Genomic DNA, 121,896 nt, shown 5'->3' on the forward strand with positions numbered 1-121,896 from the left:
ATTATTATTCAAATCATGACACAGCGTGGTCAGATAAGCAAAATGTAGCATGAATGATGACTGCTTTACTGCAGAACTGTACACATTGCCTGTTTATACATTCTGTGCTTCCTTATATATGCTCTAATATCACTTTAATCCCAACAGCTGACTGCGGTTGCTTACTTTTGCCCACATTCCTTTTTTTTCCTTTTTTAAAATGCTTTGAAAATTATTTATCAGTGTAAAACTGGCAAAACCAAACTCCTCAAAATAGCACTCCAGTAAAGGTCTGGTATAATGTGAATGCAGCACAAGCAGGCTGGTTGATCGCTTGAGTTCAAGTGGCAGCTCCCACAGACATTACACCAATAAAAACACCAGTATTATTACTATTCTGTAGGCCACCACAAGCTGCTACAAATGTTTAGCATTTTAGCATTTAACAATTTCAATGACAAGCACACTACTCATGCCTGCAAAGATGACAGGTACATACTGATGTCTATGCAAAGGTTGATCTCACATGCATTCCTAGATGAAAGCAATACTGTCTGCAGTTCTGCAGCTCCTGCAAAGGAACAACATGTTCTATTTTTTGTACCTGCACGTAGGTGTCCCACGACATCTGCCAGACTCCCTTTTTTAACTTTGGTGATGAAGGCCCCAAGTCTCCCTGTCTCCGTCATCTTCCCTCCTACCACCTGCACACAAAGATGAGACAGACGTACGATAAGATCAGATGTCACTCCGTCCTCTCCAACACTGACTGTTGTCTCAGTGAGGACAGATCTTAATGTGAATGAATCCCTGCTTACTTTTAGTCCCAGGAGAGAGCCTGCCTCACGGGGCATGGCTGACCTCTTGCTCAGAGTGATCCGCCCAATCAGGTGGTCACCCTCTTTGGATGGCTGCCACGAAACTGGATGCTAAAGGGACAAAGACATGAGGATGTTTACAAAGCACATTATCAACTGTAAATACTGGTAATTTGGTCATGGGTCCCATGCAACATTAGACTTAATATAAGTGCAGCTATATGTGAGGAAAGGGATCAGGGCAGAGCTTCAGGAACAACCTGACTGGTGAAACTTACATGCCAAACTGCAGGATCTAGAGGATGACAGTCCCAGTCACCTGCAGGGAGAAAGAGTTCGAGAGGGAGGAATTAGTCATTTGTCTAAATTATGTTAAATGTAATTGTGCAGGTTGATTCCAAGCTACAAAAAACTCTTAGAAAGATGACTCAGTGATGCCATTAAAGACTGGGATCTGCTTTAATTCAAACAACATAACTAATGGGTTTATCATCCCATTTCTGTTTTATATGCCAGGGCCTGCCAAAGGCTTTCTTTGAGGTAGGTTTAATTTTAAAAAGCTAAAAATTCCATTTTGCCATCTATAAAAATGTAACTTAATTTACTAAAATGATCTGAATTCTCTTACTTAACAATACTTTAGACTCCCTGTTGAAGCTCCAAAGCTCTTATATTTTAGTATTTAGTTTCTGTTAGTTATATTTTTTATTGAATTTTTATTACATTTTGATTTAGTAGGCTTGCCTTCTCTATGTCATCCTGTATCTTGTCAAGTGTTTCTGTTGGTGATTATCTGCTGAGTTGCTTCCTGTTTTATTTTAACAGTCATCTGTCTCTGGCGTCTTGTGATTAGTTTACTTCCTCAGGCATTGTCTTGATTGTCTTCAGCTGTGTCTCATCGCCCTGCTGTGTCAACTTCCTTAATAATTACCCTCATGACTTGAAATAGTGCTGTTTTCCCTTTTCTTAGCGTCTCTTAACGCCGTAGTGATGGTGTGATGAAGGCCTGTGAACGTGTCGGATCTTTCCAGCCAATTGCTTCACCAGAAGGCAGATCACACAAAACCCTGTTTAACAGCTCATTTTGAACTAGTGACATCTGCTGGTCATTCGATGTGCTCCATAATCTCGTTGCAGACTGCTGATGATCATCAGAATCACCTCAGACCACAAAAAAATTCCCGCATCTTTTCAACCGCTCAAATCCGGTTCAAATGACATGAAGCAGTCACGTCATTTCAGAGAAAGGGTTCCTCGTTTATCTTTGGTCATGTGGTTTCTGAAGAAAACAATACAGGTGTTGGGATGGGCTTTATTTGGGCACGCCCCCTGTCCTTGACACAGGCCTCGGGGCTTAAGCATCAGACGAAACATCAAAATTATTTAGCCTGTGATCATTCCCTGTGTGCGTCCTCCCTTTGAGTCCATGTGGATTTAGTTTTGCTTTACGCTCCCATGTGTTTTTTGGACTTTGCAAACAACTACAACAGCCTGTCTTCTGGATCTGTGTTTGGGTGCTTGGGACCTGCTAGCTGTGACTAAACTGTGCTCAGATGTTGTCTACTGTGGTTGTCGATTTAAAAAGGGAGGAGCTAAAACCCTGTGTTCCAACAGAGGATGACCTAAGTAGCTGCACCACACCCCAGTATAAGATAGATGAGGATTATTCTGAACCATGAATAATGCAAAGCTACTCTAGATTTTAAGAATACAAATATGGAGCTGGAAATGGGCAGCACAGTTTAGTGTGTGTCCTTTAACTTACATGTAGGATTAAAGTAATGTCATTCAGCAGTAACGGCTAAAAACATTCATAATCAAACTATTATCATTTCTCTCCAACTTGGCCTGTCCAAGACTGGCTAAGTTGACCAGAGAAACAAAAGAGTGTCCGTGTATCCCAGCGCTCATTAACACTGACAGATGGAAAGCTAACTGGCTCTACATCAAGACAGAGGAGCCTGGGAGATTTGCAGTCATTGTTTCAAAGCAGGAGTAAAACAACAGCAAGAAAACATCTGATGGCGATTTTAAAATCCTTTGAGTAACTTCAGTTTGAGGTACGTGGGCAGGCAGAATAATTCACGTGATGTTTTTTTGCAAAATGCCTGCAGGGGGGAGAGAAAAGAACTTTTTGGTGGAAAGAGTAGAAACCAAATGAAGCCTATACAATCATGGTTGATGGAGAAATCAGGAAAAAAAAGTCTGAATGACTTGAGCAACTTTAGTGATGCTAACTGGAACACTCGAGAGGAAAAATGCTGATGCCACCGTTTAGTGGATGAGCAAGCTGGGCAGATAGCTCTTTATTAACAGCTCTTTGTAGGTATCATTGTTTAAGACAAACACAGCATGTAAGTGAAAGAGGCTCCGCTCAACTGAAGATTGACCAAGTCCCTCTTACTGTCCTGAAGGCAGTCCTGGCTTACTCTCATTGGTAACTGACTGATATGGAAAAATCATCTGTTTAAGAGGAGCACGTGAGCATCCACGCTATCACCTGACCCTTCTTCAGCAGCTCTCTCCCTAGTCCTTCCAATCCACATCAGCGTTCTTTGGTATTTGTCTGTTTTAGTTTCCTGTTGTGTGGACTTTCACATTGTCATTTTCTCTGAGCCAGTTAGAGAAAACATATCAGCCTCAAAGCCACAGCATCCTATACTTTACTGGGCCTTCATGCAGCCACTGTCTGAAAAAAGCTTTTAGCTCTTCTGTCTTTGAGGCAGCTTTATGCCCGGGTGTCACGTCTATACTCACAGACGGAGCTGTGTGGCTGAGACGAGCATATTAAGGATCATCATACAGCCAATAACTGATATAACTCTCTGAAACATGAGCGTTTGGCTCATAGGGCTTGACCACACATAAAAGGTTTAATACCAGCAATGCTGTGGTAATTTGTTAATAGAGTGCTTCAACATCAGAGTTGAATTGAATTTTATTATCATCATATTTATACGTGGATCCTAATGGTGATACACAAACCCATCTTATCTTTTTTATCACTTTTTGCAAAAATTTAACAAATGTTTCATTCATTATATTTTTGCATAAGTAAAATAACAGAATGTCACCTGAGCTTTTGAGGGCAAAGTTCAAATACGGCTTTAAACTACACCATATGACTTAGTAACTGTGTATATATGACAGAAAATAAGGAGAAACATATTAGAGCCAGGGTGGCACAGTGGTGCTACAGCACGGTCACTTAACTGGAAGAATGCTCTTGAATCAAACCTGCTGCTCAGCCTTTTTGCATCATTTGCTTTCAAGTTCTCTTGACATGCATGTTAGACTGCATTAGTGGCCATGTATTGCATGAACAATGAATAAAATGAATGGATGGACCCTGTTTTTTTAAGATATCTCCAGATCACAAGAGTTACCACTATATATTGTAAGGTAAAGGACATACAATAATAATAATAAAACAATTCAGCTCAACCTAAATGACTACACTAAACATATATATATATATATATATATATATATATATATATATATATATATATATATATATATATATATATATATATATATATATATATATATATATATATATATATATACGTATATAGAAAGAGAGTGAGAGAGAGAGAGAGAGAGAGAGACACACACACACAGTAAGACACGAGCCCTGGATTGGGAACGTGTCGGTTTTATTGAAATGACTGGTGACTCCAGTCATGTGAGATTTAGAGGAACATTCAAAAGAGACCTCCACTGAAAAAAGTTTACGCACATGGGTTAATCTATGTCTTGGAAGCAGAGCCTTCGTGCTTCCGTGATAATGCTTCTAAATAGCTGACAAATAAGTGCCTTCAAGAGGAGCTTGAAGATGAGTGCTGATTGGTGGGATTTGATGCAGTCTGTAGAACTTTTTAGTTACATCTCAGATCCATGTAATGACACCTAATTTCTTAAACCAAAAAGATCTCTGGCCATGTCTAATTTAAGATGACACCAGCATTAATCTGACAATGCAATGCCTTCCATCGCACAACGCATGCTACATATTATCCTGTGACTTTTTCTTATTGCCAGAGATGGTGAGAGTAAAAGGATACATCCTGTTTTGAGGCCCAGCTAGCTAAAGAGTGTTTAAAACAGCTAATAATCCCAATCCACACCATCTACACATTACCAGTCCCTGAGTTATAGTAAGCTGGATTAAAACATCTGGAACACCATCCTTCTGGGACTGACCAGTGAGAGATAAGCTGATGCAGTAACTCTGCCTCCTGAACCCAAACACTCTTGCGTGGGTTATTTTAGCACAGCCCTTGATTTCTGTTAGTGCGGGGAAATCCATAAGTGCCAAGAAGATAGCAGAAATCGTGTAGCGTGCAACTGCAACCAGGCTTGAATTTAGTCGGTGGGACATGGTTGGCTGTTGCAGCTGGCTGTTAGCAAAGCATTACATAGCCAGCGAGCCACTGACCTAATTCCACAAATCTGCTGGCCTAAATCACAGGGACTCTCCAAATAAATGAGAGCTGTCCTGAGAGCAGCAGGGTTTAGCCACAGCACAGAGGTGTAGATGACACACAGGGATAGTAATGCACTGCATGCTGGGTGGGCACTTTATCCTATCGCTTATCATATAGTTTCACAGTCCAAAACTAGAAAGTGTTGGTTTTAGAGTAATCTTGGGGGTCAAAATATATCTGGCTTTTCTCACATTGTTTGTAATTCCACTACCAATGCAGAATGCAGTGGAAAATATATCTATGAAGTGTGAGATTATGTTTTTATTTTCCCTTATATCTGATCAACAGTGGTTAAAAACTGTGGCAGATCTCTTGTCCGGTCTATTGATCTGTCTGTCCCCCAGAGTATTAGCAGCAGATCAGATTTCAATTAGTCATCAGATCTGCTGTGACTCTAATCTTGCTCAGAGCACGCCGGGCACACAGTGTCGGCATGGTTCTTGACAATGATGACAATACAGGAGAGACCACATTAAAGTCCTGTGTGTTTCATTTACACAGAATGAGGACTACATGAGGAAACAAAGTATGAACGTGTGGTCTAGATAAGACCAGCCAGAGATCATTAGCAAAATATAATAAGAAGACTCGTGAGTGAAAAAGAAGCCTCAACAAGTAAGGAAAAGTTTCTAATGTACAGAAATGGATGGTGGCTAACGGTGTAAGGAGAGGTTCAGCTTAGTAAGCACATCTGCCTGACTGACCTTTCTCGCTGACACTTTCCATGTCCACGTCCTCACAGCTGGTGTACTCGGGCGTGGAGCCGCCCTCCTCCTCTGAGCTGCTGATGGACATCTGCCTCTTGTTGACTCCGCGCTTGCCCTTGTATGACTGTGGAGGGGGTGGCCGCAAAGACTCCAACTGGTCCGAGCCCTGAGAGTCCTTCCTCAGCAGGTTATCCACCCCACCCTTCTCTCTTGATGTCCGCGTTCCGTCTTGGGGTCCATGCTCCAGGCGACTGTTGTTTGGACCCCAGTCTGAAGGCACAGGTCCCCCAAGTTGGGACCCTGATCTTCCCCCTCCACTGGCAGGGGGAGCCCCACCTACAACCCCCACGGTCCTATCTGCGGAGTAGGCCCTGTGATTCTCCATGAGGGCCTTGCGGTCTCCTTCCCCACCTCCACCCCTCCTGGCAAGACGGTTTTCCGGCACCTCTCCTGTGCTGCCTCCACCCCCACCCCCTTCACCAGGCCCCAGTCCGACCTCATTTATTGCAAGATCACTGTGTCGTCGCTCATGCCGCACCTTCGACACCTTGGCGTGCATGCGCATCTCCTGCTCCTCCTTCTGTGGTTTGACTGGGTATCTTGCCAAGTTGGGGTCACTGCGATAGCGGTTCTGAAACTCCTCCTCGCGCCGCTGCCGTTCCCTCTTCTCCTCATCCTCTGGACGCCTGCGGTGTGTTTCTGAACGACCCAGGTTTTCATCCCCGTCCTCGTAGTCCTGAGAGTGGATCTTTTCCAGCCGCCTTCCATCTCCTAACCGTCTCTCTCCTCTGTCTCCGGGACCCATCCGCTCGTCCAGAGATGACTGTGAATGCAACTTGTCTGCTGGTCTCCGGGCAGAACCACGTCCCATGCCTCCCTTACCGTTTTGCTCATGGAAAGAAACTGGCCTTTTCCTAAATGAGAAAAGAAATTAGGTTATTTTATAAAAGCAAATACAAACACAGGAGCATTCTTTGCATGCTTTTTGACAGAAATATTTTGTGCTTTTTATATATTCTTTCTTTTTTTATTTTCAAAATCTTCTTAGTTCAGTCACGAAGGGCTATCAACAGATTAAAAAACTACTAACCAGGATGAGACAGCTATGAATTCTTACCTAACACACCCAAAGAATTAAAACAAAGGGATTGAGTCAAAGACCTCTCAAGACCTGCCTGTGACCTACCTTCTTCTCTGGTTAAGCTACTGCAGACTCAGAGCTACATAGCGGATTAAAAAACACAACAAGGGCTTCAGCAAATTAATATACCATGAAAACTGAATCCTGCAGTACTGCTAGCTTTCACCAATTCCTATGTTAAAAATGAAAAGAGGCAAAGGTTGTAAATAAAGAGGAATCTCACTTTTCTCTTGGGGGTTCACTTTGAGAGCGAGAGCCAGGCATGGTGTCAGCACCCTTGAGAGCAGTGACACCGCCGGGCGGATGTGTCCCGTCTGGTGGCCCTGTGTTGGCGTTGGTGCTGGACGGTGGGGCTTGGGACCTGGAGCGGAGTAGCTTCCTGTCCCGTTGGGCCTCACCTCCCGTGGCTGGATTGTTTAAAGAGGTGCCCAGGCTCCCGGGCCGCACCCCTGACCCCGAAAACCATTCTCCTGATTTGGTGAGAATCTCCTGTTGCTTACGGCACTGGTTGCATACCCACATTACCTGGAAAGGTCGAAAGGGAAGAAGATTTTGGCAAACTCATTTCAAGTCACCTCTGAACATCCACCAGGTCACCAGCAACACATCTGGGCTTAGCACTGAAATGGTTTTTTTTTTTAGTTTGACGGATGGGCAACATGCTTAAAAGGTACATTTTCAGAAACTTTCTTAGCATCTAACTTTCCATAATTCCATAAAAATAGGTGGATTCTAACTTTATCCAAACCCTACCCCTAACTCCAGATGGGTTGTGGGTGACCTGCTTGATGTCAGGAGGCCAAATCTGCAGCATTAAAACATCTGTACAACGCAGGTGAACTTTAATGTGCTTTTAACTTTGCTGGAGCAGAATCAGTTTTTCATAGACATTAAGAGTCTTGCTTGTGTATCAACAAACACCCAACTCTAATATAAAAAAATGCCAGTCCCATACTTGCTTCTTTCCATCCTTTGCAAAAACAAATAAAATATTAAAGAGCACCATGATGTGATAAACTCTGCTGTTTGATCTATTTTCTGTAAACACAGCTTGTTGGAGGCTGTGGTCAGACGGTCCCGTAAAAGATCATGCTTTCCTCTAAAACAGCTCTAATTTTATCGATAATATTTTTATGATTTGAATTTAGAAGCATACCTCAGTTTGCTGATTAATTTAAAAGCAAGAACTGAAAGGGGGAAAAAAACAGACTAAGCGGGCTTCAGCGGCTCCACGTGGACATCATGATCTCATCTACAGAACTGTTACACCTTCATGGGTACTGCAGCGTTCTTCTTTATTAAGATGCATATTTTTCTGGATTGAAGAAGATAATATAACAAAAGATCTAATATAGGAGTTATAAGGCCAGACAATAATAGAGATACAGAGCACATAGAACTGTGATTTCTAACTGTGTCACATGAAAGTTCAAACATTTTTGCTCCATGAGGCCATCATTCTTACAACTGTTAAAACCAGCTACAAATTAAGAGTGACGATTACACCGATTTAAGATAAAAATGATTAAATCCCAGTCTTTATCATCTAAATCAAACCCACAGACAACATCAAATACTCACATGTAGCCATGGCTACAGAATATCACCTCACTTCAACAGCACGAAAAAAAACAGGATTTATCTCCCTCCGTATTTATAATCCCGCCGGTTTATTTTGCGAAGAATAAATCCACCGCAGAGAGGAAACACAGTGGTCCTTTGTATTACGTCGCAGAGCCTTGGCACAAAGTGAAAACAAAACACCTCTGGGACCTTTGGAAAGCCCCAAAATGTTACCCCTCCTTGACAGGCAGTGAGGTGTGCTGTTAGCAGTCAGTTTAGCAGTTAGCTCTCAGTGAGCCAAAGCACATTCATCATGGCCTGATTGAATCCTAGTTGGCGCATGTCCAGACTAATCTAAAGTAAATCAGCTGCCCGCACGGCCCACAGCTGTCGGGCAGCCGCCCAGCAACACACTACAGTCTCTTTCTCTCTGTGTCTTTCTCCACCTCAGCGGAGGGGCATCAGATTAGCAGTGCCCAGTAATCCCATCACCCTTATACAACTCATCATCAGCTGACAATGCCAGCTCACAATTCATAGCTTTTAACCTATAGTGCACCATGCCTCCCCTCCTTAATGTGCATGATGTGTAACATTTAACCCAACAAACATCTGCCAAATGGCCAAATCTTATTATTTTGATACCAAATGTTAAACCAACTTTTAATTGTGATGGCACTGTGGCAATCTTTCTTCAGATCACCTACATCCCAGCTTTTTTTGGTAAGGCGCCAACTGTAATCTTTACTTTTTTCAACCAGAAATGAGCTGAAGTGCTTAAACTTACTCTGCACATGCCGGGTAAGATCGTCCCCGTCTGGGGAGCTTGATCATTTCACTGTGTTAGAAGTTTTGAACAAAAGTTAAACAAAACAACTGATGGTTTCTAAAAAATCCAATGCCAACCTGCAGGACCGTTCTGGTAGATGTTTACGTCTCTGAATAGAAACATCAGTGACTTCATCAAAAAATGCAAAAACGATGTTGGTCCATCTTAAAAAAATAAAAACCAAAAGCCATGGATGTGTCAGGATCCGAATGAGTGGATCTGGTATTTTCACATTGCCGTCCTGTTTGTCTGGGCGCAGCCCTGGTTCCTCACCTGCCCTACTCACCAGCGAGGCTATATTTAAGACCAGCGCAGCCATCTATTCTCCGGCCAGTTCGTCAGCTACCTCATGGTGGTAACCACGCCTCATTGTTTCTTGTTTTTGTGTTCATGCTCTGTAATTTCCTTGTGTCTCCAATTTCCTTGTCAAGTCCCTGCTTCACTCTCCTGCAGCTCAATTACCTGGACCCTGGTCTCCTTGAAGAGTCTCTACACCCCGCCTTGGTTCCTTGGTATTCCCAATTTCTACCAATATTTCATTCTGAATTACAGCCAGGTAGCGCACCGCTAACTCACCTCACCTCCACCTTTTGTTACGCTAAAACAGTTGTTCACCTTTGCGCCCATTTCAGTCTACCCTGACACCTCACAGCCATTCAGTAAAGCGGTAGATCAGATTCTGGAGTTGGGGGTCATACTGTCAACATTCGGGGCCCCAAGGTAAGCTCTAACCCTGTGCCTTCTTGCATTGCCTTACTCCTATGATGTGAAATTATAATGTGGGTGACCAGGAGCTGTTAGCAGTCAATTGGCTCTAGAAGAATGGCGGGAAATGCTTGAAGGAACTGAGCAACCTTTCACTGTTTGGCCAGACCACAAAAATGTAACCTATCTAAGAACTGCTAAAAGACTTAACATCTGCCAAGCCCGTTAGTCTCTGCTCTTTGGTCACTTTAATTTCTCAGTCTCATATTGTCCAGGTTCCAGGAATATCAAGCCTGATGCCTTGTCCTGCCAGTTCCCCCTGTTGGGGAAACCTGCAGTCAGCTGAGACTGAAGAAGTCACTTGGATGAGTGACGAAACGTTTCTCCAACTGAAAATGTCCAGATGAACAGAATCAACCTTTTGAGATTTCCTTACCTGGATGATTGAGCATGCATGAAGACAATGATTGTTATGATTGCTCCAACCACTGATACCCTCTCACAGATCATGGTCATCCATTCCACTAGATTTTGTCACCAGTTTACCTGCATCTTCCTGGAAAACAGTTATTTGTTCCATAATAGACAGATTTTCCAAATCAGCTCATTTGATTGCTCTAGATAAACTGCCTTTTGCCTAAGAGACTGCCAAGCTTCCTGTTGATCATGTTTTTTAGACTCCACAGCATTCCTATGAAGATTCACAGGTTTGGAAAGCTTTCTGCTCTGCACTGCCATGGTCAGCCTCCATTTTCTGAGTACCATCCTCAGTCCAATGGCCAAACCGAGAGGCTCTGGAATCAGCTCTCTGCTGCATCACTACACAAAACCCAGCAACCTGGTCTTCACATCTTCCTTGAGTAGAGTACGCACAGAACTCACTTACCTCATCTGCAACTGGTCTTTTGCCCTTTGAAGCCTCCCTAGGTTACTGACCTCTCCTGTTCCCATAAGTCGAGACTGACCTCGCGGTTTAATCTGGTCCAAGTCCAATGCATCTGGACTTGGACCAGGGAGGATCGTCAGTGCCGCTACACAGAATGATTAAGATCTAATGCCTGCTCCCAGGTATGAGCCAAAACAAAAGGTATGGCTCACCGCTATGACATTCCTCTGAAATCGCTTTCCCGTGAACTTGCTCCACGTTGCATCACTAAATATAAGAGATTGAATGTGTCCTCATTCCTGCGGCAGTTAGTTCTCGGACGCTCACTTGGTTGCCTTACCCAGAGCCTCACGACATCCACCTGTAAGTAAGCCCGCAGAATCAATATTCCTCTCTCCTCCTTGCATTAACTCCTCATTCTCAGAACTACAGACGCCCTCTTTCCCAGTGCCTCCATGTCAGAGACTCTGCACTACGTACCCTCGTCGTGTCATTTCTAATCTCTGTGTTCGCAATAAAGTTTACTAATATCTTATGGCTTTTCCGTTTGGTGTCTGCATTTGGGTCCACTCCCATGTTCTGGCCTCAGGCCCCCCTTGACAGGATGATCCATGACAAGGTGCATGGACCCCAGCCTTGACATCCGATCACCTGAAGACTTCAACGTGCACGCTAGACAGTCAAACAGGTGAAGACAGAATATAGACTTTTATTGGACCCCCTATCATGGCTCTCACATCCTGCCTCCATCGTTCTGTCTCCCTTGACAGTTGGAGCTTCTACATCAGTAATGCAGACCAGGACTGCCCTTACAATAATGGGCTAGGCCTTCTCCAGCTCATAAGAGTCGACTAACATTGAGATGGATGCACTACACGGCTGTGTTCTCAGCCCCTTCCACTTCCTCCATTCATTCTACATCATGACTGCTAAGCGCAAAAAGCCACAAACATCATTGTAAAGTCTGACACAGCAAAAACTGTTACTGTTAACATCACAAACGACAAACACAGATAAAAATGTCCCTGGATTGAGAGACTCAGTTCGTCCTGTTGTGGAGAGAGTTGGTTTTTTATCCTCAGTGGAAGTATACAGTCTTGCTTTTATTTTTGATTTCATTTTTCTTTTTTGAAAACACATTATTATTTTATAACCTAATGCATACCACAGTAAAATTTCAGTAAATCATGAAGGCATAAAAAAAATAGATACCACCCAACCCCAATCAGGACAGAGCATTTTCAGCACTTATTGAGCATCATTCAGCACCATCTGCAGTGTGCGTTGCTTTGCAAGTTGTTGCCACTTTCATCCCCAAGCTTTATCCTGAAATTAGATCATCATACAGAAGACGTGTGTCAGTGTGCTCTGGATCCAGAGAGAGACATTTATCAAAGCACACCTCTGTGTATGCTTCAAACCTTGCACCATGGATGGGGGAGGGTAGTAAACAATAAAGAATTTATAGGAACACACGCACAAACAAACACACACACAAAGGGGATGTAATACATTTAATCCTTTACTGGAGTGATTGCACTCTGTGTTCCTAGATAGCCTGAAGCATGTCGTAAGGGGAATTAGTGTGTCAGTGTGTATATGCTGGTGTGTCATTGCATAGATATATACATACACCCGATAATGAGTGTGCGTGAGAGAGACACAGCATGATGTGAGACCCTCCAATCAGCTCTCTCCGTCCATACGCAGCCCACTCTGGTGTCACCACGGGTTCATGTCGCAGCTTGACTGGATGCCGCGGAGTGAGGACGTGTCTGTGCAGATGTGCATTACAGGACTTGTATGTAGGACGCTTCTCAAACCTTCATGCCTGGAAGAGTGTGGCGTGGGCGACTGCCTGTAGGCGAGGTGTGTGTGTGTGTGCGCGTGTGTGTGTGTGTGTGTGTGTGTGTGTGTGTGTGTGTGTGTGTGTGTGTGTGTGTGTGTGCGTGCGTGTGTAGGCAGTGTTGTTGTTTCTGTCGTGTAATAATGTCAACCTCCTTCTGCCTAAAAATGTGCTTCTCCATGGTAACCAAATCACACAGACAAGCCAGTGAGGGAAAGGGCTACAAAGCAGTGTGTGTGTGTGTGTGTGTGTGTGTGTGTGTGTGTGTGTGTGTGTGTGTGTGTGTGTTTAGTGCTAAAAGGCAATAACAACAAAAATTAAAAAGATAAAATTGTCACCTGACAGATAACCTGACTGCAGCTTTGGCAGGATTCAAAAGAACGTGAACATGGTCTCATCTCTCCTGTTCATTTCTTCTGTTTCTTTCCTCTTTTAACCTTTAGTTCGGCTTTCCATCACATTTGTTTTATCCTTTCTTTCTTTTGCCTCCTTATTTACAACACTCATGTTTCTCTTTTTCTATTTCTTTCCTTGCTATTCATTGAATTTGATCTCTTTCCCATTCTAACCTTTCTTGGCTTCATTGGTTCTGCTCTTTTTATTTCCATTTTTATTCCCTTTTCCTGGTTTCCTTGTTCTTAGTTTTTATCCTCCCCTTTCATATTTCCTTTTCTTGATGTGTATCCCAATTTTTTCCTTATTTTCTTTCTACAAATGTCTTTTGTATTTTACCCTTCATACCTCCACCCAGCCCTGTTTTCCTTCCCTCTCTTCTCAAAGCTTTGACTTCTGTTTCCTCTTTCCTATTATTCCTCAGCCCTTCTCTCCTCTCATTGGTTTCTCCCCTCATTCCTCTTTCTCCCCTCTTCTTTTGCATTTTTCTTTTCCTTTCCAATTTCCATTCCTTATTTCTTATCAATAAATCTTTCTTCCCTCCTCCACCTTTCTCGTCTTTCCTCTCTGTTGGTTTAATTTCCCCTCTTTCCCTTTCTCTTGGCTTTTCTCTTTCCATGTTCTTTCTAATCTCTCCTCACTTTCTCGCCTGGCTGACACACCTGGCTGACTTGACAAATGAAGACACGGCACACCTGTCACTCTTATGTCTCTAATTCTCCACCCCCACCCTCTTCTTTTCCCACCCCCGGCGTCTGGGACGCCCATCTGCTGACAAAACAGGAAAGGCGTGCATCGCTGCAGCAGCTTGGCCGGCGGCGGCGGCAGCAGCATTTGACGAGAACAGCATTCATTTAGGCCTGAACTGCGCGAACATCAGCTTTCCTTAAATGGGCAGAATAGATGGGAGCCTTGGGGATGGCAGATCAGTGGGGAGACGCAGTGGGCTTTCAGTGTGCGCAGCGACCCCGCCTTCAACACAAACACATGCCTCGACAGGATGACATACGAGGCGGTGCTGAGTGTAAACTGCCATCATTCACGGGGAATGGTAAATCGTGAATGGTGAGAAGAACGATGACCGGCGAAGACATAATGCTCCATTTCCACTAATAAGGCTGTAGATCAAGTCTGTAAGCAGGCCAGACCCACTCTGTGGTGAGGAAGACTGAAGGAAAAAGCAAAGGTGGCGTGGCTGTAAATCCACACCAGTTTTCCACTTCTGATCTTGAAATGCCTTTCTCACCACGCTCTACATCACCACGCTAAAAAGAGCTTTTAAAACCACATAAGATTAAGCAAAATTACACAATGTGGTCACGTTTCCTCTCACGCACGTTTGGGAAAAAAACCCAACATACATTTCTCACCAGTTTAACAACATTTTAAATGAAAAAGATGAAAGTGTTTTGTGCACTAAACGCAGCATTGTCTGTGGACAAAGTGCATTTTTTAATTGCATTAGAGAAGACAGTGATGCAAACCAGTAGTGTAACAACGGGAATATTTTCTATGGCTGACATTGTTATTGGAGTGACCAAAAAACCTTGCATGTGCTCACCAAGCATTCCTGTTGTCCTCATTTCCAGTGCATATGTTTATTCTTCTACCGCACTAGCTTTGCTTGATTTACAGTTAAGAACAATCCTTGTTTGTCTCATACTTGGCCTCGGTGCAGCCCTTCAATTCCAGTTTAAGGCAACTTTCTACTGATTGGTTGGATCTTGCAAACTAAAGACCAGCGGGTTCCTGTGCTCACAGCCACAGCTGAACTAATGTTCTGCATTTGTAATCAGCTTATATACAACTTTGTTTAAGTAAAGGGAAAGATTATGGGTACGTAGCCAACACAGAAGTCCTTGTGTGCCTTCCTTGAAAAAACCCCCATCAACACAGAGCCTGACATTAATGGCGATGATGCTCTACGTATGTAAGAGAGGGGGGGAAATCAACAAAACAACATAAGAACCAAAAATCCTCCAAAAAGCCCACCGGAAGCACAGGTAATGGCTGCAGTTGGCAGTTGGTTTCACTTCACTTCACAAGTTCTTTGTGTGCATTTATTTTGTCTTCTCCACAGCACAGGCTAAGTTAGAGGTCCACCAACAACACAACTACAACATGTACACAATGGATCTACAAAGTTCTGCACAGCATTAATACACAACCCCACCGGTCCCTTCAGATGACCATATAAGGAGACCTGCTATCGCTGATGTCACACATCCAGAAGAGTAGAAAAAAACTTTTTCATGTTGGAGCCATTCTGAGATCTTAATTAAGCAAACATAGAGGAGAGAGAGATTTGGATTTCACATTTTGGATATGAAATGTAGCAAAATGTTTACTTTTTTCTGGCTCCTGTCAGTCGTTTATCTGATTTTCACATCATTCTTCTGATTAAACTCTGTTTGATCTGCTATTTTTCTCACAGTAAAGTCCAGCAAAGTTAACTCGATTTCTCTGTTGGTTGAAGATCTTATATCTCTGTGCTTGATTTATGAGGAGCGACCTCACTGCGTGAAACCCAACCATGTTTAATAGGAGCAGAAAATAGGAAAAGAACAAGAGGTCCTCTTTTAACCCTGAGGTTTGTTTAAAATCTGACTGCTTGCTGATTGCTCTTGTTTCTTGCCCAGTTGGACTCTTTGAACTCAGCAGTAGAAGCAGCCACACAAAGTGTGTCCAAGAAACTCTTTGAATTGTTTACGTGGGCCTTCACTTTCCAGCGAGGATGATAATAATAGGAGCTGAAACAAATCACTTTAAGCATTAAAGGCGCGTTTTCAGATTGTTGACACTGACGTATCCAGTCAAGGAAGTCATTAGAGCTGCACAGTGTGCATGATGGACATAGCCATCAGCTTTCAAATCCAGGATGTGTGTCAAACCTTCCTGCCTGATAAACTGTTTTATATCTAAAAAAAAGGGTGTACAGATTTGTGTCGGTGTATCAGCAGGAAAAGAGAAAAGGCATAAACTGAGACAATTAAAGCAGGGAGAAAGCGCGCGTGTTACACAGGCTGCAGATTGAGTCGTGTATGAGAGGAGAGGAGTGAAGTGTGCAGAGAGAGCAGCAGGTTAGTCGCCTATACTGAGAAACATGATGGAGATTATGCAGTGCTTCCGCCCTTCTGGTAAAAAGCAGTGTGAGCACGACGCACTGAGAGACAAAGATTTAGCACTGGTAGTATCGGTGTGTAGGAGTTTGAATGTGTTAATAGTAGCTCGCAGGTCACGAACTCACTGAATGCTTACAAATATGTACGCACACAACAGCTGCAACCAGATCAGAGAAAAACGAACAATGAAGAGTGCATATAATAGTTTGGAAAAGCCTTAACGTGGCTCGAAATGCATTTTTCATTGGCACTGGAAGATGTCAGGTGTCTGTGTTAGGAGCCTGTCTGTTCTCCACTGGGAGGCAGTGCGCCTCTACAAAGCAGACAGATTGTCAGCAGTTAGTTCAGTTTCTGGAAGCCATCTGGAGCTGACATTAAACACACACAAACAAACACTCAGCCATTAACAAGCTATAGCACCAGCAAAAGCAGGGCAGCTTCAAAGAGAGGGCCATGAAACACACACCAGCTTCTTATCACACTGCAGAGCTCGCTGTGGTTTCCGTATCAACCTGGGGACTGTTTAAAACTAAGTCATCCTGCCTTTTTATTTCAAGTTTCAGACTATAATAATCATAGGTATCGTGTATCATGTCCTGCAGACAGATGGCTGTTTCTGCTGCACGTCTACAGCCCAGAGGTGCTCGAGAAGACTGGCCATTTTTAAGCGCCATAAGATTTATGATTTATAGTCCTATTTCCGCAGCTGTTGGGGTCACCTCTCTTGATTTCTATTCAGGCTTTAAACTGTAAAACAATGAATCCTCTTCAGTTCTATATGAGGAAGGTGCAACATCAAAAAACTGAAACTCACTGGCTTTGACTTTCTGAATTTCTCGGCAGTAACAACACTTTGGCAGCAGTTTGCAGTGACCAAGCATTAACAGGAAGTGGTAAGAGGACAAACTGGAACATACACATACATATAAATATATAAATATACCTGGGCCCTTCCCGTCTCCCCATGGCAAGGCTGGTCTGGTCTCAAACACACAGGCAGGGAAAGCATGCACAGGCATGAGTGTGCATTCATTATGCAGATAAAAGGTCTTTCTCGCATTCTTATATGCATGCCAGTTGAAATGCCAATCTCCCAGACCCCCTTTTTGTTTTATCTAAATATTTATTCCTCCCCTTCACAGCACAGCCATGCCTACAGCCATAGGAAGAGGGGTCAGGATGGCTCAGGATGGCTCAGGATGGCTCAGACGCCCCTGCAGACAGCCTATGTCATGGCTCATGCTCGCTCTGCCTGTCAGTTACTTTTCAGGGTCTGCGTTCATTCTCAGAATTAGAGTGCTAATACGGGGTCACCAGCCAGCTCCTCTAGGAACTCTTAAAACCGATGGCGGGTCTGAAATCCTCTTCTGAAACTGCGAATGAGCACAGACCCGTGTGTGGGAGGAGGGGACAATAGTTGTGACCCATGCAGCAAAATCCATGGATTGTCCAGCAAGTCTTACCCTGTCCTTCACTATGAGACACTTTGCAGGGGGAGGAGACAGACAATGGAAACAGAGTTAGTCAGGATTTATACGGAGAGCGTAACCGCTGAGGAGACAACAGTTCCAGGTGTCTCCACCCTGGATGGTACAGTAAAGGCTCAGAGAAATAACCAAACTATATGAACTTTCAGAGACTCCCTTTGTTCAGTTAAGTCAGTAATCCACAAGCGGATTTGTGCAAATACTGGCTACGTTCCAACCCAATAGCTTGCTCTCTTGCATCTGATACTGCTGTTTTCTTGTTTTTTAAATGACAGATGACACCAATGTGTAAGAAACTGAACTTATTTGGTTTTGCATCATATTTCCAGGATAGAAATCAGCTCCAGATCTAAACGCAGCCAGCATTTCCTTCCTTTACCTTCGAGTAGTACAGACGTCACGTTCACAGCACATAGAGAAAGCAGAAAAAAACAAAAGAAAAAAGGATGCTAACCACTTTGTCCTCCTTTGTGGCATGCAGTCCAGGTAGCAGGGAGAATCAAGAAAAGTGAGGAAGGGGTGGGTCGGAGTAGGAAAGGAGAGAAATAAATGATAAAATGAACGGAGAAGTAGAGGAGGTGAAGTTGGGACGTGGAGGAGCGGACAGATTGTGAGAAGAGAAGGGCAAATGCATGAGGAGAAAAAGGAGAAAGAGGATGTGGTGCAAACATCTGTTAGTTACATTCTGCAGAGTTATTTCACATACTTCATAATCAGAGTCTGAGGGCAGCGGAGACAACAGCACGCACATGTATGTGATTGCTGACACGTTAGGCTGCGGCGGCATGCAACGTGCTTGCTCGTGACCTGCGACAGGATCAGGATGTGCCATGCCTCCTACACTAAAAGCAACACAGAGAACTGTTTTGGTTTTTTGGACACGTCTTCCCTTTTAACCCATTTTCTGGATTTATGCACTGCAAACAATCTCAGGTCCTTTAAATCCAAAATATTTTGCTCATTAAACTAATAGAGTAAGCGCCCAGCGTCACGTAGAGGCTAAGCTTTGTGGTTTGTGTGTCGCTGTGATGCCTTCTGCAGGGCACAGGGCAGCACTACACAGCTCTTTCAATCAGAATTAATTAATTATTACACTAAGCTGCTTATGAACAAGTAAACGTTTGTTTCCTGATAATTTCTCCCTAATTATTTTGTTTTTATAGTTTTGCAGAGCCCCTGTATGGCTGAGAATGGATCCTTGTCCTTTTGTCAAAAGAGTCTCTAGCTTTGAGGCTGTGAAATTATGTCCAGGAAAGTGCAACATACTGATGTCGGGTACAGCGTGATATTTTACCCAGACAGTTTTTGTAGTACAGTTTTAAAATTATCCCCCAGAAAACAGGTTTTTGATATTTACTTCATGTTGACTTTAAAATGGTTTATGGAGTATTTTTACGGCAATGTTCTAAAATTACATTTAGTACTCGTCTTTGTACTGTGGTATTTTTTTAATGACAAAAAGCCGGTTTCTAGCCAGCTCACTTTTAAAGTGTATGTAGTGCATTCATTAAAATGCACGTGATGAAGTGCATACAGTATATTTATAGAGCACTAAATGTAATTTTGAGGTACAAACTTCTGCCTGGAGGAAAATAAAGTGTTCTGCTCATGTGGAGTAAATGAGCAGTCTGTAGGCAGGAGAAAATTTTATGTGATGCAACAAATCTCACACTTTCCTAATGCTGTTATTTTGCATGAGTGGACAAACGGGCCGGGACAGAGGCAAGCACTGCCGAGACCATGAGAGCGTCACTTCTGACACATCACTCCCACATAACACACACACACACACGCTCGCTAATGCACATACACAAATAGAGAGAAGAAGTGGAGCATGACTTGCATGTTGCGTATTCCTTGTAAGGACTTATTAATGAAATTGTCTTGTGAATGCAGAAACTTTTAGTTTAAAATAAATAGAAAACAAATCTTAGAAAGAATCTTGAAAAATGGCGTATCAGCTTTAGGAGAGACGGACCAGAAAAATAAAGGGGAAAAATTATGTTCTAAAAATATCTATTAATGAACTGTAAATGAAGCATTTAATGAGCAGATTTTGTGTTTGATGTCTTCTAACCCCAGTTAATTAGGCAGGTTTATAGATTAATTGATTCATTATGTAAAAGTAGCACAAATACAGAAACAAACAAATGAACAAAAATCTCCAGCAAGAAGATCAAAGCAGTAAAGACATGAAGTTACACCTAAAATAATATTTAAAAGATTTTGCACCTTGAAATTTCACTTGTAAAATTTCTATTAAATTAAATGTATAACCATGAAGTTCTTCGAGAAGACCACATTGTCTGGTTTTATATGAAGTCCAAATAAGTTCGTATTTGTTGTATTTATAAATGATACTAGCCTCCTCTCTTTACTTCCGTGAAGCAGTGTGCCTGCTGTTAGAGTAATATTAATGGCTGTACCAGCAGGGATACTATCTTTAGCCCCTTTTTTGACTGGCCTTTTGAGTTCTACATACGTGTGGTGCCAGTGGGAGTCCAGGCCCAGCTGGGATGGGCGGATACTGAACAGATTGGGAACCAGCAGGCCAAGGGTGGAGGGCTCATGGTCAGGTAAGATAACCAGAAGGTGGGCCTCTCTCTTGGGTTGGAGGAGAGCCCAGAGAAAGCTTGGATGGAAGAGGGGCCGGGTCTTAAAATAGCACAAACATGCTTAGTTTATGGCTGGAAGGCACACTGATTCAACATGAATCCCATGAATGGAGATAACGTGGTGATACAGTCTGTGTCTTTAATTATAATAAGCTGCTTTTTAGCTTGTAGCCCAGGCTTGGTGCAGGTCAGTGCATTTAGTGCATGCTGGCTTTAGTTTGGCATTTTATTTCTTTTTTAGACAAACGATATTACCCAGACAAGCTGTTTATCAGTTGACTCTTCACGTGGCACCACCAGAACCAGGGCACAAAGATATATATATATCTTTATATCTTTGGTACTGACATGCACGACTACACAGACTAAATTTTATCTTAAAAATTTATACTTTAGCCTAGAATTTAGTGTGATTGTGCCCAACATTTTGCTTTACTGTTGGTTTCACTCAATACTTGCAAACCTAATATTCCCATCGGCTCCTGTTTTGGAAGATTGGCTTGGCACCTATGTCTCGTGCCAAGCCATTCTTCCAATACACTTTGTTCTCACCAAAGTGTGACAAGGAAACAAAAAAAGCAGACGTGACAAACACACAGAAGCAGAAGGAGCGATCGTGTATCGTATACAGCAGGAATGAGGTGAGTACGAGAGGACGAAGGAAAACATTCAGAGGCTTCTCACATTATTGGAGCGCAGAGAGACCCGCCCTCCACAGCGAGCGCAGAATTTGATCTGGCAGTAGGAGCAGAGGTGGCCGCAGCCATCTGCAAACTTAGTCTTGCGGCAGATGCCGCAGGTGGGCGCGTCGTCCTTCTGCTGGGTCTGCTGGCGCCGCGTCTCGGCCCCGATGCGACGCACTTCCTGTTTGTAGCTCTCAAACTGCTTGTGCAGTGTTCTGAAAGGAGAGAAGACAGAAGTGGAAGATTGCCCATTAGTGGTACATCATGAACTTTAGTTTGTTAAACTTCTTAACTCACCAGCTCTCTTCACAGAGATCTCGATGTCTAATTATCCATACACCAAACCAGAAGATGTTGAAGGATGTCTGAATAACTGAATAATTCTTAGAATAAATAAATCGTTCAGAAAAAGAAAGTGATGTTTCAGTTAAAGGAAAATAAGTGGCAATTAGGCTACGTTCACACTGCAGGTCTTAATGCTCAATTCCGATTTTTTGATCAAATCCGATTTTTTTGTCTCCTCGTTCACACTACAAATAAAATGCGACAGCAAACGCGCTCTAGTGTGAACGCTCAAAGCGGCCCGCATGCGCAAAAGAAGATGTCACACACAACGCGCTCTGTTTAGACCAAGAACAAACAGTATTGTTTGACTGATGGCCCTTAATATAAAGACTTCGGACTTTACGTTTCCCAATTTTTGCTTTAAGTTATTTTGTTATTTACATAATAATGTAAATAACCTAATAATGATCCTTACTGCTGTTTTAGAGGAGTGGTGCTTCAAAGGATAGCTGCAGATTTCTGTCAGAATCTGCAGATTATACAGTACAAATAAAATGTTTACGTTGTCTTCCCAACAGTTTCACTGACATCTACACTGGATGGCCAGGAAGCGTTCGCGATGTCTTCTCGGGCGCTGATAATTGGCTTCAGTCTTGTGTCGGTGACGTAAAAGGCGGATTTAATGCGACTTGACCGTTCAAACAGCAGTCGCTTTCTAAAACATCGGATATGTATCGGATTCAGTACCACATACGAAAGTGACCCAGATCGGATTTGAAAATATCGGATTTGCGCCGTTCACACTGTCATAGCATGATCGGATATGGGTCGCATAGGGTCAAAAAATCGGATTTGATGCGCTTTCGCCTGCAGTGTGAATGTAGCCAAAGAGCTCCACTTGAAAGGTCCCTTTAAGAAAAAAAAAATATCATACACCCAATTAAGTGAAACTTCAGCTCAGTTTTGCGCTCTGTGGCTCACAGACTTCCTCCCTCCCTGCTTCCCAGGATGCCAGTGATGGAAATAACCCGAGTGTGAATTGCAAATCAGGCCATGTGAAAACACCCACAATGTTGTCTCCACAGAAGTGTCAAAGGAATACTGAATTAGCATAGCATGGCTCGCATATATGGGACCCAGACAGGGACTTTAATTACCTCGCTTAGTAAGAGATTTAAGACAGGAAGGAGATGGCTTCATTCACACATTTGCAGCCAATTTGTGTAACCAAACAAACTTTATTCAGGGCTCTCGCAACACACCGACGTTTTAGCTGAGCTATTTGTCAAAAACTGTGAAATTCACACTTCTGCACACTTGACAAAGTTGAAAATGACAAATGAATGAAACCCACAAATAAAGCGGGATAAGTGGAAAACCTGCTGGTCATCAGGGCGCTGAGCGCTCCACACTGATTTGTGTTTTCCACACAGGCATTACTTGGACAGCCCACTCAGCCACAACTTTAAGAGAAAAACATCAATAATTTCAATAATCTGACAGTTTAGTCCATGCTAACCAGCAAGCCCCGCCCCTGCTCATCTTCTGTTTTCCCATTGGCTGGGTCACAGGGCAAACTGCTGTTGTGGTGGTTTCGATATCATTCAGCTGGGTCTCCAGACAGCTTCTTATCCTGTGGTACAAAACTTCAACTGTAACCAAAGTATGTGTGGGAAACAGTGCTGAGGTAACAGAGCTGTGAGCTTAGAAACAGCACCCATCACAAGCACCCAGATCTCGAGGTAACTTAATAATAAATACATTTAAAAGACCTTCAAATACACTTAGTGTAGACTGGTTACCTGGGTCTATTGTAAGCAGACATCGCTTTCTGTATGTCAGCTGCTGGGCAGGAAACGGGTTGAAAACATAACACCTGATCTGTTGTCAACAGCTTTTCATGGTACAAATAATCAAAGAGATAACTATCCTCCAGCATGACCCAATCAAAGTCCAAGAATGTTGCTGTGCCTCAACACGATTCTTCTTTCTCTAAAAAGGTCTGTGTCAGTCTTAAGTAAAAGGCACTATATCCGGATGAAATGGTAAACAATTTCAGAAAAATTTCTAGTCGTCCTCAAATAAAGAAAAACAGAATGTCGAATAGAAACTGTCAAAGCCAAGGCCGTGATTTTCTTCACTGAAGACTTTCTGCTTGTCTGTGGCTCACAGTGCTGCTGCAGCAGACTGCCACCATGCACAGTTGGAGCGGGGAGGAGTCCGGCGGTCTGAGACACATCTCGGCCAATCAGCTCACACGAGAAATGGCTGAAACAGGCACAGGAGGGCTGAATGAAATCTGCTTTTATTCATTAATGTTGAGGTTAGATGACAAATCAATTGGTTAAATTATTCGTTAGATAATCATTTAGGTATGTTATGTTTAATCTGAAATTATAAATCCTATAAAAGAATATAAAATTAGCCTCTAAGTTAAGGGCTCAGCTCTTAATAAGTTACTTTATTTTCTCAGAGTGCATGATGACAATGATCCTGAGCTCTTAATCCATCACCATTATTGGCTGTGTGTGACTGAGGAAAACAGGATGAAGCCTTGAAGGTTCAATAGATAATGAGAGGAGGACGGATACAAACATCACATGCTTCCAATAGAAAGTGTCTGCGCATGTCTGCAAAAATACTCATATGCTCATGTATTTTACTTAAAAATGCTTCAATTTAAGCTTTAATTTATGGTTGAATGGACATTTTCCAAAATTAAACCCTAAGCTGTATTTCAGATGAAAAACCAACATGACGATTCCACGGCAGCAACGTCATAAACATGACCCCTGACCCCAAGAAGCTATCCATCCTGCCGACGTGAGTCCAGGGGCTGAGCAAAGCATGGGCGCAATGGGAACAGCTGTCAGAAACAGAGGGTACGCAGCAGGTTGTCATGGTAACGCAGCAGCATCAAGCGCTGGGTGTCAGCGGGTGTCGGTGCACCAGCTGTTCTGTTCTTAGAGATACAGTTTCATCTAGGGCTGAACGATATATCGCATTTGCGATAATATCGCGACATGATCAAGTGCAATTTTCTAACCGCAAAGGCTGCGATTATACTGCGATTATAAGGCTGTCCAAATTACTACCATATCCCAGAATTCATAGCGCGGCCCAGCCAAACTCCAGTTTCCAGCAATGGCGGCCGCTACTAAGTTTTAAAATTACTCATACTAATCTTTCTGGGTCACAAAATAAACTTTTAACATATTTTCAGGCGAGAAAGTAGTTGTGTAAACATCAAATATCTGCTCGGTTTATCAAGATATCCCATATTTGCAAAAGTGCTTCGACGTTTTCAGAGGCGTCTGCTACCCACCAGCTCGACAGCTAGCCGGGAGCTCGAGGGTTACTGATGCGGCCGAGAACGGCACAACTCCCGGCACATCATTTTCAGATCACCGCGGAGTTTCGCTGCTCGAGTTAAACGTAATATATAAGTCACTTAGACAACCTAAAAATGTTATTGTTGGGCTTTTTTCAGTGTTTTGTTTGTTCGTGAGTAAATCGGTTTGGCTGAGATTAAAGTTATTAGATTAGATAAAATAAAACTTTATTAATCCCCCGGGTGGGTTCCTCCTTGGTTTTCACACAGCTGACTAAACGTCAAACAGAAAACTTATTAAACAGAAGTATGAGACAGTCGAGAATTTACACCAGTGTCTGGTTATATTTTAGATAGCAAGAAGCAGACGGCCGAGTTTATTAAACTCCACCGAGACAGCGGTGACGCTAATCAGAACTAGACCGTCCAATTTCACGCCTTTAAACTTTAAAGGCGTGTTTGTGTGTGTGTTTATACAATTGCTATTATGTTTGCACTTTATGTGTAATGTTACTGACTGCAGAGATCAGTAAGATGTGTGTATTTTTTATTTATTAGTTTTATTTATTTAATATTATTTTTTAATTGAATGACTGTCTAGTAGTTCACAGATGTCGAAAAACTGAGTGTGGTAAAGCCACTGATTTTTTTTATGTATATTTCTGCAATCTGCACATTGTACTGACTTTCATTTTAATGTTTACACCAGGGTTCCTTGTCAGCACTTTATGCTCAGATGTTTGTAAGCTAAAAATAAACTATTGTGTATGTTCAAATATACTGTTGTGATTGAAGAAGTTAAATAAAAATGTCAGTCATCAATTCATGCATCACCTCATGTCATCATAACAGAGGTCTGTCTTCCAGGAAAGAACAGTTTAAAATTAATGTAATATAGTATTGGCCATACTATATGATGTATTGCTTGTCTTTGTTTAATAATACAGAAGACAAAGACCTTAAAAAATAATCGCATATCGCATCGCAATCGCAATATTGGGGCAAAAAATCGCAATTAGATTATTTTCCATAATCGTTCAGCCCTAGTTTCATCAGCCTTTTTCTATCGTTTCCACACATTCAGCAGACGTGCACCGTTAAAGATGCACGACGCGGCTCATGATATATAAATAAATCTGTGCTCTCAGCCTAAATCATGAGCTCAGCTGAGGAGGCTCTCGTCCCCCTTGTCTCCAAGTTTATCCACATCAGTGACCGTTTTCTGATTGCACGTGCTACTATTAGCTAACAAACTGCAACTATTGTGGATTTTAATCTGAATTAATGAATGGGGACCTACTCTGCTCAGCTCCATATATTTACCTTTAGACTCTATTAAAGTAGCTTTGCATGATTTATATAGGAAATAATCTTTATGTATTTTATATTCGGGCTTGGTTTATCTGGTTGAACAAGCTGTTGAAGTTCCCCTTCATTTCAATCCAGATGTTTTCTGATTGGCTGCCTCTTACAAACAGAAGGTTTGAGCAGAAGGTGGGTGGCGCTTCTTTGTGCCTGAGATGACTATGTTAGGGACATCCCATCTCTGTGACCTCCCGCGGTAAAACACATTCCAGCCATGTATTCCAGCCCTAACCTTAACCAGCACTTTAATGACATGAAATAGTGTTTTCCAAAGCAATTTGAGGAAAATGAACAAACATGTGTGGATTGATTCCAAATGGTTCTCATGTTCCCTCATTTTTCCGATCTGGTCATTTAGGAACGTGCTGGGTGCCCGGAAGCGTAACATGTTGACGATTTGTCACCTAGCTTAAAATATTACACCTCGGGAGTGAGAACGTGTTGCCTGGGGTCAAGGTCGGATCCATCTCTTTGTCTCAATAAACAAAAACAGCCACACTGGATGATGCTGAAAACTCTCGGCTTGGAACTACGCTAACCAATGGGTGACATCATAGTGACATCTTTTATATACAGTCTGTGTTCGTGAGTGTGTGTTGCCAGATCCATCTCCCCTGACTCACACACTTTCCACCAATGCATAAGCTTAACCTTGACTTAGCTTCAGATACATGAGTCACCCTAACCACACCGATAAAAACATAATCACTACGGAAAGACACAGGAAGAGACGTCCTCTCAGGTGAGGACATGCTCTTTGTGTTCACTCTGCTGTGTGTTCATTGATTACATGCCTGTGCCTGCTGCGTCCCCGGGGGTCAGCCACCATGGCTGGGAACACAGGTTGTGAAGGAGAACCAAAGTATTTCAGAGGAGCTTTCAGAGTCACTTTTCCACTGGTAACAAAAATGATTTGTAATATTTGGATTCTTCCTAAATTTCTCTGCTGCACCAACTTTAACAGCTGCTGAATGTAGGACATCATTGCACACTTAACTTCAGTTACCCAAACTCTCTTTCAATAACCAATATATTAATAAAGATCACACACTGTTGTTCTGGGATATCAGACTTTTTTTTGTGAGAAAACGATGATAAATTTAAGCTTTGATTGTTGGTCTTGACTCACGGTAAGTGTGGCTATCTTAACTTAGCTTACCTTTGGTCCGCACAACACTTACCATTGCAGTAGGTGAGTCCAGCTTTGGCCCAAATGACCATCAACCAGAAGAGAACCAGTCTCAATACCACTTCTTTTTGGCTTCTTTTTAGCTTTGTTTTTGACTCCGTGTGTTCTGCTGCTGTTTCAGAAAGGTTAGATATTAAGTCATGTGGTTATCACTAGAACTACACGATTATAGGGTTAACTTTGATCTTAGCTGTTAAGAGAAATGCTACTGAGACCAAAGCAGAGGTAAAAGGGAGAGCGAATATTAAAAATACAAGACTGCTTGGACACAAGCACAGTGCGGCTCGATGAAGGACATACGTTTTCACCTAATAAGACAAATCATGGCTACTGAGAAAAAAGCTCCATGACTCAATAAGAACTCTTCAACAGTACCAACTGCTGGTCACATTTCTTAGCATTTAACAAATAATGTTGCAACACCACCTCAGAAAAATTACAGGAGCTCTCGAAATCATCGCTCGAGAAAAATCCGTCAGAAGGAATAAAGAGAGCAATGGTCACCTTCTGCAAAACCATCCCCTTGTTTTGGGGGTGTCTCAATGTTGCCTGTTTGGTGCACCTGTTGTCGCTTTCATTTGCAACAAAAGCAGGGTGCAATTGATTCACACATTGATACATCATGGCTTGACAGGCCGATATCCCTAAAGACCAACAGATACTGTGTATTGTATACACTACATTTTTAAGCAGTGTATAAGTTATATTCATTTCAACCCATTCATCTCCAAAAAGGGTGAAACTCTCCATGAATGTCCCAGCTGTAACCGAAGCCTGAAAAACCACAGTTGTAACAGGCCAGGTGTCAGTAGTACTAAGAACTGCAGCTATGCATCACCTCCAATGGGATGTGAAAGGGAAGTGACAAACAAGCAACTAAAAACTGTTAACAATGATAAAGAAAGTTAGTCTTTCTCACAGGATACTTTTGTCTGATAACCATACAAGGCCAGGCAACATTCTTATCAGTGGTCACCGTAAAACACAACTAAAACCATCTGCTAAAAACATTCGAAATAAGAGTTTAGCTATACCTTTGCCTGCAAAATTGATAGGTTTACCACCTGAAGTAGCTCTGGGTCTCAACACATGTCAAAGACAAAGGACAAGCATCTCTAAATGATCACCTTCAGAAAAATCCTTCACCATGACTCAATCTCCTGAAGAGAACTGGTACATGCTTCACAACTCCTCCACCAATCAGAATGCATAAAGAAACCTGTCATGTGAGACACTGTAGGTTAATCTGGAAGCGCCATTCAACATCCATCAAAAGCTAAATGTGGAACTTCTCCTCTCAGCAAACTTTATGGGATTTCTAGAAGCAGTAGCTAGCCAGACGGTTGCAGACTCCCCGTGAAAATAAGAGAACTTTTGAAGCCTAAGAGTCATCAAGGCCTTTTAGGCAACCTCTCACAATCTAATCACGCACACAGTCATTCTATTAGAATCACAGAAATCCTACTAGACACCGCCAAAAGCAATGAAATGGAAGTGAGGCCTCCCACTGATAATTGGACTGATGCTCTCAGAAGTGAGAAGCTGTATACCTCTGGAACAGATCACTTAAAGAATAAGATCAATTTCTTATATAAAACATGGGAAATCTTTTTTAACTACATGGAGAATCTCCCATCTCACATGTCTCAGTGTCTGCCAGCAGGGTCTCTCTAACTCCACAACACTAAGACTATAAATAGGATCACTTTCATAGCTGCCCTATTTATAGCCACTCAGTGCAGAGAGACAATGCGTCTGATCAGAACCAAAGTTTTACGAGATGACATTGCCTTCATACGGTGATGAAATTATTACATTATGGAAAAAAGTCACCTTTACATGCTGGTAGCATGTGGCCGTGGCAGACAGTGACCACAGGGGCCACAGTGGTGTGAACCAGCTGATCTGTGGCTGCCTCGTCTCCCTCGGTGATCACCGGGGGGCCGGCAGGGACAGAGAGCCAGATGCGGGTTAGCCGTGGCCTTGTCAAAACACGTGTGTGCAAATGAGCACACATGCACAAATATAAACAATGACACAGACAGAAACCCCACGTATACACATGCACGGGTTAGCCTTCGCCTCAGGCCTCGCATAAACTATTCAGCAAGTCCAAGAACTCCCTCCCTCCTCTTCCTCCTCCTCCTCTTGTTCCCTCTGCATCTCTCCCTCCTCTGTCTCTGCTCTCCTCACCAGTCACTGGTGTTGAGTTGTTAATTAGCGCCGCTATGAATACATGGCCCAAGGATGGGGAGGGGAAAGCTCTGTTTTGTGCGTATGTGTCTGTTGGCGTGTGTTTGTGTGTGTAGGGCAGTTCTATTTCTGTCCCATCAGCTGATTTCCAGTGACGCCTTGCAGAAGACTCTCTGCAGGAGGACGTTCAAGAAACTGGAAAGAAGGCCGTGTGTGCTTCAACTCTCAGTAAAGGTCAGCAGGAAGCGTTTGGTTTTATTTTCCCCCGCCCCTTTCATGACCCATGGTGTAGTTCTCGATACCCTGGATTTTACCAGCCAGCATAAAGACTGCTGCTAAGCTAAAGCTAAATCCTGTGAATTGTTCTTTTCTAAGAATTCTGGTTTTCTAGTACATCTTTAGAAGTAACTTTTAAAGGTACCACGTACATACATGACAAAATCCTACAAACCCTCACCTACTACATATGAAAGCTAGCAGTAAGCTGGTAGTGCTAGTTAGCTTCCAGATCATTGATAGCACCTTAAATAATTCAGACATACAAAAGTTATTTGGATGCAAGTAGAGTTCAAACTTGGAGAATATTACATTGCTTGCTGTATGCTGAATCTAATTCACGCAAAGATCAATTTTAAGTTCATATTCGTCTGAGATTATCAGACAAACCTGATACAGTGATGAAAAGCAAATGTGTCCATATTGATTAAACACTTCAACAGGTCATCAGCAGTCAGCTGATCCATTAATGATGCTGTGATGTTATGAAACTTCCACCATCCTCTTTCTCTTATACAATTCAGGGCCGTGACAAAACAGCCCTGAAACAGCCTCTGTAAAACAACATGAGTATATGGACTCAATCACGTGTTTCAGTTCATATTGAATAAAACATTAAGTCTATTTATACATTTTAGTCAACCTAAGTTGTAGAAAAGAGGATCATCCATGATGGGCCAGCTAAAGATTTGTGATTGATAAGTCGTTAGACAATGAGAGTCATCCACTGCTCAACTGTAATATATGAGTTCAAAACAGCAACACAGTGATGGCAAAAACACTCGTCTCAAGGCTTCATAATGGGAAGCTACATCCATGCTTTTTACTATCTATGGTTCTACCCAAAGTGCAACGGTGCCCATCCTTGGAAGTGTTTCTGTTTATTTTTGTTTTATTAATTTACTTATATTCTAAGCATGCAATAGATTAAAGTTATGATTGTCTTGCCATTGTTTTAGATCAGGGGTGGGCAATCTCAGTCCACGAGGGCCGGTGTCCCTGCAGGTTTTAGATCTCACCTTGGGTCAACACACCTGAATCACATGATTAGTTCGTTACCAGGCCTCTGGAGAACTTCAGGACATGTTGAGGAGCTAATTTAGCCATTTAAATCAGCTGTGTTGGTTCGAGGACACATCTAAAACCTGCAGGGACACCGGCCCTCGTGGACTGAGATTGCCCACCCCTGTTTTAGATAGATGCATAGATACAGGAAAGATGGCGCTTGCATTCTTGCATTTGGAAGGACTTTGAAAAAGACACCACTCCCCAATCGACTGCGATTCAAATATCAATAGCTATCGAAGGCTTCTTATTTTCTTATTCCTAAGGTGGACAACAGAAGAAGCAGACAGGATTGAACACTGACTGGGACTTTTCAGAGATATGGCAGTTTTTTTAGTTCACTGGATCAATAATCCAAGCACAACAGAGGGCGTTGAAGCGAAAAATGTTTCTTCTGCTGCTGGAGCTGGAGACCAGGGAAGACAACAGACATGTTGACACATGCTGTGAGGAAGCAAAGAGAGGAGGGAGCTCGGGGATGGCGACAGAGTAATCAGAGGAGGTAAATGAAAGCAAGCAGACCCAGAAAGGGAGAAGAGACTGTGAGATAAAAAGAAAAGAAACAGGATGGCAGGAAGAAAAGGTGAGGAGTGTGTAACACACAGAATCCCATCTCAGAAAGACATGGATCGACAAACTGTCTACAGGGAGGAGGAGGAGGAGGAGGAGGAGGAGGAGGAGGAGGAGAGAGAACAAGTGAAAAAGCAAAGGATGAACAAAAAGAGCCAAGACAGAAACAAGCGTGGGCCAGAGACCAGCGAAGGAGAGAAGCTGATGCATCCGGAGCCACTCTATAAATACCACTTGAGGAGTAGATGATGGAAAGAGGATGGAGACAGGATGATGGAAAGAGGAAGGGGAGGAAGAAGAGGGGGGAGACAGAAAAAGAATAGACAGATCCTCTCAGGCAACTGCAATCTATAAAAGCAAGAAGACTCTGCTTACAAATACTACTACTACTGCTACTACTGACTTGAAATAACCGATAGAAAATGTGTTAGAAATAACCTAAAAAAAAGTAAAGAACCAAAAGAGAAGAGCAAGAGATGGCTGCTAACCCAATGCAAACATCTTCTTTGCTTTCTTGTTTGCCTGCCATGATGTTCTCTATGACGACTTTTACATACTTGCCTCCATCAACTCTCAAAAGGCTATAAAATAGTACAAACGTCATAGCAGAAAAAAAACACCCAGATGGCTGCTGTGTACCTCTATAGGGCAGACATTTCTTAAGCAGTCTGGTTGATCCTGCCTGGCTTGATGGAGTTTGATTCCCAGCTTTCATGCATACAGTCACATCCTCTCAGGCTGTTATATTTACACCAACCTGCTGGGTTAGTACACAATTTAAGAGCTGCAGTTCAAAAAACAAAATCTGGCTTCTGTAAAGGGAAACTCAGTTTCAGGGTGGAGAGAACCTTTCATTTTTCACCACACCAATCCTTTCAGTCCCAAATATATATATATATTTATTAGGGATGCAACGATACACAAAATTCACGGTTCGGTTTGATTCGATACTTTGGTGTCACGGTTCGATATTTTTTCGATACAAAAAAATGTTCATGCTTTTTTAATGTCATTTATTAAAATTATAAATAGATATTTTAACTCAAAAGTACAGTTTTTAAATTTAATGTTGCTGAAACAACAAAGTAGTAAAAAACTACCTGATCGAGAAATCACTCATCTTTGGAAAAGAGAGTTTATTACAGAGAAATGGCTCTTTCCAAAATAAAAGCTATACTATACGCTTCTTCTGGGGTATATTCTCAGCAGCATATTAAACATATCAGGTCCCCATAAGGAGAATCCTGTGCTAACGGCTGTCTAAATGACTCGGGTAAAGTTTGTAGCATGCGTGCTTGTTGTTTTTGTCTGCTTCCACTTGTCTTTGCACTAGGATGATGTCGGAGTAAATGTGCAGTCATATTCGTTGCGTTCCCACTAGTGCTGTCAGCGTTAATCTGATATGACGTAACGCCACAACACGGCAAATCTCCGTTAACGAGGGGCTGGACGGCGTCAACAACTTAAGAGCAAACTGCGCTAACACACTAGTTCCCACCAATGCAATTGAGCATTGCGTGGCACATCCGACATACTGTTTTACTTTAGTCCATGACGGGCTTACCTTCAGGGTCATACTTCACATTAAGACCAAAATAGTTCCAAAGGCCAGATCTGAACGAGGGTGGGGGAGGTTCAAATTGCCATGTTCCAAGGAGCTTAGCTTCTGTCTTGCTAGCTTGCACTGCGCTCAGTGGATCTGCGCTCTACAGTGCAGCCTAGGCGGAGTAGTTGAACGTAGATCCACTGAGCTCTCAACACAGACAGCATCGTCAGAGGGAAAGTTGATAAAATAAATGTTGTATTGTTCGATACATATGCGTACCGAACCGAAAGCACTGTATCGAACGGTTCAATATCGATACGAGTATCGTTGCACCCCTAGTAAATATATATATATATATATATATATATACACACACACACACACACACACACACACACACACACACATACATACACATATATATATATATATGTGTACACACATGTACACATGTACATGTTCCCTCAGAACAACTACAAGGTAAGATTCAGAAATGTTAAATATACAAGAATTTTTCCTTCAGTGTTAAATTTGACACCTAGTATTGAATTAGTTTTAGGATAAATTATGAAAAATGGACGCTCGGCAGTTAGTGAATCATCCTGTTGCGTTTATTATTTTCAAAATACCACAGTTTTTTTTCCTTGGTTGTATCATTATTTGTTGTATGTTGTTGTATATTTTTTGTTTTGTTAGTTTTATCCACGACCTTAAAGGCCAGTCCGACAAAAATATTGTCGGACATTAAACCGGTCCGTGGCGCAAAAAAGGTTGGGCACCGCTGCTTCAACCAATAAGCACAACCGTGTTTATCTTCTTCTTCTGAAGTGCCCTAACAGCTCTGCACTGAAGAAGCAGCACTGCCCTGTCACTGATGGGTGTGAAGAGGGTAAAAGAACAGACCTGATGTTGTATTGTTCGCTGGAGGTTCAGTCTTGTGTAACTAGCACGTTGCTGTTCTTACTGCGCCATAATTACACAGGCCTCCTGCTACACAGCTTCAGCCTGGCTTCAGCCTTCAGGATCAAACTACAGCAGCCCCTCCCAGAGATAGTGCTTAGATGTTGATAGCTCTTTTATTGATGTTGTGAGTGTTTTAGCCATATTTATGGAGGAGAGTGCTTTTTTGGCATGGACTCCTGAGCGTCTCTCTTTCCTCCTCTACATGCATTTATATTTTCTCTTTTCCATTTATATCCCTCTAACATCCATCTTCCTCCATTTCCTTTATTTCTTTTCCTCCTATACCTCACTGTCTCATCTCGTTTGTGCTGTATGGGATTCCGCTCTGAAAGCGATCACAGTGGTCTCTTCCACATCGCTGTCTATATGCAGTTCACTTTGTGTTGTCCTCCTGATTGTTGAATACTGAGCCACGCACACATATGTAAATCACAAAGCCTCTGACCTCACTCAGCCTGCTGGTTGATGTGTAAGCCATAGCTCTAGTTGGGGGAGTAGTTGTGGAGTAATTACAGGCGACCTCTAATCCCCTCACTGTATCCCAGCAGTCTCCTCTCCGTTGCACGCCACCTCCTTTGTTATTTTCTTCTATTCATCCTGCTCTCCCAACCTCCACACACAATAAGCCACAAATGGAAAAAAAATACACATCTGCACAACTCCTGGACTTAACCAACTTAAGCAGCAGCATTAACCATGGCCTGTAAAACTCCCATGATGTTATCCATTCTACGTTGAAGCAAAGTGTCCAGGCAAAATGGTAAAACATACAGTTCCACATGTAGCTGCTTAAAGCTAGATACGAAAGTGAGGCAATCCCCTTAGACTCCTGTGTTAAAGGAGAAATAACCATGTTGACATCCTGGGTTTTAGCATGCTCAAAGTATACTTTGGCCTGCAGACTGGAGCAGCTAGGATTCAAACCTTCCAAGCACTAGATCAGCAGTCCCCAGCATTTTTTTGCGCCACGGACCAGTTTATGGCTGACAACATTTGAACAGACCGGCCTCTCACATTCACACACTGGTGCAGGCAAACCACAGTTGTAGCCACAGCTGCCCTGGGGCAGACTGACAGAAGCGAGGCTGCCATATCGCGCCATCGGCACCTCCAGCACCAGTAGGCGGTAGGGTAAAGTGTCTTGCCCAAGGACACAACGACCAGGACAGAGAGAGCTGGGGGATCGAACCGGCAACCTTCCGGTTACAGACGAGCTTCCCAACCCCTGAACCACGGTTGCCCTAAACACGCAAAGTTGCTCCTCACTAGGGAAATATGGGGAACATCAAGTTCACAGGTGTGGTCAGCTGTTCGCGATGTAGCATGTTTGCAGACGTTGGCTCTGTTGCTTGGCGTGCTGTTTAAGTCAGCGTGCGGAGGTCGTTTATGTGCTGATCCCGTAGCCTGCTGTGTGTGTGGCCGCTCAGGATACACTCCCTTGGCTTCATTTGACCACAAACACAGACAGAGATGAAGGGAGAGCAATGTAGAGAGTCTGGTCAGCCCAAGCAGAATGCATTCTCATTAAACTTTAATGCTTTAATGCTGCTGAGGTCTGGGAGCACTAACGGGGGCTACTCACTCAGGTCGCTCACTCTCAGCACACTCAGCCAGACACCGCGAGCCTCCACCTCCTCCCTTCCTCTGTGAGTCTGATAAGGCTGCACCTCCTTCTCTGCCACATTTTGTTCCCTGTGTCTCTGATGCTGTAGCTAATGATTAACCAGATATCAAGTGTGTGCAGCTGTATCAACACACAGACACGCGGCTGTTTCCCAAAGTGCACAAAAATAGTCAAGTGAGGCAGAAACCTTTTTAGATTTACTCCTAAGCTAAGCAGTGTTTATTTAATCATTACTATTTATTAGCACGATAATGTTGTTAATATACCGATACCGTGTAAATGTCTCCGCTCTTCTCAAAAAGATTACCAGCAGGTAGGGCTGGGCCATATTATACCGTTCACGGTAATACCGGTATAATGTTAGGCAACGATAGGAAAATGAAATATCGCGATAGAATGGGAGTAAAACGCGCATGCGCAGTGCCTTTGTTTTCATACGCACATGGCCGATTGTTGAGTGAAACAGATGAACCAGAATTGGTTTGTAAAAATGGTGCAACTTCCGTGATGTGGAACTGGTTTGGTGTTTGTCCGTCAGATACACAACAAAGCACATTTTTTTGCAGAACATGCAAGCGGCCGTTGTCATTGTCATATTTGTCGGACTAAGATGCTCTTAAATCTGGGAGTAATCTGGGTCCTAAACTCCGTATGCTTCAGGTCAAACAACACTGCAGCATCACTTAAGAGTTAAAAACTGTCTAAATTCTTTCATCTTTAATAAAACGATCAGCATTGCTGCTTTACCAGGTGTAACTATAAAGTTTAACTTCCAGGCATCCATGAAAACAAAAGTTATTACATTTAACGGAGTTAGAAGTTAGCAGGAAGCTAGCGGAAGTTAGCTCGCTAGTTTCGCTAGTTACCTAAACATGATATAACATGTTCTGACTGAGAGATTTCTGAAAAAAATCAAACGTACAGCTCTGCTATCACTTCCAACATAAATGAAGACAGGAAACTAAACAGCAGTGACGTTTGTAGGGTTACTGAAGTTGGGCTAGCTGGTATATAATGATGTGCTACGTGATCGCTAGTGATACAGCTATGTTAGCATAACATAAACAGTGAAGCTGGAGGACGAACACTAACACTTTTCCACTTATAAAAGTTAACGTGAAGGTTCTTCATGGTTAGAGACAAATGCAATCGCATGGCAGGATGCTGTAAACGGACCAAACTTCAGTCAGGAGAACAACTGAGATAATCCATCCGCAATATGAGGTTAGTCATTAATATACTGCAACAACATGGGAATAGAGCAGCTGCCAGAGAATTCAACATTAATGAATCAATGTTACAGAAGTGGAGGAAGCAAGAAGAATGAGTTGAATAAAGTTTGATTTCCTGACTGCTTTGTTTCGCTTAATGTGCCTTATAATCCCGTGCACCTTATGGTCCGAAAAATGCGTACTGCACACTGCAGTTTAATGTTGCAAAGCACCTATTTTTAACTTCAGTGGATATTATATATGGTTATGCTCAGGATATGTCAGCCCATTTCTACTGGAAATGCCTTTTGGTTAAACTTTCAGCAAGGAATTTGCATTTGCACTGTTACATTTTTATAAAGCTTTAATGTACATAAAAACCAGCTTCTTGTTTAAGTGAAAATAAATGGAAGGTTGTCTTTTTGCGCTAGTAATGTTGTGGAGTTGTATTTTGTCTCGCATCAATTATATCGTCGGTTATATCGTTATCGCAAATTTTCAAATATATATCGTGATAAATATTTTTGGCCATATCGCCCTGCTCTACCAGCAGGTTTTGAACCCTCACTGCTCTTATGAGGCCACATGAGCCTTTGTGACTGATGAGAAAAGCTTGGACTGATCAGGTGTGGAAAGAAAATCTAATCTAATCTTTTACAAGCCAAACTGGGAAAACCATTCCACAGATGCTGTGTTTTTTGGCCTAGTTCATAACTTAGTTGTCACATCATTTACATACACTCTATTATTGAGAGCAGAACAGAGTAAAGTCAAATACTGTTGATGCTGAGAGTACTCACAATTATGGAAACATGACTCCAACTTTAGGCTGACTTTGTTCTGCATCTGTTTAGATGAAACATTTGTTTTCAGCTTTTTGTGCTGAATCCATAGGCTGTACATAAAAGATGGACATAACTAAGAGATCTGAAAAGGAACGAAGACTTTATGGTCTTAATCACTAGGTTCAAGTTTTGCCTTAAGATTGAAAACTCACTACAGTGGGAGTGTGTAGTTTCCTCATCGTGTGATTACAGATTTTAGTACATAAAGAAGAAAACAACAACAATTGATAACAGGATTTCACAAAGTAAAGGCTGATATCACAGTGGTAACATCTTGTGCTTATGTAGTCTACATTATTTAAATTCATGACCACCTAGGTCACTGACTATACTATACTCGTAGAAAAAGCATCACTTTCCCTTTGTTGTTAATTATCTGTTTGATTCCATATGTCTGATTCAGGGACACAGTGGGGGTGGAGCCTAAAGGTGCTTTTATGCCACCTGTCGCACGGCACGACAGTGGTTGACTCCATCAATTTTAAGATCAGTGTTTGCATTATACAGTCTTTAGTTTTAATTGTTTAACAAAATGCATGGACGGCATGGTGGCACGGTGCTTAGCACTGTTGCCTCACAGCGTGGGTTCTCTCCGGGTGCTCCAGCTTCCTCTCACAGTCCAAAGACATGCAGTTAGTGGGGATAAGTTAATTGGTGACTCTAAATTGCCCTTGTCTATGTGTCAGCCCTGTGACAGACTGGCGACCTGTCCAGGGTGTACCCTGCCTGTTGCCCTAAGACGGATGGATATTTTTGGAAAAAAAAGAAATGTAAATATCTGCATACACAGAGGGTTTAAAACTGACACTCCTTCACATAGTTTCATGGGGGAACCAGCAGTTCAAATAACTCAGTATCACAAAAATTATGATTATTCTTGACTAATACGGATTTTAAAGTATAACCAATACAAGCGTTAAAAAGGTGGAAAAGAGGCTGTAACAAATCTGGCTGAAGTTCAGATTCCAATGTTTTTAACCCTTTTTACAACCAAACAACCTTCCCCAAACTTTAGTTGTTGTTGTTTTTAACCATAACCACATTATTTCTCCTGAAAGTAATAATCAGAGAATATCTGATAATGGCAAAAGAAAAAGAAAACAATGTGCACATGGCAGAAGTGAGCGTTAAACAAAAACTGTCACTGAATGTCATCGGGAGTTGTAAGAATCCGTCACTGTGTTTGGTGAGCATTGTTTCTGGTGACAGAAAGCTTTCAATTGAATGAATGCTGCAGAAAAGCCCGAGAAATAGTATGCAGAAAATGTGTGAACAGGCCCGTCCACATACATTCTCTGGCTTTCAAACCTAGATTCTGGCCCATATTTACTGCATTGGACACACACATGCATACACACAGGTGCACTACGCTCTTTTTTTTCTCTTGCAAATTAAATGAAAATTAAGTAAAAAGATGACGGACGGAAGCTCAGAACCATGCACACAAACACACGCCGGGCTTCTATTCCCTCCAGGTGTTGCAGACACACCCGACTGCCTCGAAGTTCTTTTAATTAAGAGCAAAGTGTGACGATCCAATCCAGGAAACTCAAACACACACAGAAGCACATGGACTCACACTTGCTCCAGCTGTCTGGAAAGCGAGCGAACGCTCGCTGCAAAGCAACAGGACAAACTGTACAGTAACGCAGGCGTGCTGTCTTTGTTAGAGTGTCCTTTCCTTCTGCAAGCCATCTGGGTTTGTGGCTGTTTGTGTTTCGCTTCTCGTTATAAGGACAGCGGTACACATGCTGTCAGAACGTGTGCATCATGTGGAGGTGGGTGGGTGCCGATTTTGAGCGTACAATCTTGCATGAGTGCGAGTGTTTACCAGTGTAAAATAGGAAAAAATGGGCACACATGCTTCCCTGTGTGCATTCAAGTATCCGTGCTCACAGTTTGTCTGTGCGCCGGGACAAAGTGCAAACACTACACACTGTAATTAGTGCAATTTAACTTCAGGACAAAAATGAATCAGGTTAACAAGAAACAAAAAAGGTTCACAGCATCAACAGCAGCCAGTGAACTGAATACTTAAATATTTCAGGAACCACTTCCAAGTGTGTGCTATTTCCAGACCTGATCCATAATTCAGCATTAGCATTTTTCTCCCAGAAACCTTGAAACTCTTCAGTCTGATCTGAAAATGTTGCTTTTAATTTCAGCTGAAAGACAACAAGTTTTTTTCTTTACTCTGGAGACATTATTTGGTAAGGTGACATAATTGTAGCCGCTGCTGTCACGGCCCCGGGGTTTGTGTGGTTTTTGAGTTCTTAGTTAACATATATTTGAGTTTTAGTTTCTGTCTGGCTCATATCTGTTTGAAGATTCAATTTTCTGTTTGGTGAACTTTTAGTTTCTTCTGTTGATTTCTTTAATATTCTAGTAGACTGTTTTTTTTTTATTTCTTGTTATATTTGTCAAGTTTTTGTTTGTTGTTATTACGTTAAGTGTTCTCTGAGGATGAAATTCACTTTTGTGATGTTGTGTTTGGTTCACATCGTGATCATTTTAGCAGTAGATGTAGTGGTACAGTCTCCCCAGTGATTCCCTCTTTCTGCCTCTGTCTCATCCATGCGCTTGTATTCATGGTTATCTAAGTGTGATTCTTGAATCTGTTGTTAGTTGTCTTTTGTTTATTTCCTATTTTACAATAAAAGCAGGGTTTCTTTCACAGGTTGAAACAGGGTTACTTCTTCCTTTTGTAATTGGCTCCCTTGCCCTGATTGCCTGTCTCATGTCCCTCGTGCTGGTCAGTCCCCATGCAAACTTCAGCGTAAACGCAGTTTCTTCTCTTCATTTTATTTTAATTGTCCTTTTCATTTTTTCAGCTTTTAAACACAGAAACAGCATCACATTGAGTTTCGCCAGTCTACCGGATAAGTGGGTGGACAGCTAAGTCACAGAAAGTAAACGGCATTGGATCATAATATTTACCAGGAGCTTGTTTTTTCATATTTTAAAAGTTCTATAGTTGTAGTAACTCTGTGAGGTTTTTACGTGTAAATACTGGTTACCTGTAACAGATTGTTTACATACAGGAACTTGCAGAAAGGGGAGTGGTCTATTTTGAAAGAACTACGACAGAGTCAGGCAGGACTTCTCTGGTCTCGACCTCTCACCCTGTAACATCACAATCTATCTCTCACTGTTTATGTAAATATTAAATAAGAGGAAAACAATCAGTTCAATAAAGTAGAAACCAGACTCCACACATTAGAACAGATGCTAGAACCAAAGACCCAGCCTGTTTTTGACCTTGTCTCCCAGCTGTAGCTGACCTCTTGGACAGCAGCAGCCACATCAGACGGCACACAGGGCGGAGGGCGCCGCTGCCCTCTCCATGCACCCTGCAGCCTTACAGCATTGGGGAGCTCTGGTAAAGGGAGATTAGCTGTGTGTGTGTGTGTGTGTGTGTGTGTGTGTGTGTGTGTGTGTGTGTGTGTGTGTGTGTGTGTGTGTGTGTGTGTGTGTGTGAGTGAAACTTCCCATTCTTTCAGTCTCGCCCTTTCCTTCTCTTCCAACCACTCTAATCCTTAAAACCTCTAAATCCTCCCTCCTCTCCCTCCTTCTGTCCCCCAAGTCCTTATTTCTTCTGCTGCCCATCTGGTTTCAAAGAACAATCTGCACCTTGTACAGATCAGAAAAAAGTTTAAAGTCCTGAAAACAAAACCAACGCAGATGTGCATGCTCATTGATTCAATGGGTACGACTGCTGATGGTGCTTTTACTTCTTTCCCTTAAGATCAACATAAGCGGAGGCCTCCATTAACATCGCCTACCACCCCTGTGCTGTGCATCCACCCTGTCTACAAACTCTGCTCAGAGCACATCAATATTTTAAACATTATTTCTATATTTACGTTTTGGGAACCTCAAAGCTCCCAGGGGTGGATGGAACATTGAGCAGAAAAAAGATTTCCTGTTGTGCTTAGAATTATTTGTTCCTGAGATTATGGTCACTGCTGCATACTGCATTTTGATCCTTCCCCTTTTGCACGACGGCTCCCCTGTACCAACCTTCCTCTGGATTAGGAAGTCAATGGAGATTTAGCCAAGTCAATGGAGGGAGTTTCTGAAGTCTACAATGCATTAGAGGAGGACAAAGCGTTTGTTGTAGCTGTGAATTAGTGAAGGAAAACCCAGGTGCTGACTTCTCACCGCCTGTGAGCTCAGAAGCAGGTGATCTGGCTCTGCGATGTTTCTTTCATGCTGGAGGTTAAACTCGTGACAGATAAAGTCCCATATCAGTATAACCTTATCGCTGCCAGCTGCTTGACTCTCAGGCAGTGCTGGCCAGGTGGAATGGTCTTGATGTACTAAGGTACTGAATGTCCTTTTGGCTGTAGGCTCTCACTGGTGTTGGAAAACATCTCTGGACATGAATGCATGAGGAATAAACCCTACACGTTCAACAGACAGTGTAGAAGCACACAAATAAAAATTTATCAAGGTCTTAAATCCTTAAATTACAAAAAAGCAAAAAACTTTTCAATTTAGTGCCCTGTTGGGTAGCTACGTCTCCTTTATACTCACTGATTTCTGCTTCATTCACAGACAGCAACATGTTTTCATCCCCAGACATTACGTGCTGTCACTCTATCAGGTACTAGTCACATCCAAGTAGAAAAATGAAGCCAACACGGAAGTGCCAAAGCTGCACTTCCTCTCATGGCCACTTGAATCTGAGAGACAATTATTTTTTCAATAATTCATCTGTTTGGATACTGGAGTGTGAAGCTTTGCCACTTTCATTGGCAGGCGTCCAGACACAGGCATCTGCCAGGCGTCACCTCTGCTAACTAGAGTGAAATTGCAGTATTTTATTTCTCTGTTACTTTCTGTGCAATAGCACCTGTGCAGCTTGCTACGTTTGCTACCAAGTTACCAAGTTTGCTAGTGTTAGCTGAAAACTTGAAACTCCACCCTCTAATCCAAATATGGTCACTTCTAGCAACATTAGCATTTTCTGTAGCCAAAACACTAATATTGAAGCTGCAAAATATCCTGAAACCAATGGGTGATGTCGCTACACTGTTCCTCACCATTACACACAAAACCTCCTTGGACGGCAGTCTTGACACACTGGCTATAACTGCGGTGAACACTGAGAGACAACAGTCACATTATATAGAGCGACAGTGGCTGCATGAGGAGGCTGGAGTCAGAAGGCTGCAGTTTGCCTCCTGCTGGGAGCGTTTTACTTTCATTTTCATTCTGATTAGTTTGCAGCTATGAGCGTAGAACTAAAGGCTCTTGGTTAGATGTAGAAACAGATGCGTTACTTCATTACTAAAACCGTGATTTTTTTGCGAGTGTCTCATGACAGTGACGTAAGCAAGTGCGACGTTCGTGACAACAGCTGTGTGCAGATCAACAATGGATCATATATCGAGTGTGGGAGAGAGTATGAGCGTGCAGCGTTTAAAGCGTGGAAGTACTGACCTTACTTTGAGTTTGATTCCATAAAAAGGGACAAAAACATTAGCGTCCGCTGTGCGTGGGAAGAAAACTTCTTTTTACAGTGAAAAAAAACCCCCTAAACCTCCGAACAAGCACTGAGTAGCTACGACCACAGAGAAACTCGCGGATTCTTCCACTGACCGCGGCACACCTGCACCAGGGTAAACCTCCGCCTACCCCAGTCCTGCTTTACAGGTGAAAATAGAGCAACAGCACCGCTGAGTCTTTGACTTTATTTATTTTCTGCTGTGTTTTACTTGCATCTATTTGAAAGACTGAGTGTAAACACAAAAAATATTTTATTTTATGTGCTGGAATGTGCAGAAAATAGGTTTAAATGTTAAACTAATTTCTTCCAGTCAGAGAATGTTGCATATAATTAAATTTTTGCTTGATGCATAAAGTTAAAAGATTAAAACTAATAAAACAAGTTTTAAAAAGAGACTTTTCCATTTGATTACATTTTGTATGATGGATTATGTAGAAAAAGTAGAATTGGGCTGAAAGATCTATCGCTTTATCACCTATTCAGGTTGTAAATCGTGTTTTTAAAAAGTAACTACGTAACTAAGTAACTAAGTAATTAATTACTTTTGAAAATAAGTAATCAGTAAAGTAACAGGATTACTTTTTTGGGAAGTAATCAGTAATTAGTTACTGATTACTTTTTTCAAGTAACTTGACCAACACTGCCTATAATGAACTTTACCTTCCAGTAGCGCCATTATACGTTCAAAATGAGAAGATTCAAGTTGCCCAGTAATCCAGATGATAATTTTTAACCTTAGATTTCCGTCCTAACGCACTGACTGCTATTGAATTGGTTGCTTCAGATTGCAGATGAGCACAGTTGGGGAACATTTGCTGCATGCACATCTTGCTTGTTAACTCCATCCATCCATTTGCTTCCGCTTATCCTTTTCAGGGTCGCGGGGGGCGCTGGAGCCTATCCCAGCTGTCATAGGGCAAAAGGCGGGGTACACCCTGGACAGGTCGCCAGTCTGTCACAGAGCTAACACATAGGGACAGACAACCATTCACACTCACATTCACTCGCACATTCACACCTAGTGGCAATTTGGATTAGCCAATTAACCTATCCCCACAAGCTGCATGTCTTTGGACGGTGGGAGGAAGCCGGAGTACCCGGAGAGAACCCACGCAAACACGGGGAGAACATGCAAACTCCACACAGAAAGACCCCGGCCTGATGGTGGAATTGAACTCAGGACCTTCTTGCTGTGAGGCAACAGTGCTAACCACCGTGCCACCGTGCTGCTTGTTAACTCATAATTCAAAACATATTGTGACAAGAAAACTTTTTTTTCCTCTAAAACAAAAGTCCAATTCCAGTAACTCTCTGCACTGAAGTATGGACTTAATCCTGGATTCTCATTCAGCTGTGACTATCCTAAATCTCTTGACCCCATTTGTGTGAGCGTGCATGAAGATGATCATCGCCTACTGTTCAGCTGGAAAGCTCAAACTTACATACTTGTGTGTCCCTTGTTTTTATTATTGTCCTGCTTGTAAAACATATGCTTGTCTCTTCATTTTTCCTGATTTCTTCTGTTCTATATAATTCAGCTTCTGTTTCTATGTGTACAGCTCTTCCATTCAAGCATGATCAAACTACACTGCCATCAATTTGCGTACCCCAGCAGGTATGCAAAAGATTGATTTACAGTTTAATTAAAGAGCTGAACAATTAAAGTTTATTTAAACAGGGACTTCAAAATACCTGGCCAAAGATCCCCAAGTGGCGAAACGTGCTTCTAGAAGGACTTTGACAACGAACCGCTGGGTTTAATGATGAAATGAAACCCAGTTTGAGTACGTTTCTGCTCAATAAAATATTAGTTCAGTCCTGTGTCTGGCTTCTATACTGTGCATAATAATCTTACACCATATAGTGGTAAATATCAAAGAGTGCCTCAGTAGCTAATGCCTGCACATTTCTCTAAAATCACATTACTCCTTTGGCCATGGTGTTCTGGTCCGGTTAATGATTAGCCAGATGATGAAGCCATTATTGACTGAACCTGCTGCCTGTGCCTCATGGAACATTAAATACATCACTTCCTCTCAAGGGGCCCAACGCTGGCCCTCACTCTGTTTCCCTTCAGTGAGGAAATGAAAACAGTCATTAGAATCAGAGAAGGACAGAGAAGCTAAAAGACAGCAGAATAAGGGTCCTCGCATGTTTCAGGAGCAAGTTATCACATACAGCCCTGACTCACAGTGTCTTAAAGATTGCTTGTGTTCAACCCCCGCCCCCCGATGCATCAAACTGCAATGCAACCCAGCTTTTGTAAAAGGCAGCTGGAGTACACCCAACCCTCTATAACGTCTCCCTATCATCTCATAGTGGGTTTGTTCAGTTTGAAGTGGTCCCCTTCTGTCATTTTCCCATAAAGCTTCTGTACAGCCAAGCATCCCCCAAACCAGCACTCTCTGTTCTTATTCTTCTCTCAGTTTTCTCTGACAGCCTGCTCGATCGACAAGCAGAGGGTTTACAAACGTCCAATATCATTATTATGTTGTTACAATTCTGTCTTTCCTAATCTGTATGTTATCTGGTTGTGGCCTGCTAAGAATGCCAACCACACCCCATCTTCTCCTCTCCGCCGAGGGGAGCACAGTCTTACACGCCGCCTCACCACCGGCCCTCTGCTGGGCTTATGAAAGCGGCTTGGTTCGCTCCAGGCCTGTGAGCTAGTGAGCTATAATGTCATTGTTTCTGCTGTTATTGTAAAGGATATCACACACACACACACACACACACACACACACACACACACACACACACACACACACACACACACACACACACTGTCCGCAGAAACCTACAGCGATAAAGCTCACACTCCAGCCTGCACGCGTGCGTAAAAAGGGAAATCTGAGCGGCGCTGGATGTGTAAACCGAAGGATGGGGTGCAGTCCCCATTGATGAAAACGAGTGGGTGAGGGCTGGATAATGCTATGATTCATCCCCTCCTCCCCTACCTCTCTCCCCATCAGCACTGTCACACCCCACCCTCACCACAGCCCCTTTCTACACCTGTTTGACCCGGGCCGTCTCCACTCACTGTGGCCGTAAATTGTTTTAAATGTATCGATTGTTTTCAGCAGCATCCGGTCTTCTAATGCAACCACGATTCTTTTCGGAAACACCTCCCGAGCCCTGGGTGCTGTTATATCGGCGGCTGCATGTTTGGGAACACATCAACACCTCCACAAGTGCAAAATGACGGAATCGCAGAGGCTGGTGGTTACTGGATGTGATGGTTATAATGGAGAGCTCGGCTACAAGAGCAGCTTTCTGTGCCTTAGAACTTCCACAGAGGAGGAAGAAAATGTTGCCCTTACTTTAGCATGGCTTGTTCTTTCTCCTCTTCCTCCTTTTGCCGAGCCATCACTGCCATGATTATCTTCCTTTCCTCCTCGGTGAGGTGGCTAAGGTCCGGCAGATCTGGCATGGACGGCGGCACGGTGGGTGGGCGAGGGCCGCCCTGGGGCCCCACCGAGGCGGACATCTTTTCGACCAGCACCACCCCACCACCACCTCCTCCTCCTTCTCCTCGGCGTGTCGTTTCGGCTGACAGGTTCCCCGGAGTGTTCCCGAGCCACACCTCACGACATGGTCGGCGGGCGTAGTGAACGCGGTAGCGGCAGCCGCAGCTCCGGCGAGTAGTGCGCGCCGCTCATGGTTGGAGGCACCCTCGGCTGTGCTTTTGTTTGTCCTCTTTATGGGTGTTTCTGCCCCCACCACGCTCTCGTCGTCGTTCCCCCCCACCCCCCGCCTGCCCTCCTCTCCCCTCCACCGCCCGGATTCACACGGAGCCCATCTCCGTTTTTTCACGCCGGGAATTGAGTCGAGCTGAGGAGGGGGCCGTGGTTCTTCTTCGCTCGGCTGATCTGTGGAGCCTCCGCCGTCGTCGGACTGGAGCTGGATGTGGGGTTGGTATAGGCGGAGTCCGTGCTCTCTCTCTCTCTCTCTCTCTCTCTCTCTCTCTCTCTCTCTCTCTCAGTCAATGGGAATGCAGCCCACCGTCATCTCCCGTTTTTGCAGAGGCGCGCTTACTCATGTGAGAATGGGGTCCTTAACCTCGGGCACGCGCATCTCAAACCCACACAAAGTTCAGGGAGCACAAAGCGTGTCGGTGTCTGACACTACCGGCTGCTTCCGGTCCCCTTTCAATGCTTTTGTATTTCGTCAACTCGAATAAATCACCGCCGGTTTAATGCACGATCACTTTCAGCACCACGGACAGCTGCTCAGTTCTCTGTGAGCAGTTTCCACACCTGAGCGATTCCACGTCGTGTTTATGCTGTATTTTTGAAACGCTCCAAACCACGAGAGCAGGTAACGAGCTTATTCTCCCGTATTCGGACCTGAGATTGCACCAAGCACAAGCGAGCACAAGCAGCTGCTGCACAAAACCTGATCTAACCATTCTTTGACGTCATTTGAATCGTGTGTCCTGATACAGACTTTAGACTGACCTCCGTACTTCACGCGCTTTACTTTAGGGCAATGGAAGCTGGGCAGGGGTCTCTGACATTTCCATTTAACCCACCTTTCCTCTAACATTATGTAGCTCATGGTTTTGTGTTATTCTTGAAAGAAAAGTGGTTTCTCTGGGTCATTTTAGCCTTAGACGCATCCATTTATTTCCCTTTTGTTTATTTCCCCCATCTTTGTTCGTTATATATAAGTAAATGTTGACTAACTGCCAGGCTGATTGGTGTTCAGTCGGTTTTAATATTGTAGTTTCTTTCGTTGCATCCTTCCTTGTTAAAGGTGTGTGCTTAAAATAATTTTTAAAAAAATTAAACTCATCTAGTTATTTACTGAATGTACAGAAAAACAAAAACATTTTGGACAACTTCATGTTCAAAATATCTGAGTGTTGTGTTAAAGAGATAATAACCAAAGTCAAACTAGGGTCAGATGAGGAATCAAACAAGAACCACATGTTTGTTTGTTTGTTTGTTTGTTTGTTTGTTTGTTTGTTTTGGTGCAGATGCCATACCAGCACAACCCCAAAGTCAGCTGCGTTATCTCCCAGAACTAAAAAAGAGATCTTCTGCTTGTTATGCAAATGTGTTAACCACCACACTACGGCTAGATTATACCTTCATATAACACCGCTTCATACCACAAGATGGTGCAGTGAGTCAGAATAACCTTTATTTAACCAGCCAAATCAATAAAATCAATAAAATCAATAAAAGCAATTAATATACAGCAGGACATATCCAAAAACAATTCAATAATCCCACTGTCAAAACACTGCCCCCTAGTGGGGAAAATTGTAGTTAAATTCTGCGAATTACAAATTAGGGGCTTGTCTGGGATTTGCTGTCTCACATCCACAAGGGTGAATTGCATCAGGCTACACAGAGCATGTTGGAAGTCACACACAGGAACAGCACAGAGGACGTGGCCAGTTTCCAAAATAAAACACTCTGTCCAGACCAAAAGATTAATTTTCATTTAGTTTTTAAAAATTTTTTCATATTTTTTTGCTTTTCAGGATAGAAATTCTAATTGAATTCATTTCAGTTTTATATTAGTATTATAGTATCGGTTTTTATTAGTTATTTTGTTTTTATTATGATTACATGTGGAGTCTTTGACAAAAATGTGTATTTGATGTTATGGAACAAATACAGGACAGGTAATACAAGTTTATTATATTTAATATTTTGACCAAACAACTAAAGATTAAAACAGAACATGTTTTCCATGTTTTCCTTAAACGTTTTGTTTAATTTGACTTAGATTCATGTTTAGAAATATTATTTACAATAAATAAAACTTTTGCATTTTAATTTTCATAGTTGGACTAGTTTTAAATAACTTTTAAAAAGTGAAAAAAGCAATTAAAAATGTGATATGTGTTTTACCAGATTTAACTAATAATTAATAAATACAAGATTATCAGAGTTTTGTGCCTCATTAAAAACTCTAACTTTACTATTTCCATAAAGTATGCTCATCATACTTCATTTATGTGTCAGCCACTTCTGTGTTTAATTAGCCAGCTTGGTTTGCTCTGAGAATAATATTATTTTAAACGGTTCTTTACAGAGAGCGAAACACGACTGGACACCACATGACATTTATTGTAGTCTGGAGGGAAGTTTGGTCCAAAATAAGGCAGAAAATAATGAATATTTGGGTTTCTCAGTAATCTGTACAATATTTTTTGAATGAATACACAGATTTTTAGAAAGTCTTTCAGAAACATTTTTAGGTTTCGTGTCTTTTTGTGTTTTTCACAATAAGAAAAACCTGTGGATTCCAGGTATTAAGTGTAAACTTCAGAGATCTGTTTGTATGATATCAGAGAGTGAGATGCTGGCAGCTTCTGTCCATTATTAATCTCACTGTCTGTCCTGCTCTTTCGCTTCCTGGCTCATTTTGCATTCAGGTCCGGGCTCCCAGGTTACTTCGATCCGCAGCTGGTTCCGGTTTCTCCCGGATGACGTAATGATGCTGGGTGACAGGCTGTGTCCGTCCAGCAGATGGCATTAAACTCTCGGCTTTTGTTTATGCTGCCGCCCGGCCTCCGTCACGTGACGTCACCGGAGCGGTGACTGTACCGCGGTGACGTCAGCTTTCCGTGGTGCAAGATTTTGTCATCATTTAGGTCGTGACTAGGGACCCCAGCCCTGAGTGGCACAGTCGTGCTACAGTCTGCTGCAGAGTGTGAAAGTCTGCAGGAGGAAGCAGAGCTTTAAGCGACCTTTACTGTTTTTATTTAACGAACTCTGACAATCACACAGGAGTAAATATAACATCATGCACACATAATCCGGAGTTTGTTTTTATCATATTGCAGCCTCATGTTACAGGAGATGAAACTACACCTCAAACTTTTCACTCAGGAAGCTTCTACCAGGAAGTGGAAAAACCGGGTCCTCTGGGCGCCGAGTAGTGATGCCCTCTCGCCAAAAACATGCGCTAGATTAACCACACTGGATGAGAACATGTAGCACTTAGTACTAGTATTTTCATCTGACACGAAAATACTAGTACTAGTGCTATCCTTTGTACTCTGTAATATATGTTACTGTGCTAATGCAGATAAAGCTACTCAACAGAATATAAGTAGTTAACACCATCTCAAAGTGATCTACATTTAATACATATACCTTCCTATAGTACATATTCATAATTTAAAAATACAAAAAAGGAATTAATGATAAAAGTAAGGTGCTTTAACTATATTTTGATGCTAAAACTTTTGCTTAAATGGAATTAGCCCACCCCCCTCTTCATAACAGTCTCACATGACACATATAAGAGATGTACTGGTCTGTTCCCACTGAAAACTGTGTCATTCTACTTCTGTGTGTCTTCAAATATATCTTTGTGTCAGCCAATATTAATTTTAAATTGTTGTTTTTTATTTTTATTTTTTTATTGAATCTAAAAATAGACATGACCCGAGTATGAAGCCTGTCCCAGCTGTCACATGGTGAGGGCACAAACAAGCATCACCTCCACTTGTCAAAGACTTTGCAGAAACAGGAACAGACGATCTTTGTGAGCATACTGATATCTAGTGGACACTGACATACACTGCATGAGCAGAGAGGAGTGAATCACTTCGTAAGTCACTACATGATGTTTATGTCTGTGCAGGTTTTCATCAGTCGTGGTAACTGTAAGAGCTTGAAAATAAAAGGCAACTGGACTTTTTGTTTTAAGTCTGTGAAGCCGTTTCACCTCTCACACAAGTGGTTTCTCAAACTAACAGGTGAAGACCACAAAAAGACTTGCAGCAGTCAATCTTCAGACTGTCACCATGTTTCTGGTCACTTAAAGTGAGAGTAAGGAACTCTTCCTCAGCTCAGCGCTGATTTCAGGTTTATGGACAACAAAGCAAAGAAAAACATTAGAATTTAAAATATGTTTGTGTGTAATTACACATAGTCTGTATTAAGTGATTATTAATAATCGTATGATAAATATGATAAAGCTAAAGTAACATCAATCTCGTACGAATGTTAAATGTTAAGAGCTGATCCTGAATACTCACCATGTTTGCAGCACAGTGTAGCTCATTCGATGTATGCCATGGATAAGGGTAGGAGTGATTAGCGGCGTTAGTTATTAATTTATTGTAAATCTGTAGACATATGTTTATATTTAATACTTACAGACAGGAATTGCCCACAAAACATAATTTTCATTTTAATTATGGTCTATAATTAAGAATACGTTGATGCATTTGCCTCCAAACAATCAAAGTACATCGCTTAGCCTGGCGTTGGTTACATGAAAGATATACCTGCTCTAAGAATACTATGTAAGCAAAGAAAATATTGTCACCTGCTAGTTGTTTTTGTACAGTCCCTAAAAGTAGCACCAAAACTGCAGTGTGTCACATTAAGTTTAATTATGAGGCATGTGCATGTTCTTTTTGCACAAAGGAAGAGCTGAAAGCTTTGTGCGCGTTTCTTGTGTTTAGGTTAGAAAATGACACGAAAAGGAAGGCAGATGTTTGTTCATTTGAGGAAATGAAAACAAGGACACAAAGAGCTCAGAGACACAAATGTTTATGGGAAGCGAGGTCTGCTCTCCTTCTGTGGAATAGCACAGCACAGTGGTCTAAGCATTTCAAGGATATTGGCTCCCTTATTAAAAGCATCATGTAACACCTTCAGCACTGTTAATGTAAGATTTGCTACATAAAATGCCATTTCTATTCATACAACATTGAAAATGTACCTTAATATTCAAATTGACTTTGCACAAACGCTTTTTCACTAATCTGCTTGACAGTGCCACCTAATGTATGAGTGAGGCACTGCAGGAGTAGACTCCGTGTCGCTGGTTTTTAGAAACTTTTTATTCCAATTTTAATAGCTTTGTTATTTTCTGAAACATTAAATCAGAATAAATATTTTCTGAGAAAAATAAAACCCAAATAGCAATCCCAAAAAAAAAAAAAAAGATTTAGGAGAGAAATATTTACAAATTCTCTTCCTGAATAGCTTTAGTAGACATCTGAGGACAGGAAGGGCACCTATTGGTTGTTTTTTTGGTACAGATCTGCTGAGAGTCTGTCTACTTGCTGATGACCTCTGTGTCTACATCTTCTGAGCGGGACACCACTTTCCCATCAACGATCTCCTCAATCACCACCTTTTTCCTCTGGGTTCTGACTGGTTTACCTGCGGAGCGAATAGGAACATAATTTAAACCTGTAGTATGTGTCATTTTACCAGGCAACAACACTGAGATAAATAAAAGCAGCAGTGACGTAAACTTACGTTCTTCTTTGACCTCGACGACCTTAACGGTTTTCCTGCATGAAAGCAAAAAAGTTAATTTTGGATTGCTACAAGTTTAAGGAAAAAAGTACTAAATGATGAACTTTTGGGTGCAGGAACTTTTAAAACTTTCCAAATGCGAGTCAGTGTCCACAAACTCCCATGTTAAAGTTTCCAGCTTTACAGCACAAATGAACATGTTTACAGCCTGGTATATAATAAAATAAGATAAAAAATAAAAGTCTTTACAGTCAATTTCCTCTTTTATGACATCTATATGGAGAGGGAATTTGTATAGCTCAGCTGGTTTGATGTTATTAAGGGTTAAAGTTTGCTTTATTTGGCCACAGAGTGCTGTATCCTCTTGCTTTCTGAGGATACTCGGGATACTGAAGTGAACCTGCCTTTCCTGTTTGTGCTTTTGAAACATTTTAATGTTTTAAGGATGCTTGGCATTCCCAAAACTTTGGTTTGCTTTAATAAAACAAACTATAACACAAAATTATGTTGTTGGGTCTTTTTTTTAATGCCCACAGCTTTAAGATTATGACACATTAGTTTTACTCATGTTTCCTTCTTCTGGCAGGAAGCGTTTTTACCACCATTTCTTCATCCAACCCTTTAACCTTTGAAAGCTGACAAGGAGTAACTCTTGAACTGTGCGGTTCGTATTATATTTCAGGCCTGCTTACAGAACAAAATGAATGGGAGTGCATCAGAAGTTAGTGAGGGTGGTCTTCGCCTATGCAGCTAACATTGGAAAAACCCAGGAACTATTCTACTGGTCGCCAAACCACGTCTTTACTGATTACAAAATTTTTATTCAATTTTTTTTGGATTAGCTGCAACTCCTGCTCCTCTCGTCAGCTTTGGCTGACTTTAAATGCATTGATGCCAGAGCACTAGCACATTAATACAGCCACTGGCACCAGTTTAAACCTCTGCTTTACTGCAAAAGTAGTTATTTACAGTGATAGATGTTTATTTATAAGTAACTTACTGTATATCCTCTCCATCCAGCAACCTTCTGTACTCTGCAATCTCCATCTCCAGCCTGGTCTTGATGTCGAGCAGCAGCTGGTACTCCATGGACTGCCTCTCGATGTCCACCCTCACCTCGCTGAGCTCCTTCTCCAAGCCGTCCACCATAGCCTGGAGCCGGGTAAGCTGCAGGCTGTAGCGGGACTCTGTCTCTGACAGTTGACCCTCCAAGGCAGATTTCTTCATGGGAGAGTAAACACACGAGGATAAAGGAGTGTGTGCCGAGTGCTAATTGCTTGTTTTGAAACTCGTATTTCCACTTGAGTCGCATAAGGCATAAAAAATGGTGACTGGCAGGTTGACTAACTGCGGTTTGTGGTGTGTTCAGGAAAATGCTGCAAATGTGTTGCTGGTATGTAGAGCCTTCCTTACCAGGCTGATCTGGGACTGTAGCTCGATCTGCAGGGCCTGCAGGGTCCTCTTGAGATCGTTGATCTCAGTCTTTGAGGACTGGAGGGTCTCTGTGCTGGAAGCCACCTGCTTGTTCAGCTCATCAAACTAAAAGGTATCAAAATGGACACAATAATGGTCACAAAGATATTCAAGCCATCGGGTGATCACATTTATTTTAGTGCAGTCATGAGATGATTCAGTTCAAAGTGCAGCCTCTTCTCCTCACCTTGACCTTATACCAGGCCTCCATCTCACGGCGGTTCTTTTCATTGATGCCCTCATACTGAGCTCTGATCTCATCCAAGACCTTGTTCAGGTCTTCCTGAGGCTTGGCGTCCACCTCCACATTCACAGAGCTGCCAGAAACCTGTCCACGCAGGGCTGCGAGCTCCTGAAACCATGACAACAGTAACAGGTAAGAGCATGAAATGCTAAGAGAGGAAAAAAACAGTTTGGGTCCTAAGGTGAAGAGCCAGTTAAAACCAGACTGTTACAGAAAGTACCAAAATTTATAAACACTGCATTCATGTAGCCTCACACTGATTCAGTTCATGACTCTGTGTGCTGCTGACTCGCTGTGTTTTCACTGTATCCCACTGTTGTTCTGTGTGGCCAAAGCATTTTTCTTTGAATGTGTTTTTTTATGCAGGTGGACATTTATGAGACTTTTGTCATCTAAGCAGACCTGGACTGTCATGTGAAAAGTCTTGTCTTTTTTTATCAGCCTGAGGCTCTGAAGTCACATTAAAATGATCTAAACAAATTCGGGATTAACGGCTGTTTGAGTAGGCAAATGATGCCAAATTGCTGGTGAACTGACTCATCAAAAACTACTTTCATGCTTTTGTTCTGCACTCTGTTTTCTGGATGTGCAGCCACTCTGATGTCAGTGACAGCAGGCCGCTCACCTCCTCGTGGTTCTTCTTCAGGTAGACCAGCTCCTCCTTCAAACCCTCCACCTGCATCTCCAGATCAGACCTGCTCATGGTGAGGTCATCCAGAACCCTTCGCAGCCCGGCGATGTCCGACTCCACCGACATGCGCACCGCCAGCTCATTCTCAAACCTGTTGGGGATAAAATATTGCTTATATTGCTGTAGCTGCTCGATTGATGTTAAAACAAAAACAAATACAGACGATGTAGCATTAGCTCAAAAACCAGCTGGGCCAGTTAAACCACTTTTTCCTTTTGTTGTTGAAGGTTACGGGTCAGTGATAATATCAAGAGAGAGCAAGAACGGGTGAAGTCACGTCTGAATAAATACCAGTCAGCTAATTATTTTTCCACCACACAGACATCGGCAAATGTTCCCACTCACTTGATTCTGAAGTCCTCTGCAGCCAGCCTGGCGTTATCAATCTGCAGCATCAGCCTGGCGTTGTCCTGTGTGGCCAAGCCGATCTAGGAAAAGTAAACAAAGCAGAAATAGCGTGAGTGGTTTCTAATCCGAATATAATACTACCACAAAGGCGTGTTAGTGACTCATTGTCCAGAATATAGGCTGGCAAGGTTGGGTTATTACACAGAATAACTTTATTTATTCATTCCAGAGTAAATGCTTTAACAGGATCAAAGAACTATTTTGTTCATCAAGTGCGTCTGAGCATCACTCTTGGCAGGGTTTCTACATCCTGTTGAGTAACAAAGTCCAGTTTGTCATTTTGTGTAGTTTTTTTTTTTTTGATCTGATCCACATTCCACGGACAGACAACTGAATGATGCTGCTGGTGTGTCAGCATGCCATATGTTATTGATAATGTTGCAGAGTAGCCTTATTGTGTTTAAAAGAAGCAGGTGACTTCCTTTGAAAAACAGGCGACATATGTTGAAACGATAATTTGTGTTTGATTTTTATGTTTTTCTTCAAACAAATAACGGCATTTCCATCATCACCTAATGCAGAAAGGGTTAAAAAATACTAAGAAACGAAGGGAACTTAGTTCGGCAACATTCAGAGCTTATCAACAACAGATGTGGGAGATAAAAAAAAAAGTTTAAGGGTTGGAAAGAAGAGTTCAGCTTCATTTTTTGAAGTTTTGAAATTGTTTTCTTTAGTTAAACATTTACTGAAGGGGAGAGCTCACCTTTTTGCGCAGGTCTTCGATGATTTTCTCATACTTGCTGTAGTCCCTGACAGTGGGGGTCTGCTTCTCGTACCACTCGCGGATTTGACGCTCCAGCTGCGCGTTGGAAGTCTCCAGAGAGCGCACCTTTTCCAGGTAGGAAGCCAGCCGGTCGTTGAGGTTCTGCATAGTCACCTTCTCGTTGCCTGATACGGAGAAGCTGCCGCTGTCACCTGAGAGCGTCTGTGACAAGTCAAAGCCGGAGCCGAGGCCGTTGGAGGCGTAAGACACCCGGACGTTTCTACCACCTGCCCCGCCATAGACGCTCATTGTACCCCGAGAGCTTCGCAGGCTGGGCGCGGAGGAGAGGGAAAGAGCGGATAATCCGTGGCGGATGGAGGTCATGATGAGTCGGTCTCTGTTCTCAGGTGCGGCGATCGCTAAGTCTCCACGAGTGGTACGCAAGAGGTGATGCTGACGGAGCCCGGAGGAAGGTTTTATAGGGCAATGAGAGGAGGGAGCTGCCAAACAGGTATACTGCTCGTCACTGCAGGTGTGACCAGGCGTGGTGGGTCTTTTTGGTATTCGCTGTAATGGCCGCCACTGAATATTTTGTTCAAGAGGCGTGTTGGCCATTGTTCGTGCCGTTCGTCATTTTCAATTAAGCCTCTTAATCTGAGGAGGAAATGAAAGATGAATTTCTCTTTTGGTAGAAGTATGTGGGAATGATCTTTATAGAATAATTCGCTCATAACAAAGACCAAAAATAATATCCTTACAGAGATGAACGTGTCACCCTAATGTGTCTCACAGTTGGCATTTTGACCTGTTGACACAGGCTGTAGACAGGATGCCCAAAGTCAGGCGCAGGTCCACCTTCTATGGGTCGGGTGAAATGCAGACTCTTTCCCTTTAAAGGTGGTCTGTGGCTAACAGAGACCAGACGTTAGCGTCTGCTCACATCTGTCTATGCCACATCTGCGGTTTTTTCTATGGGCCGCATTCTGAATTTACTCAGGGTGACTCATGGTGATTCTGCTCGGACACATCTGAAACATTTGCCAGTACTGTATGGTAGTTAAGCCATAAATGCAAATGCAGCTAAGATTAGGCTCGAATGTATCGCCTGTACGGCTGTTAGTTAGTAACTGCTTCTTACAGTAGGTGTTACAGAGTGACAGACCTACAAACTTACCACAAGAATAAAAGGAGTCTCTCAAAATGATATATTTTATATATATTAATCTAAAAAGTAACTTCCATATGAGGCAAAAGAAGTGGTAAAACCCAGGGATAAGAGGTTTCATTCTCTGAACAGAGGCGGAGCCAAGGGGTGGCCATAGACTCGCAACCAGGGTGAAACCAGAAAACTTCTGATACAGTTCTCTTGGGAATGCATATGAATGGGGGCCTGTGGTAGGAGTGGGCGGACTGATCCAAACATAGATAGTATTAATGCAACGTTGCTACTGGCATCATATAGATGTGGATGGCATACTTCAGTTTCAGTTTTTCACTCCTTAGGTTCAGTATGTTGCTCCCCTTTCATCACAAAGTAGACGTGTCTGTGCAAACACAGCTCCTCTCATGCACATACGATTCTCCCCCTCGTTCTGTCATGTGACACCTTGTGCAAAGACACATGCGGGCTGCAGAGAGGAGCATCCTGCAGGAACATTTTACAGCTGTCAGTGAACACACAGCAAACTGCAATATGTGTGTAAGAAGGGAATTCTCTGCTGTTGCAAAACAGTTTGTACAAATGGATCAAAAACTGAAAAAGGCAACAACAAGCTGCAAAATAAAAAAAATAAAAAAAAACGCTCAAAGAGACCCAGATCCCCGGCACAGACACCGAGGCTCCTGGTAGAGAAAACCCAGGTAGTTTATGGTGGTGAAAGTCATGTTTCAGTTATGACTCATGTGGGCTCAACAGCATTAGTAATTTTCAAAGTGTTTTTGGTCACGATAGCTGTTACTTCAGCTGACTGGTTACCAATAGAGTACATTCAAAGATTGAAATAATGTAATCATCCTTTTGAAACATGTTAAATTATTTTATTGGAAGTGAAAAAATGTAAATGCCTGGATATAATAACCGTTCTGTGTTAACTGTTAAGATGAATGTATTTATATAGCACAACAATGATGCATTCACCTCATTAAGTTTGTTGTATCACTACTGGTACTTGGTATCTGTGATACTGGGCCAGTATTTACACCTCTAGCCTACAGAGCTGAAGCTCAAGTTTCTACTACTTTTTATCACACTTTTAAAACACCTGGTTGGTGCAGTATAGATGTTTTAGTAGTAGTAAAGTGTCTTTATGTGAGTCTCAGGCATGTCACCACGCCACGAGCCATTTTGATGTCAGGAAACAAGCAGCAGTTACTGGATTGCATCATTTTCCCTCCCTACAACCAGCTGTTTCTTATGTACACGTGGAAGTCTCCAGTGTGCTGTATGTCTAACATGTAATTATCTCTTACAATAAAATGTGTCCTGTCATAAATCCTGGACCAACCAATCAACATACAAAGGTTGTGTTTTATGGAGAAAAGAATCAGAATCAGAATTCAACTTTATTGTCATTGCACATATCAAAAGTACAAGGCAACAAAATGCAGTTCGCATCCATCCAGAAAGTGCTTTAGCAATAACATAGATATATAGATACAATACAAAATATGGGTCTATTATGGGTATGTTACAATGTACATGGAGGTATGTTATGAATATGCTATAACTATAAGTATGTACAGGCTGTAGTGAGTGTACAAGCTATGATCAGGATATAAATATGAAACTATACAAGTTATAAACAGTTGTAAAACTATAATTATTGTATAGTACAGAACGACTGTCTATATAGCATTTACAGTAGTGCAGTTTATTCGGGCTGAGGCAGAGCAGCTCCCGTACCAGACTGTTATACAGTTGTTCAGGATGCTCTCGATGGTGCAGCGGTAGAAGTTCACCAGGATGTCTGAGGACTGGTGGTTCTTCCTCAGAGTCCTCAGGAAGAAGAGGCACCTTCTTGACCAACTTGGAGCAGTTGGTTGTCCAGATGAGATCCTCGTGTTATTTTATTTAAATTCTGACATTTTTTGTGCTGTACTTGCAAAAAAAGGGTGCTTTTTTCTGTCTGGAAGCAGATATAGATAAAGATTTTACAATTTAATTAATTAATTCATTAATTACACACTCCCCCTCCTGCACACACAGCTGAACTGCAGTTGTCTTCTGCACAGTGAGGTTACCATGAAGTGGAACGGCTCTCCTAGATCGGCTCTGGTGGCACTCTTTCTTTGGGGGCACCTTAAACGCACTCATAGAACTGGAGTTAGGTCTGGTACCTCCCCTTTTCTATCAAAAAACACTGACACATCCAACAAACGCAGCGTGACGTCAGTGTTACCAAGAAATTAATTAATTAAATATGATACATCTTTGGTAGATGTAGCCAGTTCTGAAAAAGTCATTTTCTCTGGAGTGTTGTTCTCTCAGGCTGCTGCTGTTGCACAAGCTTTTGTAGGTGAGCACTTGGGTTGCGTTTGCTAAAAGTTGGATGAGCAGCTTTTTAGGTTCATATGAGCGCTCATACAAACCAGAAGAGAAGAAACTTTTCCTACAATTTAGAAGATGAATCATGTGTTTGCAAAACTTCCTTCCTGAGTCCTTCATACTGGGTGACCGTTATTATAAGTGATCCATTTCAATGCCATGAAGGGAGTGCCTGCTTTGACTGACAGGTTGTTTCCATCTATAGTTGTTAGCTGTCTTCTTGGACTCACCTCAGCTAATTGGAGTCACTGAAGTGGAACAGTTGACTCTGTTTGTGCTGTTGGTGCATTTATGAACATTTAATTCAGTTAACTGACAAATGGTTGATGTGCTGTGTCATAATGGACTTCAAGAGGCACAGACAGGTCCACTCCACTCATCATCACAAATGTAGAACAGGGTGAATCTGTCTCCACCTTCAGGTTTTTGGGCACCCACATCGCCGCTGATCTCACCTGGACCCACAACACCATCTCCCTGGTAAAGAAAGCCCAGCAGTGGCTGCACTTCCTCCGTGTGCAGAAGCTGCTGCTGGCCTTCTACCGCTCCTCAGTGGAGAGCATGCTCTCTTACTGTCTGGATGTTTGGTACGTAGAGGCCACGACTGAGAACAGGAATCTGCACATAGTAATTAACACCACCCAAAACATAACTGGCTGCCCTCTGCCACCCCTGGAGGCCATCACCAGAACCTCCTGTCTCAGAAAAACCTGGGCCATCACAGGTGACCCCTCGCACGCACCCTGTCCACAAGCACTTTGACCCGCTGCCTTCTGACTGGCGCCTCAGGTCAATCACATCCCACACCTCTAGACTCAGAAACAGCTTCTTCCCCTGGGCCATTCAGACTGTTAACAAACACCGACACACCCCACCGGTGTCCACCCACCCACCAATCTAAGTCTTTTCTGTGCACTACTTCCAAGCACTTTGTTCTTTAATGTGTGTCTTTCTCATGTTTTGTATATATTTCTTCCGTTTCTTATTTATTTCTGCTGTCACCCATAATGTTATTATCACCCATAATTCTGTTGTACATGCACAATGACAATAAAAGGCTATTCCATCTATCTATTGTATTCTATTGTAGAAACTATCAAAGATGCACGATTTCTATTTCATTGAGTGATTTCTAGTATTTGTAGAAGTTAGTTATTTGTTCTTTAGTTCGGATTAGCAGACATGTGTGTGTCTGCAGTTACGGTGGCCCCTAGAGACAAAGCACGTACAAACTCCAAAACACTTACAAAATCCAAAACACGTGCAAAATCCAAAACACATGCAAGCTCCAAAACACTTACAAAATAAAAAACACATGCGAAAGACAAAACACGTACAAAATACAAAAAACATGCAAAATCCAAAACACGTACAAAATACAAAACACGTGCAAACTCCAAAGCACTTACAAAATCCAAAACACGTGCAAACTCCAAAACACTTACAAAATAAAAAACACATGCAAAAGACAAAACACGTACAAAATACAAAACACATGCAAACTCCAAAGCACTTACAAAATCCAAAACACGTGCAAACTCCAAAACACGTACAAAATCCAAAACACATGCAAAATACAAAACACGTACAAAATACAAAACACGTACAATATACAAAACACGTGCAAAATACAAAACACATGCAAACTCCAAAACACTTACAAAATACAAAACACGTACAAAATACAAAACACATGCAAAATACAAAACACGTACAAAATACAAAACACGTGCAAAATACAAAACACATACAAAATACAAAACGCGTGCAAAATCCAAAACACGTACAAAATACAAAACGCGTGCAAAATCCAAAACACGTACAAAATACAAAACACGTGCAAAATCCAAAACACATGCAAAATACAAAACACGTACAAAATACAAAACACGTGCAAAATACAAAACACATGCAAAATCCAAAACACGTACAAAATACAAAACACGTGCAAAATACAAAACACGTGCAAAATACAAAACACGCGCAAACCCCAAAACACGCGCAAACTCCAAAACACATGCAAAATACAAAACACGTACAAAATACAAAACACGTACAATATACAAAACACGTGCAAAATACAAAACACGTGCAAACTCCAAAACACTTACAAAATACAAAACACATGCAAAATACAAAACACGTACAATATACAAAACACGTGCAAAATACAAAACACGTGCAAACTCCAAAACACTTACAAAATACAAAACACATGCAAAATACAAAACACGTACAAAATACAAAACACGTGCAAAATACAAAACACGTGCAAAATACAAAACACGTACAAAATACAAAACACGTGCAAAATACAAAACACATGCAAAATCCAAAACACGTACAAAATACAAAACACGTGCAAAATACAAAACACGTGCAAAATACAAAACACGCGCAAACCCCAAAACACGCGCAAACTCCAAAACACATGCAAAATACAAAACACGTACAAAATACAAAACACGTACAATATACAAAACACGTGCAAAATACAAAACACGTGCAAACTCCAAAACACTTACAAAATACAAAACACATGCAAAATACAAAACACGTACAATATACAAAACACGTGCAAAATACAAAACACGTGCAAACTCCAAAACACTTACAAAATACAAAACACATGCAAAATACAAAACACGTACAAAATACAAAACACGTGCAAAATACAAAACACGTGCAAAATACAAAACACGTACAAAATACAAAACGCGTGCAAAATACAAAACACGTACAAAATACAAAACACGTACAAAATACAAAACACGTGCAAAATACAAAACACGTGCAAAATACAAAACACGCGCAAACCCCAAAACACGCGCAAACTCCAAAACACATGCAAAATACAAAACACGTACAAAATACAAAACACGTACAATATACAAAACACGTGCAAAATACAAAACACGTGCAAACTCCAAAACACTTACAAAATACAAAACACATGCAAAATACAAAACACGTACAAAATACAAAACACGTGCAAAATACAAAACACGTGCAAAATACAAAACACGTACAAAATACAAAACGCGTGCAAAATACAAAACACGTACAAAATACAAAACATGTGCAAAATACAAAACACATGCAAAATACAAAACACGTACAAAATCCAAAACACGTGCAAAATCCAAAACACGTGCAAAATCCAAAACACGTGCAAACCCCAAAACACGCGCAAACTCCAAAACACGCGCAAACTCCAAAACACATGCAAAATCCAAAACACAACGGAAGTGCTCCAGGACGCTAGGGGCAGTGTTGAGCTTTTGTTACCTAGTAACTGCACAAGCCAGGAAGTACCAATGACCGGATTTGGGGTCTGCAGCCTTAAAGGCCGCATTTTAAGGCCGATTATGTCACAGCGACACGGCAAAGACTGTCCCAATTCAAAGGCTGCTCGAAATGCGGCCCTCAAATGCGTCCTTAATTTCCCTGAATTTTAAGGATGGGTCTGTGTAGCCTTCATGGCCCAACATATCCCAGACTTCATAGCGCGGCGGTGGTTTGGATAATTTTGCCGAAAAAAAACGGCGGAAGCGGAGCGGACGAAGAGTAAACTTCCAGAAGTAAGTACTGAATATTATGTCACTTATTTATGCGCAAATGTTTTTATAATGAAGAACATTAAAACATTACTGTTGGCAACATGTCGGGAAAGTTATGTGACATTAGCGACGTTTGTACTAACTTGGTTTTAAAGCCTTCACTTCAAAATATTCGCCGTTCAATAGCTGACTTTAATCTTACAGAGAATGTGATGATTTTATGCGTAATTAAAGTCAGTCATGTCAGTCAGCTGACGGTTCACTCCTTAAGCTGAAAGAAAGATGCTTTAATCACAGGAGTCACACATGTGTCCACTGTACCATCTGGGAACTCTTCTTGTTTAGCACTCGTAATGACACAAACACTAAATCCTCCTTCTCTGGTGCTGTTTTGTAGCAGTGTGTACACCTGAGACTGTCACCTGTCTGTCTGTCCTGCACTCTCTCTCTGTTTCTTTCTCTCTGATTGTGGAATAAAAGTATGAACATGTATTTATAAGTCACACTTGTGTTTGAATCCTGCAGCTTATCACACATTTGATTTCTATGTGTGACACCTGCAAGTGTCCAGAGTGAGGACAGACTGAGGGACCCACTGCTGCACATCATCTGTGAGGCTTTGCACCCCTGATGATCCACCAGGACAATCTCAGCAGTATGTGAGGAAGAGGAGGAGGAAGAGCCAGCAGCAGCTGACAGATGGAGAGAATAGACAGACTGTTCCCTGTTTGTGAAGGACTGCTAGAAACGTTTAAAATAACTAATTGTCTGTCCTGAATCAGTCTTATTAGGTAATGTTCAAATAATTTTATCATTCCAGTGTTTCCAGTGTGGGAGAAAGTACTCAGGGCCTTCAAGTTACGCACTATGAAAGGCAGCAACAAGTTTAATGTTCAGAAACCTAAAGTCTGTATCAGCAGCAGAATGGAACTAAAAATAAATGTTTGTTTCAGTTCTATGAAGCTTTGAGTATTTTGGATCAGTAGCACTGCTGTGTTTGTTGCATCATATTGCTGTAATTGTTTATATGCTTTATATATTCTGAGGTAAGTTGATCTATAGTGTTACATCATATTCTATAAGGATGTTATGTGTTTGTATACTTTCTGCCCAGTTTGACCCATTTAGCAGACGTCAGCCTGTTTAAAGCTCTGATATCTATTCTGTATGACTTAAAGCAGTTATGACATGGTCTGATTTTCTCACCCAATAAAGGAATATTTAATACATCAGTCTACTCTTCATTTTATCAGAAACATATATATACTATTATATATTGTACATATATTTATTAGTTTCAGATGTAGCCATTCTTGTTTTTTGCTTGTTTACATTATTGTATTTTGCACAACTCTGTTGCTTGTGAAGCTCGCACACAAGAATTTCACTCACATGTGCTGTACCAATGTACCTGCACATGTGATGTGACAATAAAAGTGATTTGATTTGAAACAGCTCACAGCTTGTACATTTTCTTTTTACACATGTATGTAAGCATTTGAGCCAAATTTAGTAATGCCAACATACTGAAGGAACAACATTTGTCTCTTATATATGATACACCTATATATGCACTGTCAATATACATTTTGAACCAGCTGCAGATGTCAGAGTAACAACTGACTGACCCCCACATAAAGTGCGTTACAGTAGTCCACAGGGGAAGAAATAAAAGCATGGATCACGGTTTCAAAGTGCTGCCTAGAAAGAAACGATTTCACTCTTGCCAGTCGCCTTAAATGATAAAAATGGACTGGTCGTGTCTTGGATTTTGTACGTGTTTTGGATTTTGCATGTGTTTTGGAGTTTGCATGTGTTTTGGATTTTGTATGTGTTGAGGAGTTTGTGCGTGCTATTTGGAATTTGTAAGTGTTTTGGAGTTTATACATGCTTTGTCTCTAGGGGCCACCGTAAATGTGCATCTGTGGACAATAAACAAAAGATCATCTTAAGCTTAGTTAAATAAAATCAGCCATGTTCAGCTTCAGGTTTGGTCCACTGTAAACTTACAGCTCGCTGCTGGATCCATGTTTTCCTTGAGTGCTAATAAACCAACAGTCCACAAATCATACTTTTACCAAGATCAGCTGTTAACACCAGAATAAAATGTGCAAAGTTAGAATACTGTTTTCTTCTTTATTAGACATGATGTGTGGCAGCCTGAAGGAAAAAAACCTGAACATCTGAAGAAACATTTCTATCCTGAAGGAAGCACAGGTCTGTGGCCTCATGGATTTTAAACAACTGAGAGTAGGAATGTTCCATTCTGATTGATATGATTGCATTGCTTATCTGTTGCACAAAAAATGTTGAATAGTACGGGTAGGTGTTGATCTTGGCAGTAATGGTGGTAAACTCCTGGATAAGCAGAAGCTATAAACACATTTTATTTTCATTTTCACAGCAGTTGCCAAGAGCCTTCTTTTAATACTTGTGAATAGGCTCCAATTCCCATGAAGCCTGTTTGTTCTTATACAGACATGTATTCAAACACATCAATGCTTCATTTAAATTATGTCCAATTACTTCAACTAGAGGCAATTGGCAGATGTTTTACTGTTAATAAATGCAGGGGTAGGTCCTGTTCAGTGTCCCTTACCTTTCAGTGTGATCAGGAAAAGTATTTCACTCTGAAATAATTCACATTATTCCGGGTTTTCAATGAATTACTGACAAGAATTCCTTGCAGGCAAATTCGTTGCAAGGAAAAAAGAAAACACAGATGAAATCCAGATATGGTTCTCTCAGAAGGTTTTAGAAGGTGCAAATGCGTGCAAGTATACACTCCTACTCGATGCCTAAACAAACAAGATTAAATGTCGGGTTAAAATGACAAGGAAGTTTAGCTCTGGACCAACACGACTGGAGTTAGACACACAAGAGCTTAAAGTAAGAATCGAGTGAATGCGTGTAATGTGAAAATGGTCGCTTGTAAAAATGCAGGTTTAACAGTTATCGCTGTGATCTGGAGTTCACCTCTGATGAAGATGTAACGCTGTGACTCTGAAGGCTCGAGTTAAGCGTCCTGGCGTCTGTCATCTTGTAGCAAAACTGAAAAGCAGCAGATGCTGCTGAAGCAGAAGGTGAACATGAAACGGTACATATGTTTATTCTAACTTTATTAAACTGTCAGATTTAACTCTGTCCATAAAACTTTATTTGCCCTGCTTTATCGTCTAATTTACTGCAAAAGGGAGGATAATGATAAAAATGTAAATCATGTTGTATTAATAAATAAGAATTTAAAGTAGTGACTTAAAGCACAACCTCCTTAGTAAATGTTTACATCATAGATCAGGTGAGCAAAGATGTTTTTGCAGCGAGAGCAGACGAACAGAAAGAACGCAGGTTTAAGCTACCTCTGCATTAGCTTCCCTTTTCTGTGCGTTTTCAGCTCACTGGTTTGACCTCCTAAGACCCGAACTCTTTCATGGCATTTTTAATTTCTCTTTGCTATTTGGGCAGATTAGGGCCTGATGAATGTAAAAACAAAGAATTACCTGTTTTTGTTTTTTTACCTTTATTTTGTTTCTGAGAAAAATTAGATCGAGGACATTCATGTTAAATTTCAATAGAACAGTGGCAGTATAATGTCCTTGTTAGTGGATATCAGACCCTTGTAGAGCAAATTTAGCATTTTGGTCTAAACTAGAGATGGCACGATACCACTTTTTTATGTCCGATACCGATATCATAAATTTGGATATCTGCCGATACCGATATGAATCCGATATAGTGTTTTTTAATCAACAAAACTGTTTTTTTCAAATAGCTTGCTGTATTTTGTATAAGTTCATACTCAAGTGTAAAACAACAACTACACTAAAGCTATTCTGTTATACCTGTATGCAAAAAAAAATATTTCATAGTTCAGCAATACTGATCAATCTAATAAACTTAAACCTACACCATCCTCCCTATTCTGGTATTTTAAAGAGTACTTAGCGTAAATATTAAGCAACCTAACTAATAGGGTTCCAACTCCCAGCAACAACAAAAATAAATAAATAAAAATTGGGGAACCACCCCTCACGCTCCACCTCATGATGCTTAATCGACGTAATCAACCTTAATTTGATGCAGTGTGAAAAAAAATGCACAGAAATCAATTATTTTTCAAGAAATATTAAATAGATTCAACATCTTTCTTCAACAAAATTGCAGACTGCACAGATGGTACCTTCCCAAAGGAAAAAGTACTATAGCTTACTAGGGTATATATATTAGACTTAATAGTTACTATATACAGTAATTGACTTCTATTCATTTTACATCAAATTAAAACTTTGGGTGTAAGATTTGGATAATTATTTATTAAAAGCTAGACATTTTAAATGAGAATAAGAAAGAAAAGTATGTCTTTGTGCCCCCTTTTCCCTGTTAATGCCCTATCGGCCCCCCTGGCTAAACTTTGCTAGATGCGCCCCTGCACAGTTACCAGCCGTCAGCTACATAGAAAGAGATCCTGGTGTAGAAAGAAATATTAAATAAATTCTAACAACAGCTTATCAAGCTTAAACGTGCTGCTGTTGTTCAGCCGCTGGTTTCCTCTTTCTGGTGCAAAGTGGGCCAAAAGCAAACAAGAGAGATGGACTCGCGACAGAAAAGCCGATCAGCTGATCGTTAAGCAGTTTCATGATTGAAGTAGCAGCAAGAAGAGGCAGTCGCTTGTTAAGCTTAAAGCAGGAATGCTTTACAAACATTCAGAGATGGACTTACACACTTGCTTTACTTCTCTCGGGGATAACTTTGTCGGAGATGAAATGCCGGGTTGCTAGCGAAGCTCCAAATGCTATCCAGACCACCGACAGGTCCCGCATGCCACAGCCGCTCTATCACGTGATGCCTACTGCTCTGACGTGCTAACGTTCTGAAGTGAGTTACGGCGTGTTGCAAGTTTTGTTAGGTGCTTTCGTGATATTTAATGGATCGGATTACATTTTTTATTTTTCTCCGATATCCGATCCAGTAATTTAGGTCAGTATCGGACCGATACCGATACGTAATATCGGATCGGTCCATCTCTAGTCTAAACAACCCAAAATCTGATGCCCACATATGTGGACGCCAAGTCCTAGGAGGTTAATTTGACATGTAATTATTTGCTGTTTTAATGTCAGTCTTGGTGCTCTAGGCAGGTTAGATTCAGGCGGGTAAAATAGACAGAAATGATAACATCTGGCACCTTCTTCACAAAAAGTCCAAAACAAACAACCAACAGAATTCTGGCAGAAACACTCACGCAAGGAAGGATAACAGACGATGTGATAAAGGACAAAGGGAAGACACACATAAATGCAAAACACGGGTTATCATAAGACTACCAAAATAAACAGAAATCAGCACACGGGGAAACACTGAAGCAACAAGTCTGTGAAGGTTCTCAGTCATCCAGGTCATCGTAGTCTAAAGAGCTTGGAAAGAAAAGCGTCTGGACTTCCTTAAGTTGCTTGAAGACGTTTCACCTCTCATCCTAGAAGCTTCTTCAGTTCAGAGCTGAAGGTCAGGAAGCTCAGAGCGAATGATGCATTCGCCCCACTCTGTCCTGCTTGGTGCTGTTTCATACCAGGTGCAGATGTTTCCCGTCAGGGTGCTCTTGGTGGTGCAGGAGATAGCCTCAAGATTAGAACAATATTAGACCATCAGAGCAACTGCACATCTGTTGACTTTTACTCAAATCAAGAACTTTTTTTTGCATGAACCTAACAAAGGTGTGGACATAATTAAATAAAAAAACAAATCAAGTAACTATAAAACTAAGTCCGCATGAACTCAGAGCATCACGGTGGACTTGAACCCCAGTCTCATAAATTCAAGTTTGACCAGTTCACGGACCCCTGATCCCCTGCGATGTGAGCTTAAATCAAATGAGCCACACTTCAGTATTTTCTCTTTTTTTTTTACCTCCACAGAATCTGTGACATCACAAATACCCCCGATTGCTCGGTTGCAATGAGGGGCCTGGAGCAGCGTCACCATCACTGTGATATACGCCACATCAGTATTCTTTATGGTTTGGTTCGGCCTTTCAGCTCTACACGAGTAATCTATAGATATTAAAGCCAACTTCCTGCTTACAGTTTGGATAAGGAGCCTTCCTGTCTCAGCAAGTCATTTGCACATTGTGAAATTAATCAGTTCTTAACTGAAGAAGCTTCTTGGATGAGAGGTGAAGCATCTTCAAACAACTTAAAGAAATCCAGCTTTTATTTCCAAGCACTTTAGACCACTGAAGGAACAAATACACACTAAATATTAACAGAGGGTATAACCAGAATGTAGGAGGAACAGAGTACTGATGAAAAAGCATGAACGTTTTATAAAATGAGCACAACTCCTCGTTTTCAAAGACAAATAAAACTGCAGGTTCTAAGACCAGAAACCTTACACAGCTAATTGCTGTCCACACAGGAGACAGCTGCTTTTATAATAAGCTAATATGTGCAGTGTTTACAGCTTGTTGGCTGTCCTAATGGTCACTAAATAACCATTTATTGAAGGATTTAGCTATATTTAGGTCTTAAACTGAAGGTAGATGTAAGAGTTTTTTCATGAGGGTTAGAAATTAAACAGATGAGATTAAATTAATGGTTGATGGTAAATTACAGCTAATCTTACTGTAGTCTAAGTCTTATCACTGGTCTCTCAAGTGGGTGATAAAGTCAAGTGGAACTACATAAAATATATTTTTCAGGCCTCAGTCATTCAGTTTCCCCCCTCATGATATTAAAATCATTATCATTGTTGTCAGTGTTTTTGTGCTTTTTCCAGTTTGTCAAATCCTTCCCTCTAGTGGTCAAATCACAAGGAGAAAAGAAGTGGCTAAATATGAGTAAAATATATATTTAAACGCGCCCCTGTGTCCCGGGCTAAACAGCTGAAATATACTCAGTATACTAGACCCCGTTCACTCAACTAAACACATACATAAACATGCCAAAGCCGAACTTGAGTGAAGTGAGAAAGCCTCTGCAGTTTGACAGGTACCTGCCATCCAGCATACTCTCTGACCCCACAGCCTGCCGGGAACTCCTTTGAGCTCCCAGCTCTGACTTGTTCGAGACGTTTGAGATATTTGCCCAACCTTTTTTTCTATGCAACCATAAATGACAGCCAACAGTGGCACGCCTAGTCTAATTGTTTTGTGAGAAGCAAACACACTGTAACCCTGGGGTGCTTTATGAATGTCAAACAAAGTGCGATGAAGATAATTGTTTTTCAGGCCCGTTTAAAAATCTATATTATACAAATATTTAAAGAATTTAATACTTTGTCCCTTCAGGTTGTTTCCACTCAATTTATTCCTTGTGCTCGGAGACGCTTGTTTCATGTCTTGATTCCTCACGTCTCATTAATGTGATGTGTAAGAATGAGACTGCTGTGACATTGACAATATCTGTTAATGACAAACGACTGATTAAAGATGTTCTGCTCACTTTCCTGCTCTGTTGGGAGGAGCCACTTTGCCCAGTGCGTGACAAAACGATCAAGCTGTTCCCTTCAATCATCCTCACTGTTATGAACTTGTGCATGTCACATTTGTTGGCTTAGCAGCCGTGAAATGTATGGCATGATGCATTTCTGGTCGTTACCACATTGTTTCCAGTGCTTCCAGTGGTTTGATCTGCGTTCATGTCTAAGGTGTGAAGGGCTTAACTTGTGCTCGTTCTGCTTCTGACACTGTGTGAGTGCTGGAACGCGTGAAGAAACCACACCACTCAATTACAGATGATTAAAAGCTCTTTTTGCATAACGTGTTAGTTGTAAATTACTGGGATCAAACATAACAAAAACCTGCTCTTAGTCTGCATTCCCATGAATTCATGAGGTATCTGAGTCAGATTGTTCCACGTCAAACTGGCAAAAACCATTAGTTTCACAATGTGCAAATGACAAGCTGAGACAGGAAGGCTCCTTATCCAAACTGTAAGCAGGAAGCTGGCACCACTATCAATGCTTTAATATCTACAGATTACTCGTGTAGAACTGAAAGGCCGAACCAAACCATAAAGAATACTGATGTGGCACAGTGATGGTGCTGCTCCAGGCCGATCATAGCAAACGATCAATCAGGGGTATTTGTGATGTCACAGATTCCATGAGGGGGTGGAAAAATACTGAAGTGTGGCTCATTTGATTTAAGTGACAGCGCTCAGGGCAATGTGAGCGCTGGTTAAAGGACAAACTTGAATGTAAGAGATTACAGGATGACCAACCTCAGCAACAGGACCACTCTCACCATCGAAGTGTGTTTGCTTTTGGAACTGTGTCTTCATTCCACCTACTTCAAGGGTCAGTTCTACAGGCAGAAACATGGGTGTGCCATGGGCTCCCCAGTTTCACCCATCATGGCCATTTTGTACATGGAAGAAGTGGAAAAGAGGGCTTTGCTATCCTACCCTGGAACACCACCAAGTCACTGGTTCAGGTATGTGGATGACACCTGGGTGAAAATCAAATCTCAGGACGTACCACATTTCACAGATCACATTAATTCGGTGGACTGACACATCAAATTCACCAGAGAGGATATGAAAAGTGGCAGGTTAGCCTTCTTACACTGTGTCTAGATGTCCCCCATCAGTAATGGGGGGACATCTGCCAAGGAGGCAGAAGAACAGCACATCAAGAAGGCCCTGAGTAAATGTGGTTATCCCAGCTGGACTTTTGTCAAAGCCTAAAGAAAGCTCCAGCTGATGCAGGAGAGAAGGACAACCGCTGCCCAAGCGAAAACCTGTAGTGATGTGTCAGGAGTATCGGAGCAGTTGAGACCCATTTTTTCTAAACACCGGGTCTCTGTGGCTTTTAAACCCCAAAACACACTGCGCCAAAAATTGGTCCAGCCCAAGGTGGACTCTCTTATGTCCCCCGACACAAACAGAGTATCATAGTGTACGCTGTTAAGTGCAGGAGGATTGGCAGGATTTATACATCGGGGAAACCAAACAACCTCTGGCGAAGCGGATGGCACAACACAGAAGAGCTACCTCGTCAGGCCAGGACTCTGCAGTATATTTACACCTACAGGCCAGTGGACACTCTTTCAGTGATGAGGATGTAACATCCTGGACAGGGAGGAACGCTGGTTTGAGGGCGGAGTCAAGGAGGGCATTTACGTGAAATGGGAAAGACCATCTCTGAATTGAGGAGGGGGCCTAAGGGTACATCTGTCACCATCTTACAATGCTGTGATTACAGCCATTCCCCAACTCTCTGTGAATGGTACTCATGGCTGTTGATCAGTGGTAGTTGATCAATCGTCATGAGAATTTGCATAATTATGATTAAGGAACTGACCTCCCAGCCCATTGTTCCTTCGGTGGGCTGGTTTCAGTCATTATGCAAATGTACTGTTTATAAGATCGGAAACCTGCAGTCAGCTGAGACTGAAGAAGTCACCTGGATGAGTGAACGTTTCTCGTTTTGAAACGTTTCTCCCACAAAACGCTACGTCCAGATGAACAGAATCAACTTTTGGAGGTTTTTAGTGGAATTATCTGAAGAATAGCACAGTTTGTCTGTTCAACATGTTTGTGCTTCAGTTTTAGTGAGTGAAATTCCAGTTTTTATTAGTCTGTTAATTAGCACTCACTAGCAGCTAAGTGCGTGCTAATAATGCCCATGGACAGTAACTGAATGCAGCAATATATCCCTAGCGCTCCACCATCGAGGTTAAAAGGATTCGAATAGTGTCCTAAAAGTGCTGGCTGCTGCTTAGAGGGAAAATACAAACACAATTACCTGAAAGATGTCAAAACTTTCTGCAGAGGTGAGGACGACCTGGTCTCCTGTTGTGTTGTCCTTTACATTAGTCATTTGGCATTGTGGAAATAAAAACATTTCTTAGTAAAGCTTTAAACAGCACAATGATTGATAATAGTGATTTGAGTAGAAACATACTTTATGGTGCCTGAGCGAGCGGGTTAGAGGTATAAATAAAAGCCAACACAGGTTAAAGTATAACTGTTGTGTACTTTATACCACAAGTAAAAGCACATGACACACGCTTTAGCTGAACATAACCCCTACAGCAGAGTCTGGTGGAGTTTATGCGAAGTTAATCCTTTCTGTAGTTTTGGACTTAGCCCACAATAGTCTCTAAATCAGATCTGAAGTGACTGTTGTGGTGATACCGTGTATGAACAAAAACTGTTGGCACTGAGTTGGTTTTAAGCAGTAATTACGAAACAAAGGATGAAAGGTATTGTGTGTTTATAACAGGTTTTTTCTGTTTTTTCTGTCAGACACGTTTAGCAAAAGGCTCATGAAAATGAGGGATCACATGAAGAAGGATCAAAGAGCTGTTGCCGCCCCTCCTCCCTCGAAGGAAACAGAGGTCGAGGAATGCGAAGAGGCAAAGTTCATGTTCGTGAGACTGTTTGGTGGTAAACTCATAATCCGGGGTGGATTTGTTTTGTTTTTCACTCTCTTTTTGGGCAGTGTCCACCTCTAACGCCTCCACCTTTTCTCCTTAAATTTGTGTAACAAGTTAACACCTGCTTAAACCCATCAGTTAAATGCAGTGCAATAAAAAAACACATCTTGGATGTCTGAGGGAACAACACGGCATCCAGAAACAGGCTCGATGGCATTCCCCCGTCACGCTTGCAGCAAAAATCATCTGTCACAGACACCCAAAGCAGAGCCACCTGCTACGCCCTAAGAGCATTTTTTTTAATCATGGAAATTTTTTGCTTTTTTGTTTCCCGGATTTCAACTGACTATCATCGTTGCTGCTCTCCTGCCAATCCATCTTACTGACAGGGTGTGGGAGTGCAATGACAGTAAGTGTCCTGGCATACAAGTCTGGCATTGTTTAGTTAGACAGTGTGCTTTGTGTGTGTGCGTTTAATTATTAAAATCTACACAGCTCATGTCCTGTTACAGACTTATTCTCCTTCTCTTGCTCTTTCACTCTTTATATCTGATTTTTTGTTCTCTGTACATGAACCCATTTCCTGTCTTTTCTGGCCACGCTGATAGATAACCACAACACCCACAACCATCAGTGAAGCCAAAGTCAGAGATAAAGAATGAAAGTCTAGACAGAGACAATATTAGGTTGCAGCAACACAAAGAAGCTCAGATGTGTGTAATAGTACCCCCACATCCTTTCTCTTAGCAAAACATGCTTGTTTTGCCTGGCAAGCAAATCCAGACAGCTCAAGTATTTGCAAATCCGCAAACAAGGCTCTTTGAAAACAAAAAAAGGCGTCCAGGTATAGTGAAACGTTCATCTTCTTAAAAATTGATTCATCTTTGTGAGCCATTTTTAATGTAGCAGACCTTAAAGTGATACGAGTAAGTGACAGAAAAGGGAAAAAACCCTGCTCTTCTCTAAAAGTCCCAAAAATAGAGCCCAAGAAATAAAACACAAGGTCGTTTAATTTCATGCACTTTTCTTACATCTCCTGCTCTGTCTCTGCAAACTTGCGATCCTTGAGACCTCAGAATTAGGGAGACATTCAAGGGGGGTGGGGGGTGGGGGGGGGGGGGGGGTAGGAATGCATGTACATATACAAATTTTACAGTGTTTATTTATTTAAAATTATTTATTTAAAGTAAGTTAAATGTCACCCTTATTGCTGTCCCCCGGGGCACGTTCAAAGTTAATTTTTCAGAGCTGAAAGCAACGTTCATCTTTAATACTATGCTTAGAATTTTGATGCCAAAGGCAGTGCTGAAAGCTGCAGTAACCTGGGTGGCTGCTGTGGCTTTAAAGAGAGTTGACCCAAAGATTCGCAGGTAAACAAGCCAAGTTTCAGTTATGAATTCATGTGCAACAGGGTGGAAAAAAACACCTCAGTTTGATCTTTAGGGATCTGTTCATGGCAGTGAAGCTCTGTCATTCTGCTTGTGAGTTCATGTGAGTTCAGCTGATTTTGATTTTGTCTTACAGACATTAGACCCGCCCACCATCCACTTCTAACATGCACTTTTGAATCCTCCGTCGAGCCTTGTTTTTAGTTTTTTTTTCTTTTCTAGCTGTTACAGTGGCCCACCCAGTTGTTTTTACTGGGTTTATCCTCTTAAACATTGAGAGGAGAGAGTGTTTGAACCACACCCCACCTTAAAAAAACATACCTCTCTTATCATAACACATTAGCCATTTCCATGATATTATTGAAGTCTAAGATGATGCCGCAGAGTCTGTCCGCTGAAAGCAACAGAAAGCTACAAACTCCAGATGACATCAAGTAACTGCTTAAACAGTAGTTAAGAAAGCGTATCTGCAGTCCTTGTAACCAAGGGAATATAAAAAAACCACATAATAATATTTGGAAGAGAAAACCTTTGGCCCAGACAGCACAAACACATCCAACCAAGGCTGTCATTGAGCAAGTCTGCACAAAGAGTGAGAGAGTGTTCAGGGACACGGGCTTCACATTCATTACAGTGAATGTAACTTCTCATTACAGGACCATTCACACAAACACACACACACACTCAGGTCCTGTCACTGTGTCTCCCTGAACATTCCCTCCGCAGCTTGTGTTGCTGCCTGTTTGAAAGCAGATCAGTAATCCTGGATCAGAGAGTACAAAGGGACCCCAGAGCGTTGGTGATGCAAGCACTGTGTCCAGTGTCCAGCGGGTAACCACATGCTGCCTGGGAGGGGCCGAGGTGGGACAGGGAGGAACGTCCCTGCCGTGACTGACCCTGAAGACAAGCGAACGCTGATACCGGCAGGCCAGCCTGTCTGCTCTGTCTCGGGGGCCTGCTGCCGATGACCTGGGACACAGTGGGAAGTGCTCTCCAGCTCGCTGTGGAGGAATGCAGCTAAGCTGTGAGGAGTGGTGAACTGTGTGACCGGGCAAACAGAGTGACTTACATATACTGTGCTTCATTCAGGGAAGGCCACGTTGCTGCAGGTGAGTATCACTAGGTAAACATTTACCTTGTAAACGCCTTTGGCAGCGTGTGGGTTTCACACTGCAGAGAAAGTTGTAAGCTCTTGTGAACACGCGCCTGTCAGTCACGTACTGCCTGAAAGGTTTGGCCATCACAGGCACCACCAGCTGCGTCATTTGACTGTATGAAAATTTCACAGGCTCAGCAACTGCGTGTGACTGTAAACATTCGCTCTCTCTCAGATGTCCATGGACTCGCTGCAGGACTCCAGTCACACAATGTGGGGCCTGAATGCTCGCTTGAAGAGCTTCTTGGAGCAGGTGAACCGGCTGCAGGAAGAAAACCAGCGGCTGGAGGCTCAGATAGCCAGCTGGGGGGTCAGGAACACCGCGCGTTCCCAGGACTGGTCCAAACAGGAACAGACCGTCAAGGAGCTCCGTGCCCAGGTCAGATGGTATAAAGAGTTATGTAAATTTCACAGCTGTTTGACATAATTGTGGTGCTGCAGTATTATTTCTACTCAGGCTTTATAATAATCAGCTCAAGGCCATCTTGCAGCCACAGGAGAGGAGTGGGTGTGTATAATCAAACAATGAGTGCAGTAAAAACACAGCCTATTGTCCAGTGTAGTGTAGTGTCGATGACAGCTGGATGCAGCATCCTGTGAACAGCCTCGAACACATGTTTAGTTAAAGGATAGGATAGGTGGTTAATGGCACCCTGTTTTTAAGACCATCACACAGTTTGTAAAATGAACTGCCTTTTATTTCTGAAGTTCCTGTTAGGACTGCATACAAGGACCGCAAATTTAATCTGTTGTTGATCATTTTTAATTAAATATGTGAAAGCTAGATGTAACTTTGCTACGCTGCATGAATGTGGCAACAGTTCATTCACGGCTGATAAAATAATTTGACAACTACAAGTTAATTTATCACAAATATCAGGCCACAGGAATCAGATGAGTTACTAAAGGCTAAAGTGAAAAGCTAGTCGACTAGACAATGCTGCTCGTCGATTAATCGTGTCATGGCATATGACATGAAGTCACTGGAGAACAGGCATGTCCAAAGAAGGAAGGCTGCTGCTGTTGCACTGCTATATTCAAAGTTAGCTGTCACTGTGTGTGTGCACTCATTTCACTGACACATAAAACATGATTTGGTTATTATAGAATGTAGTTAACAGTTTCAAATAGCTCATAAACACACAGCAAGATTTTTACTTTTTATTTCATCTGCCAAACTCAGTCCAATGTTATAATATACCGGTAGTTATAATATAATATAGTCAATTCGCTTCCAGGAGCAACTCGAGACAGCATTTTGGGGTTAGTAGCTCACAAGTCAAGGTTAGCTAGTGTTGCTTAATGCTATTGACGTTTGCATGGAACAAAAACTTGAACAAGCGTAACGCTAACTTCAAAATAGAGAAAGTTGTGCATAAGGGCTGCAGCCGACATGTTTTTGGGGGGCGGGGGTTCGATCTCCTCTCAGTTTCAGTGCTCCTCAGCAAGCAGCTGAGCTGATGATATGATTACAAAACCAATCATCAACCTGAGGCCTAGGGTGTCCTGGTACCCTGTGCACTTATGGGCACCCTTATGTGCGAGCATGGTGTTCCTCCCAGTCACATAACTCCAGGTCACAATGTCATTGCCCTCGTGAGCACAGGGGTCCCTGAGTAGGGCAGATGGGGCATCTTCCAGGACTCCACTCAGGGACCCTACTGGGTACATTGAGATGCTGTTCAGCTTATAATCACTGCAAATTACAGGCACTGAACCGAGGGGATAAAAATATACCCACCCCTGCCTGCCACCTCTCAGTGTCAGTCCAACCGCTCCAACTAACTGGTTCCAAGTTGTGCACTGAGATGAGTCTAACTATACTTAGCCATACCCAGTATCCCTCTGCCTCTAGAACTACCTCACACTCCTTCCCCACCAGACAGGTGACGTTCCACCTACCCAAAGCCAGTTTCAGTCCTCAACAAGAGCCCAATCCACATTGACTGGACTCCTATGGCCCCTCCTAAATGTGATTTTGCTTTATTATGTAATAAAACAAATCATTGCAATTGTCCAATACTAAAAGCCAAATACTAAAGACTTGTATGTCATGTAGATATAAAGCTTCTGGTTTATTAGTTTTGAAACTGTTACGAAATCAGTTCTTTTTTATTCCTCGAGGCATCCAGAGACGGCACCGGACTCAGTAGTCATTTTCACAAAACCTTTATTCATCTTCATTCATCTTCAGTTAAGCAAGAGAAGGGGAGGCGCGCAAGGCCGGTGTCCCTCTGCAAATCTTCCACTCCTTTGTTTGTTACAGTCAGCTTTATAGAAGTGACCCCATCATAAAACCCCCACGGTGTGCTGCAAACTCTGTGTTTGTGTGTGTATGCACGTGAGTGAGTGTGTGTGCGCGTACCCGTGTGTAAGTGTGAGTGCACGTGAGTGAGTGTGCATATAGGTGTGGGTGCGTCATAACAGTCAAAGCACTGTGTGTGTGTCTCTGTGTACGTGACTTCCTGCCGGTCATAAAAGTAATCTCCTCACCCAAGCTACACTAAATTCCTCTACACAACATACAAAACAGAGTTAACATATTACAAACACTGAGACCCCGACTCTGCATCCACTGGGCCATTGGCCTCTTGTTGTCTTACATTTACAGATAAGCATGTGGAGAGTCTCCTGCAAACCTGCTTCTAAGTTATAACAATTATGAGTTTTTATTAAAGGTACAAGCATCAGCATCAGCAACCCCCAACTGTAGCTTCCTGTCTCCTTTTATGACAGGCTGACCCCCAGTCTCCATAAATTCCTTTCCCTCTACACAATTACACACACTCTCAAGCCTACAGCTAAACCAAACTAAAACACACAAACAAATGCTTCCCTCTTCCTCTGATCTATTGCTGGACCCTCTCATCTAAGCCAATTTAACACATTATATTCTAATAATTATTTTCTTGTACTCACATAATACATAACATTTTTTTTAGCTAATAATCATTTCAGGTAGGTAAAATGCTTTTAGACTTAGTTTATTATTATTATTATTATTATTATTATTATTATTATTATTATTATTATTATTATTATTTAAAAACTAAAAGGCATGGAATTTTGACATGTAGGACAGGGTGAACAAGTGGGTCTTCAAGGTCAGAGAGGTATGAAGGTGCATTTGAAGCCTTGTAGGTGAGCAGCAGGACCTTAAAATCTGCTTGAACCTGTCAAGGTAGCCAATGAAGAGATCTCAGTACAGGGGTAATGTGCTCAGATTTCCCAGTTTTAGTTAAAATGCGAGCAGCTGCATTTTGAACCATCTGTAAACCTCTAAAACTTTTCTTTGGTAGCCCAGAAAGGAGAGCATTACAATAATAAATACGCGAAGACACAAATGCATGGACAAGAACCTCTGCAGTGTCGCTTGACAAAACTTGTCTGATTATGTTTCTTAAATGATAAAAGGTGGACTTTGTTGTCTCTGTTACATGAGACCTGAAAGAGAGCACCATGTCGAACCACACGCCCAAGTTTTTTACCTTTAACATTAGTTATCATTGTAACAGCCTTGGTATCAACGAGACTAATCGAAGATGTTTTGCGTACTGTGAGAGGGCTCGCCACAGATATAGAAAGATATGTCTTGTGCCCGTATCATTACGCTGCCACAGAGACCCACGATTGATGGCTGCCACAGAAAGAATGCGGAAGCGCTGAGTCGACGACTAACAGCAGTGATCTCCCATGACTCAACTGATGGTTTTGAGCTGCTCCCTGGATTTACTGTCACTTTCTTTACACCGTGCATAAGTAGGTGTCACTGACAGACACTAATTAGTTGTTCACATCTTCCCATGACTACCACAGACAAACTCAGCCAACTTCATTGTCTGAGGATCCAGGGAGTGCTTCCATATAAATGTTAGGGATTAGTTCTCTATTTATCTTCTTAAGAAGTGCTCAATTTAGTTACATCACAGGAGACGGGGCAGACATTACTCCATGATGTTGTCAGTCTCCTGACTCACATCCTCACCGGGAGTCTGAAGCTGGGATTGTAATGTTCTATCCATATAATGAGTGAAGCTTGTAATGGTGCTTATGGTAAAAAAAAATAAATGGTGGAATAGTCGATGTTATCTTTGGCTTTCTTTCAGCAAGGGTGTGTCTTCTTTCAAAAGTTTTGTACTCATAAGAAAACAAAGGAGAATGAGGGCGTGTTAAGATTTTTATTTGTGTTTGATATAATACAAGGATCCAATGTTTTATACTTTACTTTGCTGTATTAAAATAATATTAGAAATTATAAAAAATTGTGGGATTTGATATAAATCCCTGCAGAAGGTGTATGCTAAATGAACTCTCCCATGAACAGTATGTAAACAGGATGTGCAAACTGGACCACTGATTGGCTTTCTGAGTGCAGAAGTGACATGAGGAGCAATAACACTCAAAGGATCGATTTTAGCTTTACCTGTAAATTAAATATATCAAGTTTATATTCAACAAGCTATATTTTGAGGTATTAGTGTAATTTATATTTAAAAAGTACAAAGAGGAAGGGCGTGAGCTGAATCGAGTCAATCGCATCACCTTTGATGTACAAATGCTTTGTTTTCTTCTGAATAGGCCTAATTCATAACAGTATCTCTTCAGAGTCTGTGTGCGTCTGATAATATGGGGATTTTGGCATGCAAAGTAGGATGGATTACAAGCATGAGGCGTCTATAGCATGGGTTGGGCATTTTTATAGCTCCTTTTTAATCTCACTGACCACTCAAAGTGCTTTAGATTACAAGCCACATTTACATTTTCACACAAAGTCATATTGCACTTTATTTTATGCATTTAGATTCTTTATGTACGACCAATTTAGAATCACCTCTTAACCTAACATGCATGTTTTTGGACTGTTTAGCAAGCCTGAGTACTTGTAAACCCACACAGGGTTTAGGAGAATACCGGACCATCAGGCAGGCCGGATTATAAGGCGCATTAAGCGAAACAAAACAGTCAAATTTTACTCAACTCATTCTTCTTGCTTCCTCCACTTCCATACGGAGCCCCACAAGGGACATGGGAGAAAAAAAAATTAAGATGAACTTTTGCGAGATCTCGCAAAGGTAACTCGGTAACTCGGGATCTCGCAAAAGTTGAATTCCAGACATCACATATTTGCAAAAGTGCTCTGACATTTTCGGAGATATCTGTCTTTTGCGAGATCCCGAGTTAGTTTTGCGAGATCTCGCAAAAGTTCATCGTAATTTTTTTCTCTCCCATGTCCCTTGCAGGGCTCCGTACTTCCATACCATTGATTCATTAATGTTGAATTCTCTCGCAGCTGCTCTATTCCCATGTTGCTGCAGTATATTAATGACTAACCTCTTATTGTGGATGGATTATCTCAGTTGTTCTCCTGCCTGAAGTTTGGTCCGTTTACAGCATTCTGCCATGCAACTGCATTTGTTCGTAACCAACGGGAACCCTCGTTAACTTTTACAGAGTGGAAAAAAGGTTAGCGTTCGTCCTCCAGTTTGTTATGCTAACATAGCTGTGTAGCTAGCGATCACGTAGCACATCATTACATACCAGCTAGCCCAACTTCAGCAACCCTAAAAAAAGTCACTGCTGTTTAGTTTTTTGTCTTCATTTATGTTGAAAATGATAGAAGAGCTGTAGGTGGAAACTAGCGAGCTAACTTCCTGCTAACTTCTGACTCCGTTAAATTTAATAAATTCTGTTTTCATGGATGCCTGGATGTTAAACTTAATTGTTACATCCAGTAAAGCAGTAACGCTGATCATTTTATTAAAGATGAAAGAATTTAGACAGTTTTTAACTCCCAGTGATGCCGCAGTGTTCGTTTGACCTTGGGACAGAAGTAGAAGGAGTTTAGGACCCAGATTACTCCGCGAGGCTCCTGACTACAGTAGCCGTGAGGCTCAGAAAATCTATCAAGCAGTGCGGCTTCATAGCTCACAAAAGTCCTACTAAAACATTGTTGACAGATTTTGAGCGCCGTGTACCACATAAAAGGTCAGTAAGCACAACCAGAATTCATACATCAGGCGCACCGGATTATAATACGCACTGTCGATTTTTGAGAAAATTAGGATTTTAAGTGCGCCTTATAATGTGGAAAATAACCAGACTCCACACAAAAGAGTCCAGAGATCACGAGATTCAAACCCAGAACCTTCTTCCTAAAAGTCAGCGGTGCTAACCACTGCCGCAACTTGCTCTCCCACTTTTTCCAAGTTTTGTGACTTTCATCTCATGATTTGTTTCTTAGAGAGCTGTAGCTTTGATCATGCCACCAGAACATGGAAACTGTATGTATAGAATCACCGGTTAGATTTTGCCTTGACCTCCAAATCTAATCACATCTTATTTGTTTTTTTGTTTTTTGCTTTGTCAGGTCGGTAAACTACTGATGGAGAATGCTCAGCTGGCTTTAGAGTCTGACAGCATGAAGTCCAGAGCGGCTGCCATCCAGGCCAGGTCAGCTGTATTTGGCTTTAATTTTCCTGGAAGCTCCAGTGCTCCTCTTCCTCAATCAATACAATTTTCTGATTATTAATTAGCATTAGGTATGATTTCATATTGCATAAACCTATTGCATGTATTGTATGTCCAAAGTAATCGGCCACAGTGGGCAAAAGACATGGTTTTGTTTGTGTACCATTGGTAGTTTTTACCAGATGACAGGCGCTAATATGGGATAATCATCACCAGCCAATAAAGATGTTTCAGTGTTTGAGGCAAAGCTGTTGAGTTCAGAATAAAAGACTTCCTGTTTTCATCCTGCTGCAATGCTTTTCCAGCTCCCCTTTTATCGCACTCAGGCCAGTTCCCGCTCCTGTGAGCCAACCTGCCTGACTTTGTGCCGCGTCGGCGCTTTCACTTATGTATTGATGCAGAGTGACACAGACACCCCCCCCCCACACACACACACACACACCACCACCACCATCAGCACCACCTCTACCTCCCTCACACACCTCCCGCCTGCTGTTGAATGTTAACCCCTAAAGGACAGTGGATGAAATACCTGTCTCTTCCTTTTATACCTCCACCTGACGAGTTTCCTGACCATCTGTCTGTTTATGATGCACTAGGATGACTCCAAGGTCTTTTTATGTCCTTTTCTCTTTTAGTTATCATTTCTGCAGCGCAATGACTCACAGTCATGGGGTGAAATAAAAACTTCCAGCTGATACCAGAGACTCCAGCCCCTGGTTAGACACTCACTAGCTATTCTTAGAATTGCTGTTTGCATTAGTCAATACTTGACCTTCGAGTGACTGGGTGGGGTTAGCCATATGTTTGTATGTGCTCTGATATTTTTAATAATGAAAATGTTTCCTACAGAGAATTTTTCTCCTGCTCTTTGTAGTTTATTCCAGGAACTGGATCTTTGATGTGGCTAGGGTAATGGAAAGTTTTGTGGTCTGATTTTATTTGTAATTATCCACTTTTAACCACTACATTGTGATGTTGTGCAGTGAACCATTGCTGTAAGACTTAGAGCAAGATTCAGAGATATCCTCAAGTATGTGGTTTGATAACAGAGCAGACAGGCAAACTTAATGCTTTGAAGGATGTTTAAAGCTCACATACTGTCTCTGTGATAGTGAACTCTGAAGAACTCTGAATTATGGCATAAAGATCTCATATTCATAAAGATTAACATGAAATCATAAAGATTTCATATTAAAACCCCTTTTTGAATAATTTTTAGAATATCTGTCCAAGGCAAAGAAAACAGTATAAGACTTTGGATTCAGGAGAGAGACACTATCTCTACTTTTAAGATGAGGCTTAAAACTGGTTGCAGCAGATGACCCACCCCTCCCCTCCCTTAGCGTAGTTCTGCTGGAGGTTTCTTAAAAGGGAGTTTTTCCTCCCCACTGCTGCCAAAACGCTTGCTCATAGGGGGTCACATGAATTTTGGGGTTTTCTCTGTTTTCTTTGTATTATTGCAGGGTCTTTACCTTGAAATATAAAACACCTTGAGGCAACTGTTGTTGTGATTTAGCGCTATATAAATAAAAGTAAATTGATTTGAGTTGAAAGCTGTAGATAGGATGTGACTCAGTCTTTAAAGCTTGAAGGAAGCAACTACAGTTTGTCATGGCATTGAGTCTGTGACCCAGTGTTTTGTGTTTGATTAAGTTATATTCCTTGATTATTTGTTATTCATGGCTGGGTTTGTGTTTATACTATATTTGTTGTTCTATCTCCTAGTTTCGCTCACTGTGTCTTCCCTGTGTTCCACAGTGCATCATGTCAGTCATGTCTCAGTGTCTAGTCCGTGTCTCTGAGTCTGCGTCTCTGTGAATGTCTCATGCTTCCTGTTTTACTTTGATAGTCCTTGTCTTATGTTAGTGTATTCTGCTTTGCTTCCTTTGTCTTATTATGTCTGATTTGTCCCAGCTGTGTTCCCACCTGTTCACCATCCTCTCATTGTCCTGCCTGTGTATTTAAGCCCTGTGTCTTCCTCTCTGTGCATTACCTGTTGCATTTCTCTGTGCTCCAGGCTCCATGTCTCAGGTTGTTATGTTTTATGTCCCGAGTTTCTAGTCCCAGGCTTTTGTTCCTTTGTATCACTTTAGTTTCACCCAGTTTAGGTTTTGTTTCAGTTTAGTTGCTGCCATGTTCAGCTTTTGTTTGTGTTTCGTTTTCCCCACTGTAATTAAAGCTCACTCGCAATACGTCATTTGTCAGTGCCTGCACTTGGGTCCTTTCTCAGTTCAGTTCAATTCAATTTTATTTACACAGCACCAAATCACAACAACAGTCGCCTCAAGGCGCTTGATATTGTAAGGTAGCCCCTACAATAATACATACAGAGAAAAATCCAACAATCATATGACCCCCTATGAGCAAGCACTTTGACGACAGTGGGAAGGAAAAACTCACTTTTAACAGGAAGAAACCTCCAACAGAACCAGGCTCAGGGAGGGGCCACAGGGCCCTTCTGTGGAACTAGCTCCCTGTTGATTTTCATCTTTTGTCCAGTTTTCTTTCCGTCGAACCAAATGAATTGTGGCAGAGGATTTAACAGGTTTCTTTCTTTTAAAGGGGAGTTTTTCCTTCCCACTGTCGCCAAGTATGTCACCACGGGAGGTCGTCTGATTGTTTGGGTTTTCTCTTTATTATCATCGGGTCCTTACCTTACAAACGCACCTTGTGGCGATAGATTTGATTTCACGCTATAAAATTAAAGTTGAATTAAATTGAATTGAATTTACTTTTGTCTTTAAGTGTGAGGTGGGAGCAGTTAACTGGTTCCTGCCTGAGGATCTCGGGCCATGCACTGGTTGGCACAAGGTTCCAGTGTATTCTGGAACAAGGCCACAAAGAGCTTTAAGAGTAAGAAGCAAAATCTTGGAAACAATTGTAAAACTAATGAACAGCCAGTGTAGAGTCAGTAAAATCTGTGCAATATTTTTAGACACTTTCATTAGTTCCTGAAAAAAGTCTTACTGCTGCATTTTGAGTGATTTGAAGTCTATTGATCGATTTTTGATTAATAGCTTGTAAAAGAGCTTTACAATAATCTGTCCAAGAGGAAAAGCTGAGTGCTAAAACTCAGTGTGGATTATACCAACCCTCAGGTGGTAGTACCAGGGATCGGGTGACCTTATTTACATGTTTCTCAAAAATGCTTGTCGTGTTGTCATCGTCGCCCTCTTCTTCCTCTTCCTGCCTGGTCTCTTTAGGGATCATCTGTCTCTGTCTCAGCCTGTCACATCAACCTTCTCTGCGATCTTCCTCCATGTTGTCTGGACCAATGATGAGAATTTCTGGGGTGTTTTCTTAGTTTACTTTCAAATTGCCCTACTCAGTCATTTCAGTTGCTAAATTAGCTCGGTCTCGAGCCGGAGCGATAAATAAAACATGACTTTGAACATACCTCCGCTGCAAAATTGCCAGACTACTGGCAGATTCAAACCCAGATCCTTCCTCTTGTGAGGGAGCATTGTTTATCACTGCGCCACTTTGGACCCTGGCATGTCACAAACAGTGCATATGAGCATTTCACTCACAAATCCAGGATTAATCAAGATGTTTTTCACCAGATTTACAAGTTGAAATAAAAATGACACATTTTTAACCCGTTTACACTTCTCTGAAGCAGTTAACTGGAAAAGCAAAGGTTGAATCTTACAACACAGATTTCAATACAAAGGTCAAACATTTGATGCACAGTAGCGATCAAACCTCAATTTAAATGCTTGCCACAGTGTGAGCTGTGATCCTGTGGTGAGTCCTGAAGGTACTCCAGGTAGGCTGCAAGCAGTGATTTATAATAAAACACAAAAAGCTTTTGACTTTTTGTCATCTATAAAGTACCTTTCAAATGTTTTAAATTAGAAGATTATCTAAAAATCACAACTAATCAAACAAAAACCTGGAATTTAACTTGAATCATTATTCATTAATTTTAATTCATGTGGTGTCTTTCATCTTATTCTGGTGTGTTTATCAGCTTATTCCATTTTATTAAACATTGGCTGCACATGATCTGCTAAACTTCCAGTTTGAACTGAACCAGATTAAAGCAGATGCTACCCTGGACTGGTTTTGCACCAGTTAGATGTTAGCTGGTCCTCTAATCAATCATAAATTGCTCAGCAGGCATATTTAGTTAAGGTTGAAATTAGGATGAATTCATATTTTTGTAATGGCCTCAAAAATGCAAGTTTTCCCCCAGAAAACAATGTGAATGGATGCCGGGTGGTTGGTGTGTTCATGCATTTTACTGTTTAAATAATAAAACTAGGTCAATATGTGTCAATATCCCCTCGCAGGTGCGAGACCGAAGAGAGGAACACCAGGCGTCTGGAGGAAGAGGTGGCTCTGCTCAGGGAGACCAAGAGGACGGCAGATCACAGCAGCATGATACTGCATGCAGAGGTTCACCGCTCCATGACAGAGCTGCAGGAGATGCACCGGGAATTTGAGGTCATTAAATGTTCTTCTGTCTTGCCTTCTCATTCATTTGTCTTTTTAACTTTGCTCTCTTTTCTGTCCTCCCGTGCTTTTCCATCTGCATGCACAGTAGTAACTGTGTTCCAAAGTAGAAACTAGCTCACCCCTATAACTTCAGCGAGAACATTCAGGGTCCCTGGAGGCTGCAAAACTCAGTAATTCTGAGACAGAGTAGAGGAAGAAGAAGCGAAGAGGCAGGAAATTACAGTACCTGCATGTTTGGAGGAATGAGTTGACATTTTCTCGTTGGTGCTGGATTCAAACTGTCATCTTGTAGTGGCTGGAAAAGAGAGCAGAAACCAGCCCCTACAAGTCTATAACCAGTTTTCACACGTTTCCACTGCAAAAACATTGTGGTGCCAAAAAGCTGCCATCGGCATGTAACAAACTTAAGGCCTTTGAAGCCTTTATTGTCAGTGGCTGTGGAAAAGAGGTACATGATGAGGCACATTTTCAAGGGACTGTCTATTAACTGCATCTGCTGTCTCGATCTCTCACATTAAAAACAGGATGAAAAACAATTTCCACACAGTCTTTGTTTGTCCCTTCACTCTGACCTCCACAGATGTGCTCCTCTCGTGAACGCTACATGACCCTTAAGTGGTTATGATATATAAAATGTGTGTAATAGTCCTATTTAGATCTCTAATTATAGGAATACTTGTTATAATAACACGTAAATTATAAGTGATCTGTTCCAACCTCGACATAATAGTCCTGTAATGACTGGGTGTGCATGAGCACTTTTTTTCCTTGTGTGAGAAACAGCTCACAGTGACCTCGTCCGTCCCTCCTCCATCTTTTCTTTCCTCCCTCCTTATCTTCATTTTCTCATTCCTGCTGACTAATACTCCCCTCCCTCACTTTCAGGATCCTTTCGTGCACACACATATGCATAAATGTGGTATTGATCCCTGCTTACTCTTCCTCTCCTTGTCTCTCCACATGTGTTCCCACTTTTTTCTCCTTTGCATTTTACTCACCTTTTTCATTCAGAATTTATTTTAATCCAACTCTCATCTCTCTTTTTGTCTCGCCTGTATTTTTTACCATCCTTCACCCTCCCCTCTCTCTCTGCTCCCTTTCTCTCTCCCTCCCCCTGGTTGGCTGTTTTGCAGGCAGCCCGGGCTCTGCAGCTGCAGCGGGCCAGCTCCTGTGATGCTCTGTTAGCGACGGCCACGGCAGCAGCAGCAGCAGCAGGAGGAAGGGAGGAGGAGGATGGCACAGGGATGGAGCTCACCCAGCTCCTCGACCGAATCAGAGCGCAGTGCGAACAGAGCAGACTCCCCAGCCCGGGGGAGAGACACCTCGGCCTGGGCGCCATCTCAAATCCAGCCCCCGGCTTGGTCGGGCCTCCTCATGCTGGAGCTGGAGCAGCAGCAGCATCCAGAACACACAGAGGAGCCCTCAGCGAGGTACGCATCCACTCTTACACAATCTTCACTTGTCTTTTCTGAGGACAATGGTCCTGATCTGTGCCGGTCCGACACACCCTCAGGACCAACTCCAGGCTGTCCCACAGGCAGGGTGATGCATGTGCCCCGCTGGTATTTGTTGACTGGGATAAAAAGCTTGAAACCTCTCCTTCCTTGCTATATGGCCTGTTTGTGTGCAGATTGTGTGTTTGTCTCCTTTCTCTCTTCATCTAAACACAGTAGTGGTGGTCTGTGTGAATGATCCCTCACCTTCATTAAATATTTACAACCCAAAATACAACCTAAGCATCCTCATCCTGTGTCTAGTAATAGCAGCTTTGTTTTGTTTTGACGTTTCCACTCTTATTTTAGCTCAGCTGGCCTCTTTTCTGGGAAAAACACAGTCCAGAAGCTGTTTATTATTCCACAGCGCCATGACTTTGGTCTGACAGCAACAATAAAGTGCCTTCACCAAGGGCTGAGAGCGACCACGGCACTAAATCAGGGCAGGTTTTATTAAATTCTGCTGTTTACATCAGACCCACTAACAGCAGCACAATGCAGCAGTCAAGAGCTGACAACACGGCAATAAAAAATCATTCAAAGATTCAAAGACTGCGTTTGGCTTGTTTCAGAGGAGTTCTTCTTTTCCTCTAATCTGTAGGAATTAAGGCAAGGGACGTTTGCGTAGCTAAAATGAATTGTTTTGTGGGGGTCGTGAGCAGTTAATATACTTTAACTGATTTATCAATACATGGACAACTGCTTCTTGTTGTCCTGTTATGTGTGGATGTGGACTCCAGAAGTCAGACTAACACACGGGCAGGTGGAAAACTCAAAGAATACCTTTAATGAGTACGTGTAGACAGTTCAAGGAAAACAAAGTCCAAAAGGTAACTAAATCCAGAAGGAGGAAAAAACAAACCAACCAGGAAACAGGACAGGAAGGAATAACAAATGCACCGACAAAGGACTGACTGGGCTTGTACACACACTGAGGGATATTGGGAATTGGACACAGCTGTAGGAAGCACAACAAATGGGGAAGATGAGACGAGGGGAAGTAAAGTGAATGCAAGGCACAAGGACAGATGACTTATCAAAATAAAAAAGGAGGTGAAATAAAACTGAATGGGGAAACAGACACAAATGAACACAATACGGGGGAATTACACAAAAGTGTGAAACTAAACTCTAAACTACCAAAAACTGAGAATGGAACTAAACTGAAAAATATATAAAGAACAGTAACCAAAGATTATAACCAGGAACTAAGGAACAAAGGAAGACTAAGAATTGCCAGAAGACATTCAGATAAAACATCTGGACTTCTTTAAGTTGCTTGAAGATGTTTCACCTCTCATCCGAGAAGCTTCTTCAGTTCTAAGGTCAAATGGTGGGGAGTCCCAGATTTGACCTGGTGGGGAGTCCCACCATTTGACCTTAGAACTGAAGAAGCTTCTCGGATGAGAGGTGAAACGTCTTCAAGCAACTTAAAGAAGTCCAGACGCTTTTCTTTGCAAGCTCCTTTGACTACGATGACCTGGATGACTGAGAACCTTCACAGACATTCAGATAAAACAAAAATACAAAATCTATAAACTTAAGACACTCGGTCCGTTACCCAGGACCACAACTCCCTGTACAGCATTAGGAGCCTCTGTTTGTATTTTACCTGCTAATTAAACTAAGCAAGCAAAAATATTAGAAATTAGGATAGATTATTTGCCAAATATGTATTTGGCAAATAATCTATCCTAATTTCTGCAGCTCTGCCGAATAATTATCTGTTTTAGATCTTAAGTGCACACACCAGAGTTTACGCTCTGTGTCTACATTGTGAACTGCCTGGTTCTGGAGATTTTAGCTGAGTAGACATCAGCATTTGCTTCTGCACACTGGACAATCACTTTATGGTGTTCAAAGTGCCAAAAATGACATAAAAAGCGCAGCAGTAATAGGTTATTTCAGAGACAGTAATCTGGTTGCTGAAACAAAGTATAAAGAGCTCCACAAGACAGAAAGATAATATAATAATATGTAGGTTTAATTTTAGCTGTCTGGATACCGTGTAAGATTATACAGAGCAGCCTCGTTGTCCCCGGGAACATTTACAATGTTTACCTTATGAAACGTCAAAGTCTGAGTGCAAAATAGACTAAAGAATCCAAACCTCCATCCATGCATGACTTCTGTCATCACGTTCAATGACAGTAAAGCTCTTTAAGCTTAAAGGCGCCAATTGGAGTTGTCTCTGAACAAACAAAAGTTTATATTTAGATTTTCTTAAAAGCCTGGATTGGAATCGCAGCAGATGCAATTCAAGCTTTGTATAACTGTAATAATGTCAAGATGATGTCATATTCTGCAGTTTTCTTGCTACTGGAAATGAAGATGAAAAGACTTTCCATAGTGCTGTATAAGTGAGGAGAATGTGGTGCACTGATGTTTCACGGTATGCAAGCGTGAGTCTGACCAGGCAACGAACAGCATTATGCACAAATTAAAAACATAACAGGATGAAAAGAAAAGCAAAAACAGGAATAAGAACAAAAAACTGTAGAATTTTAAAAAATGTACCGCATACGAAAGCAGATCAAATGCAAATATTTACCCAAACACATGTCAACAGTATATAAAGCACACACATGAATGAGCTGTTCCAGAACAATAATGTTAACCCAGTGATATAATACATATAATAATTTAACTCCAAGAACAGATTTCAGCGTCAACATGCTCCACATATAACGGCCCTATTAATAACTCACTGATATGTTCTTATGTAATATAACACAACACCAACACAACCTCTTCTGTAAGAGTTTTTGTTTGGATTTTACTTCTAGTGCTTATCTTCTGTTGGATATAGATGATATATGTGTATGATGTAGGTGTCATATATAGCTCGTTTCAAGTGTATGCTCAACTTTCAAATAAAAATCTATGTATATGCAAGCATATGTAAGGAGTCCCTTTTAAATCCACTGTCAGGTCAGGTCTTGTTTGCCGGTGTTATCATCAATGAGCTGCTGATTTCAGCTAATATTGCCCTAAATGAATGTCTCCTTGAATAAAGATCTTTTTTTAAATTTGTTGCAACTGATAAATGGAGTCAGTGAAGTAACAAATTATACAGGAAGTATCTTGCGTAACTTTGTTTTATCTGTCAAAATATTGTCATAAGTGCTGAGACAGCTTCACCGCTCTGCTGCGTTTTAACGGGGCGAGGACGAAGGGTGTGAAACGCCTCACAGCTGTACAGTGTGTGGACAGCTGTGTGTACACGCTGTCTGTTTACCTTGCACTGAAACACACATCACCAAAGGCACCACCTGTGACTGCTTCGCCTCTGTGTTGTCTGACGGTGCCAGTGGGAAAAAGTACTTACTCATGAGGTGTGTGTGTGTGTGTGTGTCATTGTGTGAACAGGCCTCTGTTTCATTTACATAGTACAGATATTAAACCCAACAATTGCATCTCATCAGCTACTTTACATTAACACAAATATGAAACCACTTGAGTGTGTTCTATAAGGGAAAACTAGGTAGTTGTGTGAGTGTTTGGCGAAGAGGGTGGTGGTGCTGGGATTCACACCTCTTTAAACATCTGGCTCCCCTCTCGTTGTGCAGGAGGAGGCAGCGTGGGCGCAGGTGAGCCTCGGCGGCGCCGCCCTGAGGGAGGCACGGGCCGAGCTAGCCGAGGCCAGGAAGCAGTGGCACTCGCTGCAAGTGGAGATTGAGACCCTACATGCTTTGGTAAGAAAAAACAAATATCTAAAGTTATCATTCACACTGTTAACACTGCTTCAACACCACACGGCAGACTGCCTGTGAAAAGACGACAATAACAAGAAAAAATACTGTTTTTGCGTAATGTTTCAATTTAGCAACTAAAGGGAGTTTTAATACATCTGTGCCAAGATATACATAAGGTTTCTATCTTTCAATCACAGATACTTTATTATTATTTCTTCATTTTCAGAGCTGCTTTCATAAACATTGTGTAACTGATTCCATAACTGCAATTCATGGAAAATCTAAGGAATGAAAACTGGAATAAAAAGAAGAAAGTTATGAATATAAAAAAACCTCATTCAGTTTAATTTCAGTTCAGTTTATTTAATTCCCAACTGCTGCTTTAATACAATTTTACATTATGGATGTGAATGAACCCACGGAATTAGAAAAAACCCTCTAAAGATCAGACAAACCCCTGTGAACTGTGGGTTGGCAATGGTGGGAAGGAAGAACTCATTTTTAACAGGAAGAAACCTTCAATAGAACGAGGCTGTCATGGTTGGCTGTGTGGCAGGCAGGCAAGCAGGAGTGGTGGACCCAAAATGCAGAACTCAGACACGGAAGTGAGACTTAAAGCGCAGCTTTATTGCTTGGAGAAACCTCGTACAAACTAAACTCACTAAAAGAAAATAAAGGTCGTAATAGTGGAACTGAGGACTGAAACACTAGAAAAGAAACACTAAACACGGAAGCAGAACACACAGCTAGTTGAAGGTACGATACTAACACAGAGAAACACAGGGCTTAAATACACAGACGGCAGTAATCAAGGGATGAGAGACAGGAGGGGAACACACCTGGGAGAAATCACAGCTGACGAGACAGGGAAACGTAAACTCAGCACACTCACATAAGACACAGACCTTCACAATAAAACAGGAAACTCAGACACAGGGAACCAGACAAGACGCTGAACTGAACAGACAGATTCACAAACAGACGGGGAGACACCATAGATAGACAGAGATACAGACTCAGACTCAGAGGCAGACCGAATATAACACGTAGAACTCAAACAATAATAATCATCATAATAATAAACTAGAAAATGATAATAATAAACTTAAAGCGCTGGGTCACTGACCCAGGACCATGACAGAGGCTTAGGGAGGAAGAGCAGTCTGCTATGAACAGTTTGAAGGTGAGGAGACAAAGAGAGGAGCATAGAAAGACAAGAACAGCATAAAACAAGCATTAAACTGCTAGTCACCTGATCCAGTCCTAACTAAGTTTTTAGCCTTGTCAATTTGATACACTAGTTAACAAAGTGACCTTTCGTATGCCCACAGAGCAGCGTAACATTTCCTCTTCTATGTACAATGCTTTCTAGAAGCACCTAATTATTAAGACTGGGAAAAGAGTCATGACTTTAATTTTGCTGGTTGATGATAAATTAAAAAGCTGCACAGAATCCCCCTTAAATTTAAAAACGCTGAGTTTACCGTCGTCTAACCGCTCCATCTGGAGAGCTCTGAGCGCTAAAGCGTTTCGATTCATTGTTGACACTAAAGTTTTAAAAGTCTTGATATATTTAGGTGAATTTGTAAAATTGTTTTATTTAATATCGTTTTGTATTCACTGCATTCCTTTTTAAGAAAACAAAGACCATCAAGTCATGATCCAAACAGGTCTTTATTCTCTGGCGTCTAGGAGAAAGGCCTGGAAACGTCCCTCCAGCACACCCAGAGGCTCTACTCCAGCCAGCTGCAGGATCTTTCCCAGGTGATCGCTGGGCTGGAGAGCGAGCTCGAGCAGGTGAGGAGCGGGTTGGCCACCCAGCGTCAGCGCCACAATCAGCTTCTCAACACTAAGATGAGGCTGGAGAGAGAGATTGCTACTTACCGCCGTCTGCTGGAGCGCGAGGAGGGAAGGTGAGCGCGAGACAAAGGGCGAGGAATCTTAAAAGAAGACAGGAGGGTTGTTTGAGCTGGAATTTTGTGGTTTTAGAGTTCTTCCTTGTCTTTACAGTTTAATGAAATGTCTTCCTTGAGAAAAAGAAAAAGATCGCGCATCAAGCAGCAGAGTCTGACAAACTTGGCACGCGCTTTAGTGCCGTGAGCAAGTTAGAAGCGTCATTGTCAGAAGTAATGCACAAAGTAAACAAAATTACTTCTTGTTTCTTTTCTTTAACTTGAGCTGTCAAGCTTTTATGAGTTGACACTTTCAAATCTTAACCTTTATCTTTTGGATTATGTTGAATTTACCTGAATACAAATTCAAAATCCACAATAATTGCAAGTTGAGACGTACTCAGGCCCTGCTGTCCGCCCATACAACATAGTGGCACATAAACATTTCTGTTAAACTGAAATGAAGATGACAAACTCTCCGATTCATAGCCTGAAAATCCAGCTGTCTTTAATTACATGAGCTGACAGAATCCAGACAGTAGAGGCGTCTTTGTCTGGCTTTTTCTGCAAGCGCCAAGTTGTTTTATAGGGGAATATTCAGCTCACCTGACGGGGCCTTTAATTATCTCCTTCCATTTGGACGCTAGACTCTTCTGAGATGCTTCAACACATTTGCTGCATCAACCGCACTGCTGACGTTTTATAGCTAGGAGACATCACTTTGACTTTATGCCACATAGGTTACGGGCAGAGTGGAGTGCTGCCTTTGATTTGTCTCATCTCTTTAGATTAATGACGATGATGCAAGGACGGGCAGGACGCATATGAAATTTCTATTGTTTAGTCATATTTGAGAAGGGCGGCATTGAGTGGGATAAAACACAATAAAACAAGAAAAAATGAGAGAGCAGAGCATCTGCACGCATTAAAAACAAGTCTCACTGAAGCTTCAGCACATAAAACCGCTGAGGTTTGTGAAATGGGTATTTACCGAATAAAAAGCACAAAAGATGATTCTGAAAGGTCGCGCCACAATGCTTTTAGATCATCTGCTCAGTCCAGAGAATACATCACCATTGTCTTTTGCACCACACTGTGTTAATATCGCAGATGAATTGTTAAATAACAACAACAGAAGTCATGCTCGTGTGTCAGTGAGGTTGTAGGACACATTGCACTGTGCTGCATCATTTGGCTCCAACTGCTCTCACAACCTGAGCACACACTTTGGATGGTCTGTCCAACTCACTGTTAGCATGCTAACATCTGCCAACATTCACAAGTATGCAAAACACAAAGCAAACTTTTAAAATGATAGCGCAACGTTACCAACAGTAATGTCAGAAAAAGGTAGTTCTGCTGATAATAGTTCCCAAATTTCTAGAAACTGTGGCTCAGTTTCTCCAAACTCTGAATACAGACTGCTTTGTCAAAACTCCACACATCAAAGGCCTCAAAACAACGCTCTCTCTATTCAAACTGAATCCTCCCCCCAAAATAATACACACTGCTGTTCTATGCTTATGTCTTATAGAACATCAAAGAAACGCTCGTGTGGTAAAAACATCAAACCGTGTTTTAATGGCTATATATTTTTTAAACGACTTATTATAATTTCCAGTTCTTTTGATTCTCATATTCATCATCCGCCTTCCAAGTGTGACGTTACGTTCTTCATTTGTGCTCGTTTCACCCACTGAATTGTTCTTCCAGCGGAGTTTAAACAGGCGCAACATGAGCGAGGCTAATTGGCAACCAGGATGTTACATTTTGATGTCCGGTGTTCCTGCAGGTGAGCGAAGTGTGCAGAACGATGACATCTGAGTGAGACCGGGAAATGGGGTTTGAGTGATGTTACTGTTACACTTCATGAGCTTCGTGTTTTCCAAATTGTGTGCATAGTTGAAAATGAACCTCCAATTTGTAAGATTGGGGAAACCTGCAGTCGGCTGAGACTGAAGAAGTCACTTGGATGAGTGACGAAACGTTTCTCCCACTGAAAACTCTACGTCCAGATGAACAGAATCAAATTTTTTGGAACATCTAAAAGCAATTTTTAGTACGGATTAACATCTGAGGATTTCCTTTTTGACAGCCCTAAGAGAGGTGCTGGTTTGAGGCCTGGTTTTATGTTTGCCACGTGCTTGCTCTTAGAGGATTGTTTGGTGGGGTTTCTTTACAGTATAAAGCACCTTGTTGTGAATAAAATTCCATTCAGTTGTTTTTTATTAAACCTGTTCATGTGTTTCCAGTTGGCCAAACTTGTTTAAATTGATACCTTTTTTTTGTTGCCTTTTCTGTGTTTATCCCTCCCACAGTCTTCAGCTAATCTGCTTTTCGTTTCACATTAGCATAAAGGATGGGAATTTCCTGGGAATTAAAATGACATGATGAAAGCAGATGACTAAGAAGCAGTTGGGGTGGTATGGAAGTATCAAACGACTTGAAAATTAGTAGTAACTTCAGGAAGTTATAATGGCTTTAATTGGAGACAGACCTCCTGCCTGCATAAACATGTATTAGCAGTCGTGGCTTCTACATTACTGTGGATATGAACGCAGAGCGGAGAGCTAACGACCAGCAGTCTGGTTACAACCATAGGTGCTGTATCCTTCATTCTACAGAGAAGCGAAAGTAAAGAACTGTGAACTCATGATATGACAACTTGGTGTCAAACATGGAAACAATTAGACTTCAAGGGATATAGTGCCGCCACAGATCCCTCCCGTCGTCCGAGTCGTACATATATTACACATCTTTACGTCTTCATGTGCCTGCAGATACATGGGTCGTACTGCACAGCCGATGGTTCTGCGGCCATGGAGGTCTTCAGTCGTGGAGCCAAAGGAGAATGGACTTGAAAATGGTTTCAGTGACCTCGCCGTTACTCCAGACGAACCCAAGTCAGAGCCCCTCCCTGACATACCTTCACTCCTCCCAACAGAAAATGGGCTGAAGAAAAGCATACTGTACAGACAGCGAAGCCTGGTGATACTCACAGGTAAGACACACATTTACCTCGCTGTGCGGAGCAAACCAGTCCCTCTTTGATTTAAGGTGTCTCTCATACAGTGTGTCATAATTAAATGAGCCAATGTGACACATTAGGCCTTGTGCTGGCCCATGTGTGAGCCACCTCTGGCAAACCAGATCTGGGCCACCAAAGGGCCATCATTCTTTGCGGTATGTGCAAAGAATGTGTAAGCATATTGTGTGGGCCAGATCCGGGCCATACCAACTTTGCTATGTGGGAATAAGTGTTTTGTCTGCAAAATTGATGAAGCTAACAGAACTCGATAGCGTTACAATTTAGCTCTCCAACCCATTTCTTTTTAATTATGGTGACTTCTGGCTCCAGAAACCAACACAGTAGCTTAAATGCTAACACCAAAACCGGCAGGTAACGTCACAGTGGCTATGTCCATCTTTTATATACAGTGTATGGGCCTCATCAGAAAAATCAGCTGTGCAGCACTGAGTGGGACATCTCACATCATACTGACAGAAAGATAGCCACCATGTAGCCGCCATTCCTCCATTTTTCTTTTTATTGAGCCAAAACCCTTAAAGGGACTTAAACACAGGACACCAGGCAGGCAGACGGGGAATACTACAAGAGATGTCAATGGACTCTAATGTACAGGGAAAAAATAACAAAAAGCTCTGCAAATATACTGCGGGACATTTTGATTACTGTATAAATATAGAACAGGCAAATATAGAGTGTAACATGAGCCCGGTGTTATGTTCAGCTTCAAAGGAGAGGTTCAGGTAATTTCCATGGGAACAAATGATATGTAAATGTCTTTGGGTCGCATCGGTAATCTTATTTTTTGGCCAAAAAGCTGACGTCTCATCATTTCGGTGCATTCCTCTTTATTGATGGAAAAGTAGTGACACGCCTACTTGTTGCAGTCATTTCTTATTATGGTTTATCTTTAACGACTTCTCGCAGAGCCAGAACTAGATAAGGACTTGCCAATCTCCACTGTGAAGACTCAGGAGATCCTTCAAGGCAATGTGGTGCAAGAAAGCGCGGAGGGTCACGGCACCATTGAGTAAGTATTGATCGCTGTGCTCCCACTTGGCCTGCAGTCAGTGCTTCTGCTTGAGTGTGAAACCTAGGCATTTTCTAATAGTAACCGCTAATTACATCACACAGATAAATCCCTATTGCAAAAACATCTTACTCATGTAATCTCCTGAAGCTTTAACACATTTCAATTAGAGTCTTTATATTAGTTCACAAGCATGCAGTCATCATACTCCACTCCCCGGCGACGTCTAGGCGAACAGAAGAATTACCTTCACACATCGAACGAGTTAGGAGAAACAAAAACATTTAGCTCACAAGTTCCCATGAGTAATTCCTCACTGGGTTGCATGGGAATTCTCCTTTTTTAATGGCCTGTGTTTGATGTGGAGGTACTCGCCCGGTATGCATGCTTCAGGGCGTGACACCTGTCATTGTTGGACGAGACATGGGTGGAAATCTTTGTTCGTGCTTCAGGTATTACCAGACCGAGACACAGCCACGCATACACACTTGCATAATGTCCTCAGAGAGCCGCAGATGCAAAGAGACGCAGTTGCTCTGCCAGCCCAGCAACTATCGGTCATGTCCTCACACTTTCTCCTGAGTGCGCTGTTGTTTGCTTCAAAGATCCTGTTATTTTCTACATTTTGCAGGTGACCGCGCTTGCCCACATCAAAGATGGACGACCCGTGTTTATTATTTTGTTGTGCTATTGCTGGGAGGGCCTCTTGCATAGTTTGACCTTTTAATTAGACTAAACCTCGCCCTTCTTCCCTCTCTAAAGATAACAAGTAAGAATGCACCCTGCTGACTTATGTGTGCATATTTGATTGGCAAATAAGATTAGGCTGATGTCAGCAGCTGACTGTTGTGTCACATTCCAGTTTCATGCTGGTTAAATGTTCGAAACATTGTGTGATGAAGAGCTGAAAGACATTCCCACAAAAAATGGAAAAATGAACAAGAACTAAATAAAACTGTCTGTTTAAACTAATCAACTTTGTCAGGAGCAAAGGAAGTGATCGCAGTGATGTGGCAACAGCAGAGAAAGTCAATGACATTCAGTGACTGAAAGTGATGAAGGGTAAGATAACTACTGGCGACAGCTACCAACATCAGGAAAAGTGACTGATTGATATATGACGGGCTGTTGATACATTAGCGTAACCTAGGTGACCAGAGCCTGAAATATCCACTAGTGTGCGGCTCTTAACTTCAAAGCAGTGCACAGAGCTACTCCCTGAGTGAGGCGTCTGTCTGCAGTTACTGAGCAAACTGGTGTTTCGTCTGTAACTGCAGACTTCAAATTACTAGTATACTAGGAGATAATTGCCAAGACATTTTTAGATTAACAATCCATCAATCAATCACAGTGAACGATCTACAGACAACTATCACCTGATGTCTTTCACCCTGCTTATACACTGCCTTTTAGTGCATGGCTAATTTGTTTGACCTTACATAGAAGCTCATTTCTAGTCCAGGCAGACACTTGTTCCCAGCAGAAAAGCTCTGACAAACCTGCTCCATACTGCCTGATAAGACCAGACAGCCAAGGACACAATTAGGGAGTAGCTGGTCAAACAGTGAAGCAAGGGGCTGCTAGGAAAAAAGAAAAGGTGTAGATCAAACACAAAGCTGCAAGCAGAGTAAATATTACATTTCAATCAGGAGTGATTATTTCCATCTGATGTGGGAAAAGCAGCAGCGAGATCCCAGCGAATAAAAGAGTCTGCATCAGTCACAACAGACGAGAGATGGATGCAGATGCAAAAGCAACCGTGGGCAGGCTGAAGCAATTAAAAACATATGATCGGCATGGGATATCTGGGATCTAGGTGTAGTGAATTATTATTATTTTTTTATATGTGCTGGTTTCTTTTGTTTGGTTTTTGTTTTGTTTATCAAGACGAGCCCTCATCACTAAATTTGTTTTTCACTTTATCCAGAACATCTACAGATTTTAAAAGAGATCAGGCTTTCTCCTGGCAACCCATCCAAACAAGTCATACTTGTTTTGTCTATTTCTAATTGAACTCTCATGAACCTTAACATTCAAGTTGCTAACTGAGGCCTGTGGGGTCTAAACTGGAGCTTTTGTGTTTTTTGCAGTTTCTCTGAGCACTGCACGTCCGACCTCGGTGTGGATTCGCTGCGGCGTCCACTCCTGGGAAAACGGACAACGTTAATGTTTTCCACTTGTGAAAGTAGAGCAAAGGATTTCACATTGTTTGGAAATGGTGTGATAACTTTTCCCAGAATGATGGGCACCAACGATTGCTTGTCTGAGATCATTGTGGGCTTTCTTTGTCATTATGTTAACACACACATCATTGCTCCAGACCATCAAACTGTCAAAGCCTCTGCTTTTACGGCATCACTCACAACTGTGTTTGTAGAGGTGCTGATGATTAAATCAAGTGGATTTGATTAGCAGTAATGGGCTGTTACTTGGAAGCAGTCCTGTGAAAACTTGTCTTGATGCATGCTCAATCATCCAGGTGAGGAGGTCCCAAAAAAAATCTGTTTATCTGGATGTAGCGTTTTCAGTGGGAGGAACGCTGGTTTGTCTGGGGAGTCAAGGAACACATTTACATGGAAATCGAGGAGGAGGCCTAAGGGTACATCTTTCACCATCTTACAATGCTGTGAATGGTGAATGGTGCATATGACCATTGATCAGTGGTCATGGCAATTTACATATTAATGATCATGAAACTGACCTCACAGTGTTGCTGGTTTCAGTCATTATGCAGATGTTCTGTTTATAAGGAAACCTGCAGTCAGCAGAGACTGAAAAGTCACTTGGATGTGTGATGAAACAACATGTCCAGAACAGAATCAACTGTTATTATTTTAAACCAATGTCAAATAATTTCCCTTTACTTTTGCATTAATATGCATTCTGAATTGTTTGAGTCTACCCCCGAACGTAAAACCCATATTTTAATAAGCTAAAACGACAGAAACGCTTAAACCATCAAAACTAAATAAAACTGACATGTTAAAATATTAAAGATGAAACTGAAACTATCGAACCCACTTTGGAAACCATCTGACACAAAAACAAACCAAAACAAACACACATAAATGTGCAACCTCTGTGTTTCAGTTTTCTACCACTCTGTTAGTTGACCCCGTTTCAGCTGTGACACACTTTAAAGTGCAGTAGTGGGCTGAGGCAAGGTCTCTCTCTCTCTCCCTCCCTCCCAGACAGTTGTATCATTATGAATGTGCAGACAAATTAAAGGAAGCCCCAAATAACCCTTAGCATGAGAGGATCCAGAGGCTCTGTTGTGCAGTTTCAGAGCAGTTTGCTGACACGGCTTGGGTCTACTTGTCTCTTTAAAAATGAAGGGTCACTGTAAATCAATGGAAAGCTGATTGACTGTCTCCCAGAATATCAAAAGCCTTCAAAAATAGTTTGATGAGGATACAAAATGATGTGTTATATCATGATTAAAATACAGAGTGAGGGCGTATCTTCTTTATGTTTCACATCATGTCTTATCAAAGGCTACATCTAGGGCAATTCAAGCTCAGCACATTTTAGCATCAGCGCTCTCCGTCGCTGCCCCCTGCAGGCTCTATCTGTCTCAGCAAGGATGAGAATGAATGAATGACACTTAGATGAAAAGACAGATTTTCAAATTCAAAGAGAAGATGAGTCATTGTACAAACAAAAGAAACACAAAGAGCCCGATAACGTTTTTCACAGAATCTGTTTACAGTTTGCATATTCACCGTTTATTACCAACATCTCCAACGTCTCTCACCAGGACAGAGAAGATTGATAAGGTGATAAAGCAGTGGGAGGGCTCCTTCTTCAGGGGGAATCCCAAGCTGAGGAAGAAGTCCGTGTCGCTGCGCTTCGACCTGCACATGGCCGCGGCGGACGAGGGGTGCGCCCAAACTAAACAGGACAGCCTCCCCGACGTGGAGGTGCGTCTCATCATGAAGAGATCCCGCAGCATCCCGACCATCACGCAGTAACTCGGTCACCGTTGGGCCCGAGCTGACACTGGTTTGCGGTAACAGAAATAACATTTGTGCCACGACGGTGGGCACGTTACCACCCGTCACCATCGTGCTTAATCTGAATTTTAGCTGATGAGCTCCCATCAGATCTCATCTTTGACAGGACGATCATTAACCATCAGGCTTTTGTGGTGACCATTTTTATAGTGTCAGAAAGACTTACAGTCATTACTTCACAGAGGATAAGTATTTAATATGTAAAACATATTTCTGCGTCATCATTTTAGATGAAGAAAAGCTGTCTTTGAACACTTTGTTTCAGTTAGGTTTCACTGGATTAAAGACATCATAACAATGACTCTGCTTAACTACAGCATTTAACCCTGATTAGCACCTGGTACAGGAAGCTGAGAGCACAGGTAGACTTGGATGGATGGAGACACAGCACTAAGAGCTGCTGTGAACTACCTAAGAGTGGATTTTCATGTTTTGGTAGATTTTCTGTGAGGGGCTGTATGAAAATTACAAAGTTTTGTTTTTTATTTGTTTTTTTGTAGGAATGACATATAAAATTTGTCAATGTCGCAGAATCGTTCAACTCCAGTCTGCATCTCAGAGCAGAGCAAAACATGTGTAAAAACATCAATAAATAGATCAGAATTGGAAAATTGATGGAAGAATTTGGGAAATTTTCCCTTTTGATATGTGCATCGGTGACCACGTGAAAGTTATTTTCCCATCAGATCATTAGCATTTAATTTAGAAGACAGTGTTAGTCTTTAATCCTTCCACCGTGAGGTTTCTGCACTGGGAGAAAATTTTATCTGTTAAAAAGTGCAATTCGCACCATTTTTCAAAAAAACGTACACACTGACCAAAGAAGCCGCCTGATATTATTCTAACTGAAATAAAAATGCAATCAAAGTGTAATTTAAATAGCACTTTTAAAATAGAGTTTACAAAGTGCAAAAGAAAAAATCTGAGAAGGAAAACTTCTACTGAAAGTCACATGATGGACGAAAGAATCACTGTGATGGCTTTCAAATGTTTCTCCTGCATTAGGTACCAATTCGTTTAACCTGTGGCCTAATCAGATTTTTAGGAGGGCCATCTGAGAGCTAAACCTACGTCTATTAACCAGCTGATATTCGTTAACACTGGATGGTTAGTAGATGGACATCCAGTCCCATCAGGTAACCTTTGACCGTGCAGCACACTTGAAAAAAACAGAAGTTGACCCAAAGGAAGACCAAATGAACAGCCCAGTTCTTTATGGGCAGCCCCAAAGTGCTTTTCAGTTATTCTGTGTAAAAAAATGGATGCGTTAGAGGCAGTACTGAGCAGGAAGTGCAGGTGATCAGGTGAGAAATCAAAAGGTAGCGAATAAAACAGCGACAGGAAAAATATAAAAAGAATAAAAAACCCACAAATCAAAATTAATAACAAATACTAATGATGAATTTAAAAAATGAGTTTAAAAAATAATAAGAGATCATCAAATAGAACCGATTTAACAATTGTTGGACATATCAGACGGGTCCAGACTGTGGGGGGGGAAAAACAGAAAGACCAGGTCACCTTTGGGTTTCAGGTGAGAGGAGTCTGTAGTGAGGATGACTCTGAGGTGAAAGAGAAACAGAACAGATGGAAACAGAATGTTTGGGATTCCAGCACTGAGACGGGGGGTTAAAAAAGCTTGTTTGCAAATAGACAAATGTGCCACGATTCAAGAGGTCATCCTGAAAGGCGGAGTCCTGCTCAGATCACAGATTAATTTTTAAAAATTAATTAAAAAATGTAAAAAGAAAAAAAAAGGTTGATGGAAAAATCATTCTAACTAATCTAATAGATCTATATACATTTTTAAATGACATCCTTTATTTATCCCAATAAAAGACTGTAACATCTCTTTTTCAAAACAGCAGCAGATAGTTCAAACAAGTTCACGCAACTACAGATCATGCACAATAACAGGTCACATTTCAGTGCAACTTACTTCAATTTCCACATTATAACCATCTCTGACGATTTCAGGTACATATAACATCAAATATGTAGATGAGTGTCTTAAACTTTGCTTTTAAAGTAAAGCCTTGCTCCGTGTCCGCTAATTTTCATACAGTCCCTTCCTGCTTTGCACTGCAGACACTCACAGCACTGAAAGAAGAGTTTCTTTTACTCTGAGGGTCTTTTGTCATTGCGGTTAATCCTCTGTGTGGGGATTTAAAAAGAATACAATAATATATATTGCTATGGCGTTATTGTGTGATACTCACTGTGAACCAAACAGCAGTGAGAATTTAGATTCCCCGTCTTAACCAGAGGAGGGCAGTGTTTGTAAATAGTTACCACTGCAGAGTGTTCTCAGTGCTCCACTCGGTCCTGTAACACGTCCTGTTGCACCTTAGACTCAAGTTTTTATGCTATCTTTTGAGTTGGCACCAAAGATAAATATATATATATATATATATAAAAGAAGCGGACCGCTGAGCTTTGCATTTGGGTCCCTTAAGATATGTTGAGAATATTTAAAAAAATTACCTATGCAGTTCTGTACTTGGTTTTGCTTTGCTTCAGGAAGCACACTCTTCATTTGAATGAAGCATTATGCTTTTATCTAAAGATTTATCATTTCAAATAAAACACAGAAATATGTGCAGACTGTTGTGTTTTCTGTCACGTCCAAAATAAAGCTTCTTCTTCTTTATTATTTTCACACACACTATTAACATATGAATAGTTAAAAATGTTTATTTTCCATCATGAAAAACAAAAATAAAAATCCACGAATATACAGAGAATAAAGTTTTTACAGTGCATTGCAGTGTAATAAATACATTCAGGGGTAGCTGCAGAATTTGAAATGAACTGACCTACCAGGGTTCATTTGTTTCTCTTCAAGTCTTTTCACCTTCAAACTTTTAATTACCACATCACTATATTTCAATGCATCAGATAATGCACGTTCACCTCTCAGGGAAAAGGGCTCCTGTTCTTATGAAGACATAGCGTGCCGCTTTCTCACATCTACAACTGTTCTCTCAGCAGTCTTAAAAGAAATAGTTGGCTTTGTTTTACTGCTTTTACAAGCTGATTGGATGATATTCAAACTATGGCGCCTCATTCATTTACAATCATGTTATAGGTGCAGTCCACTATATCCTAATTTTTGCCATAATCACTCATATATCTTTTAATATGATTTTTATTATCTGATCAAACACCGGAACCTAAATCAGGTTTTCCTTGCAATTCAGCAGAAACACAAACTTGTCCAGTTTTCTCCAAAGCAGTAGCGACACTTCCTGTAACCACCATACTGGACAGGTTATTTGTAGAAGAGCACAGTGTTAAACAGAAAGTGTAAGCAGGAGTCTTGAAGATGTATCACGCCGTCTCTGGGTTTGCATGTTTATGGCTTGGATACAGCTGCCTGAATCACCTTGATGACTTCGCTGCAGGGCTGCAGGGTGTCATATTCTGCAAATACGTGACAAACATTCTCCATACCGGCTTCAATGCCCTTTGCCACAAAGCCAAACAACCTGTCGGCACAAAGAAACATGAGTCAGATTAATCTGCACCCCAAGAAGAAGATATTTTTCAAAGGGACCTCTTCTGCTTTTCATTATTTACTGTCAAATATATTGTTCTCAGTAGTATTCATAGAAGCCCCACCCACATCCTATTCAAACAATTGATTTATGAGGGGCAGCCAATAAGAAAAAAGCTGGCTTAAAAGGGAGGAGCTGACTGAAACACCTTATTTCAGAAAGAGGATGAGCTGAGTTCCTGCACCAAGACACAGTGTAAGATAAAGAAGGATTATTTTGAGCTGCTGCTGATGCAAAGCTACACTAATACAGCTAAAATGTGTAAATGAACAGAACAGGTCCCCTGTTTAGACTTGAAGTTCAGATTACCTTGCACCAAAACTTGAACCTCTTGTCCACCTGTGAGTATAAGACAGACAAATGTTCAGATTAGAAATGAAACACGTTGATGACCACCAGTGGAGATGATCTCTGACGTCTGCGCTCGCAGCTCATGTCGTGCATACTCACACTCGATTGTCTGGATCTTCACCACCGTAGCTCAGCATGTGTGCAGGGTAATGGCGCCTGAAGAAGAGCCTGCAAGAAACGATGAGTCTTGACCCAGTGTCACACACAGACCACACCTAAACAGCACGGCAGCACATAAAATCTCAGCAACACGTTGATTTCATGTGTTTTCTTACTTCCTGTTGATGTCTGTGAGAGTGACACCCTTCAGAGACACTTTCATGTTCACTATGGTTGGTGTGAAGGAACCCGGAGCCTTCTTGAGTGTTGAGGACACCGCCCTTTGCACTGCACAGGGGCCTGTCAGCATCTCAGTGGGGATGGCGTTAAGGTAGACAAAGTTGGAGGCTGTTGACAAGACAAACAAACACACTTGTTAAACACAGAGATGAGGGGTTGTTTCGATTCTGCCACTGGGAGACTTTAAGTACAGAAGGGAGTGTTGTCAGAAAGTAAGAAGCGCTGAGGAATGTCCTCAGACTCCCCATGTTTGTGTGTTAATAAAGGAGACGAGAAAACAATGTGTACTATCATTTATTTCTTCTTCTTTTATTAGTTGATTCTTTGTGATATCTTTGCAGTTGTTGTTTTAGGTTTTTTGTTTCTTTGTATTTCATTTGCACTATAATGACAAGTTTTGATTTATCAAATAACTTTTATGCAGAAGAGGAGTAAGCTCCACAAAGAAGGAAACTGACCAGGACGTTTGACCCAGGAACCTTCCTGCTGCAGGACTGTGCACCACTTTTACAAAATATTTTGTGTTTCAGTCCCTACTTCCTTTTTGCTTTGAAGTAATAAAAATATTCTTGTGATCCAGTTTCTGTAAAATGAAAGTTTGTCTTGTTGCTTTGGATGATTATATATTTTCACTTCGTTTATTTATTTTTCTGTTGAGAAATCTCTCAGTATTTCACCGAAGTAAATAAAATTTTGGGATACTTTGTCCTCCATTTATCTGTGTCGAAACAAAGATGGCTGCCTGCCTGGTTGAGTGGACTTGAGCCAAAACAGCTGGAATGTTTCAAAGCCTGAACATTTTTCTCCCACTTAGTGAAAGGAGACTTTGAGGAATGTGGAAAAGCCTTCAGGACGACGCTAAGTGTTTTTAATAATATCCTGAGTTTTTCAGACTTTAAAAGAAAAGTTCGGTCTTTGAACTCTCACTGATGAAGCAACACGTGGCTGTGGCGTGAAATCAGCAGCATCTCTAACGCCGTAGCTCTTTACCGAGAAGAGGTATTATTACCACCTGTGAGAGGCTTCACGGCTGTGGCAAGTCAAACTGCCTGACAGTCAGTCACGCTGTTTGCTCAGGAAGTCAATGCACATGAAAACAGGGGAGCAGGTAAAAGCAACACTTTATATTCTGCAGATAAAAGCGATGTGCAAACCCTCAAACCAGGCTTTCGATGTTCGTGAGCAAACCTCAGATAACAAGTCGGTGGGACACGGTAATATCAGCATTTCCTGCTTGGCTGCAGAGCAGAACAGTAGTGTTTATAACCGCAGGACAGGAAAAGGTTGAATGCAAGGGGGTTAATTGTTGTTGGTTTCTTAACTCTTCTTAACTCTATCATAACTCTGTTGGTCAGACTCCTGTTACTGCTTATTTTAGAGTTTAATTTGTTGGAGTTTAACTCTGACCCTGGCTGTGCTGAAGCACAGGTACAGCTTTGTGGCGAACAGAAGGAAACCTGCAGCTGCGCTATATTAGGTCACACTAACCTGTGTTTCCATTAGCTTAATTTTAAATTAAGCCCGTCCTAGTTTTTGGAGTGTTGGTGCAAAATTATGTATTTAATCATATCTTAAATCATAACTTATCATCAGTGTTTGCTGCTTAGAAAAGGTCCACTTTTTAATACCTTTAATATTGTGATCTGACAGAAAATGTCCAGTTTGTCTTTATTTTGGCAAAGGCAAAGAAGTCTTCCCCAAATCCTGGACACTGGACCAGGCCAGGTCCTGTACAGGCCATACTACTTATCTAAAAATGCCCAAACAGAGTTGTTGGGGCGTTACATGGACTCACCTATTTTGTTGTCGTCCTCTGAAGGTGCTCTCTCTTTTGCTCTCTCCTCTGCTGATCTCAGGTCTGTGTAGACAGATAAGATTTGAGTTTTTTATTTGAATTTGAGGGGCTTTACTGGCACAACAGTAACACCAAATGACTTAGAAATGACACTTTCAGTTGATTCAACATTAATGTTTTTTCCAGTGTTCGTGGTGTCTGTCCCTGATGTTGGGGGCGTGTTTGTCAATACTGAGCAGCAAGTTGTCCCTGTTCTTCTTCTGCTGGGAATATTTCTGCTTTTTTTTTTTTTTTTTTTTTTTAATGTGGCATTAAAGCACAATAGAACTTGTTCAAGTAAAGATCTGTTTTAGTGTCATGTTTCAGTTTTCTGCTCATTGCCAGTACATTAGCAGACTCTTGGAAACACCCCTGGTTTCCCTGCATTACTGTTTCTTCCTTTTTTCAGTTGCCAGCTTGTGGTCGCTGGAGCCGCACTCAGTTAGGATCTGTTCCTGCTTTTTGTCTCTGACGTGAGAAAGATAACCCGACAATCCATAATTTGAAGAAACATTCTCATTTAGTTTGGCTTTTATCTTCTTTCCAAAATAGTTTTAGTTGTTAGAATTTGGTTTGGAAAGTAGCCCTACTGTGAGAAAGGCCAAGCATCTGAGTGAGGACACCTTCCTACCTCGTTATATCTTTGACACAGACAGAAAAACACAATCGACTATATCTAAGGGATGGTCATGACCTCAGTGATGCCACTCATTGGTTTGTGTCCATCATTTTGATTGGTCGAAAGGGTAATTTTGGTTGTCAGCACCACATAAGAAGTGTGGCTTGGAGCTGACTGAGGACATTGCTCACTCATTGACTTGCATCTTGTGATTGACAGGTTATTAGCCAATAAGTATATCCTGGAGAACCCTCCTTTGTGACTGATGATGATCATGATTTACAAAATGAACTAAATATTTTATTCAGTATTACCTGAAACTACAGGTTGAGCCCGACTGCAGCTGGTCTAAAACGCTGCAGCACAGTTACTAAGTCAGTTTCTGAATTGTCTTTAAGATTTTATTGTTTGTTTTTAAGGCATTGCAGGAATTAGCGGCTTCATACCTTTTCTGATCTTTTGAACCAGTACACTTCTTCAAAGTCACTGAGGTCTGCAGAACAAACTCCTGGCTTTCCTGAGGTCCAGATTAAAGCACAGAGGCGATCAGGCCTTGGCTTAAAAAGCTTAATTCCCAGCAGTTCTTTTTAACCCTTTCCTAAAAGCTCAGACTCGATCACTGTTAAGTTCAGCTCGAGCTAATATGACTGAAATTAAGCCTTCATTCAAAAATATCTTTATATAGTATGAATGGTTGTCTACAGCTGCTTTTGTCTCCAGATAGTTCAGTCTCTCTCACATAGTCTCTTTCTGCAGCACACAGCAGGTATCTGTCACTCTCAGGGCCCAGCAGTTGTCCTTTGCAGTCGATTCATTATATTGAAGGAAATATGTTAAAGGCCCCTTTAGAAATACACTTTAAAACAAAAAGTCAAACTCCATTATTTTAATGTTTATGAACCAATATTGTTTGCAAACTTTGGAAAGGATGCAGGTTTAAGGCAATCTGATAGTTTTCAAACATGAAGATTACTTTTATTATTTATTCTTTATTAAGTCTCAGCACTAAAAAAGTTAAGTGCTGGTCTCCTGCAGGTTTTAGATCTCACCCTGGGTCAACACACCTGAATCAAATGATTAGTTCGTTACCAGGCCTCTGGAGAACGTCAAGACATGTTGAGGAGGTCATTTGAATCAGCTGTGTTGGAACAAGGATACATCTAAAACCTGCAGGACACCGGCCCTCAAGGCCTGGAGTTGCCTACTCCTGGTGTGTGTGTGCAGTAATAACAAAGGCTCAGTTACCGTGGCAGTAGAGGCATAATCTGCAGGGTAAGGCGTACGCAGAAATGGTGTGCTGGTACACCATGGCAGAGAGACTACCTGCAAAGACACAAAGCAAATCACAGCTCCAGCTGAGTACAGATAAGCAACTTTCTGATTGGCTATTTCAAGAACAATAAAATTTGAACTTTATCCTCAACACTTTGCCAGGTCTGAAGACAACCTACAGAGTTTTGTTATGACACAGAGACTCACTACAGTATAAATCCTTCTGCTGCTATGATGACTGTTTTTCCATATTTCAGTGACAACGTTACTGTAACGTTACATATCTGTGGCGACAGACATATCAGTACATGGCCATGGGTGTCTGATTACAAACCAGTGACCCACACTACTGATAAGAAAGGTTCTTTGGGTGTGAGAATACACACCCTTTGTACTAATGCTCAAGGGTAAGATCCATGGCACTCATGCCCACCCACATCCCAGGAGGCGAGAGATCTCTGAGTCAGAGCAGCACTCGCTTTTTAAACAGACGAGTGAATTCTCGGTGGGTATGAAACTGATAACTCGACTCACCAAAGTAGGGTTCCTGAGAAGAGCCTTTAATGCGCACGCCTTTGGCAGATGATTCAATGAGGAAGTGTCTGATAAGATCAGAGCTGCTTTCCCCTGTTTTGACAAAAGGACAAATGTCAGAGAATGAACAATATATGAAGGCAATGTGATAAAGAAGCACTGGAATAACCCTTTCCCACCAGTTTCTTCAAAAAAGAAGACACAGAACCACATAATTGCTCGTGTTGACGTCAGTGGCTGTGTGGCAGGGCACCGCAAGATGTTCATCAGCGATTGGCAAATGTAACCTACGAATTCTTTCACCTGGCTTCAGTAGCGCTGCTGCACAGGATTCCCAAACCTTTCGAAATGTGAGCTTGTTCTTAAAAGGCGCTGAAGCAGAGCTGCCTCTGCACAGCACTGAGACCACAATGATGGAAGAGAGGCATTAGTTACTAATGGCGCTGGATGGCAGTGATTTCTGAATGTGAGAGACGCAGGGTACATAAAGCTTTCAAAAAACATTATGTTGCTGCTGTAATAAGTAAAGTGCTGCCATTCATTCAGTGCGTTTTGCCTCCATACAGCCCAGATAAATTAGATTTAATAAATGTAGAGTTTTTCAGGTAGTTGTCTCCTGTCATTTGCTGTGATCAGGGAGTTAATTTACTTTAATTTAAAATTCATTCTGACTTACAAGGCCACCATAAACACATAAATGAGGCCATCAACAATCTGATGTTGTCGTCCTGTCCTATGTTTTTCCCCCTAAGGACTGACTAGTGCCGGTCTGTCGGTAAAATAGAGTCGCAGAGCTTTACAGCCTAATTTATTGGCCGTTCTCACGAGCAGTGCTGCGAGGTTTCAGGGCATGCACTCTCTTCTTTTGTTCCTCACTTTTTTGGGAGGCTAGGTGATTATCAGCATGCACATGATGCTGTCAGTCATGTGCATGGAAATTATAACAGAAAAGAATGACAAATATACTATTACAGTGTTGGATGCTCATCTTAAACTAGCAGAAGTTTTGTTCGGTAATCTCTGGGAGCGGAAAGCTCACATTGAGAGCAGATATTCATCCACCTGCTGTTTGAACCTGCTGTTTGAACCTTCTGTTTGTACGGAGCAACCAATCAGGTGAAAGTTCATTTAAAGGGAGAGGAGCTAAAATGATTCATTTATGACAAAGGGTAAACTGAGGGACTGCACTGAGACCAGAGTTAAGGATAGATTGGTGCTGTAAGCGAGCAGAACAGACAGCCTTTACATGTCTGTATGTGAAGGATTTATAACTTTAGCTTAGCTAAGGCAAACTGTTTGGTCTCACTGAGTTAATTAGTGCTTTTAGTTCCATTTTATAGCCTTACATTTTTGTGGCTGGTTTAAATAAAAGAGGCATTATTATATAATGTTCTGCTAAAGAAAACCATGCTAAATAGGAAAAACATGTTGCTAGATTGCCCGGGATGTAGGGATTAATTCGATGGATGGAGCCTGTCAGTGAAGTGGTCTCAGAGCTTGACCAACGCTCACATATCCCGCATTCCTGAAAGGGATGAAAACGTACAAATCTACAAACGAGGCAAGCCTCAAAATTGTTTCGTGAGTGAGGTCCTTTTTTCCCCTCACCGACTGCTTACAGTGCCGTAAACAGCTGGTTTTCTCTTGTGTTTATACAAGGTATACTGTGGTAGGAAAAAATGACAGCACTGCGTGCTAGCACGCCACAGATCGCTTGATGTCGTCAGCAGAGTTGGGTAAGGCATGCGCTGCAGGGCTCTGGTATAGACCAGAGCATTTATGTAAAATTAGAGATCTTTATACACCGTCTGTGTTATATATGAGTAACAACAACAGCAATACGCTACACTGTATTCATGCTTTGTGTGTGCAGTTGTGTTTTTTGTGGCTTTAAGATCTTCTGTTTCCTGGATCTGACTGATTTCTGCTTTTGAAACTGAGGTCAGGCCACTGCTCTTACTAGTGAGCTTACCTGGATAGGCAGCAGCAGTAAAGCTGGTGGGCGTTTGATCTACCTTCATGGCCAAACCAAAACTGCCTCTGTAGGAGGTGCTGTCTCTCACCACAAAGGTTCCTGCTTCCTTGTCTTTTACCAGAGCTTCAGCTAGAATAAATAAGACATCAAAAATGCTCAGAAAAATGCAACAACGTGTGTTTTATTACTCAAGAAAAACACTTATGGATCACTTTAGCTTGATGGCACAGTTTCAGAGTTTGAACAAAGCTTTCGAGAAGATTCCCATTGATGGAAAAGCACTGAATGTGTTTAACTTTGTGGTGAATGCTTTCATGCTGAATTGCATCAACATTTTGTACTTTAAGCAGGACTGTGAAATGAAATTGTTACTTTTGAGACCTCCTCAAACAAATCCACTGTGAATTTAGTGCTCAACGTGGCAAAGACTAAGGAACTGATCGTGGACTTCAGGAAGACCAGGAAACACTTGACCCCTGTTTCAATCCAGGGGGTCAGTGTTGACATTGTGGAGGACTATAAATACCTTGGAGTACACATTGACAATAAACTGGACTGGGCTAAAAACACCACAGCACTTTACAGGAAGGGCCAGAGTCGTCTCTATTTTTTGAGGCGACTGAGGTCCTTCAACATCTGCCAGAAAATGCTGAGGATTTTCTATGAGTCTGTGGTGGCCAGTGCGATCCTCTATGCTGTTGCATGCTGGGGGAGCAGGCTGAGGGTCGCAGATGCCAACAGACTTAATAAACTGATCCGTAAGGCCAGCAATGTTGTGGGGATGGAGCTGGACTCCCTCAAGGTGGTGTCGGAGAGGCGGATGCTGTCCAAGATAAAGACAATGTTGGATAACACCTCCCACCCACTCCATGACATGTTGGTCAGTCACAGGAGCTCGTTCAGTGAGAGACTGAGATTACCGAAAAGCACCACTGAACGACACAGGAAATCATTCCTGCCTGTAGCCATCTCCCTGTACAACGCATCCACTTAACACACTGTTTGCTGCTACAACTACACATGTTTCTTTTCCAAATATTTATTTATAAGTGACTTATGTATGTATGTATGTATGTATATATATGTATATATTGTACTATTCTTAGTTAGCATATTGTCTGTCTTGTCTTAATGTTGGTTTAAAATGGAGCACTGTAACAAAAAATAATTTCCCCCAGGGATCAATAAAGTATTCTGATTCTGATTCTGATTTACTGTAAGGTCTTCGTGTGATGCTTGCTTGGGTCTCACCTTCTGCTCTGCTGATGTGTGGACGGAACCAAAACTTTGACGTATCCATGACAAATTTCATCGATGGCTGGCTGCCGTTAAAACGGGCTTGAGAACTGGAATATGTTGGTTTTGACACAGGGTTCCTCTGGAGTAACTCGATCTGTGGTTCAGGGCTGTGCAGGTCCTGTTGAGGTGCACCGTTAACTAACAGTACGGGAATATCGGTCAGTGACCCTGAGACTGGGCCGTTCTGTGCTCTTCTGCTGTTCACTTCCTGTAAATGTCCTCGCTTTGTCTTCAAGGGCTTCTCCAGGCTTTGCCTGTTATTACATGGCTTCATTCTGGAATCGTCACTAAAGGAGCCGGGTAGCATGGACTCTGGAAAATCAGCATCTTCACCGGTTAAGGAGAGGTTACTATGAGGAAAGAAAAAGGAGGAAAAATAACGTTGGAAACACAAGGTTCTTTTGCAGTGAGACATTTTTTTAAAATTTTAATTCCCTGTAGAAGGATAACTATAATTAAAGGAACAAAGACTTTAATAAAAAACATGTTTTTTGTTTTTTGAATTTAAAAGTGTTTTTGTAATTATCCTGTGCAGAAGCAAACCTCTTCGAGAGGCTTACCTTACTTTGTGAATGAAAAGGTCTTCTTAATGATTAGCATGGTTAAATTGAGGTTCTAGTCACTTAAGCCTCTTTTCCATTATTACCTACTGGGCTTGACTAGGCACAGTTTTCACCTGTTACCAGGTACTTTTTTAGTACCTGCTTGGCCGGGGTTCCAAGCAATCCGAGCAGGTACTAAAATGTGACGTCATCGACTGCATGCCACCAATTGGCTGGTCAGTAGCATCACTCTACGAGTCATGAGAGTGTTTTGTTCACGGAAATCAAAACTGGCATTTTTGAAACCCGACAACTGGGAAATGGCAACAAAAAACAACTCTGTGATCCCCAAGTCTGACAAAAATCCACAGACCGAGCAGCAGGTTTATTCTTGTCCACCTTTGTTGTAGCGTTCGTGCTGCATATTAATTAAGTTGTGGGACGCTTGGACACGTTGGCATGACGAAGATCACGCGCATTTGGAGGTACTAAATTATAATGGAAAACCAGTCGATCCGAGTAGGTTTTACGGCACTACATTAAGGCACAAAGTGGTTTTAAACCAAAGTACAGCGCCGCTTAGTTCAAATGCAGTCAACAGCTCTTTAACACAATACATGTTTTTGGAAATGCAAGTCAGTTTTCTTCTTTTCTGTTGATTAAGTTATTTTCTTAATATTTCAAACTATTTCAGAACAAAAGAAATTACAGTGGGTAACTGGTTATCAAATGGTAAAAGCTAAAATAAAAGCAAAGAATTGTGTGTTAAATGTCTTTTGCCTTAGATATATGCAGACTGTGCTTGTGTATAGTGCCCTGCTAAATAAAAGCAGGAGACTGAGCCAAGAAAAACCATGAAAAGTCTTTTCTAGGTCTTCCTATTAAAAGTGTCACTAAGTTCTTCCTCATGGAAGACTGTCGTGGAGTCTTTACCTCTAATTATAATGCACCTTTAGACGACTGTTGCGATGTAAACTGGTGCTGCGGGTATAGAACAAATTGAACATAAGGTTGTGCAGTATTTTAGGCCTAGTGCAACCTGACCTATTTTTTTCTAGCTACAGTTTTGAGTTGCTCTATAAATACATGACAAACAGACACTCGTGAAGTACACATTAAACACTCATTGATTATAAAAGCGCACAGCGGTAAGGATAAACTTGAGGACTATGTGATTGTGCTTGTTCAAAATGTAGACTGCGGGTTGCAGGTTTCGTGATAAGAACTCAAGTGGGTGATTGAAATCATTTCTCACAGGAAATCAAAAGACAGAAATAACCAAAAATAAATAAAGATGAGTCACAATAAGTTGTAAGACCTGTTTTAGATCAGGGGAGAGATGCATGTCAGAAATTGTTTCATGTCAGAAATTTGGAGTACATGGACATAAATTGTCCTGATTTCATAGTAAATTCAGTAAAAATGTGAAACTAGTGTATTTCACTGGGAAGTACAGTTAGTTTCTGCATGTCCCCCCCCCCCCCCCCCCCCTTCCCTTTCTTTAAATAAGGAGAATCTCGACTTTGTGTTTAGAAATGAACCCTAACACTTGTGAAAGGATTGAGCATAATGCTGTGAAACTGTGTTAAAACTCATTCAGGCCTGCTTGAAGTTTGAGACTTGGAGTTGGAGTTTGGCTCTTACCTGTGATGGTTAAAGTTTGGAGTAAGACGCTTGGGAAAGCAATAATATCTGTGTGTGTGTGTGTTTGTGTGTGTGTGACCCTCGCCTACACACAGAATGGAACAGCTTTTAGTCACAATGTGAGCACTGCTCATCCAAGTCGATCAGGCCTTCTCTGCTCGTGTCGCCTCAAAATACTCACCATGTTTAAAGTGGATCAGTTTTCAAGACCAGAGAAGTGGACAGAATGGAAGACATTTGTATCATGATGGGATGTCTTACTGAGTTTTACCTGCCAAGGATGTAGCTGGTGTCCGAGCAGGTCGAGGTGGAGAGCAATGAGGCGGTGCTGTTTCTGTTGGAGTGTGACAGCCGCAGTGATCCTTGGCAAAAGTCATTCTTCGGTGAGGGGTTTCGCCTGGGTGCGCTGCCAAATGGCAGCGGGGGCAGAGAGGACGTTGGGGAGCTGGAGAAAACCAGCGTCCCTTGGGGACTGCATCTGAGGCCGTTGTGTGTGGGGATGGGTATACTCGGGGACACCGAGGGGACCACTGTGGGTGATGAAATGGTTGAACAGCCTCTAGGAATGAGCACAACTTCAGAGAAATCTTCATCTGAGCAAGAGGCATCTGTGGGTGGAAGGGTGAGATGTTAGTATTGGGAGGGAGGGAGTTTATTCTGGTGAGGAAAAAACAGTGTTGGTTTGGTTTATATCAGCAGAACTGGCTTGGTGTGTATGTAAGGACACCGTTGCCAGGTATTTTTGTCATGCAGGTACCTGCTTGCACAGAGTGTTCTTTGAGTTGCACATTTGTACTGTTGCTAGAACATTAGATCGCCTAGAGGAGCCTCAGCCACTTCTTGATTCGTCAGGATCAAGGTGGTGATCGGCACAATTTACGCCCTTAAGAAAATGCCATAGCATGTGGTGTCTGTATATGCCAGACGAGCGGCTTCTGCAACCAGAGTTGCATAATTATGACTAATGTTCATGCAGAAAGAGCGAAATCTGCCTGAATATGGAGATATTTCTCCACACTGCTGCTTGATTTCCTTTAAACTTATTCACCTTTTCAGAACACGTGACAGTTTCATAAACACACGACCAAACTTCTCTGAAGAAAAGATCAGAAACAGGAAACCCATTTATTTTTACACATATGTATGTATGCTTTGACTCTTGCGCACACTTTCTGATGAAAGCAGGACTGAATGAGGCACCGTTGTTCCACCCCGGTGCGTGACTGCTCGCTGAGCCTTTTCAGTCTGTAGCTGTAACACATGCAGGGTGTGGTACAAGTCTGGGCAATAATCCCAGGACAGACAAAGTGGTGCAATTACAACATGATTAAAAATATTAAAACTATCTCAGAAAGGGTGGGTAAATTTCCAGAGCCCAAGGCTATCTGTACTATTTGTTTACAAGGGTGGCTATGGTTTTACTGTGCTCTGTGTCACACCTCTGAAAGCTGGGAGCTTTCAAGAGTTAGACTGAAGCATAACAAAGGGCTAAACAGGCCCTTTGTACATGTTATATCTGGTCCACATATCACTCTAAATTGTAAGTAAATTTAACTTTTCTACAATAGTATATTTAGGTAAATGATCAGAAAGCAGATTTAACATGTAGGTACCAAATGTGTAGGCAACATTAAGTTGCTTTGGTTTATTGCTGAAAGTGTGATAACATAATGGGTGAAACATGATGACAAGTTTTCCCAGCACACTGCCTGTAACCAGGTTCCAACAGGGTCAAGGGGAGTAATTTTAAGAGAGATGAGAAACTGATGACTTCTTTACCAACAAGCAATGTTTTTACACGCTTGAATCCACAGCAGCAGAGAAAATAGCTTTGAAAAAGTTGCTGAACTGATTTTAAGAGACATGCAACCAAAGCAATATTTAATCTTGCTTATGACCACTCTGCATGAAGTGTCTGAGTTTGAAGTGTCTTTGAAATTGTCTTATTACTGTTTGGACTAATGAAATAGCTTTAAACCCTCTTTAAACCCTGGGGCGATCGTGGCTCAAGAGTTGGGAGGTCGCCTTGTAATCGGAAGGTTGCCGGTTCGAGCCCTGGCTTGGACAGTCTCGGTCGTTGTGTCCTTGGGCAAGACACTTCACCCGTTGCCTACTGGTGGTGGTCAGAGGGCCCGGTGGCGCCAGTGTCCGGCAGCCTCGCCTCTGTCAGTGCGCCCCAGGGTGGCTGTGGCTACAATGTAGCTCCATCACCAGTGTGTGAATGTGTGTGTGTGAATGGGTGGATGACTGGATATGTAAAGCGCTTTGGGGTCCTTAGGGACTAGTAAAGCGCTATATAAATACAGGCCATTTTTATCTCTTCCCTGTCAACTTAAGGAGGACCTAGCATACTGGTCCTTATATTTTGCCATATATATATATATAACTGTCAGAATCGTGAAGGCCTGAATCAAATATGGCGTTTTAATCTAGTCAGGTTAGTGTTTGTGACCTCAGTAAGCTCCACCCTTCGCAGGGTGCTGCTATATTTCTGCTGGTGCATGGTTTCAAAATGAATATTATATCGCTTGAAAAAACCGGAGAAGTGGCTTTGAGGTCAATTAGATGTAGATTTTCTGTGAAACTGCACTTGGCAATTTTAGGCTTTTATACGTAACTGATTTCAGAGCAATAAAGTTGCTATATGGTACCCGTTAACCACACAATTTTTCAAGTTCAGTTTCCCACACAGCAAGCAAGTTTTGACTGTCTCTCGTTTGAGTTTGATGCATCTGCAATAAAGTGATGTGAGGTTGAATTGGGTAGAGCAAGAGAAGTGTTTACAGTCTTACTGTACCTGCAGGGGGGCTGAGACATGTGGGACTTTTGCTGCATTCGATGGGTTCAAATGTGGGATCCAGTTCCAAGATTAACTGGTTGAGATTTTCCAGAGAAATGTCGAGATCAGGATCATCATGGTGGGTGACTGTCTCTTGTGACGGTTCCAAGCAAATAGTTTGGCCCACTCTGAGAACATGACTGGGTATCGTGTGTGCCAAGCCTTTAACTGTAGGCATCATGTTAGGGGAGCTCAGAGTCTTCTGTGCGTGCCTGCCAAAGGCCAGAGAGAGACAATGGAGAGAGATCGGTTATTCTGTCATGAATGAAATGAAAGCCTTGCCATTGTTGTTTTTGTATAACAGACGCATCAAAAGGTCTTTTCCCCCCCGATACTGTGCACCACACATGGGTACCCATCCTGAGTTTTTCAGTGTTGCTTTTGGAGAAAGTAGCAAAGTAGCAATTGCATTTTTAACAGAAGGTTCCAAAAGCTGTGCAACTTGTTGCCCTATGCTGACATTAGCAATACAGAAAGACTGGAAACGGTGGAGAAAAAGGACCCTGTGAATGTGTATAAGGACATCTGGAGTTGAAAAGGCCTTTGAAAAGGGAGTGTTGGTGCAGACTCAGAAGCTTTTGAAGGCTAAAGGCAGAATAGGTGGGAACAGACACAACAGACACTGCTCAGTTTGAGAACAGAGGGAGGAGTACGATTTCCATCCTGCTATTGATACCGGTGGCATTTATGAAACAAAGACCTGGGTTCTCGTGGACCCTAAAGTCTTAAAGTATTGAATTCAGTATTCTAAAAACAAGTCTTATGTGTAGCCTTTGAGAAATAATTGATCGCACGTCAGCTGAGATGAGCTTCGGGCACTCTTGGACCCCGAATTGGACGAGTGGAAAATGAAAATGGAGCCAACAGTAGTCATATTTTGAGATTTCTAGGAATGACTTGGAGAAGTGCAAAACCAGCAACATGGATTTAACCAAGGCATGGCTGAAACTGGTTCCAGGCATAGTTCATGTTGTGCAGAAAGTGATGTAAACTTGGCACGAATTCAAGCTGGATCTGGATTCAACTCAAGGTGGACTCGTAAATTTCTACATGTTATCCAGAACCAACAAGTTAGCCTGCATACATTAGTACAGTTTGTTGGGGATGTTTTGTTTTATGGTTTTGTCATTTGGGGTCTAGCCAAATGACCTCCCAGCCTAGCAGAAGTTAAGAAAAAAACAATAAAGAGCCTGCTATATGCCACACTTCTCTGTGTTTCCAGTAATGACACTTTGATTTCCATAGAGGTGCAGCACTTTAGGAGGATAAACCTACAATAAGGGCAAAAATGCTCAGAAACTGTTGGGCTTTCAGAGAGCTAGAGGTCCAGTGAACCAGAAAAATTAAATAACCTGGAGTGACTGCTTTATCTTCAGCTGTGGTCCTAAATTCCTTTAAAATGACTTCGAAGCCTAAGTTGCTTTCAGCTTCAGGAACTCTGCAGAAAGCTAAACCTGAACATTTGTTGGGCATCTGTGGCGGGTTGTCCACATCAGCGTGGACTACAGTGACGGCTAATCTGAAAAAGTTGTTGTTGCTGTAAAAAATAAACAGTGTGCGTCCTAGAGTGCAGCACCCAGTATGAGTCAGTACTTCTTACAGACCGCGCCGTGCAACATGTTTCTCAATCGTTATTATAACAGCACGTGGTGAATAATGACTCGAGCTGAGTAAATGCCATGTTTCACTGCTGACATCAGCATGAATAGCTGCTCACGCAGGGCTGCGTAATATGGTAAATGGCCTGTATTTGTATTAGTCCCTAAGGACCCCAAAGCGCTTTACACATCCAGTCATCCACCCATTCACACACACATTCACACACTGGTGATGGCAAGCTACATTGTAGCCACATCCGCCCTGGGGCGCACTGACTAATATGTGGGAGGATTGGCTCATCTGTCTCCCTCTTTTAAACTTTAGACAAGGTGTGGTGCTCAGTGAGTCACTCAGGTAAGTGGCTGTTACCATGGCAACTCTAATGTTTTCCTAAAACAGGAAAAGCTTGTAAGGAGTGAGATGTGCATTGTGGAAAGAATTTCCATTTCTTTTCAAGGGAAATTCATATTATTAACAACATTTTCAGCTCATGAAGAACACACACTGAGCATCACAAAGGTCCAACTTAGTCTGTGAAACAGTGCATGAAATACACTACAGCTCATATAGCAGCTGGATACGTTTTTTTAAATCTCAGAAAATAAGAGCATAATATTGCGATTATTTGGTTTCATGTAGTGTCCCTGCCATGTCGCGCTATAATAAACACTTAAGTCTGCATTCGTAATTAACAGGAAGGAACTTAAAATGAGGACCTGCTGCTGTTAGTTGCAAACCTTTGCTGCAGATGATATCCTGTTTATTGTTACAAGTAACAAAAAAGTCCTCTTACCTTGCTATCTTCTGATCAGTATCCTTGCCGTGATGCTGCTTACCGTCTGACTCTGCAGTGTGTTGCACTCAAAGTGTTGGATGCTTTTATTAATCAAATCCCAACCCTCTTCCCAGTGAGCCTATCAGCAGCAAGGATCACGACTCCCTGCCGCTCCAGGTGATGATGTCATACCAGCACTAATTTTTATGGATGGATTTTTTTTTTCACTCGTGTTTCTTTGAAACAGACACCCTATTAAACTCAGTGAGTCTTTTTTTTTTTTTTTTTTTTGTAATTTTGTAATTTTGTCAATAAAATGCAGAGTTACTCTTGGTGAGGAGATGCCAGCATTAATATAGAGCTTAACAAATTGTTCAGATCAAAGGACGTTATGGACATTTCAAAAGTTTTACATGTGAGGGCTTGATGTAGCCCTGCAACAGACTGGTGACCTGTCCCAGGTGTGCCCTGCTCTTCCCCTATAACAGCTGGTGTATAGTTAATAATATATTGCTCCACTATTACCCAAGACTGCTTTAACTATTAAATGAATACAGTCAGAATGTGTGTTGCATTAAACACACCCCTTTATCTGTGAGTACACACTGATA

General features: G+C 41.8%; 4 protein-coding genes across 16 annotated transcripts in view; 1 reads left to right on the plus strand and 3 right to left on the minus strand.

Moving 5' to 3' along the window:
* The window catches only part of rims1b (regulating synaptic membrane exocytosis 1b), an 88,836-nt gene extending 41,870 nt beyond the window's left edge, over positions 1-46,966 (minus strand). For all 11 annotated transcript variants that reach the window (XM_080880828.1, XM_080880830.1, XM_080880834.1 and 8 more), the window contains exons 1-7: positions 46,560-46,966; positions 21,266-21,479; positions 7,359-7,660; positions 5,992-6,908; positions 1,076-1,116; positions 798-908; positions 584-683 (exon numbers count right to left, since the gene is read on the minus strand). In XM_080880828.1, coding sequence (XP_080736954.1) covers positions 584-683; positions 798-908; positions 1,076-1,116; positions 5,992-6,908; positions 7,359-7,660; positions 21,266-21,479; positions 46,560-46,726 — 1,852 coding nt within the window. In that variant the 5' untranslated portion in view covers positions 46,727-46,966. The remainder of the gene's footprint in view (positions 1-583; positions 684-797; positions 909-1,075; positions 1,117-5,991; positions 6,909-7,358; positions 7,661-21,265; positions 21,480-46,559) is intronic.
* A 4,782-nt stretch (positions 46,967-51,748) lies between these two features.
* Positions 51,749-56,630, minus strand: LOC308395733 (keratin, type I cytoskeletal 19-like; the record flags this gene model as incomplete). Of its 2 annotated transcripts, XM_080880715.1 has the most annotated exons (8): positions 56,001-56,630; positions 55,235-55,317; positions 54,824-54,980; positions 54,142-54,306; positions 53,895-54,020; positions 53,482-53,702; positions 52,482-52,516; positions 51,749-52,382 (listed from the first exon to the last, which is right to left on the minus strand). In XM_080880715.1, the coding sequence occupies exons 1-8, from the start codon at positions 56,613-56,615 to the stop codon at positions 52,276-52,278; spliced, it is 1,509 nt and encodes a 502-aa protein (XP_080736841.1). In that variant the 5' UTR covers positions 56,616-56,630. The 2 variants fall into 2 exon arrangements, with proteins under 2 accessions (XP_080736841.1, XP_080736842.1); XM_080880716.1 differs by lacking the exons at positions 51,749-52,382; positions 52,482-52,516 and having other exon boundaries at positions 53,478-53,702.
* Positions 56,631-73,418: 16,788 nt separating this feature from the next.
* Positions 73,419-104,697, plus strand: krt222 (keratin 222). 2 transcript variants are annotated; one of them, XM_080880932.1, is made up of 11 exons: positions 73,419-73,888; positions 75,594-75,976; positions 76,199-76,402; positions 82,391-82,473; positions 86,790-86,943; positions 88,089-88,385; positions 92,018-92,143; positions 93,836-94,056; positions 96,816-97,036; positions 97,991-98,093; positions 101,851-104,697. In XM_080880932.1, exons 3-11 carry the CDS (start codon positions 76,199-76,201, stop codon positions 102,062-102,064), a joined length of 1,623 nt encoding a protein of 540 aa, XP_080737058.1. In that variant the 5' UTR covers positions 73,419-73,888; positions 75,594-75,976; the 3' UTR covers positions 102,065-104,697. The 2 variants fall into 2 exon arrangements, with proteins under 2 accessions (XP_080737058.1, XP_080737057.1); XM_080880931.1 differs by lacking the exon at positions 73,419-73,888 and having other exon boundaries at positions 74,729-75,976.
* Positions 104,698-104,970: 273 nt separating this feature from the next.
* On the minus strand, positions 104,971-121,358 carry LOC308395276 (tensin-4-like). Its single transcript, XM_080880066.1, has 12 exons — positions 121,304-121,358; positions 118,870-119,123; positions 116,344-116,680; positions 113,839-114,236; positions 112,585-112,716; positions 110,613-110,705; positions 110,052-110,129; positions 108,149-108,211; positions 106,290-106,461; positions 106,114-106,182; positions 105,973-106,002; positions 104,971-105,594 (listed from the first exon to the last, which is right to left on the minus strand). The coding sequence occupies exons 2-12, from the start codon at positions 119,090-119,092 to the stop codon at positions 105,462-105,464; spliced, it is 1,728 nt and encodes a 575-aa protein (XP_080736192.1). The 5' UTR covers positions 119,093-119,123; positions 121,304-121,358; the 3' UTR covers positions 104,971-105,461.
* Positions 121,359-121,896: the final 538 nt, after the last annotated feature.

This window comes from Rhamphochromis sp. 'chilingali', assembly GCF_963969265.1.
Source record: "Rhamphochromis sp. 'chilingali' genome assembly, chromosome: 4".
In the NCBI taxonomy this organism is placed as follows: Eukaryota; Metazoa; Chordata; class Actinopteri; order Cichliformes; family Cichlidae; genus Rhamphochromis; species Rhamphochromis sp. 'chilingali'.

What these genes read in the sequence shown, in the direction of transcription:
- LOC308395276 (XM_080880066.1), bottom strand. Translation starts at nt 119,092, where the DNA reads ATGATGCCTACAGTTAAAGGCTTGGCACACACGATACCCAGTCATGTT. An exon ending in ATGTCTCAGCCCCCCTGCAG is followed by an intron (nt 116,681 to 118,869) that starts GTACAGTAAGAC and finishes TTCCACCCACAG; the next exon opens with ATGCCTCTTGCTCAGATGAA. An exon ending in TTCTCAGGAACCCTACTTTG is followed by an intron (nt 110,130 to 110,612) that starts GTGAGTCGAGTT and finishes GTGTCTTTGCAG; the next exon opens with GTAGTCTCTCTGCCATGGTG.
- krt222 (XM_080880932.1), top strand. Translation starts at nt 76,199, where the DNA reads ATGTCCATGGACTCGCTGCAGGACTCCAGTCACACAATGTGGGGCCTG. An exon ending in TCAAGGAGCTCCGTGCCCAG is followed by an intron (nt 76,403 to 82,390) that starts GTCAGATGGTAT and finishes TTGCTTTGTCAG; the next exon opens with GTCGGTAAACTACTGATGGA. An exon ending in GCGGCTGCCATCCAGGCCAG is followed by an intron (nt 82,474 to 86,789) that starts GTCAGCTGTATT and finishes ATCCCCTCGCAG; the next exon opens with GTGCGAGACCGAAGAGAGGA.